General features: G+C 45.5%; 1 protein-coding gene across 3 annotated transcripts; it reads left to right on the top strand.

Annotated features, from left to right (window-relative positions):
• Positions 1 to 58372: 58372 nt before the first annotated feature.
• SLC39A10 (solute carrier family 39 member 10) lies at positions 58373 to 107865 on the top strand. 3 transcript variants are annotated; one of them, XM_033168927.1, is made up of 10 exons: positions 58373 to 58635; positions 82272 to 83273; positions 85404 to 85611; positions 92879 to 93048; positions 93655 to 93870; positions 98055 to 98175; positions 99980 to 100345; positions 102565 to 102645; positions 104265 to 104455; positions 107532 to 107690. In XM_033168927.1, the coding sequence occupies exons 2-10, from the start codon at positions 82281 to 82283 to the stop codon at positions 107688 to 107690; spliced, it is 2505 nt and encodes an 834-aa protein (XP_033024818.1). In that variant the 5' UTR covers positions 58373 to 58635; positions 82272 to 82280. The 3 variants fall into 3 exon arrangements, with proteins under 3 accessions (XP_033024818.1, XP_033024826.1, XP_033024836.1); XM_033168945.1 differs by lacking the exon at positions 58373 to 58635 and adding an exon at positions 88135 to 88167 and having other exon boundaries at positions 83126 to 83273; XM_033168935.1 differs by lacking the exon at positions 58373 to 58635 and having other exon boundaries at positions 82281 to 83273; positions 107532 to 107865.
• The last annotated feature ends 36314 nt before the right edge of the window (positions 107866 to 144179 follow it).

Genomic DNA, 144179 nt, shown 5'->3' with positions numbered 1-144179 from the left:
TGCAGAATTTTGCTCAAGTCATCATCCACCCCCAGTTCCCTCACTGCCACTACCAATGACAGTCAAGAGGCGCTGCTGGACTTTAAAGAAAAGCTTTGCCGAGCTTGCATTGTCACCCGGGTCGTTTTTCAGCCTGCAGTCCGAGGCGTTAACTCGAGACGAGGAGCTGTGTGTAGACCTCGGCGCTTTATTCAAAGCCTTTGAAAAAGTTTCCCCTTTGCAAACCTAGGGCCATTGCACTTCTGAAGCAAACTAACCTTGGCAAAGTCTCTCCGCAAATTGTATGCTTGTGCAGAGGTGGGAAAGTTAAACCCGCTCCTGTTGATGGAGAGATGGAATTTCGCATTAGCCGTGCCTTCAGCTGTTCCTTTACATTAGCTGGATTTGCCTGCCTTGTGCCTAGCAGAAGCTCACCACGCCAGGAAACATAATTTCACTTGAATGCGCCACCCACCCACCCACCCCTCAACTTTTGGTGTTACGTAATCAATACTGAGAAATGTTCCTTTTAAAATGTGCACTCGTTTTGAAGAGTAGGTTTAATCAGATTATGAACCCGTTTTGAACCTCGTGCACGCACTGCATTTCAGTACGTTGTCACAAGGAATTCGTCCATGCATAAGGAGGGCTTTGAACTTCGAAAGGGTACAGCACAAAGGAACACATTCCTTCGAAACACGGCACAAATTGTCCTGTATAGGATTTTGCTTCAATTACAGATATAAAAGTACCTATGCCAAACTTGTAGTGGCAGGGGGAGGAGGAGGAGGAAGAGGAGGAGAGGAGGAAAAAGAAGAAAAAGCAACTTTGTTGCTGTTTAGTCGTGTCCGACTCTTCGTGATCCCATGGACCAGAGCACACCCGGCACTCTTGTCTTCCATTGCTTCCCGCAGTTTGGTCAAACTCATGTTGGTAGCTTCGAGAACACTGTCCAACCATCTCGTCCTCTGTCGTCCCCTTCTCCTTGTGCCCTCAATCTTTCCCAACATCAGGGTCTTTTCCAGGGAGTCTTCTCTTCTCATGAGGTGGCCAAAGTATTGGAGCCTCAGCTTCAGGATCCAGCGAGCACTCTGGGCTGGTTTCCTTCAGAATGGACAGGTTTGATCTTCTTGCAGTCCATGGGACTCTCAAGAGTCTCCTCCAGCACCATAATTCAAAAGCATCAATAATTCAAAATAATTCAAAAGCAACTAAGACTCATATAATTGTAGAATTTGAAAGGATCCCAGGAGTCATCTAGTTCAACCCCTGAATAGCTCAGTCAGTAGAGCATAAGACTCTTAATCTCAAGGTCATGGGTTCAAGTCCCATGTTGGGTGAAAGATTTCTGCATTGCAGGGTATTGGACTAGATGAGCCTCATGGTCCGACTCTACAATTCTGTGAAATCTAGTCACTTTTTAAACAAAAGTAGCTCAAAGCAACTTAACACATACATTAAAAGCAGAAGAAAAGAAAACAGAAAAACAGGGGAGGGGGAATAAAACTCATTCATATTTTTAAAAGGCAGGACTAAAACATCCCACTTGTTGAGGGAGGCCACAGATAATTAAAAACGAAAGGTCTGGCGGAAGAGAAACGTTTTTGCTTGATGCCTAAAGACATGCAATGATGGCGCCAGGTGAGCCACTGCTGAAAAGCACCATTCTTGTGTTGCCACCTTCTGGGGTCCCTGTGGAATTGGCACATGCAGAAGGGCCTCAGGTGATGGTTGGAGGGTCCAGGTTGGTTCCTATAGGCAGAGGTGGCCCTTAATTTTATTTAGAGTGCAGGGGTACTGTGTTACGCACTGGCTGTGTAATAGGTCCAGTAACAGAGGTGGTGTGCCTCTGAATACCAATTGGTGGGAAACACAGGTTGCACCTGTCAATCTTCCCTGAGTCCTTATAGGTAGGTCTCAGGGCCCTACCATGCTCCTCCAAGGGAGAGGGGGGGAGCCCAATGAGAACTGAGCATGCTCAGTAGCCACAGGATGTTAAGTATCAGCTGAGGGTGGAGAACATGGAAAGCCATGCTTTGAGGGAACATCTGGCTGGAGAACGCTGACCAGGAGCTTTCCCATTAGGAGGGAGGACACACAAACACACACACACAGTGTGTGTGTGTGTGTGTGTGTGTGTGATTTTCTTGGTTTACAAAAATTCATGCCTTGTCTCTTTTTTCAGGTTGTACAATCTTCCTTACAAATCAGTTACAATTGTTGTGAGACCTTAGTGTTGAGTACAGTATAAGGTTGGGGAAGAAGAAGGAGGGGGGAGGCTTATATTATTTTGTATAGTGTACACGTGGGGTTTTGTGCCAGCATCCTCTTTCTATGCGTTTATTACATTTCCTTGATTGTGGGGGGCATCTGGGGGCAGGGTGCGGTTGGTTGTCTGTGGTTGGCCGCCGTGGGGTTTGTTTGCATTTGTGAGAGGGGGGGGAGGCCTAGTTGAGTCAGGTAAACCAGATTGATTCTCATGCTGTTGGTGGGTTCTTGTTGTCGTCTTGTTGGGCTGCGTATGCGATAAAGGGGAGCCGTACCGGGGTGAGCACACATTTTGTTGCAGCTCTCCGTTGTCCCTCTCCGCAAAGGAAAACGGAGACGAAAACAGGCTTGCCAAAACAGATACCTAGTGAACAGGGACAAGTTGGGCACACACAACATCTTTCTTCCTTGTATATTGCAAAGGTTTTATAAAGCACCTTTCACGCTCAAGGTGTTTCCAAATGCTTTACTGCGTAATGAGTTAGGGACTGGCGTTCCGGCGGCTGCTAGCTCATTCCGCATGAAATAGTGCGCACACAGCCTTGCACAGTAAACCTGCCTTTGCTGTGAAGAGATATTGCTTTGAAGAGCTTGTTCATTTCCCTTTCTTCCGAATAAGTGCTGAAGGATTTTATTGGTGGTAGACGGCTCGGCTCAGCCTGCCTGCGAGCACATCTGCCCAAACCTATATCTCTTAAATTACTGCTGTGCTGGAGCTGGAAATGGTGCAGAAATCGTGAGATATGCAAGCAGGGATCAAGCCTGGTTTGGTGGGGGTTTTTTTTAGTGCTGTGAAACTAAATCTGTGCCCGCGCTGGCAGGATACCTCCCCCCCCCCAGCTCTCTCATTTTTTTTTCTTTTCTGCTTGCAGCTGTTCTTCCAAGATATCCACCAAGGCTGGCTTTTTGGTGCATTCATAGTTCATGCATGAAAAGATCAGCACAGAAATGTTCTTCTGCAGGCAGTGCAGCACTCTGCCTGAAATGGAAGCTGGGAAGGGTGGGGTGGCAAAAAGGTAAAGCTAAAGGACCCCTGGTCGGTTAGGCCCAGTCAAAGGCGACAGTACTGGGTGACTGAGGAGTTAACAACTATAGGAGGGGAAACGCTGATGCATTGCCTGATAGATTAAATGGCTGGCTGTTGCTAGAATCTCCAGGGCTCAATGGTGACTACAGAAATACAGTGGTACCTCAGGATACATACACTTCAGGTTACATACGCTTCAGGTTACAGTATCCGCTAACCCAGAAATAACGCTTCAGGTTAAGAAGTTTACCTCACGATAAGAACAGAAATTGTGCTCTGGCGGCGCAGCAGCAGTGGGAGGCCCCATTAACTAAAGTAGTGCTTCAGGTTAAGAACCGTTTCAGGTTAAGAACGGACCTCCAGAACGAATTAAGTACTTAACCCGAGGTAAAACTGTACTTTATTGTCACTGTACCACATGTTTACAGTGAGATTAAATGAGCCCGCCTCCCCCACACAATCTCTCAGTCCTTGTCACACTCTATGTGCTGTCGTACGACCACCAACCCCGAACGTCAGCTGCAATGTTGCTGTCTTCCATTCAGCAGCCTCACGGCCCATGGGTAGAAACTGTTCTTTAACCTGTTGGTGTGGCTTATCATGCTTCTATATTGAAGTTTTTCTGGGTCATGTAGCCAGCATGACTAAGCCGCTTCTGGCGCAGCAGAACACCAAAACCAGAGCAGCGCACGGAAACGGCGTTTACCTTCCCGCCACCTATTTATCTACTTGCACTGGCGTGCTTTTGAACTGCTAGGTGGGCAGGAGCTGGGACCAAGCAACGGGAGCTCACCCTGTCGTGGAGATTCGAACTGCCACCTTCCAATTGGCAAGCCCAAGAGGCTCCGTGGTTTAGACCACAGCGCCACCCGCATCCCTTAGGGGTCCTTTACCTTTATTTTTTTTAGGTAGAGGATGCAGCTCTGGTTAGCAATCTGGGCAAATGGGGAGGACAACAGAAAGCAGAAAGACAGAGCTCAATCTCACATCAGGAGTGCCATCCAAGGGGTCCTTAAAGACCCCAGATAGAGGCTGCATTCCCACGTAGGTTTATTGTAAAATAACGTCTGTTTAATGCGCATAAAATGTTACGTGGAGGTTTACATTTGCAGAAGGTCTGCTTCGCAGAGAACTGCAATAATGAAAGGCAACACGTAGCCCAATAAATAGTAAAGGCGCTAATTCATTCAACATAACAAACATATCATAACATCAAGATCTCTGAAAATAAAGTGAGTCATGTAGACTTTTTTTAGCAATAACTGCAATAACGTTCATCTGGTGATACAATAACAAGTCTTTAGATGCACGTCGATGCACGTAGAATACGTGGAATGGTGCCAAGGTGATCGTAAGGTGGGCATCCTACGCCAAGATATTCCTAAATGTGATAGAAATTGGTTCATGTATGCCACAACAGCAGCTAGAATTTTGATAGCTAAAAACTGGAAAACAGAAAAATTACCATCGATAGAAGAATGGCAGATGAAAATGATGGACTATATGGAGCTCGCAGAGATGACCAGGAAACTTCGTGACCAGAGGGACGACGCAGTGGAAGAAGAATAGAAGAAATTTAAATTGTATTTGAAAAAGTATAGTAAGATTGACAATTAGATATAGCTAGGAGAAAAACTAAGCTGTAGATGTAAGGATAAATGGTTAAGATAGATGATTATAAATTAAGAAAAATAGGTAAGATTAGATATTTAGATAAGTTTTGTTACAAAATATGATTTGCTAAGATGTTTAGAAGTTACTAAAGATGATAAACAAGGAACGCAGGAAGAGGAGACAGGAGGAAGTCCATTACAATGTGAGGAAGAAATATTAGGGATAAGATAGATATGTATGTTATTATGTTTGTTTATGTTAGTTTTTATGTAATTGTAGGTATGTGGTTTTTTTTCTTTTTTGTATTGTTTGTGTTAATTTTTTTTAATAAATATTATTTGGGGGGGAAACACAAGGTGATCGTAAGCACAGTGATCCTGACAATTGCACTGTTTCGAATTAATCTTCCTCAGCAGTAGCTACAAAAAGAACAATAGCGTAACAGCGACGAAGACCCGCATATGCGTGAGTACTGGTAACCAAAGACATTTACAAAACATATGATGTAAAATTAACAAGGAAATAAAAACCAGATACATACCACAATAATGAAAAGAGTAGACTTCTATGGAGCAGTGGTCATAAACCGATGTACCACTGCTACTGAAAACACAAGGTATAAAAAACCAAACAATCCAACCCAGGTTGGTCTCATCATTATGATACAGGATAGAAGAAAACAGCATCTTATTTACCGTAACTTTGGCTAAATTAACAGCGGCAATACGAAATCAGTCCAACCAAAAGTTAAGAAATGAATGGAAATATTATGAAGATTATTTGGCAAAATACCGCTCAAAAAATAATTTGCTAATGTGCCTAGATTAAAATGTGAAGTATACAAAGTAGAAAAAGTAGTGTTTAAAGGAAGATAAATAGAATGGAGTTTATTTAAAGAATACCTAGAGAGTAATGGTATAAACGGAATCCTAAAGGCAGATATTGACTGAACCTGGATATAGATGAAAAGAAATAAGAGGTATATGGAGCTCGCAGAAATGACCGGGAAAATCCGTGACCAGAGGGATGACGCGGTGGAGAAGGACTGGAAGAAATTTAAGGACTATTTAAGAAATCATGCTAAAATAAAGATTTAAGAGGAGCAGACGGAAGTAAAAGGCAACAGCTAGAATAAAACAGAGTTAAAGGATTAGGTTTAAAAGTACATCTTATTGGTTAGAACTATGAGGTTAAAGGTTACTACAGATGCTATAAATCTATGTACGCAGAAGGAGAGGGTGTGAGGAGGTCAATAAGACAATGTAAAGGAAGATGTATGGGAATATGATAATGTATCAATGTTGTTGGTTTATTGTTTTGTGGTTGTTTTGTATTGTTTTTTATTTTATGTTATTATATTAGAAAATAAAAATTTCTTGGAAAAAAAAGAAATAAGAGGAAGAAAAAACTGTGAAATAATTGATATACATAACTGTACAATATACAAATGTAATAATACAAAATGCAAAGAGGATAATTGGAAGTTTAAGTATGTGTGAATATAATAGAAATTAGATGTATATATTCTAGAAGATGTAAAATGTATGTGAGGTTTATGTAAGTGTATTTATGATTTTAACCAATAAAGAATTATTAAAATAAAATAAAATAAAGGAAGATAAATAGAAATAGAAGGGAAGAAAAGGAGAAGAGGAAGTAAGGAACTCAGGTTAGTAACAATATAAAGGTGAAAGGAAATTGAGATGGGGTGGAGGGAAGTGGGAAGGGTGATGGGAAGATTTGTATAATCATAAACTGTGTCTGCCCTGCCACCATCTGTAGAACTGTCAACAACAACAACAACAACAACAACAACAACAACATCCTGCATTTTGGATTTGTTTTTAAGGATTACTAAGATAGCAGGTGTCGCCCAGGAATTCAGGGGGCTGTGTGCAACCATGCAAACATCACCCCCCCCCCCCATTTGATGTGGGGAGCAGTCATTGTAGGATATTGACTGTGGAAATGCATTCTGCCTCCATTTCAGTGGTCTTGGACAGTGACTTACCACTCCTACCATTCCTGTTCATGGAACATTTATTTGATTCTTATTAATTTGTGACTCCATGCACATATTATATGTTTTCTGTTTTTGAACTTTGAAACAGTATAGTATTATGAAAAAAAATATTGTCAGAATATTATTAGCTGCCGTGTTGCTGGTTGTTGTTCAGAGTGTTCTGTTTTGCATCACAGGGGATTTTCTTTGGTGTACAAAAATGAAAATCGCGCCCCCCCCTCCTCCACATGCAGCTGCTGGGTGACCTTGGGCTAGTCACACTTCTTTGAAGTCTCTCAGCCCCACTCACCTCACAGAGTGTTTGTTGTGGGGGAGGAAGGGAAAGGAGAATGTTAGCCACTTTGAGACTCCTCCGGGTAGTGAAAAGCGGGATATCAAATCCAAACTCTTCTTCTTTAATGTTTGACGGACTATTGTATTTTAATATTTTGTTGGAAGCTGCCCAGAGTGGCTGGGGAAACCAAGGTCACCCAGCAGTGACCTTGGTATAAATAAATAAATAAATAAATAAATAAATAAATAAATAAATATTATTCTACAAACATTGTCAACCATGCATTGTATCAGAGGGGGCCTACTCTGAAGGCCTGTAAGGCATGTATGTTCAAATATTTCTCGCTGTCCGATTTCTGTGACTATTCACCGAGCATTCCGGTCACACCTTGTAATAATAGCCTCTGCTCCTGCCCACCACTGGCATGTGAAAGTTGGCAGGCTGTCCAGGTGGAAATGTGGCCCCCAGACTGAAAAAGTTCCCCTACCCTGCCTTTGAGAGCAGGAGAACATCTTCGTAGCTTGTACCCTTGGTCTCTTCTGTACCGACTCATGCAAGGCATTATCAACTAGGCCTATAGGAGAGCATCCCAAACTAACAAATTCCAAAGCAATAAGCATCTGTGCCCACTTTGAATGATAGCTCCACAAACTGAAAGAGAAGCATTGAATTGACAACCTGCTGGCACTATTTTGCTGCTCCTTTAAATTGAGCAAGAAGCGCCTGAATGGCTATTTTAGGAACTTTCCATTTAATCTTAACGCTATGCAAAGACAGCATTCCTTTAAACTGTCACACTGCAAGATGCAGTTTTCTCCGGGTTACCTTGCAGTACAGAAACAGTGTTCTAGCGACATGTGTTTTAGCCCATAAATCTTCCAGTCTGTAGATGCACCCCTCTAAATGCTGTCTTTACTGCAGAGTTCATCTATGACAACATCCCGCGAGTGGCTGGGGGGGCAGCTGGATTGATGGAGCTGTTAGCGGCTTCCTGCTCTTTCCAATTTCTCTGTGGGGAGGAGAGCAGCTTCAAGTGGAATTAGTGACAAAATAGGATGCAGCAGGAGGAGAAGAGAAGGGGGAGAGTTTATGGCGAGCACCAAATGCCTTTCCCCTTATATTCAAATATTCATTTGCACTGCAGCTGAGACACAGATGTTCTTGGAACTGCGGTTATCGACAAACGTTTGTAGGCTGGGAAAACTCTTTGTCTTGGTAAATACAGAGACAGGGGGTGAGACAAAATTGCAACTGCAGAGGGGCTAGTACCCAAAGCTTTAGTTTATCTAGATCAGGGGTGGCCAACTTCTAAGAGACTGTGATCTACTCACAGAGTTAAAAACTGGCAGTGATCTACCCCCTTTGGGGGGATTCAGGTCAAAGTTGTTGAGCTTTTTTTTAGGAAGGAAAGCCCTGTTTTGGGGAGTTCACATAAAAGTTGTTGAGCTTCTCTAGGGAAGAGGAAAGCGATGCTGAGCTTTTTTAGGGAGAAAAGCCCTGTTTTTGGTGGTTCAGGTCATTTTAGGGGTGCAGGGCAAAGATGGTGAGATTTTTTTAGGGGAGCCAAAGTTTTTTAGCTTCTTTGGGGGGAGCCACTGATCTACTGGTGATCTACCACAGACGTCCAGTGATCTACCGGTAGATCACGATCTACCTGTTGGACATGCCTGATCTAGACAATTAAATAAGCAGTAGTATAGCGGCAATGCTGATATCCTGTTTGTGTTTAATACTTCGGGGAGGTGCCTGGCTGTTCAAGAGATGGTTTTGCTACTGGAAGAATAGATTTTTGCCACTTAAAAAATAAAAAAGTAGGAGGTATGCATTCTGGCACTGTAGATAAAAAAAATGTCATAGAATTATAGAAATTCCAAAAAGAGTGGGGAATGTACAGAGATTACCAAAAAAACAAACAAACCAATGTCCCCAAATCAAAACCTGTACTGAGAATGCTCCCGAAAAATAATCTATCAAAGGACCTGTTGATGGCATTTTACCATTGTACTGTTGAGAGTGTATTAACTTACGGTCTGTGTGTGTGGTTTGGGAGTTGCACGGTCAGGGAAAGAACAATGCTGTCCAGGGTTGTAAAGAATGCGGAGAGAATAACTGGGTGCACTCTTCCCACCTTGGATCAAATCTATGCCTCCAGGTGCCATAAGAAAGCTGCAGAGATAGTGCAGGATAGTGCACACCCCGGAAATGATCTCTTTCAGCTTCTGCCTTCCGGAAGAAGGTACAGGGTTATAAAGACCAGGACTAGCCACCTGAGAAACAGTTTCTATCCAAAAGCTATTTTGGTTTTAAACGCAGTGTAAAGCAGTCTCTAAGGGAGTATCTGTATTTAGTTCTGGGGCATCAGAGTTTTTAGGGGGCTAACCAGGTGTAGATTTTTCAATTCCGTTGTTCTGTATGGGACAATGGCAATAAAGATTATCATATCGACTTGCTTTGAGTAATTTTTGCGAAGCAAGTATACCTGTAGTATATGGAGAAGGGTAAAAGCAATGAAATGAGAAAGAAACAGTTTATCAAACAGGAAATCAGGCCTGTTTTGAGGAGGAAAGAGGTCTATTGGAATAGAATAAGAATCGGAAATAGAAAATAGGGTGACATCAGTCCGTGGGTAAGAACTTCCGGGTTTATGGTTATATGTTTGTCATTTGGTTTGTGTTTTCTTTTTAGCTCGTTTCTTAAGTGCCGTGTGTTTATGTGCTGTGTTAAAAAGTTAATAAAAAGCATTTTTTAAAATGTCATAGAATTATGGAACTGAAAGGGGGCTTTGTAGACATCTGCCAGTCCAAACATCTGCTTGACGCAGGCAATCCAGAGGTAGAGCATCTCCAGCTGATAATAGTCTACCCTCTGCTTGAAGACCTCCAGTGAAGAAGAGACCACCATCACCCTTTAGGTAATATTCGTCATTGTTGAACTGCTCTCTATGCTCAACCAAAAATCTGTTTCTCCTGACCTTGCCACAACTCCCTTGAATCAAGAAAAAAAAACAGCAGTAAGTACATTTGCAGAGCATGAAGTTTTATATACAGTGGTACCTTGGTTCTCAAACTTAATCCCTTCCGGAAGTGACACTTCAAAAGTGTTCCAAAACCAAGGCATGCTTTCCTATGGAAAGTAATGCAAATCCGTTCCAGACTTTGAAAAACAACCCCTAAAACAGCAATTTAACATGAATTTTACTATCCAACGAGACCACTGAACTGGGTTCCACACAGTCACAAAAACAAATAAACCGAAAAAGCCCCCAAAACAAAAACGCAAAATAAATAGCAAAAAACAAAAGTGACAAATATAGGTAAGCTCCAAATATCACCTCCGTGTTGTGCGGGTGCTCAGGACTCGCCAGCCGACAGACCTTAGCGTGGCACGTAGAAGAGAAGCGTAACACTCAAATCAGAAGTGCAGCACTCAAAACGGAACACATTTGGCTTCCAAAAAAAGTTCGCAAACCGAAACGCTCGGCTACCGAGATGCTCGAAAACCGAGGTACCACTGTATAGGGAAAGCTGCGTAACTCTATGTGCGGCTTTTGGCTTTAACTGGAAAAGCCTTAAAACCAGTTTAGCACTTGGAGTGGTGTCCAGCAACGCTTCCTTCTGCGTTCTCCTGCTTCTCCAGTGCTTTTGCAGAGTTTTTTTCAAACTTCTTACTTCTTACTTCTTCTTGCGTGTACCTTTCGTGCCAGCAATTAAACTCCCACAACGTCTGGGTTGTTTCAAAGCAAGTACGCTTTATTACAAGCATATAAATCATAGCCACTTTCCCGGAGATTGGGAGGACATCATCACTCTGGTCTCTGCGGTTCAGAACTGAAAGTAAGACTGACTCGGAAATAAATGGTGCGTCACATAAATCACAAAGACATCGCATACAGCAGATAACCCCGGATGTTGTGACACATCCTCCCTGTGGGAGGAGCGAACTGTTGAGCTTCTTTAACTCTGAAAGCTCCAAACATCACACTCTAAAAATGACTCAGCTGCTATATATTAAAAGAAAAATGCAGAAATATAGGCATGCAAGCTAGTGTGTCTCCATTGTATAGAACAGGGGTCAGCAACCTTTTTCATCAGGGGGCTGGTCCACCATCCCTCAGACCATGTGGGGGGCTGGACTATATTTTGGGGTGGGGGATGAACGAATTCCTATGCCCCACAAATAACCCAGAGATGCATTTTAAATAAAAGCACACATTCTACTCATGTAAAAACACGCTGATTCCCAGACCGTCCGCAGGCCGGATTGAGAAGGCGATTGGGCCAGATCCGTCCCCCGGGCCTTAGGTTGCCTACCCCTGGTATAGAAAGCCATTAGGAGACAAGAATATTGACATTCTATCCTGGCATTTCCTCATACATTTTCAATGAAATCAGATTGATCTGATATTATTCCCTGCTCTGTAGTCTGGATGCAGAGCTGACTTCAAAGTGAGTGTTTACTAATGAGCCCGAGACACTGATTCTTACAGACACCCACTCACGACAGATTTGCATGAAACTGGTGTGAATAAAACCTCAGTAATTGGAACCTTGCTTGAAATATGGTACATGCACCCGAGTCGCTACATATGCTATAACAGATTGCTGGAGCAGATTACAGGTTTTCAAATGAAAGCATAACATTTGTGCCATTTGCCAGTAAATCCCCCCTTCCAAAAAAAAAATTTGATTACTAGACTCAAAGAATGCTGGTTTGTATAATGAGCAGCTGGCAACGTGAAGATTGTGACGCCAATATTGCCACCTTCAAATATCAAGACTCAGACCCTCAAAATGTCATGGTTTTGATTTTTTAAAAATGTATGTTAGCCTTCAGAATAAGCCTCCAAGGGGCAGCAGAACGTTCGAAAAATAAGTACAATACAATCTCGACGCAAATCATTAAAAGCAGCAGATCCCAGAGGAGCTGCAAAAATGATACTACAGCCGTACCTTGGATCCCGAACACCCTGGAACTCAGACGTTTTGGCTCCCGAATGCTGCAACCCCGGAAGTGATTGTTCCGGTTTGTGAACGTTCTTTTAGAACCCGAAAGTATGATGGTGCTTCTGCAGCTCCTGATTGGCTGCAGGAGCTTCCTGCAGCCAATCGGAAGCTGCGCTTTGGTTTCCGAACGTTTTGGAAGTTGAATGAACTTCCGGAACGGATTCTGTTTGACTTCCAAGGTACGACTGTAAAACCAGTTATGAAGAATGCTGGACTGCCGGGGCAAATGAAGTCTTTCGCTGGCACTACACGGGCATCGGAGTTGGCACTAGGCAAGCTTCTTCAGGGAAGGTGTTCCAAATGTGAGGTGCCAAAACAAAACAAATAAATCCTTCTCCCTGGTCACAGCCCTCTAATACAGCAGCCTTTGGGGAATAAATGCACTACAATAATAATAATAATAATAATAATAATAATAATAATAATAATAATAATAAAAGAATGCACATTAATTTTCTGTTCCTGGAGGAGGCTGGTGGAACTGGGGGGAATTTAATGTTCTGATCATATTTTGTTGAAAATCAATAAGAATCGGGGGGAGGGGGGAGGAGGAGGAGGAGGTGGTGGAGGAGTAGTTTGGATTTGATATCCCGCTTTATCACTACCTAAAGGAGTCTCAAAGCGGCTAACACACAGGCGTTGCGAGGGGGCGGGGGGGCAGTTCGCCCCAGGTTCCAGGGGAGGGGGGTGACACTTGGGCCAGCCCCACCCTGCTGGTGGGCCCCGAGCAAGCCGCGGAGCAAAGCCGCCCTGCCCTGCAGCCCGTCCGGGGTCCGCCCGCCAGTGCCACTATGGGGCTGCCCTGCGTGATTGGCGGCTTGTGGGCCTGCCCCGTCCATGCTGCTTTAAAGCAGCACGGAGGGGGCAGCCCCAGGAGCTGGCACTCGCTCAGCGGGTTGCCGCTGGAGCAGCAGCGCCGGCGGGATGGACAGTCTGTCCTGACGCATGCGTCGTGACATCACGACACATGCGTCAGGACGCCCTGCCCCCAGGGGAGTGCCTCCACATGGCAACGCTGCCCCGGGCACACAAGAGGCTTCCTACGCGCCTGGGCTAACATTCTCCTTTCCCTTCCTCCCCCACAACAAACACTCTGGGAGGTGAGTGGGGCTGAGAGACTTCAAAGAAGTGTGACTAGCCCAAGGTCACCCAGCAGCTGCATGTGGAGGAGCGGAGACGCGAACCCGATTCCCCAGATTACAAGTCTACCGCTCTTAACCACTGCACCACACTGGAGGACTCACATGAATGGTGACCCTCAAGTCACCAATTGTTTTGTAGGTAGACAACTTGCACATTCAGCCCTGGGAATTGGACCAAGGCTGGGGCACATCCCTCGTCTTCTGCTCTATGGCTCACGCCCCTTCTCCAACCCTTCCTTCCATACTTCACTGAGCCATGGCTCAGTGGTGCAGCCTCTGCTTTGCACCCAGAAGGTCCCAATACTCAGCATCTCCAAGTAGGGCTGAGAATGTCCTGTCTGAACCCCTGCTGCCAGTCAGTGAAGACAACACTGAAGTAGATGGGCTAGGGGTCTGACTCAGTGTAAGGCAGGTGCTTATATTCCTATGTTCTAGGACTCAGGCCAACTTCTCATCTGTGATCCGTGCTAATTCCACCAATAATCTGCCCGAGAACTCAAAGCAAGGACTCTTAACAGCAAAGGCCAGGTACTTCATTGCATATGCAGCCGTAGGAGCCTGCCAAGGGTTTTTGATGTGACAGGTATCCACTATGAGCTACAACAAATCTCTTTTGCATGTCGGCTACCAAGAACGTGCCAAACAAGAATGGCCTTGCACTGCACAATAGAAATCATCCCCGTAATCATAGTTTCAGTCAAATGCAATTGAATGACTAATGTAGCGCTCAAGCATTCTGCAAACGTTTGAATGTTCAGAGAGCTGTGGAATCACCTCCACTAAAAGCCTTCCTAACTTAAGAGGGAACAATGCTAAGCACACTTTGCAACTCACTCTACGGGGGGCTGCCCTTGAGACCGACCCAGAAACTCCAGCGGGTGCAGAATGCCGCGGCGAGGGTCCTTATGGGGTCCTCGCTGTTGGATCACATCCACCCAGTGCTATACCAGCTGCACTGGCTTCGGGTGGAATACAGGATCAGGTTTAAGGTGCTGGTTTTAACCTTTAAAGTCATATATCATGGCCTAGGGACCCTCGTACCTACAGGACCGCCTCTCCTGGTATGTCCCACGGAGGACCTTACGGTCTTCAAATAAAAACGTCGTGGAGATCCCGGGCCACAGGGAGGTTAGGCTGGCCTCAACCAGAGCCAGGGCTTTTTCAGCCATGGCCCCGGTCTGGTGGAACACTCTGTCACAAGAGACTAGGGCCCTGCGGGACTTGACATCTTTCTGCAGGGCCTGCAAGACGTAGCTGTTCTACCAGGCCTTTGGCCAAAACACAGTCTGACCCCCCTCTCTCCTTCAGTAATCCTCATAGAACTCTAACTCATGGGTAGGCAAACTAAGGCCAAATCGCCTTCTAAATCCAGCCCACAGATGGTCCGTGAATCAGCGTGTTTTTACATGAATAGAATGTGTCCTTTTATTTAAAATGCATCTCTGGGTTATTTGTAGGGCCTGCCTGGTGTTTTTACATGAGTAGAATGTGTGCTTTTATTTAAGCCGCTTCTCTGGGTTATTTGTGGGGCATAGGAATTCGTTCATCCCCCCCCCAAAAAAAAATTAATCCGGCCTCCCACAAGGTCTGAGGGACAGTGGACCGGCACCCTGCTGAAAAAGTTTGCTGACCCCTGCTCTAACCCAATGGTTGCCATTAATTTGATTCTGAATTGATTTTAGAATGTGTTTTAATTAATTGACTGTGCGATTTTATGTACACTGTGCTATTTTTACTTGTTGTTAGCCGCTCTGAGCCTGGCTTTGGCTGGGGAGGGCGGGATACAAATAAAAATTTATTATTATTATTATTATTATTATTATTATTATTATTATTATTATTCACTGCCCCTGTGGAGAGTGCCCAATGAGAAGCATGCATGAATGTGCCTCTAAGGCTTCCCACTTCCTGCTAAGTACATCGTGGGGAGAGTTGTCTGCCCCCACCCCACCCCCAGCTCAGAATCCACATAATGCAATATTAGTCCACCACTTTCTGTTGTGCTGGGATATTTGGGGGGATCTCTGGTTCCTTATTTGGCCCATGGGAAAGGATTTTTTGCTGCAGGGTTTTGCCTTCTCTGCCTCGTTGAGAGAAACCAGGAATGGATTTAACAGATCGCTTTGCTCCTCGGCATAGTTTACAAATGGCATTTGCAGGGCAGGTAGGAGAGAAGTACAATACAATGGTTGCGTATCCTAAAGTATTGGACTTGCGAAGGAAGTGTTTTGCCACGTCTCCTGCCACCAGTTCCTGAAGAGGGCGCTGTTCCATATGATACAGCAGTCACTTCACTCAAGGTGTGGGAGCCCAAGATTGTGGCTCTTTACTCCTCCTTGGAATGTGAGGCCTCTCCTGCTTCACCCTCACCATGCAAGATCACACGTCTGTAGAATAGGAAACAGGCCCTTTGGACACTGCAAACAGCTCTCATGGGTTGTGGAGTGGGGTAGTGCCAGCCTGTTTAAGAACAGATTGCTCCAAGTCGGGGATGGGAAACCTCTGGCCTGCAGGCCACTCTTGACCCATAAGCCATTTCCCCCCCAAACCAACCAACCCATCCATCAGCAGATGATGATCCCCATCCATCAGTCTCATCCCCACCAGCAGGCAATGCCCTGGTGAAGCAGATCCCTGCTGGGAGCAGGATGGAGTCCTCTGTTCATCAGTTGGGGAGCAGCAGAGAGTTCAGTCCTGCTGGGTGCTGCTTCAGCAGTGCAGTTCGTGTGGGGAACGCACCAATGAAGCAAATGCCTTTCTCCACCACAACCACTTTGTGGGTCAACTCTGATAGGTCAGCAGGGCAGCCTACCTGCCAGTCGCCTGACATTGTATGGCTGACAAGTGGGTTGTCCCACCTTCTGTCAATACAGTGGTACCTCGGGTTACAGACACTTCAGGTTACAGACGCTTCAGGTTACAGACTCCACTAACCCAGAATTATTACCTCAGGTTAAGAACTTTGCTTCAGGATGAGAACAGAAATCGCGCAGCGGCAGTACAGCAGCAGCGGGAGGCCCCATTAGCTAAAGTGGTACCTCGGGTTAAGAACAGTTTCAGGTTAAGAACGGACCTCCAGAACGAATTAAGTTCTTAACCTGAGGCACCACTGTATTAGCTTTTGGGGCAAGAGATCTGTCCCAACCCTAGCTTTAAGCCGTTGCTGAGTCAACATCTTTCCAAGTGAGCAGAGCCCACTGGGAGCTGTCCAGGGTGCTGACTTGCATTGCCCTCACCTGGACTTGAAAGAAGCTCTGGTATTCATTGATTATAGTTGGGTACTGAACTATGGCTGACTGTTTACCAAAACCAGATTAAATGTATTTCCATCTAAAGTTCTCAAAGGCAAACTGATCAATATACCTTATCAGAATTGGCTTTGCTAAGTTCTCAGGCTGTTGATTGTATGAAGCATATCCTACTACACTGTGGGCCACAGATCAATTAATTGAACCCTTAGTGACAAATTTACCTGGACATTCTGAAACCTTCTATCTCAAGTATCTTCTCGAAGATCAGACAAATGATATTAACCTAGCTGTGGCAAAAAAAAAAAAATCTCTCGGAGGTAATAAGAATTAGGAATCAACATGCTCCTGGTAAAACATAATGACTGTCTTGGATTTTTCTCTTGTATTCCTGCTGTATTTTGCTTCAAAACTGCTTTTGTGGGTCTTTGGATCGTAATAAAGAACGTGTGTGTAGCATTCATCACTTTCAGAGTAGGCCTCAAACTCCAACAGAACTGCACAGGATTTCCCCTCGATTTCCAACCAACCTTTTATGGGTTATCAAACTGAGATAATTTGGGACAGGAAATACCCTTCAGCTTCGTGGCCTCACTAACTCTAAGGCTTGCTAGCTGGTGATGGGGACTGCTTGCGACGCTGTCAAAGTCTCCATTCACACATCCTATAGGGCAACCTCCTGCAACCCGATGCTTCCGCCATCAGCCTCCGCCAGATGGGCTGGAGGGCATCAGGTTGGGGAAAGGCTGTTTTACAGTGAGTGGACAGTGAAGAGCAAATAACTATATAACTAGGGCTCCATTGCCTTGAGCCAAGATACTGGAGGCGTTTAAGATGAGTTTGGATGGCCACCATCTGTCAGGTACTCTGTAGCTACAGATTCCCACATTCAGCTGAAATAGATGACTCCTGATGTCTCGTTCAGCTATGAAATAAAATTGTTTCTATAGCTCTCATTTCAGCAGCACCTGCATGTGAACTGATGAGCACTGAAAGGGCAAGGAGCATCGAGCCTTTTTAACTACCAGAATGCACTGGGCTTACTACTGGCATGAGCCTACTAGTGGAACGAGCAATTTAACTGCAGGAATGCATTGCGGTTTGGTTAAAAGATAAAGTTGTAATGCCGAATATCCACTCAGCCGATGTGTCTTGTGTTTTCATTCCTTGGTGTGGAATAAATATATCTGGTGCATCCTCAACAACAACCTTCACAAAAGAAAAAGAAAGCCAGGAGTTAAACTTACCCTTTCCCATTTTTGCTTTTTAGCGCATGGACTGTTGTGAAATCAAAAGTTGCTAAAAGATTTATCAAGTGAGCCGACGGCGTTAGTTAGGGAGCTCGCCAAATGCTTTCGCTCTGTAGGTGTTGTTATTCTTTATTTCATATCCAGTTGCCCCTTGCCATCTTTTATTTACATTTCGAATGCTCGAAAAGCATCTGCCAGCTTGCAATAAAGATAACCAACCAATATGCCAGAACAGTTATAACTCCGTTCGCCCGGAAGAGCCTAGGCTGTCAAGCGCTGCTTGCTTCCAAGTCTCCAGCCCTGGCTGTGTGAATGAGGCCCATTTCCAGGGACTTGGGGGGGGGGGAAGAGACTTAATCTGATGTGAAGAATGTTGTGATGTCCTCCTCCAAATGGAAAGCCACACAATACCTTAATCTGAGATATTTTCTTCCCTTTTTTAAAAAAAAATGCATTAAAACTTCCACAAAACATCTTTAGAGACAGTTACAGGTGGGTAGCCGTGTTGGTCTGCCATAGTCGAAACAAAATAGGAAATTCTTTCCAGTAGCACCTTAGAGACCAACTGAGTTTGTTCTTGGTATGAGCTTTCGTGTGCATGCACACTTCTTCAGATACGTATGAGCTTTCGTGTGCATGCACACTTCTTCAGCTATCTGAAGAAGTGTGCATGCACACGAAAGCTCATACCAAGAACAAACTCAGTTGCTCTCTAAGGTGCTACTGGAAAGAATTTCCTATTTTGTTTCATCTTTAGAGACTTCACAGTTTAAATTCACGATCTTGCCAGGAATTCTATCGGATGACTGCATAGGCTGAAATCCTTTGCACCCTTACCTGGAAATAAGAACCACAGGAGCTCAGACAATGCACCCCCCACCATCAACACACAGCTAGCACCAACACTTTATAAAAAGTCTTGATGCACCATTTGGATAGAATTACCATCTCCATCTTCAGCCACCCTCTTCCCATGATGCTGCTGCCAGCAGGTCACTTCACCCAGCTGCATTGAAATTGCCAGTCGTATTTAGTTCTGAGGAAAGGCGCAGAGGTAGCCTGCAGACTCAGGTCCAGTGTGGGGGCACTGCCAGGATCAAAGTGAGATTCCATAGGCAGAATTGGAGGGAGCACCTTCTTATTCTTCACCTCAGGCAGCAAAACTTCTCAGGCCAACCCTGGGTCTTGCTCTCTCCTAAGGTACCCCAGGGGCAGTGCCAGATTTACGTACAGTATAAGCTGAACAAGCTATAGCTTAGGGCCCCACAAAAATTAAGGGGGAAAAACTGGATATACAAAATGCAAAATGCAAAGGCATCGCTGCAGCCTTGTATTTGAGAAGAGAGAGTATGGAGATTGAATTCTTGTTTTAAAGAAAAACACTGTTGTTGTTTTCAGTAGACTAGCCCAGCACCAAAATTGACCCTGGTTTGGTTTCAAGGTACAGATTAACAGTATACTTGGGGGGGACCCTCATTATATCACAACCTTAGGAATAAGGTTTTCATATATTTGGGTTGTATCCAGTGCCGGATTTACGTATAAGCTAAACTAGCTATAGCTTAAAGCCCCACTCTGTTGGGGCCCCCAAAAAAATTTAATGGGGAAAAACAACTGGATGTACATTCCCAACATAAAAGATAAAAAACAAATAAAATAAAACCTTCATACAGCAACAGTGTTTTGTGTTGTGTAGGCTCCTATGATGTAAGTAATGGGCCCTGCCTGCTCCCTAAAGTATTACTGGTTTGCTCATTTCTATATACAGGGTGCCTACATTCTTCATGTGCAAATGGCTTTAGATACCTATTAGGACCATAAATTACCATATAGCATATATTCAACACAAAAAAGAGTGACAATTTGTTGTTGACAAAGGGCAGCTGGACATATAAAGGGCCCCATTACATTCAGTAGCTTCGGGCCTCATCAGACCTAAATCCAGCCCTGCCCAAGGGACAACCTTGCATCGTGTGTGAAAGGGCCCTGCGCTATCAGAAAGACAGAAGTAAAACTGACCATTTTCACAATTCAGAATGTTCGCCTCAGGAGTGATATAGACTGTGGTTCTTGTTAGACCAGACATAGGCAAACTCGGCCCTCCAGATGTTTTAGGACTACAACTCCTATCATCCCTAGCTAACAGGACCAGTGGTCTGGAGGGCCGAGTTTGCCTATGCCTGGTCTAACAAGAACCACAGTCTATATCACTCCTGAGGCGAACATTCTGAATTGTGAAAATGGTCAGTTTTATTTATTTTGCCTTTATTTATTAGATGAATAAAGGATACATTCAACAAGATCCTAGCTGATCTCCTAAAAAAATATGATTTTTTAAAATCATACATTATCTTTTGTTTATAAACTCATTGAATATTTTGCACAAGGAGGCTGCTGTCTCGATCCGTTTCTCACAGGCTAGAATCCATCATTCCAATCTATTTAAAAGGTTGTTTATCTGTTTATGTTGAAAAGAGATAACCTTGAAAAGGGAAGTTAAGCCTTGTGGAAACTAAAGCATTATTCAGCCGCCGTCAAACTCTGCACTGTTCTCCCAGAATCTTTTCATTATTGTATCTCAGGGCGGGCTCCAGGTTTGAAGCAAAATGTGTCTTCCCCATCAGCAGGCTCTAGTGGGCTTACCTGACAGCAGTGAGATCCACCTGCCCAGTGCCAGGGGAAACAATATGAAAGGGGAGCCCCAGCAATTGCCCAAGGATACCAGTTAGAATCATACTAGAATCACAGAACCGCAGAGTTGGAAGGGACTCTGAGGATCATCTAGTCCAAACTCCCTGCAAGACAGAAATATGCAGCTGTCCCATACAGGGATCTAACCTGCAACCTTGGCATTATCAGCACCATGCTCTAACCAACTGACCTATCCAAGCAAACCTCTTATACCTACCACATTGACTAGAATATTTACAATTGACCACTGAGAAAGGAAGGAGAGAAAATCCCCAGCACTTTCACTATCATTCCTAGCAGCCTCAGGTCCAGGATTTGGGGGGTCGGGGCTTAGGCAGAGCAACCCCATGGACCCTAGAAGCATAGAAAGCCACCTTCTTCTGAGTTGGCACTTTGGGTGCACCCCATTCAGTGTTGCCTACATTGACACCAAGGAGGTTATCCTTGGCAAACCCAAATGTGTGGTATGCTTGGTACATACATCCACATGTGGCGGGGTTGCCCTCAGATACAAGTGTTTTGGAAGCTGCTATGCCAGCAGAGCAGTGTGATTCCTGGTCAATGGATATATCCAATACTGGTGTTGTTAAATATGTTTCTAGGGGAGTTTACATCTTATTCATAAGATGTAAGTTGAGTCATTTACTTATGTCTGCATGAGCAGCTGTAGCTCAGAACTGGAAGACACTTCAGAACAGAAACAATGACCAGTGAGACCAGGAAGTTTGGCAATGTGCCCTTTTATAGAAATGAACACCAAAACTATGGGTAGTCAGGAGACAAAAGGCAAAGGAGTCATATGTGAAAATATGGAAAACGTTTATTCAACAGTAAAGAGCAGGTTTTTGTGGGGAAAACACCAGAGGGGTTTAAAGCGCAGAGTCTTTATCTTTAAATGGAACTTAGACCAGAGAGCCCTTCAAACAGAGGTTTTCAAACAGAAAACAGCCCTCCTTAAAATCGAGAACCATTGTAATGTAGGAAAGATAGCCACCTTGAAAGAGACTAGTGGCACTGTGGTCTAAACCACTGAGTCTAGGGCTTGCCAATCAGAAGGTGGCAGTTCGAATCCCTGCAACGGAGTGAGCTCCCATTGCTCGGTCCCTGCTCCTGCCAACCTAGCAGTTCAAAAGCACATCAAAGTGCAAGTAGATAAATAGGTACTGCTCCAGCGGGCAGGTAAACAGTGTTTCGGTGCGCTGCTCTGGTAAGCCAGAAGTGGCTTAGTCATGCTGGCTACATGACCCGGAAGCTGTACGCTGGCTCCCTCAGCCAGTAAAGTGAGATGAGTGCCGCAACCCCAGAGTCATCCATGACTGGACCTAATGGTCAGGGGTCCCTTTACCTTTAAGAGACTAGTATCTGATGTTGGAGTCAGGACAGGCACTCTGAAAATAAAACCGATATATGTTCCTATCAAGTAGAACTTCCTTCTGGTGCCTTATAAATAAATAAAAAATAATGAGAATCATACTAGCTGTAAGTAAGGAAGGTGGGGGAACAATAGACTTTGTCAATTCTGCATTGGTGCAGATTAGAAGCTAAGATGACAAGACAACTACGTGGAACTGCCGAAACAATATTAAAAGCATCTGTCTCCAGGGTCTCCACAGAGGAGGATGCAAAGCAGGTAGGGAGAACTTTTCAAGATGATCAACGGCATGGATTTTTGTTAGCCCCAATCTATATACATATTCATTTGACTGTTTCATTTTACCAGCAAGGTCATCCCGGGAAGTAAAACTCTGGCGCTCAGTTGCTGAGCAGCTTCTATTAGTATTAATGGGGACTGAGCTGCAGGATTCGTGTGCGCCGAGGTGTGAAAACCTAACCCTGAGACCCTCACACCAGTCACAGATGCCTTCAAAATATTATTCCAGGTTATATGAATAATCCACTTGAGGGTGAGTTAAAAAATAAAAGTTGAAGAACTCCAAAGCAGGAGGGAGAGTCTGAAATAATTGCTTGCTGTTCTTTTACCTCCCCGATGCAACAAATGTGTTGCTTTTCTAGAAACGCTGTGCTAGTGCTTTTGGAGCAGTGGCTGACAAAATACAAGGTCAAACTCCAAGGGGTTTCCATCTCCCGTAGAGTTTGCCGTTAAGAAAACCTCAAGCAAATTGCCAAACTCGGTGCATAAAATTCGCTTTTGCCGCCTTTGTTTTGGTTGTAGGGCTTGTCCTACTGATCTATGCAAGGTCCCTGCTGTGTGATCCCGTTGATTCATTCCCCATGCCTCATATAACAAAATGCAATAGTGGCTTGTGTGTGTGTGTTTTCTCCCTTTCAGTGTGTCCCTACCCTTGGGGCACACATCCAAAATGATTAACTGGGGTAGGTCAAGCTCAGCAACCATAATTCCTAACACCTGCCTTCATTCTAACAAAGTTTGCTCTCCGGGAGATAAGAGTCTTGGTAGAAGCTCTAGGGGGACAACGAAAGAGGAATATGAAATAGGTAAGTGCGTAACTTCTTTGTAATGCACATGGACAAACCATGTGGCAAAGGCTCTCATATGCGGCAAACAAGATGGAACAAATGCTGGCTGAACACAAAAGCTATGGACACGTTTTGCAGGAGAACGCAAGACTTCTAAAGCCACATGATGATACTGGCTTGAAAACAGAACGGTCCCTTTAGGGCAGGGATGGGGAGCAGTGGTGGCTTGTGCCCATTAGGACTGGTAGGGCAGAAGGCAGAGAGACTAGCAGTGAGTGGAGCCAGAACCAATGGCAACTAGAGGCGTCCCTTACTGGTTGTACATGAGAAGGCAGGAAGGTTGGGAGGTTGGACAGACTTCCGGAACGGATTCCGTTTGACTTCTGGGAAATTCTGAACATATGGCAACCCTAGATCAATATCCGTTTTATGCAGAGAAGGCAGGGCTGCATCTGATGTAGTAAGGTCCAGCCTTCTGAAATTCATGCCACAATCAATGTGGGGTTGCTTTTTAAAGTGATCCAGTAATATTTGTTATTTTTTACACAGCTAGCTCTTCTGGAATTTGAGACCTTCTTCTTTTTCAGTGTTGCTTCTTGCCCTGAGCCTTCGGGGTTTAAAAATGGACTGTATCTTAGTAAATATATACACACACACACAAAATAAGCTTCCAAGGCTAATTAAGAAATGTTGCCAGTCCTGCTGAGCAGCAGTTTCCTGTCTTGCCTTCAGAGCATCTTATGTAAATGAGGAATTACACCTCCAAACCCAGCCAATGGCATGTGCAGACCAGTTACTAAATTACACAGTAGCAGCTGTGATGAATGAAGGATTTCGCTTAGCACCTTGATTAGAAATTGTTAGTACCTAGATCCACGTGGTATGCAATTTGATTTGTAGTGAGGCAGTTCGGAAAAGGTGGTCACGAAGGAATGCTTAAATACATAGGTTCATAAATATATATATTTGTAATGCGGGGGGGGGGGAATATAGTGTTACTGATGGAGGAGGACATTGCTGCCATCTTCACCCATGCAAAAGGCTTTTGTTTGACTGGATCAAGCCACTAATGTGCTGCTAAGGAATCAGAGCACTGTGCAGTTTTATGTAATAATCTGAAGATCTGCACACTCAGAACAGCAGAGAGTAAGTTACACCTGCTGTGTCATCTTCCTGAAAAAGCACCAACATTTATCATGGAGCCTTTCATCCAGTTCTAGAGTCAATGCTTCCAGGAGTCGTTTGGGATTAGGTTTCAGTGACACATTTCCACTTCTTAGTTCCCAGTACTTAAAAACAGTAAAAAAAAAAAAAAGCTCTATGTGATTACCCTCCTTCATTGTCTATCCATCTCCCCTGCATTTCAAATTCAGAAATGGAGCTTTCAGTCTTTGTCTTAAAGCTAGTCCCTGCAATCAATCTCCTTTTCAGCACCAACAATCAAAAACTCCAAGATTACACACTCCCCCAGGCAGCCCACTAAAACTCAGAACAGAAAAGCAGCTAGCTTTTCTGTTTCTTTTGCTCAGCCTTTAATTTTCTTCATCTGAGCAGTGACATATAGTCGTGAGCCCGTTTCAAACCCTTGTGCTCTTGCCAAAATATATATTCTCGGTTTTTGATCAACTCTGAGATATTTGGAGTACAAGGAAGCTATACATCTTACTGCCACTCCCAGCCCCTAGAGTTTAAGAGAAGTACCTATACTTTGGAGATCTGATTCACAAGGCCGTATTCCGGAAATATATGTACTATTCAGTGGCTTTCATACCCCAATTTACAATCCACAAGACTTTCACAACCACTTAAAATAATGGCTTGTGGTAGTGTAGCAAAAAATCAGGATCAGAGTGTCCAGACTTTTGTGAACTGGAGTCCATGCCATCAGATAAATAGAGCATTAACCTCATTTGGCATACATAGCATATGCATAAACCACAGAGCCTAGGGCTTGCCGATCAGAAGGTCGGCGGTTCAAATCCCTGCGACGGGGTGAGCTCCCGTTGCTCGGTCCCAGCTCTTGCCAACCTAGCAGTTCGAAAGCACATCAGAGTGCAAGTAGATAAATAGGTACTGTAACGGATCTGCCCTTAGGCAAGGTATGGTCAGGAGCCCCAGCGTGTTAGGAGTTAACATACACTCTATGTGACTGGCAGCTCGCTCGCAGGAGGCGGGACTTTTCGCCCTTTAAAAGGAGGGAACGGCAGTTGGTCAGGGGGGAGAAAGAGGGAGTGAGTGGTGACTGAGGGAGAGAGGGTTAGAGACCAGGATAGTGGTGGGTAGGTTAGGCTAGGTTGAAGGTTTAGTATGTTATACTGAATAGAAAACCTTTTATGCCGTTATGAAACTACGTTTAAACATTTGATTCTCTGAAACCGTTATGCTCTAAAAAGAAAATAAAGACTAGTTTTGTTGCTATAAGTCGGTTGTCGTCAATTTTAGGGTCCAGCGGGTTATAAACTGCTCATGAAGAGGTGAACCCAGGGAAGAGTCTAAACTGTCCTGCGTGGTGTTAGTTTGTGTCCTAGGGGTTTCACTCAGGAGGGGCTGGCAGGCTGAAACATTGTGTATGCCACTGAGTTGCTAAAAGGGTTTAACAGACTGCTACAGTGAGGGATCTAGAGAGAGAGACCCTGAGGCTGTAGGCAAAAAGGTGTTTAACCCCTGAAGCCCAGAGCAAGGATTATAAACGGCCGTGGCAGCTGGACAAATACACTCCAGTTACTAAGATACTCCTATTTTATAACTACAAGGGAGTGAACTTCATTGACGGACCTCCGAGGGACAGGTGGGGTGGCTAATTAGTCTGACCCGGAACACCTGAGCAAATAAAAATAAAACATAAACTTAGTAACAGGGGAGCGGAGTGTTTAAGGGAGGTTCGTTGCAGGTACCGCTCCAGCGGGAAGTAAACGGCGTTTCCGTGTGCTGCGATGGTTTCACCAGAAACGGCTTTGTCATGCTGGCCACATGACTCGGAAAAACTATGCGGACAAACGTTGGCTTCCTCGGCCAATAAAGCGAGATGAGCACTGCAACCCCAGAGTCGTCCACAACTGGACCTGATGGTGAGGGGTTACTTTACCCTTTACCTATAAGTATGGGGTATTAGGGGAGGGGTAGTATCTCTAGCGGGTGACATGTCCTGCTGGGGTAGTTTGTCCACCTTTGGTCCCCACCTTGCAGTCAGCTCTCACCTGTGCCTACTAGAAGCTGTCAGCATACGACAGTGGCCACAACCTGGGGGAAATGGCTTTGACTGGCCAGGTAAACCAGGTGAGGGTACCCAATGGGTCTTAAACCCTCAGAGGGCTTGGGACTTCCACTGCATGCAAAGAAAGGCTCTGGTGGATTGAGCAGACAAGACCAGTAGTGGGTCCGATGGTCAAGAAGGCAGTTATTGCATACCTATCATGTGTGGTGGACGTGTAAGGTAACAAAAGCATTGTGGGAAATGATATATAATGAAATGAAAAAAAAATGTTTAAAATAACTTTTATAAAGAAAACAGAAGCCTTTTTATTAGGAATTGTAGGTACCGAGAAACCAAAGGAGCAGAAAAGACTTTTCATGTATGCAATGACCGCCACACGGATGATACTAGCCCAGAGATGGAAAGAAGATAAAGTCCCTACCAGGGAGGGATGGCAAATTAAGCTGTTGGAGTATGGCAAAATGGCAAAACTGACCAGAGGACCCAGGAACCAAGAAGACAAAAACTTCAAGAAAGAATGGGAGAGATTTATAATGTATTTAGGAGACCACTGTAAGCAGATGAAAACATTAGCAGGATTCTAATAACACTTGTAATGCAACTAATACTATGGACAACATGGAGAGATATAAAATACGGATGATGTAATAACATACAGTTGAAAATGTTGACAATAGGACCCATGGAGGGGATGGTGGGAAGTCTGGAGATTCAGAGAAATCTCTAAATATGGACATGTATTTGGTATTGCAATAATATTGATTGATTGATTGATTGATTGATTGATTGATTGATTGATTTATACATACCCCGCCATCTGGATGAGTTTCCCCAGCCACTCTGGGCAGCTCCCAATTGGGTGTTAAAAACAATACAGCATTAAATATTAAAAACTTCCCTAAACAGAGCTGCCTTCAGGTGTCTTTTAAAAATAGGATAGCTGCTTATTTCCTTGACATCTGCTGGGAGGGCGTTCCACAGGGCGGGTGCCACTACCGAGAAGGCCCTCTGTCTGGTTCCCTGTAACCTCACTTCTTGCAGTGAGGGAACCACCAGAAGGCCCTCAGTGCTGGATCTCAGTGTCCGGGCTGAACGATGGGGGTGGAGACAATCCTTCAGGTATACAGGACCGAGGCCATTTAGGGCTTTAAAGGTCAGCACCAACATTTTGAATTGTGCTCGGTAACATATTGGGAGCCAATGCAGATCTCTCAGGACCGGTGTTATATGGTCCCGGCGGCGAATCCCAGTCACCAGTCTAGCTGCCACATTCTGGATTAATTGCAGTTTCCGGATCACCTTCAAAGGTAGCCCCATGTAGAGTGCATTGCAGTAGTCCAAGCAGGAGATAACTAGAGCATGGACCACTCTGGCGATACAGTCCGAGGGCAGGTAGGGTCTCAGCCTGTGTACCAGATGGAGCTGGTAGACAGCCGCCCTGGACACAGAATTAACCTGCACCTCCATAGACAGCTGTGAGTCCAATATGATTCCCAGGCTACGCACCTGTTCCTTCAGGGGCACAGTTACACTTGTAAAATCAGATAGAAATTATTTCGAAAAAAGTAGGCACTTATTGCATGTGCTGCAGAGGGAAGTGAGGGGCAGATGGGGCTCATACACCTGGGAAGGTAGCCATAGCTGTCAAGTTTCGTATTTGAAAATAAGGGATCAGCAGCCTCACCTATTCCAGGGACAGTCACATGGCAGTGGTGGGCGGAGCCAGAAGCAAAAGTGGGCGGCACTGGTGTGAACGCACGCAGCAGGCTTACTGTATTTTGGAAATGCTGCCCGTGGGCTACGACGCCTGTAAGCACGGGAAATGGCTCCCGCTTGCTTTGAGGCTGCAAGGAGGTGAGGTCTTCCCAGTCCCTGGCCAGCAGGGGGAGGGAGAGGAGATGCTTCCTTTGAAAAAACGGGAAATTAAAGGGATATAAAAAATAAGGGATAGCAGTGGGAAACTGCTTGAAATAAGGGAGATTCCCGGGGAAAACGGGATACTTGACAGCACTGAATGTAGCCCATCTAGGAGAAGGAAAACTCTGATCCTAAACCTCTGCTGCCTTGCGACTATACTCATTTATGAGAAAGGTGACAGGAGAAAACCCTGAGGAAAAATCTGCACCTACTACCTTGCGGGACATATTTGGGAGAATAAAAGGCTAAGGAGTAAACCCTACACAAATCCGGTGGTGTCCCTAAAATGGTTGGTTGGCACCTTGTACCCAGTAAGCTTCATTATCTGTGAGGGGAATTTGAACCTGGTCTCACCTACCCATTTATTTTTTACTAAATTTCTATGCGGCTCTTTATGCGAGGATCACAGGGCAGTTTGCAATATAAAAACAGAAAAAACGCATATCATAATAACAAACAAAACCACAGCACCCCTCCCCCTAGTATTCTTTATTAATTTGGCCTCCAGTCCAGATTAAACAGGAAACAAGAATGGTCTAAGAGGTCCCACACAACTGTCATAAGAAAACGAAATTTCCACTGCTATTCTCCACTGTTGACACAGCAACCAAGAACCACCATGATGTCTTAACAAAAGACCTACTGTTAAGTAGCTCCCAATTCAAAAATATCTTGAATGGCAAACCTTCTGACTGCAGATGGGGCCTCACATGCTCAAATGCTCTTCCATACCCTTGAACAGGCTTCTCCTTTGTGGTTTCTATGTGCCAGAAACATGCAATCTTCATTTTGCAGATATGATTACTTCTGAAATATCCCTTACACACTGTGGAGATCCAAGTCTAAATTCCGTTTTCCTTTCCTTTGCAGATTTCACCTTCAAGGCCCTAAGGAAGGACAATGGCAAAGGCAGGAGTGCCAGCTTGGCCCCGCGACCGTGGGTGCCCGGGGCTGTGGGTGCCATGCAGCATACGTGGCTCTGGCGCCGAAATCTGTGGCTACCCAGCCCCTTCCTGGGGAATTTTGTGGGTTCTTCAACACCCAGCGCCCCAGGGAACTGGCACCTATGGGCAAGGACAAGAATTATGACCCAACAATAGGCTCCTTTAGAAGTAGTACAGTACTTAGCTCCTTGCTGCCTGTAAGAGTGGAGTCCCTGAGATGGCATCTTGTACGCCTCCTTCCAGCAACTCCTGCAACCAAGCTGGTACCAAATGCTTTTGCTCTGCTTTCCTTTGAACCACATCAGTGTGGCTGAGAGGGGAGTCTTGTCGTCTGGGCAGCCCAGGACCTCCATACACACTGCCCAGGTTTGTGCCCCGGAGAGGTCACTTGGGTGCTGCTAATGGAGCTTTATTTGCCCCCACGGGTTCCCATGGTTGCGCCCGGTGAGAAAACATGGAAGCAGAAAAGACACCTGAGGCTGCTGGCTTCAGAGAGAGAAAGATTTATTTTCTGCATGCAGAGGTACCTGCGGTGTTTTGTACAGCCAAGCAAGTACAAAACTAGTCAATTTTCAGACAGTTCTTATAGACAGTTCTCTGGCTCTCTTCCCACCCCAGGAATCTTCCTCTTGTCCATATAAGGAACATTTCCTGTTGTACATTTCCTGTTGTACATATAAGGCAAAAGGACATTTAGCCCTGAATTGGTTCATGCGCACTTCAGCAAGGCCATCCTATCTCTGACCTAGACAACAGTTCCTCTCTGTGCAAGGTCAGCCTTCTACTGTTATCTCCAAACTCTTAGTCATAGCTTGCCAGAAAGAAGTACAATGCAGATCAAAGTTCACAGCTTTACAGAGAGGTTTCATAAAGAAAAGCTTAACAGAGGCACTTGTATACTTCTGGACTAACAATACATTCAGGTAAATATATACAGGTTAGCTAATTAACCCTTTCACTAACACACAGCACAACCAATGACAGAGCCACCAGTTATGAGTTACCATTCTCTGCATCCACAGCAGGTGATGTGATTCCCCAGCACGTTGACTTCACACCCCATCGTCTCTTGAGACAGGTGGATGACAACAGTTACCTAGCTCAACCCTGCGTTTGGGCTGTACCATTTCGTACTGCCGGTGGAAGTCCGGAGAAGACCCTTATCATAGCATTAATGGTACAGCCCAGGTACAGATTGAGAACTAGGCTTCGGACAGACCTGATAAAATGAATTATCTTTCCAGTGGTACCCTTATCACATCGAGCAAAAGGAATATCCCACCCAGCATTTTTAAGCTGACAGTGCAAAGGTAGCTGGTTGCCTAACCTGGAGCCAAGAAGGATTTTTTTCTGTTGAACCCAAATTGACTTGGGGAGGGGGGGGTTGGGTTGTTGCTGTTGTTGTTGTTGTTGTTGTTGTTGCCTTCTCCGCACTGCTTTTCTTGTGAGTAGCTGCACCTTGCCTTGTAACTCAGAAGGAGTTCAAATGGGGGTGTTTCAGGGGTTAGCTACTAGAACGTCATCGCCATCTTGTTTTCATCAAGTTTCATAAAGTTGAAAAAGCTTAAATACACATAATACTGCCTTGCCTTTTCTCCCGGGGTTTTGAGGCCAGTCTCTCATAATCTTAGTTTGGGGTGAAGTAGAAATCAGTAGAACTTCAGCTACACACACACACACACACACACACACACACGAATCCTGGGAATTGTCTTTAGTTAAAGGTGCTGGGATCTGTAGCTCTGTGAGATGCACAACAATTAAACACACTAATTACTTCTAAACTGGCATCTATACATATAAACTTTGTACAAATCTGTGTGTCTTATTTTGCCCTCATTTTTGGCCATACATCAGTGACACCTCAACCCCCCCCCCTTCAAGCAGTAATGCAAATAGCCCTGCAGCATTAGAAGAATTCCAGCGATCCACAACCGGGTAGTTCAGGACCAACTGAAATGTCACAAGACAGGGAGCAAGCTTTTTGAGTTTAAAAAAAAATTAAAAAAAAATTCATCAGGCTGCATGTATTCAGCAGAACATGTGACATTATTTAAAATAAAATAAAAAAAACCGCACTGGCTGCTCTGCCAAGTTCAAAGTCTTTGTATCAATTTACAAAGCCCGGGACAACTTCTTAGATCAAGCATACCATACGGGGCTGCCTGGACCCTTATATCCCAGCTCAACCAGTAAGAACATCTGCAGGAACGTCACTGGTTGCCCCCTTGCCCTGCCCAGTTGGTGATATTCATTTGCCACAAACCCCAAAACCAGCCTTCAGAGTTGTTGGTCCACCCTCAGCTGGTGCCCTTCTGTGCTAACATTCAGACATTCACCGGAAAATTCTTTCCCACCAGTCTTACGCGGACAATTAAGAAATAAACATTTCCCATAATAGTCAACCGGGCAATCCGTTTGGCAGTTTTGGGTGGCTTTTCTATTGTAGTTTATGGGGTTGCTATTTTTATGAAACTGCAGTATACAAATAGGTTTATAAACAAATACATGTTACCATGTTACCAAATACATCCATCACCTTGCCGACAAAGGTCCGTATAGTTAAAGCTATGGTTTTCCCAGTAGTAATGTACGGAAGTGAGAGCTGGACCATCAAGAAGGCTGATCGCCGAAGAATTGATGCTTTTGAATTATGGTGCTGGAGGAGACTCTTGAGAGTCCCATGGACTGCAAGAAGATCAAACCTATCCATTCTCAAAGAAATCAGCCCTGAGTGCTCACTAGAAGGACAGATCCTGAAGTTGAGGCTCCAGTACTTTGGCCACCTCATGTGAAGAGAAGACTCCCTAGAAAAGACCCTGGTGTTGGGGACTTCCGGCGGCTGACGCCATTGCGGGTGGTCGTGGGCTGCTTCGGCTGCGAAGCACCCAGTCCATCCCGGGGGTTAGGAGCCCTGCAGCCGCATAGCGGGGCTCCGGTTGGGGTGCGGGAAGAGCGTCCCGCACCCTGGGCTCCCCGGCTGTGCCCGTTGTGGCTCCGAACCCTTCCCCCGCTCCCCCTGTAAAGGGGGAGTGGGGGTGAAGGGACGACGGAGCCGGGCTATAGGGGACATGCCCCAACCGGGATGTAAATGCGGCGACAAAGCCTGTGATGAGCGTCTAAGTTCTACCTGTCCTTAATGAGCTGTTAAGAACCCAGAGGCGGTGAGTAATTGATTGACTCTTTGTATTCCTGGAACGATCTGGGGGAAAGAAGAAAGGCAGCCCGCCTCCCTCCCTTCGGGAGATGAAAGGAATTAACTCTTTAAGTGACTGCTGCTACAACAATCGATAGAAAGTATCTGGAATTTGAAAACTGAGACTGTCGAGATTTCCCTTCGGGGGTTAACTGGGGAAAAAATATCTCCATTTGAAGTTTTGGTCTTTATACTCCGGCATCGGAGAAATGGCGACGACTTGGACTTTCGTGGGAAAAAACTGAAACAAAGGAAGGAAGAGACAGGAACTGAAACTTGATACTCACCCTCCCTCCTAAAATGTTGGACTTTGCGATCGCACTGGTATTGAACTCTGGTTTAAAGGATGAGGAAATGCTTACTGTCTTGAAACTGGAACTGCTTAATCGAAAACTACAAGTTTTGAGTGGAATTATAAATGGAAAGGACTTACTTTCCACAGAAGAGGCTTTTCAAAAGTTTTACACAATGGAAACAAACTTCGGCAAAGAGCTGGGAGGGGCGCTTGAAGGATGGTTTGAGATGGCTGGGCAACTCCGAAAGGAAGGGGGGCCGGTTTCTGGGGGTGGCAGCCCTGGAACGGGAAAATTTACAATATCCAGACTCCGAGGTGGCAGCTCGGGGGCAAGGGACATGGAATTAAGATTTCTACAAGAAGAAGAAGAAAAAGAAACGGAGAAACCCAGAATGGAGGGGATGAACACCCTGAGGCTCGATGCGGGGTTTGTTGTGGATGCTGCCTGGACCTGTGGACACTTAGAGGAAGACAATTGGAGATTTGGTTCTGGTGAAAGACAGAAAAAGACAATGGACAGAGGGGGAGTGGGTTGAAATATTAAATGTATAATCCAAATGGTCTGCCATGGTATCCGAAATCGGAGTGTGAAGTCTGTTAATTACAAGTTTATTTTAAATAAGTAAGGAGATATTGAATCTTAAGTCAAAAGCAGCATGATAAAGGATAGAAGAAATAAGTTTAGCTATAAGAATACTTGGTTAAGATCTAGGTTATAATGCAAAGATTAAGTCAATTGTGTTTTTTCTTGTTAAGTAAAGTTAAATTTTTTATAGAGAAAAGTTGTTAAGGAAATAGTATATTGATTTAAAACCGAAGGTGTATAGGCGGGGGAAGTCAAACGTCAAGATTCAGAACTAGAAATTTTTTTTTTTTGCAAGGTATATAGATAAGAAGAAGAATCCTGACATTATGTGTATTTGTATTTGTTTTTGTATTTGTAGGTGTGGGATTGGGTTTGTGTTATATTTTGAAAATGCTAATAAATTCTGTTTAAAAAAAAAAAAAAAAAGACCCTGGTGTTGGGAAAGATGGAGGGCGCAAGGAGAAGGGGATGACAGAGGATGAGATGGTTGGACAGTGTTCTCGAAGCTACTAACATGAGTTTGGCCAAACTGCGAGAGGCAGTGAAGGATAGGCATGCCTGGCGTGCTCTGGTCCATGGGGTCACGAAGAGTCGGACGCGACTGAACGAATGAACAACAACAACAACAACAACATGTTATAAACATGTGACAAGGACTAAAGGTGTTCGCATCTAAATCCCAAATACGCGTTTCCCAGCATAGCAGTTTCACAAGGACCTGAAGGCACAAGCTTCATACCCCTTGATACTGAGGTCCAGACAAAATAAAATAAAAAAAATTCCTTCCAGTAGCACCTTAGAGACCAACTAAGTTTGTTCTTGGTATGAGCTTTCGTGTGCATGCACACAGCTCCAAGAGCCTTCTGACGGTTCCCTCAGTTGCAAGAACTGTGGTTACAGGGAACCTGGCAGAGGGCCTTCTCAGTGCAACACCCTCTCATCAGATGTCAAGGAAATAAACAACTATCTGACTTTTAGAAGACATCTGAAGGCAGCCCTGTTTAGGGAAGTTTTTTAATGTTTGATGTTTTATTGTGTTTTTAATATTCTTTGGGGAGCCGCCCAGAGTGACTGGGGAAACCCAGCCAAATGGGCGGGGTATAAATATGTTGTTGTTGTTGTTGTTGTTGTTGTTGTTGTTGTTGTTGTTGTTGTTGTTGTAGCAGGGTTTGCCTTGCCATGAATTCTAAAACCTGTGGCTGGCTGGCAAAGTTTCCAGCATATCCTGTCCTCTCCCCCCCCCCCCAGGTAATCTCCCATTCCTTCCACCAAGATTAACTCTGACAAAATCCATAAGCTTTCTCCTTTGAGCATCAACTCTATTTTCCTCTGTCTACAAGTCTTTACACAACACAAAGGGACCTGCATATTTCTACTGTTAAGCTTAAAAGAAGGGAGCTTAGTGAGGCTATTCAAGGTGCCAGGGTCCTTTTTGTCTCCATTCAGGGGTTGTGATGCCTCCGCATTAAAGACACTTAATCAGTAGCCAGGATCTTTCAGCGTAAGAGTCTCTTTGAATGCCTAGTTTCCATTCTACCCTTCTGTCTCTCTTTTCTCCACTTACAATATTTTTGGGGTCGCTTAAAGCAGAACACCAATTGGTACCTGGAGATTGGGGGCTTCCCAGGCACGAGGATGGAGTTAATCCACCCGCTGGGAGAATACTACAAATGTTACAACTCTGAATCAGGACCTTTTTACATTTTAAAGGTAAAGGTAAAGGGACCCCTGACCAACTCTGGGGTTGCGGCGCTCATCTCACTTTATTAGCCAAGGGAGCATGTGGGTACAGCTTCCGGGTCATGTGGCCAGCATGACTAAGCCGCTTCTGGAGAACCGGAGCAGTGCACGGAAACGCCGTTTACCTTCCCGCCGGAGCGGTAGGCCACCTATTTATCTACTTGCACATTGATGTGCTTTCGAACTGCTAGGTTGGTAGGAGCAGGGACCGAGCAACGGGAGCTCACCCCGTTGCAGGGATTCAAACCACCGACCTTCTGATCAGCAAGCCCTAGGCTCTGTGGTTTAGACCACAGCGCCACCCGCTTTTACACTTTAGGTGGAGGCAAAGTTGCACACACTCAACAGCCAAATGTACCTGTATTATCCCCAGCTGAAGTTTCAGGGTCTCTCCAGAAGTTATCTGGAGATGCAGAATAGAAGCATGGTGCTTATTTTTCAGGAAGGATTGCAGCCGCTGCACCAATAAGAGGTAAAAAAGTGTCCCTGGATTCATTGAAAAAAATCTGGTAACCATAACATAACACCAGTCTTGAAAGGCCTACATTGGCTCCCAGTACATTTCCGAGCACAATTCCAAGTGTTGGTGCTGACCTTGAAAGCCCTAAACAGCCTCAGCCCAGTATACCAGAAGGAGCGTCTCCATCCCCACTGTTCAGCCCAGACACTGAGGTCCAGCTCCGAGGGCCTTCTGGCAGTTCCCTCACTGCGAGAAGTGTAGTTCCAGGGAACCAGGCAAAGGGCCTTCTCAGTAGTGGTGCCCACCCTGTGGAATGCCCACCCTCCCATCAGACTGTAATAAATTGCAACAAGATGACAAGGAAATAAACAAGTATTTGGCCTTCAGAAGACATCTGAAAGCCAACCCTGTACAGGGAAGTTGTTTTTTTAATGTTTGATGTTTTATTGTATTTTTAATACTCTGTTGGGAGCCACCCAAAGTGGCTGGGGCAACCCAGTAAGATGATGATGATGATAATAATAATAATAATAATAATAATAATAATAATAATAATAATAATAATAATAATAATATCATCATCACTACATTCAGATATTTGGTTCAGGGAGCTTCACTGCCTCACCTGGATCCAGTGAAACAGAGAAGAAAGGGATAGACAAGGTGAGCAACATGTTTTCCAATTGCCTCATTCAGACTTGCTAAAATCAGAATCGGCCACCCCCATTGTGCCCTTCAAAACCGTGTTCACTATGGAGGAGCTGGTGCAACTTGTGGGCAACAGGGAGGGGACCTTTCGACTGCCTGGCATGCCGTTATATGTCTTTTAAAAAACGACTGGCAATGAGGAATATGAGCTCCATTATGCCACCATCTTCACCTGCTGTGATGCATCACAAATAGACGCAAGAAAGGGGGGCTTTCCAGAACCTTTTGGAAGGGTCGGTATTTCCCTGGTAGGTCCGTCCACCTTATTAATTTTGTGTGAGAACCCCATGGCTTATCATTAGTGTTTGGCACAGTGTGCTTACGCATATTTCATTTAAGTTACTTTCCCCCAGATGTTGAAATCTGCCTCAGCTGCACTGGGAGCTGTGCAACCACATTCTCACAAGTCGCCTCACCATCTGGCCCTCGCTCTAAGCCGCATCTGTGTGCTGTGCTACTTTTGCCTGATAGGGCTGCCTATGTATAATGTATATATTATTTGCAGGAGCTATGAATGCCTTAATTCAGTACTTACTCAAGCAAAAGCTGGCTGGTCTGGTGTGGGCCCACAACTGTACTTAAGGTAGCAGTAGGCCTAATGTTTACAATAATAATAAACATTAGCTTTTATACATTGCTCCAGAGCTTTCGGAGTGCTTTGCATCCTTCGCTTTGGAAAGCCTTACCCCAGCCCTGTGCGATCAGTATTATTGTCCCCCCACGTTGCAGCTTGAGTGCTTGGGGCTGAGAAATCACGGTTCCCAATGGCCATATGAAACACAAGCCTATACCGGTTTTTTAAAAAAACGTGTTTATTGGATTTTGCAGAATGTATAAAATACACCGATAAAAAAACAATAACAACGCAGCATACGTGGGAAGGGCAAGACCACGAATGAATCAAAGAAATGCCAGTCACAAATGAAAATTGGCTATATAAATAAAAGGGATCGTTGTTCAGTCAGTTCCGTGCGTCAGCATAGTCAAATATAGTTCTCCATAATTTTCCATTGATACCTACAAGTATTTACAGGAGTAAAGCCTCACTGGGGTTCACTGGACTCACTTCCACATGCAGTGCAGCCAGTGGCGTGGCGAGGGTGGGGCGATGGGGGCACTGCGCCCTGGTTTCCAGCCTGGGGGGGTGGGTGACACCCGGCGCCACCCCACCCCACGAGTGCGACTCCCAAGCCACCGCCCGGCAGCCCTTCCGTGTGAGCAGCCGCCGTACAGAAGGGGTGCCGGGTGGCGGTTTGGGAGTCCAGATGGACTGCGCATGTCCGCATATGCGCAGTCCCTACAGGCTGCTGCACTTGCGCACGCAGTCTGTCCAGGCTGCCAGACTTGTTGCCGGGCGCGAGCAGCTGCCACACGGATGGGGGGCCGCTCGCGCCAGGCAGCCCGGTTGGACTGTGCTCTCTAGCGCATGTGTCGTGACGTCACGCTACAGAGCGACGCCCCACCCCGGGGGGTGCCGCTGCGCTTGCCACTCCTGGCAGCCAAGCGACTCAGTTCGCCACTGAGTGCAGCCCTAATCTGTGTCCACACCATACATTCAAAGCACGTGGCTTTGCCTCTAAGAACTCTGGGAACTCTAGTCAGGGACGGAGGAAGGGGGTGGTGGGGGCAGCCCACCCCAGGTGTCATCACTGAGGGGAGTGACAGAATGCCGGGCAGCACTCACCACGGAGCCTGCAGTGCACCTGAGCCACGCGTTTCTCCTGGGAGAGATGCAGTGGCCTGGGCACACGCAGGCTGCACGCTGCCCAAATGGTCTTCCCACTGCCCCCCCCCAACTGTAGGCCGGCTGAGTGGGAGCCGCAGGAGGCTGACCCCTGCCTTACAGGTGGCTGCCCCTGCCCCTGAGCGCATGGCATGTGCTCCACCCCAGGCACCTGATCAGCTTCCTCCGCCACTGACTCTAGTTCTCCCCCCAGAGTTGCAATTCACAGCACCTTTAACAAACTACAGTTCACAGAATTATTTGAGGGAGAGTCATGTTTGCTTTAAATGTACTTTAAACATAGGCATAGGAGCCCACTCCTAGGGGCTGGGGGTCTTTGCCCCCCAGTAAAATATTTGAGAGGGTTGGGGGCCCCAAAAGTTGATGGATGCATTGCCCTTCAAATGGTATGCATGCACCGTGCCACATGATCAATTAAGCAGGGTGGGGCTTATCTGGGCCCCACCACTATTTTGTTCAAGTTGGCACCCCTGAACATAGGGTCTGCATGCAGCCCAAACGAATGATTTGATGGCTGGGATTTGAAGGGTGGGCTTCCTGACTCATAGCCTGAGCTGCTGCAGAGGGTCTGTCAGGCAGCAAACGGGACTTTAGTTTACCCAAGTCTGGATCTAGACACATCAACAACAAAAAAGTGATTCAGTTAAACACATTGTAAACTTCATGCAGGGAAATGCCGTTGGCGAGAGAAGGGACTCCACAGCGCCATCTGGTGTCACAGGGTTTTAACGCATATAAAGCGCTTTATCTTTGCAAATGTAGCTGATTCCCCAGTGGGACCTGCAGTGGAATCTTACACTGGAGCGTTCCTGTTCCATCCAGCTGCCAACGATGTCTTCCAAATTTCCTGTTCCATTTCCCTTCCGACCTGGTTCTTCATTTCCTCTTCCACACAGTCACGAAGCACTCCATGGCCACTAAGCTCACTCAGTCCCCGCTGGGGTTGTTTCAAAAGTTCCCTCCCTGCCCTTTAGTGTTGTTGTTCCCCTGCTGCCGCCACCCACAAACATACCTCTCTCTTGAGTGTCAAGAGAGTGTGTTATTATGATTGTGTTAGCAATCGCATTCACACCTGAACGTTGGAAAGAGTGGGAATGATCCCGTCTTAGCCAGTAGGTGGTTATTGATGAGACACATTATGTCTCAGTCCTGTAAAACAGGAATACAGTTCTTTCAATCAGGCTATGTACACATGATCGGGTTAAAACAGAATGAGGTTGTCTTGTCCCTGTCCACCCCTCTGCCACACTGTGTTTCAAGTCTCTTTTAAACATTGTTGTATGCATCCAAAGAAAGGGCGTGGATGTCTTCATTTCATGTGCATTACCTGTTTGGTTTCCCTGCTCCTAGACCACCACTAACAACACCTATTCACAAGGCTGTTGTCTGCGCATGCACAACAGCTGTGCCATATGTTAGGGTTGCCATGTGTCTGGAGCTTTCCGGACACAGCTGGTATTCAGCCCTCTAATAATAATAATAATTCATTTATACCCCACCCATCTGGCTGGGTTCCCCCCAGCCACTCTGGCCAGCTCCCAAAAGAATTAACAGCACAATAAAACATCAAACACTAAAAAAAAACACCTAAACAGGGCTGCCTTCAGATGTCTTCTAAAAGTCGTATAGTTGTTTATTTCCTTGACATCTGATGGGAGGGCGTTCCACAGGGCGGGCACCACTACCGAGAAGACCCTCTGCCTGGTTCCCTGTAACCTCACTTCTCACAGTGAGGGAACCGCCAGAAGGCCCTCGGAGCTGGACCTCAGTGTCTGGGCTGAACGGTGGGGATGGAGACACTCCTTCAGGTATACTGGGCCGAGGCCGTTTAGGGCTTTCAAGGTCAGCACCAACACTTTGAATTGTGCTCGGAAACGTACTGGGAGCCAATGTAGGTCTTTCAGGACTGGTGTTATGTTATGGTTACCAGATTTTTTTTCAATGACTCCAGGGACACTTTTTTTTGGAAGCTGAGTAGCAACAGGGAGTCAATAGTAGGGATGGTGAGGCAAAAGACCCTGGGCCCAAGCACACATGCATATTGCATAAAGGTGCAAAGCCCTTCTTTCGCATCCTGTGAAATATAAATGTGCAGAGTTTTTTTAAAAAACTGGGCAATGGCGTGCCGCCCGCCCATGACTCCCGAGCCTTCCCCGATCTCCTTCCCCCTTCCCCCTTTGTTTTGACAGATCGGGAGAGACGGGTGGGCGGCCGTTGCCTAGGAGGGGCGCAAGGTGCACGGTTTCTCTGCCAGGCAAGGTGCAAAGCCCTTCTTTCGCACCCTGTGAAACATCAATGCCCAGAGTTTTTTTTAAACTGGGCAACGGCCACCTGCCTGTGACTCCCAAGCCTCCCCTGATCAGTCAAAACAATGCGGGAAGGGGGCAGGAGATCTGTACAGCCAAACGTCCCCGGTTCCTCTTCGGCAGTGGTAGCTGCAGTCAGCAGCCCGGAGCCAGCCTGGTAGTGAGGTTGGCTCTGGCTGGCTTCAGGAGATGCTCACTGTGGTGGCACCCACCATTTTTCTTCACGGGAAGTCCCCATATGATGTGTTGTGCACAAGACACATCATGTGGGGACTTCCAGAGAGGAAAAATGACGGGCGCCACGGCAGTGAAGAAGAAGAAGAAGAAGAGTTTGGATTTGATACCCCGCTTTTCACTACCCGAAGGAGTCTCAAAGCGGCTAACATTCTCCTTTCCCTTCCTCCCCCACAACAAACACTCTGTGAGGTGAGTGGGGCTGAGAGACTTCAGAGAAGTGTGACTGGCCCAAGGTCACCCAGCAGCTGCATGTGGAAGAGCGGGGACACGAACCCGGTTCCCCAGATTACGAGTCTACCACTCTTAACCACTACACCACACTGGCTCTCCTGAAGCCAGCCAGAGCCAACTGCGCTACCAGGCTGGCTCCAGGCTGCTGAGGCTACCACTGCCACATTTCCCGGGGACAGATATGCAAATCTGGAGACATTCCAGGCATGGAATTTGTCTGGGGACAGATCTGCAAATCCGGGGACTGTCCCATAGCTGTCAAGTATCACGTATTTGCTGGGATTCCCCCGTTTTTAAATGTGTTTCCCACTACAATCCCGGGTTAATCAAAAACCCGTATATTCCCTTCCTTCCCCGTCTCCCCCGTTCTTTGCCTGCTGTCATTAAGAGCCAGATTATCTGCAGACAGGCAGCAGCCAGAGGGGGGGGAGGGGGAGGAGGAGGGGAAAGGAGGAGGAGGACTTGTAAGCGCCGAGGGGAGGGACTCGCAGCCTCGCTCCGTCCTGCTTCTTTCTTTGCGCGCAGGCTCCACGCACTCCATGGGACTCGGCTGAGGCGGGAGCGGCGCTGCTGCTGCCTGTATTTTCTTCTTCCTCCTCCTCCTCCTGGGGGTGCTGGGGGAGCAGTTCTCCTCAGCTGCCTCTCGCTCGCTCGCTCTCCTCAGGAGCTTCGCCTCAGCCTCCTGCGCTGGGCGGGAGGGGTGGGCGGGGGGAGCGTAGGAGGAGAGAGAGAGGCAGGCGAGGGGACTGTCACCTCCGCCTCTTCCTTGGCGGCTCTCGGGCAGCCAGAACCGCACGCGGCTGTGGCGGCAGCTGCTGCTGCTGCGGCGGGAAGCGAGCCCGGAGTGGAGGGATGTGGGGCTTGGGACAAGGCAGGATCTTCGGCGTCTTCTCCGCTCCGGTCCTGGTGGCCGTGGTCTGCTGCGCTCAGAGTGGAGCCTCGGCATATTTTCCCATTGGCTCCGCCCACTTTTTCTTCTGGCTCCGCCCACCACTGCCATGTGACTATCACAGGTGAGGCTGCTGATCCCTTATTTTGAAATCCGAAAGTTGACAGCTATGGACTGTCCCCAGGAACCAGGGACACCTGGTAACCCTATGTTATGTGGTCCCAGCGGCCGCTCCCAGTCACCAGTCTAGCTGCCGCATTCTGTATTAGTTGCAGTTTCCGGGTCACCTTCTTAAACAGAATCTGGGTGGAAATTGCTGAAATGCCCAGGAAAACCGGGATGTATGGCTGCCCATGTCGTTAGTGTACTTTGGCACACACACACACACACACAAAACCCCTTTGCCCCAAAAAGCTCAATATGTACATACCTCCCAGCTCACTGGCAAAATGAATGTCACTTACCGGTTTTACATTTGGATGGAAGCTGGTTTGAGGGGAAACACATCAAACAGCAACGGTTTCCAAGAAACTCCAGGACAGACGTGGGCTGTGTGTATACACACAGCATCAAAAAAAAAAAGTGTTGGGAGGGAGCGCATTGGATGCAGAATAAGTGGTGGTGGGTACAAAGCCTCAATGTCAGCAATAAATAAATTAAAATGGGGGAGAGGGAGAGATTTACATCTATTCATTACTCCCCATTTAAAAGCCATCTCTGGAGAATTACAGAGCTGGTGTAGTTAAGGGTGGGAGGACAAGGGCTGGTTAAATACTGGCTGGCTGGCTGTTGTTTTTAATTCTATGTACAGAACAGGCTGCAAACATCCATTACCCATGTTTTGCCCTAAGGTGGTTTTTTGAAATGACCTGTAATGTTGTATTGGAGGGATGGAGGGAAGGCAAGCAATTACCAGTAAAATAACTGGTATTTAGCCCATAGATCCAAAGGGGCCATCAAAATGAAGGCATGAGGAACAGAGTGGCTCCAAGGGTGATATCTCCCTCCCATGCTACTGCCCTTCCTCCAATTGCTGGATACTCCTGACCATAGCTGTCAACCTTTCCCGGTTTTTGGTGGGAAATTCCCTTATTCCAGCCATAGCTGGAATAAGGAAGGTTGACAGCCTCCCCAGAAGGGAAGGCAAAAAAGGGAGTGTTGACAGCTGTGCTCCTGACATGAGATAGAGGTTCTGTGTATTATTCACTAGTTGTGGTAAATGGGAGTAGGTTAAGGGGAGGACTCTGTCAGCACCGGGAAATTACCGGTATAACTGAATCACAAATTTGAAATTAAAATAAGGCTGAAGTCCTAAGTGTGCTTCCTTGAGAGTTAACTCCATCAAGACGAACAGGACAGAAGCATGTTTAAGTTGGGAGTGTTGATGGGAACTATATTGCTCGTTTTTCTGTCAAATATCCAACACAAGTGGGTGGGGGGGAGCTCTCTAGGCAACCTCTTTGTGGTGGGCATGGCAGTGGTGGCTGTGGCCAGAGACAAGTGTGGGTGGAGCAATGAATGTAAATTTTAACTTTATTCAGTAGGGTACAGTGGTACCTCGGGTTACAGGGGCTTCAGGTTACAGACTCTGATAACCCAGAAATAGTACCTCGGGTTAAGAACTTTGCTTCAGGATGAGAACAGAAATCGCGCGGCGGCGGCAGCGGGAGGCCCCATTATCTAAAGTGGTACCTCAGGTTAAGAACGGTTTCAGGTTAAGAACGGAGCTCCAGAACAAATTAAGTTCTTAACCTGAGGTACCACTGTAGTTTCTACACCCTTACCCATCTCTACCCATTATCTAGACAAGTAAGACGTGTTATCAGAGTTCAAGGAGGTGTTCCACTCAGGTCAAAACACTCCTGATCTAACATGTTTGGCCCACCTCCAGAAATGCACTTTCCCCCTTCTGTCTCTTCCCCCAAAATATTTTTATTTATTTATTATTATTTTTAATTGAATTTTTTTGATATTAAAATATACAAACAGACACTTACAAAAATACATTCGTGCATTCTTTCATACATTGAATAAAAAATATTCAGATATAACTATAATCAATATTTGTGTGCTTTCTTACCCCACCACAACCCTTTGCCTCCACCACCCCTCACCTCGCCCAGTGCTGGGCTTCCAATCCTCTCAACTGCAATATCTTCTGTTTTCCATTGTTCTTTTTTGTATACTATCAATTCTAATGTTCATAATCTAGTATTTTGACTTCCTTCTTTTCTCCTTCTTACTCATATCTATCACGGAACTTGTTTCATTCTGACAGGAGTTCAGGCTTTTCGATGTAATTTTGTATATATACCATTAAGGCCTTCCATTCCTTTTCCATCCTGTCCTTTGAGACCCCTCCTATATTCCCCATTATCTTGGTCAAATTATGATATTCTATTAATTTGGTAAGCCATTCTGTTTTTGTCGGAATCACAACACTTTCCCAGTTTTTCTCAACGAGCAGCCTCGTGGCTACCATTGCGTATAAATAAAGCACTTTATCCACTTCTTTTAAATTTTCAGGCACAATACCCAACACAAAGCCCTCTGGTTGTTGTTTTTTTAACGAATATCTAAACATTTTTTTTTCATTTCATTGTAGATTGTCTCCCAAAATTGTTTAATATCTGAGCAATTCCATCATATGTGGAATAAGGTGCCTATTGCCGAGTTGCATCTCCAACATATATTGCTACGGTTTTTATTCATTTTGGCAATTTTATCAGGCGTCAAATACCATCTATGTTGGACCTTAAGAAAATTTCCTTTTAATTCATAACACATTGTGTATTTCATATCCTTTTGCCATAATTTTTCCCATTGGTCAAACATTATGTTTTTGCCAATATCTTGTGCCCAAATATTTTTACTGGTGCCACCACTGCATTGATTTCCCATGATCCTTTGCAATGCACTTTCTCAACCAGCAAAGATGACAGCTTCTTCTTCTTTTTCCCTCCGGTACGGCTCCTATCTACTCCCTGAGTGCAGGCAGGAATTTAGCCGCTGAAGAATTTCTGCCTCTCGCACATGCCTGTCAAAGGTACGGAAAGCCCAGCCTGGGAAAATAAAAGTGGCTAACCTACACATGAGTGAGGCAATTTCTGGCTCCAGGTCCTTTGTGAAAACCAGTTCTCGGCGCATCTATTACTCAGGAGAAGGTAAATGATCTCATTAGAATCAAAAGACTGTAATCAGGCTAATTATTAAAAAGGTTGCAAGAACCAACGTGTAAGATTCCCAAGGTTACACCCTGCCCATGTACGGTATCGATAATTTGAAGGCATGTTCTCAAAATGCAAAGGCGTCACTGCAGCCTTGTATTTGAGAAGAGGGAGTATGGAGATTAGATTCTTATTTTAAAGAAAAACATGGTTGTTTTTTCAGTAGACTAGTCCAGCACCGAAATTGACCCCGGTTTGTTTTCAAGGTACAGTTTAACAGTATACTGGGGGGGGGGGAACCCCTCATTTTTCACAACCTTAGGAATAAGGTTTTCATATATTTGGGTTGTATACAACTAAGCCATACTCTGAGTAGACCCATTTAAATAAAAGGGCATGACTAACTTGTCCACTGATTTCAACCTGTCTTATCTCAGTTGGATATATAACCTAATACAGTAATTCATTATGGGGTTGGTGTAATTTTGTATCTGTTACTGCTTAGAGCTGAAATTCTAGTCCTGAAACATTTCAAAAATGTCTTCCAGCAAGATACTGTATTATAGAAAGATGGAGCCAAATTCTTATTGTTTTGGTGTTCATGTGAGTTTTTGTTTTACTTGAGTAGTGAAATGAGTGTGCCAATTTACATGCAAAGTGTATGCATTTGCATTAGATGGTCCATGGGGTCATGATGAGTTGTTCACAACCAAGCAACAACAAATGCTAAAGGCTAGCTAAGAGCTCTCATCTTTTGTTTGGGTTGCAAAAATCATTCTATGCAATGTCAGTATCTGCAGGTAGGTCCCAGGATTGTGTCTTATTCCACAATATCACCATTGGGTGACCCTTGTTTGGGATGGATGGTCCTAATTTTGGCTGCCAAATATTCTTCCTAATTCCACACGAGTTCCTTAATACTGTAACCTGGAGAACTTTGACCTGGAACCAGCTGCCATAAAATAAGCATAATATTCTGCTGAAAATCCATTCATATTATTAGTTTCATTTCTTGCCTCGGTTTGGAAAAAGGTATTCAACAGTATTACTGACGAGAAAGTTGTCCAGGTGGAAAAGGGAGCAGGACTCCTGCACCTTTAATTTTTTTTGTCAAACGACCCTCAAGTACTGCTGCTGGACGATTAAAGGATATAGTGCTTGAAACTGATTCAGAAACTATTATGTATTTGTGAACAGCAAAAAATAGTACTGGTAATTGCAAGATTATGGAAGAAAACCAAAGCACTATTCAAAAAATAATAATAATGGAACATTGTTGTACTGTATTAGTGAAGCACACATATTATAAAAGGGAACAGAATCAGCAAGTTTACAGATTTATCGAGAGATGTTCTTTATCACAGCATGAAATGATAAATATCTAAAGAATAGATTTCCATATAATTTGTTTGCATTCTTATAAAAGGGCATATAATAAGATGTTACTTTTGTCATATAATCTTTTGTTTTCTCTCCTCCCCCCCCTTTCAAAATGCATTATGTTGCAAATGAGCAGCTGATTGAAATAATCGTCATTTTACAAAAACAGTGGCGCAGAAAACAATTTCAGCGGGATTAGCTTGGCGCAAGAATTTGCACCAGCTGAAATTCCCTCTCCCTCCTACAGTAAATCTTTATAGTTTTGACCATGAGTCACAACAGAGAACAAAGAAATAAAATAGTAATAATAAAACGAAATGTTCACAATAAGATCTAGCTGTGCAGGTATTCCATTGTCTTCCACCACCATCCACTTAGAGGTGTTTTATATCCCTTCTCCCAAGGATTGGCAGAAATGTGTAACTAAATATCTGCACAGCCTAAAACTTGTCCCTTCTGGAATACGATTAGTTGTAACCAAGGGAAACTGGACCATGTTCTGTTCCATATTTATTTTGTGCACTTGACCTGTAAAATCCCTTAAAGCCCGTAAGACTGTAGAAGAAATAAAAGTCTATTGGTTTGCCGACAAAAGGGTATTGTCATTTCAATTCAAGCTGTGTTGTTGTGCTTTTAAAAATACACCTTTCCCCGAGATTCCAGCTGTCTTGGGTTGTTAAAAATGCTTGTGTGTGTGTGTGTGTGTGTGTGTGTTTTAAAGAAACCTTTATGCTTTTGTGTAAAGTACAAACTTGGGAAAGTTTTCTAGGTCACCCATTTGACTTCAGCCTGGACTACAAAAGACTTTGAAAAGAAACATGTGACTCTCAGGGTGAACTTGAAACCAAAATGCTCCTGGGGACGTGGGGTGTGTGTGTGTGTGTGATGCTGAAAGGAAGCTCTCCTTATGATTTCAAGCAAGAGCTATTTTAAAATAGAAAGGGCCACGCAAGAGGTGACAGCGGTTGTAGCCAAGCTTGTAGAATCGTGCCTCTGCCTCGCTCGTAAATAAAGTGGAGCAAAGGGTTCGGATTTCAGCAGTGTTGTGTGGGTCAAAGTCTGTTGCTCAGCGGCAGAGGATTCCCACTGGGACTCTTGGGGTGGAAGGCAAGAAGCCCCAACAGAAAGAAGCCAGTGACAGGGAGAGCCAACTAATTCCAGTTTCGTCCCCATCCTTTCCCCCGCTTTGTCCCCATCCTTTGTCCCCATCCTTTCCCCGAGTTCTACAAGGGTAAAACAGAGACTAAGTAGGAAGGAAGCTGACAGGCAAGGCCCCGCATGGACTGGTGGTAGCAAGCTCCATTTTCTCTCCCGTGGAGTAAACAAAGCTGGGAGGAAGGTATCTAGGATGATGAACCATGAGTTCGGGACAGTTCGGCCGCCCTCAATAGCACGCCTCTTGTTAAAATCCAACCCCCCAGCTCTCTACTTCATGCATGAATGGAAGAGGCCAGTGGGTTAACCAACATGGCTTCCTCAGCCGTGTCTGGTTTGACCCAGAGGCAGCTCAGAATACCATGAAGCATTTGATCCCCCAGTGAGGGAATCCTTCTGACTTGCTGCAAGAAGCAACCCTGTGGCGCAATGAGGTAAATTAGGCGTAAGAGTCATGGCCGTGGTAAAGTCGACATTGAGGACAATGTGGAAAGGACAGCACTGCATACCTGGCTTTCCAACCCCACACATTATTGCCGGTTTAGGAGGGAGGGCGAGGCGGCAGGCAGCTCAGCACAGTGCAAGAACAGCAGCGGAGCCAATTTGATGCTTCTGCAGCACACGAGAACAGGGCCTTTTCTGCAGTGGCTCCCCGTTTGTGGAATGCTCTCCCCAGGGAGGTTCGCCTGGCGCCTTCATTATACAGCTTTAGGCGCCAGGCAAAAACGTTCCTCTTTAAGCAGGTCTTTGGCTGATTGACATTCTTTTAAAATGTGTTGGGGAGGGTTTTGTTTTGGTTTCTATTATGTATTTTGTGTTTTCATATTGTGATTTTATGTTGTAACTGCCCTGAGACCTGCAGGTATAGGCATACAAATTCAACAAATAGGAATAAGAATAATTTGGCCCAGTGTACCTAATGGAGCATCTCCACTCCCATCGTTCAGCTCAGGCACTGAGGTCCAGCTCTGAGGGCCTTCTGGCTGTTCCCTCACTGAGAGAAGTGAGGTTAACCATTATAGGGAACCAGGAGGAGAGCCTTCTTGGCAGTGGCACCTGCCCTGTAGAATGCCCTCCCATAAGATGTTAGGGAGATAAAGAACTGCACAACTTTTAGAAGACATCTGAAGGCAACCCTGTATTTGGAAGTTTTTGATGTTTGACCTTTTATTATATTTTTATATGTGCTGGAAGCTGCCCAGACTGGCTGGGGAAACCCAGCCAGATGGGTATAAATAACATTATTATTATTATTATTATTATTATTATTATTATTATTATTATTATTATGTTACTAAGAATAAGAATAATGCACCACAGTCTCTGCTGCCTTGCCCCTTTCCCTCTCAAGAACCAGTAGCGACGCACAGTGTTTGGAAGTCATCAGCCCTGCCCTGCCCTGCCTGCAAACCCACCTACCCCCCCCCCTGCTACTGATGAAGGACCAGCTATCAGAGACGTCTTAAGCATATCTAGCGCCGTGGTGCAAAGCTCCCTCTGCCCCGCCCCCCATTTCCCAAAGTTTTTTTTAGGCAGGATGGCGCTGCCGGCGGGGCTGGAGGAGGCGGCTGGAGGGCGGCTCCTTCGGCGGGGGAGGCTGGACTCGGCGCCTCCCAGCTTAGCTGGCCACTTTGTGCCGTTGGTGGCCATGGCAGACGGAGTCTCCGGGCGTGGCGCTGCTTCCGCACGGAATGGCGGAGGCAGGCGAGGGCGGCGTGCTGATGCCAGGAGGCGCCGCATCCAGCTTCCACCTCTTCCCTGGTGCCCTCCAGAACTTGGCGCACTGGCTCCCCGCGCCACTGACCTCTATGGGTAAGACGCCCCTGCCAGCTATGATCAAACTTTTGAGGACATCGCTAACTGGGGCACCGTTTTCGATGCCGCAAAGGAAGTGGGTGGAGGGAACCCGATGCTCCACATACCACTTTGCCCAGGTGCTGAAAATTATGTGTTGGATGTGAGCATGGTTTATTCCTATCTTGCGCCTTTTGTGTACATCTAGAACAGAGAGCCCAGCTCTGATCCTGTTTGACTCTGGATGGGTGTAACTTGCCTAACCCCTTAATCTGATCTTGAATACTAAATGGGCAAATGAATACTGCAGCTACAGCCCTCTGGAGGCTGAGACCTATTGAAGGAGAAGGGTAGTGAGTAACCAACATATACTGGACAGTTTGCAGAGTTGGTAGGTGTATATGGGGCAGGATACTCTCCCAGTGCGGAAAGCAAAAGCCATTTAAAGTCCCTATGATGTGAAGCTTACATAAAGAGTGCCTTACCTCCATACATGCCACTTTGGGCTGCTTCGACCTATAGAGCGCGCACTTACACAATGCCACATAACATCTGTTCCGCCTTTATGAGTCAATCCTTTATTCTTTAATTTATATGATTCCTTACTCACACTTCAGCAGAAGGTCCTGAGGCACGTTACAACAATATAATGTCCAGTTATAAAAACAGATTTAAAAACTTACAGTGGAACCTCGGTTGTCGAACACTTCAGAAGCCGAACACTTCGGAAACCGAACAATTCGGAACCCGAGCACCGACTACCTGGCAGCGAATGCTTCAGTTTTCAAACACACCTCAGTTGTCGAACGTTTCAAAAGTTGGACAGTCTTGCAGAATGGATTGCGTTCGGCAACCGAGGTTCTGCTGTGCAATGATTTAAACACACACACACACACACACACACACACACACACGTAAAAATATTCCAAATAGAACAGAACACTGAACCAGTGCTTTTTTTCTTTAAAAAAATGTTTAGGGGTACTCTCATTTTGACTCAAGAAAATCACCATTTAATAGTTCAAATCGGGGGAAATAAATACAGTAAATGGACAAAAGTACAAAGATTCACAAAATGTTTAGGGGTATGCGTACCGCTGCTTCCCCCCAGAAAAAGCACTGCTATAAATGCAGAAAAAGAGGTTGGGTCCCAGGAAACAAAATATTTTAACTGTCAAAGGCCACAGCAGGAAGGTTCATCGGCAATATATGGCAAAAGCTGTAGAAGAATGATAATAGACCCTGGGGGTGGGGAGCATCCAGTCACTGGGCCAGATTTGGAGTGGGACAGGTCCTAATTTGGGCCACGAAGACATTTCCCCTAAGCCACGACCAGCTGCCCCACAACTAACATCACATTCTAGGTGCTTGGGAACCTCTGGACTTTTGACAGGTAGGTGGGTCAAACATCTGCCAATCATCTGTCGCCATGATGAAGTTGGTCAACAGGGTGGGGTTCAGGTAAGGATCTGTCCCAAGAGGCCAAAAAGGTTCCACACCCCTGTCCTGTGCTAGATACACCTTTGTGGGTAAGGAGTTCCCCAATTTAGGACCTGCCACAAACAAAGTCCTCTTCCAAGTCGCCTTTCCCCACATTGCAGAGAGAGATGGGACTACTGAGTACTCTGCAGATATTAGCTTCCCAAGAAGTTTGATAGGGATGCAGATGGTCTTTCAGATATTTGGAGTCGCATCCTGACAATATCCTTTTAGACACCTGCTGAACACATTTGTTCAGGCACTTTCATTTATACCCAGACATACAAATTACTTACCTGTATGTCTGTTTCAAAAGGTTTTATTTTATCTTCATGGTTTCGATGTATTTTGGTGTTTTCACAATTGATTTGTGAGTTTTAGCTGCCCTTTTATTTAAAGTTTTGTTCACACACCACCCCCGCAGACCTCTTTGATCAAGCGCTTTTAAAGTCTTCTAAATAAATATATAACTGCAGGTGGCCAGAGCAGAGGGAGCCCAAGGGGTTCTTCAGAGCACCACGGATGGTTCTGAGAACCTGAGAAAAAGAAAGCTGGAGAAATAGAGAGTGTTGTTCAGCTGCCAATTTCCATGCCCGTTGGAAATTAGGCTGTTCCCCCACCCTCACATGAGAATGTCCAGAGTTTGGCACCTCCTCATTTTCAACATGATGAACAGGATTTTCTGCAGTGGGTCCCTGTCTGTGGAATCCTCTCCCCAGGGAGGTTTATACACCTTTAGGCACCAGGCAAAAACATTTCTGTTTAGCCAGGCCTTTGGCTGATTGACATCCAATGCCCTTTTAAAATGTGTTGGGGGGTGTTATTGGGTTGTTTTTGTTTTTATTATGTATTTTGTGTTTTTATATTGCGATTTTGTGTTGTAACCGCCCTGAGACCTGTGGTTATAGGATGGTGTACAAATTTAATAAATAATAATAACAACAACATTGCAACCAGTTTGTTCACCTGCCTCTCTCACTCTGGCCCGGAGGCGATGAACAATCAAACAACATTGGAACACACGGAGGAGGTGAAAAACAAGGGCTGCCAGCACCTGCCATTTGCGGCAACCTACTGTGGTCTAAACCACAGAGCCTAGGGCTTGCCGATCAGAAGGTCGGCGGTTCGAATCCCCGTGACGGGGTGAGCGCCCATTGCTTGGTCCCTGCTTCTGCCCACCTAGCAGTTCAAAAGCACGTCAAAGTGCAAGTAGATAAATAGGTACCGCTCTGGCGGGAAGGTAAACGGCGTTTCCATGCACCTCTCTGGTTCGCCAGAAGTGGCTTAGTCATGCTGGCCACATGACCCAGAAGCTGTACGCCGGCTCCCTTGGCCAGTAAAGTGAGATGAGCACCGCAACCCCAGAGTCATCCGTGACTGGACCTAATGATCAGGGGTCCCTTTACCCACTGGCGTAGGAAGGGTGGGGCATAGGGGGCGGGGTGCCCCGGGCAGCGGGATCCCGATACGGTTCCATCTCGGCATGCCTCGCCCCAGAACGTGCACCTCGCCCCCAGAACGTGTGCCATGCCCCTGCGGGTGACGCGCCCTGCCCCCAGAACATGCCACGCCCCTGCGGGAAGCACGCCTCGCCCCCAGAACACGCACCAGCCCCGCCCCCTCCTGCTTCCTGCCCCCGGTGCCGGAGCATGAAGCTCTGCCATTGCCTTTACCTTACTCATAATCTTAAGGTAAAATGGTAAAGAACCCCTGGACGATTAAGTCCAGTCAAAGGAGACTATGGGGTTGTAGTACTCATCTCGCTTTTGGGCCGAGGGAGCCGGCGTTTGTCCACAGACAGCTTTTCTGGGTCATGTAACCAGCATGACTAAACTGCTTCTGGCACAACGGGACACCGCGATGCAAACCAGAGTCCCCGGAAACGCTGTTTACCTTCCTGCCACAGCGGTACCTATTTGGAGCGGGTGGCGCTGTGGTCTAAACCACTTAGCCTCTTGGGCTTACAGTCTTCCTACACCACTAGAAGAGTGTACATAGACTCAGCAAGCCATCCATCTTGGCAGAATGGATCACTCCGAGAAGCCTTATCGGTGCAGCCCGGCTCTGCACACAACCGCCAGCTGCTGCTCAAATCAGTCCAGTGATCCTATATGATCCTTCTTCCAGATAGGAGCAACAACCCCATGCAGAAGAGCAAAGGATATTGTTGTTGTTTAGTCGTTTAGTTGTGTCCGACTCTTCATGACCCCATGGAGCAGAGCAAGCCAGGCACTCCTGTCTTCCACTGCCTCTCGCAGTTTGGCCAGACTCATGTCGGTAGCTTCAAGAACACTGTCCAACCACCTCATCCTCTGCCGTATTAGTAATATTAGTGTTCCACTTGAAAGATGCTAAGGTTTTGCCACCTGTTTTTTGTTTAGAGAGTGTTTTTCTCCTCTTTCTTATCTTTCATATGGCAGTTGCATGAGATTCACACCCGGCAAAGGCTTATTATTCAAAGAAAGGCCTATAGAGCACCTGCCCTATACAGTTATCCAAACAGATAGTGGGGGGGACCCATATCTTGCATGTTTTTAAACTATGTGTACTAAATCTAGCCATATAGGCAAGATAAAACTGCTTATGCTCCTATAGTCAGCGAGATCTAGCCGCATCCTCAAGGTCTCTTAGCATGGGTTTGCTAATACCAAGCACACTTTCATCATTCCTTATCTTCACATTCCTGAAGATTAAGAAGTATTGTTATTATTGCTGCTGTTATATTTCTCTTTGCAGCAGCAATGTTAAGAGCTGACTTGGAATGTGATCCCAGGGGATGGGTGGGGAAATACTACTTGAATTAAAGGGGGCTAGAGGGGGTCTAGCTTTCTTAGCCATTTGTGGCAGCCCCTCTAGCTACAGGTGAAACTTGAAAAATTAGAATATCGTGGAAAGGTTCATTTCTTTCAGTAATTCAACTTAAAAGGTGAAACTAATGTATGAGATAGACTCGTGACATGCAAAGCGAGATATGTCAAGCCTTTATTTGTTATAACTGTTATTATTACAGCTGGTGAGAACCCCAAATTAACAATTTCAACTTTGGGGTTTTCATCAGCTGCATGCCATAATCATCACAATTATAACAAAGAAAGGCTTGACATATCTCGCTTTGCATGTCATGAGTCTATCTCATATATTAAACTCCAGTAGCTAATGAAAACAATTGCTTACATAAATGGACTTTTCCACGATATTCTAATTTTTCGAGTTTCACCTGTACTATGTTTAGAAGCCTATAAAGTCAAGCTTGATTTGGGTTAAACTAGAACGCAGGGCTTGTGGGTTTAATTAAGAGCCTCCTTACTTCTTGCCCCATAACTCAAAACACTGGAGTGAGGGTGGAGAACAAGCTATGAAACAACAGTCGTACCTTGGATCCCAAACACGTTTGTTTTGGCTTCCGGTTTGGGAACATTCTCTGGAACCCGAACGTCCGACGCGACTTCCACAGCTTCTGATTGGCTGCAGGAACTTCCTGCAGCCAATCGGAAGCCACGCCTTGGTTTCCGAATGTTTTGGCAGTTGAACGGACTTCTGGAACGGATTCCATTCGACTTCCAAGGTACCACTGTATATGTCAGGCTTCCTCAACCTCGGCCCTCCAGATGTTTTGAGACTACAATTCCCATCATCCCTGACCACTGGTCCTGCTAGCTAGGGATCATGGGAGTTGTAGGCCAAAAACATCTGGAGGGCCGAGCTTGAGGAAGCTTGGTATATGTGAACAACACAGAAGAGATGTCTTTCTGAATAAACCCTATCAAAACACCTGTGATCATGGGAACTATCCAACGTGAGTAAAGGGATAAATGTGCAATGCAAATTATGAACAGTAAAGTTTTCCCCTTCAACTGGTTAATAGTGTTTCAAAAATGAAAATAATTAATAACATGTGGTCAAAATCAAGCTCAGAGTGTTTTAATAATATGCATAGCTGAGCCTGTTTTCCTTTTTTGACCTACTGGGAATGGAGCCCTTATGAAAGGAGACGGGTTTCTCACCTGTTCTTATCTCTTGTTTTTGTTCTTGGTGGTTCTGAGTCACGTTATGGCCATCTTGGTTGAGAGTCCTGGAGGACCTGCTCCCTGCCTTGCATACCTTTTCCACCTGACCTGGGAAAGCAGGGCCCTGACTGACTCCAGCTACAATAGCTGCGGCTGCTGAGGAAGCCAGAGGTCATCTTTGCTGTAAGTCCTGGGGGAACTGTTCCCTGTCTTGCAGGCTTTCCCCACCTGGCCCTGACTGACTCCAGCTACAAAAGCTGAGGCAGCTGAACAGACTCTTGGGTTGGGTTATTATTTAGAAGGTTCTGTTGTTGTTATTATTCCCCTAATGTGTTTTAAATTGTTTTTAACTGCTTTTAGACTTGTTTTTAAATTTGGGGGTTTCATTGTTTTTTTAAATTGAGGGATAAAAGATATGCCTGGGAAGAGAGCAGGGGAAAGCAGGGCTGACCACAATTGCAGTGGCTCTGGACAATAGGAGGTATTGGGGGGGGGGGTTGGCCGGGTAAGGGGCATACAGCACAGGCAATTTGTGATTGCCATGTGCCAGTCCCTCCTCTAACCTGGAAATTGCTGTTGTCCTATCAGCGACTGCTGTTGCTGAATGCTAGGTCGGCTCCGAGTAAGACCTCCCTCATGCATGATCTGATTATGCATGAGAAGGCCGATCTCTGGTATCACTGAGATCTGGGTGGTGTGCAGGGTGGAGTTGGTCTCACCCAGCTGTGACCACCTTTGCACTCGGTACAGCATCAGGGTAGACTTGAAGGTCAGGGAGAGAGGAAGTTGCTATAGAGATTCCCACCCTCTCTCTTATGGCTCTCTGTCCAGTTAATGGGGGATCAAGAGTGTGTGTTCCTGGCATTGGGCAAATTAGAGATTCTGCTTGTTTACTGCCCAGCAGCTTCCCTGCCTGAGCTGACAGAGGTTGTCTCAGAGGCGGTGTTGAGGACTCCCAGACTGCTGGCTCTGGGGGACTTCAGCATCCATGCCAAGGCAACTTGCTCTGGGTACCTCAGGACTTCATGGCTGCCATGGCAACCATGGGGCTGTCCCAACATGTCACTGGCCCAATGGCTCAAACAAGAGTGGAGGAAAACTCCAGTCAAATGCAATCAGATACTGGCGAGAGCTCATCATCAAGTCTACCTAGGGAAGTGAAGGCAATGAAGAAGTTATACTTTGCTGATTCCATCATATCCTCATTGGGCCATCCGGCAGAGCTTTTCTGGGTAGTACGGGGCCTCTTACAGTCTGGCCTGAAGGAGGTGGCAGAATGGACAGGAGCACACTGGGATTTTTTTTTTTGCAAAGCCTTTGGAGGATAAAATTGCTTACACACACACACACACAAACACACACACACAATCTAGCTCAGGCTTCCTCAAACTCAGCCCTCCAGATATTTTTTGGCCTACAACTCCCATGATCCCTAGCTAGCAGGACCAGTGGTCAGGGATGATGGGAACTGTAGTCTCAAAACATCTGGAGGGCCGAGTTTGAAGAAGCCTGAACTAGCTACTACATGTTGGGCAAAAAAAAATAAAAAAAAAAAATCCTGCATTGCAAAGCGTTGGACCAGATTGCCCTCATGGTACAATTCTAATGCATTTCTGATTTTAGTGTGCTATACACACATGCATATGGCCAGTGCTTTTTTTCTTTTAAAAAATGTGCTTTCTAAAAAAAAACTGTGACAGGAATTGAGGCCACCATCAGGGGTAGCAACAGAACTGATGATTCACCGTGCTGGAGAAGAAACTAAAAGAAATTAAATGATTCACAAAATGTTAAGCCCACCAACTATGGGGAAATTACTGGTACTTCTTTTCCCCAGGATGCACCCCCACCCCAAGAAACTATTCAGGATAAGGAGAGTAGGAAACTCTTTTCAAAGCAGGAGGGGGGATAAGAAGGAAATATGCCTGAAGGATTATAGGATGAAAGAACATGGGCAGCTTCAGGAGTCGTTGTGGCCTACATAAAATGATTTCGGGGGTCACATAGGGCCACCAGGCTGCAGGTTGCCCACCTGTGCTGTCAATTGTCAGAATAAGAATAATACCATCCTATATATATCTTATACGTACTGTGCTTCTGTGTTTTTATAGTTCAGAGCATGAATAGTTTTTTTCCCCAGTCAGACTGATTCATACATTTGTGAATGCTCAGTCCATGAATCAGTCTGACAGAGTATCTGTATTTCCAGCCTTGTAAATTTGGTCTTTTAAAAATTAAAGCCAAAAGCAACCCATAAGAAACATTTTAGGCCCACCAAAGACTCAGTGGAACATCTCGCTTTCTAGCCCGCTTTGAGCAGCAGAAAACCGGGTAGGGTGGGAACAGACCCCCATACATGACTGGGCATAGGGCAGAAGTTGCTCAAGTCTTTCAGATAAAGTCAGGATTCTCACCCATTTTGCTAATTATCTTTATTTACATAATCGCACACAGAGAACTGCTGGTGGTAATATTACTCCACACATTAAACAGGAATATAAAAGGCGGTGCTCTTCTGAATGTGGCATAATAGTGTCAAAGGGATGGCCCTGAATAAACTTAAGGGCCCATCTCAACTTGTCCACAAAATCCGTATGTTATGTAACCAATTTGTCCCCTGGCAGTCCACACCTCAGCAGGCTATATTCAGAAGTGATTGTAATCCGGAGTTACCATTCTCCTCATTTTGCAACATTTGCTTTTTTTGAACTTAACATCAACAACGAACCCACCACCGCAGATAAAGCAGCTGGTGGGAGCACTTTTAAAGCACAGTGGATGCCCTTTTCAGATTATACAAGGCTAGGGGGAACTCCGGATTTAGCAGGGAGAAACTGTAGGGCGGAGGCTGTTTCTGGGGACGAGGGTGGGGGACCAAGTTGCGGATGGGCCCCAAGAACTCTTTTAAATCTCTTCGTTGAGTGAGAGCTTGCACAGTATCTTGAATTTCTCTATGTGCTTAAGCGTTGATGGCAGACCCTCCAAGTGTCTCTATTTTCCATCGACAGCGCCAGATTTACAGAAGCCGTGCCGATTTCTGATTTGATCCCAGAACGTCCTGCTTTTCCTTAGGATGTCCATATTTTCATCTGAGAAATGTTGGAGAAGATGGGCTTATGTGGCCCCCGAGCCAACCTTTAGAAGACATCTAAAGGGAGAGCTGTATGAGAAAGGTTTTTTTATTAAAAAAAATTAATTAATGTTTTATTGGTTTGTTTGTTGGGAGCTGCTCAGAGTGGCTGGGGCAACCCAGTCAGATGGGTGGGGTATAAATAATAAAACGATGTTTTATTCCCTCTTTTCCTAGAGAAATGTTGGAGGGCATGAAAGAAGCACAATGTTGTGCATGTTATTCCACATTAAACAGAGGTGTGAACCTTTTCAAATCTCTTCGCCCGATTGACAGAGCTTGCATAGATAGTATAATGAATTTCTCTATGTGCTTAAGCGTCGATCGCTCTTTTTGGGGAGTGAAAGAAATTCGGGGACGGGGAGAAGGAAGAAATGGAAGGAAGAAATGGGAGGGAAGCTTGCGAAGGGCAGGAACTCTGGATCTTCGCCGCAGGGTCTTCGCTGGCCCCGGCCTTAATCTCTTCCTTCTCCCGCCCTGGATAAGCACCACGTTCCCCACTCATTTTTCTGCTCCACCCTGCAATGGCTTAAACTTCCAAAAACCCGACGCCTTCTCCCCAGGGAGCCACAGGAGGGCCGGGCACGCTTCCTTTGCACACCAAAAGCCTTGCAAAAAAAAACAGCGAGGAAAGAGAGAAGATACAACAAATATAAAAATATATTATTTTCCCCCACGCACGCCCACTTCCCCTCTGCCCAGGAAGCCGCCGGGCCCCATCACGCATGCGCAACGGCAACCTTGCCTCCGCTACGCCGCTCGCGTAGGGCAAGCTGCGACGCCGCATCGGGCGGCGAAAATTGCGTACCGCGCGCGCGCGCAGGAGGAGGAGGAAGCCTGTCTCGGCGTGGCGCGGGGAGGTCGGCGCCCGGCGTAAGAGGCTTTGGTGAATGGCCGTAAGATTGCGCGAGGCCGCGGCGGCGGCGGCAGCAGTAGTAAAGTAGTAAAAGCTTGAAAGCCCAAGCCAAGCTCACCCGCAGGAGGAGCAGCAGCAGCACCACTGCGGAGTGGGAGGAGGAGGCGGCACCCCGCGCGCGCGCCGGCGGTTTTTGGTACCGAGCGGAGAGAGGGAGATGCACACGGCACACTCGAGCTGAGGTAGCTATAAAAACCCCGTTGGTTCGCGTTCCCTCCCCCATAAAGGCCGGCCGGCTCTGAGGCGGCGGCGGCGGCGACATGGCGAGAGGAGCGGGGGGCGGGGGTAGGTGGGATCCGCAGCGCGGCGGGGCAGGCCCCTCGCCAGCCTGTGGAGAAAAATGAGGCGGGGTTGGTTTGCCGTTTCCCGCCGCCGCAGCAGCCTCGCTGCCTCCTCCCCCCCCCCCAGCACTGTTGCTAAGGGGGCTTGGCAGGCGTCGGAAGGAAACGAGGATAACGTGTGAGGGGATTGTGTTGGCGGGGGGGGGGGTCTCTTCCACACAGCCCGCCACCTCCTCCTCATCCTTTCCCTCAGGTGAAGCGTGTGGGGGGGGGGTCGCAATGGCGGGAGGGGGGTGGGGAGAGACGAAGCTCCCGTTGGGCTTCTTTGTTGCTGCTGCTGCTGCTTCTTCTAAGCTGCCTCCTCAGGTGTGGCTGAGGAGAAGGCGAAGCAGACAAAAGGCTCTTGCTCCCAAGGCGGCGGTTGTTCTCCTTTGGAAACCGGCGTTAGCGGTTCGCCCTTCTCCTTCCCCCGGCTTTCCTTTCGGGGAGCAGGGAGGAGAGGGCGCCGCCAGCATCGGTGGGCCTCGTGGCCCCGTCGCCCGCCCCTCCTTTCTCCCTCACATGCTCCAGCTGCAGGGCTTAAGCGACCGGGCCTGGCCCACGTGTTGGTGGTGGGTGCACGGTGCAAGGCCCACTGGTGCTGCTGCTACCCTCTTTTGTTCTCGGGGCTCATGGTAGGTATCTCTTGGGCCCACCACACTGAAAGGTTGGCAAAGCACTGGGAAAAAGAAAAAAACAGCAACCCACTGTGGCTGCCCATGGTTTCTTTGCTGTGTTTGGGTTCTCTGCAGCACACGCCTCGCACCTTAGTGTGACAGTATCTTTGGTGTTGGGATGCCCGCCGTGCGGAATGTGAAACGTGTGGGAATTTTTTTAAAAAACAAAAACAAAACCCTTGTCCGCCCTTTGTTCCTCTCCTCCGACATGTGTAGGTTGAACCCTTCTCAATAAACGATCAAGCTGCTGTTTTGCTTCTGGCTGGGGTCTCTTGCTTGACCTGACCAATCAGGAATCTGTGGACCTAAGGAAGTTGGGGAACGCAGTGTACCCCCAAGAATTTGTCTTTACCAGATTTCAAGGGCAATGGCTTGCTTTCCCATCCCTGAAGTTGCGGTATCTTGCACCCCCAGTTTTTCTTTTTAAAAAGGTCTTAACAAAACCATGCTGAAATAAATCGTCATAAGGATATTTCTAAACTGCAGCAGCACTGATCGGGAAGAATGAACTTGGTGTTAGAAAATGAGCCTCAGTAGTTATTATTATTATTATTATTTGAATTTATATACTGCCCTACACCTGGAGGTCTCGGCGGTTCTCAGAACAAAATCAAAATATAAAACCACAAAATATGGTGCCCTAACCTGGATGTGGTGAAAAGACTAGTGTTAAAAAGGACAACTGGTTCCAGTCCCACTCTAGTAGTGTATTTAATGTGTGGTTAGTCGCACAAGAATCCTGATTCAAATAGTGCAGTGCAAGTAGACTAACTTCATTTGAGTGCATGTTTGTTCCCAATCCCAGCAAGGGTAGCTGCTTCTCCTTGGATGAATTGTGGCATCTGTGATCAAGTTGCTGCAGATGGAAAGTAGGCTGTGGCTTGTTTTGGTAGAGCAAAATATTGCAATGACATAACAGGACTGTGGTGTTCAGGGATGCAGCTGACATCTTTTTAATAAACAAAAGTGGCATACCAACAGTGGCACTTTAAAAAAAGTGTCAATACAATACAATTGATTGCGTATACCAACATGTGCTGTTAAAAACAAAACTCCCCTTGTCAGTACAGCAGCTGCTCGTATATGTGTGATTTTGAACTATTAACATAGGGAAGAAATTTAAGTAGATCTTTAAAAATGTATAAAGTGGGGTGTCTTTGTCAAGTCCTGCAGTGCTGGCTGCATTTGATGCTGTTATATTGCACTTGGCAGCAAAAAAAGAGAAAATTTTCTCTATGATTTGTTAAATGTACCAGTCAGGGTCAGGAAGAGTTTTTAATAGGTTACTTTCTGCCTTCTGTAGCTAGGCCTTTTTAGAAATTAGTCCAGACTTGGTTTTCAAAATTGAGCTACAAATTACATATTCTAGATTGTAGATGGATTGTAGCATAAATCTTACTAGACAAGTAATATTTGATGTACTAATGAATATTGATTTGGAGGTTGGGGGGAATGTGAAGTGGAAGTTAAGGTGCTAGTACAAACTGTTCTAATCCCAAAGTATACACTGCCTGATCCTGTAAGTTCTTGGAGGTAAATCTTAATGTAAGTGTTCATTAGATTGTCAGCTAATTAATTGGACCTTTTCCCAGATAAGTGTAGGATTGCATCCTAAATCGCCCTGTCATTGAACACAGTGAGTTACTTCTAGGTAACCCTGAGTAGGAGCAGGCTGCACAACATTGTACTAAAGAGATTTCTGTAATAGCTTCAGCAAGCTGTTTGCTTAATAAAAGCACATTAACAAACAAATGTGATTTGTGGGCAGTGTTCTACCATCTGGGCATCTTCTGTTCCTTTTTTTCATAACTTTTTCCTGAATAAAAAGTTTAATTGTGCCTCTTTGTACTGAGTTTAATCTTGACATTTTATGATGTAGGTCTTTGGGCAGACTGTGTTACTATGCTGGACATGAAAGAATAGGTTGAACTGGCTCGGGAAATTTGCATACACCTCTGTACTGCATATTGATTTTTCATGGTTCAGGAGAGCACATACATTTCCCAAAGCAGCCTTGCACATTTTGTAGACTTTATTTTTAGGGAGTTTGGCAGTAGTTGCCATTTCGTGCCCTTCTTGCCTAACCTTGCCCTTCATTCCTACCATTGCCTTTTTCACTGCTGAGCACTTGGCTTGTTCCCTCTGCCTCAGAGCACGTTGTCCTGACTATTATGGCTAAAAGATGAGGACCCAGAACATATTTATGCAGCACTGATAATGAATGTACTTAGGCCAAGCTTCTAATCCTCAAAGGGTTCCTGGCTCTTTGCTGCTAGAAAAATAATCTAGAGAAATGCACCCATAGTTCAGGTTCCTCTTGCATAAGCTATATAGTACGGGTGTGGAACTGAACCAGTGAACCAGTTCCTAGATCCCACTACCTGCCAGCCACAGCGGGCCATTTTGAATGGTGTGTGGTGTGTGTCATCCTACTGATCACTATGTCATCAGGTGGCCAATTTTTCTTGGGCTTGAAGTTACCACCAGTCTGCTAAAAAGTGTGGCTTTGAAGCTCTGCTTTCTGCTGGGATAGGCTGTGCAGCAGTGTTTCTCCTGGAAAACTCTTAACTGCCAATCACTTGACTGCCTCCTTACCAGGGCTCAGTTGGTGAATATATTTTAAGGCTCCCAATTATGCACTGATGGCCACATCCCTACCTGCCCTTTATACCTAACAGTCACATAGGACATCAGGTGTGGACAGGTGGTCATAGTTTTGGGAAATAACCTCATGGAACAAATGGCCCCACTCCTGAGATATAGGGAAAGCTTAGGTTCAGATTGCTTGCTACTTGGGTACTGGACCCCAAACCATTATTACTCTTCCTAGGTGAGAAGGTAAGTATTGAATCACAGGCCAAGTTATAGCTACCTGGGGCACTTACAAGCTTACTATTTTCAGCTGGGATTCAGTCCCATACCAGCAGGATCTGGTGGTACAATAAAAGTTGATTTTGGAGCTCTTGAGCAACAAACCTAGTACTTAAAAAGCGGACTTGTTAGGATGAGGAAGTGTGATGGAAGTGGGGAATAACATTTGACACAATGTCATGTAACCTCCCTGCAAAAAAAAAAAAAAAGTCAGAATAAGTGCTCAGTAAATAAAGGTAAAGGGACCCCTGACCATTAGGTCTAGTCACGGACGACGGGTTGCAGTGCTCGTCTCACTTTATTGGCCGAGGGAGCCGGCGTACAGCTTCCAGGTCATGTAGCCAGCATGACTAAGCTGCTTCTGGCAAACCAGAGCAATGCACGAAAACGCCGTTTACCTTCCTGTCGGAGTAGTACCTATTTATCTACTTGCACTGTGTGCTTTCAAACAGCTAGGTTGGCAGGAGCAGGGACCAAGCAACGGCAGCTCACCCCGTCGCGGGGATTCGAACCGCTGACCTTCCAATCGTCAAGCCCTAGGCTCTGTGGTTTAACCCACAGTGCCACCCGCGTCCCATGCTCAGTAAATAATTGGTGTCTAATTTCTCTGCAAACTGTACAAAAGCAGTCAGGATGAGTGCTCAATAAACTGTTCTGGAAGCTACCCAGTGTCTGCATATATCGGAAAAGTATATTAAAGATGTGAAAATAGTTACAGGTAGGTAGCCATGTTGGTCTGCCATAGTCAAAAAAAATATAAAATCAAAAAATCCTTCCAGTAGCACCTGTGTATCTGAAGAAGTGTGCATGCACACGAAAGCTCATACCAAGAACAAACTTAGTTGGTCTCTAAGGTGCTACTGGAAGGAAGGGAAAATACTTCATGTAAAATGCTAACCACAGTTCTAAGGATCCATAATGTTCTGTGTTTCAGATTTGTTAATCTTAAAACCAAGGTGGGCGAAATTAACTATTATTTGTACTGTTCCTAATAGCAAGTTTAATGGCTGCTGATTTAGATAATCAGCAAGCCTTCATTTATAATGCAGAAACTTTTACCTAGATGGCACAGGACCGCTTTGTTTATGGAGCTGTAAAGCACCATGTACATTGATGATGTACATAAAAAATAATGATGCTCTTACTATGGCAACAAAGCAGTAATACTGTTTAAAAAGGGGTGGGCCTGAGATCCAAATACTATGGATCTAGGTTATATCTGTATTCTGGAGGACTTAGGCCCCTTCTTCCACTGCACTTGCAATCCTCTTAAAATCAAAGGACACCTGCAATTATAATGAGAAATTCAGAGAATGTGGTACATGCATGAAAGCTGTTTGGCATATGCATAGAACTCTGGATTCCAGCCACTGTACATAAGTAAATGGCTGTGTCATTGGAGCCTACATTACAGCTATGTATTAAGTCAGTTATTTGGAACTGCTTGTTGATTTCTGTGGTTTTCATCCTGCCCTTCTTCCGAAAGGAGCCCAGGAATGACTTGATCCCATTTTATGTATCTTGTTTCCAAAATGATTTATAATTTAAAAAGCTAGCAAAAAGAAAAAGCAAGACGTGGACATACACTCTCTGCGCCCCCACTCATTTCACTCCTCCCACTAGTGCTGGGGGGTGGGGACAACATTTCTTGGCTTAGCATCAGGAATTGTGGTTTATTTCACTAAAGGTAAAGTGACCCCTGACCATTAGGTCCAGTTGCGGACAACTCTGGGGTTGCGGCGTTCATCTCGCTTTATTGGCCAAAGGAGCCGGCGTACAGCTTCCGGGTCATGTGGCCAGCATGACTAAGCCGCTTCTGGCGAACCAGAGCAGCACACGGAAACGCTGTTTACCTTTCCGCCAGAACGGTACCTATTTATCTACTTGCACTTTGAGGATGTGCTGTCAGATTGATAGGTTGGCAGGAGCAGGGACCAAGCAATAGGAGCTCACGCCGTTGCGGGGATTCGGACCGCTGACCTTCTGATCGGCAAGCCCTAGGCTCTGTGGTTTAGACTACAGTGCCACCTGCATCCCTTTATTTCACTACCACCAAATTTAAAAAAGCCTCAATGAGTTAAGCCAAAAGAACTTAACTACAGATCATGGCTTGTTTTGAGTGAAACAAATTATAATTCGCTCTGGTTCAAACATAACACTTACCTGTAAGTCGGGGAACATGGTTTGTTTTTCTCCAGTGCTAACAGGAAGGAAGCAGGAATGATCAGCTCAGGCTTTGAAAACCTATTAATTATGATTTACCACAGGATACCCTAATGCAGCTAGTGTGAGAGGACAGAAACATCATGTCAATTTGGAAGTGATCAGACATCTAGATGAAATTTGTGTATGTATGATGGACAATAGGACTTGTGATGTGGAGCAATGACTCGTTTGTATGAAACAGCCATTGTGCTTTAACATCTGCTTGCCTTAAGCACAGTGCTATTCAGTGGCAGGAGTACACATGTTCAGCTTGAAATTGGAGTGATGTGCATGCGTATTTCAATCAGTCGTAGTGCATCTTAAGCTAAGCAAGAATTTACGACAAGTAAATGATAAAATTAGTTAATAAGTTGTTTTGCCCCACCAATCTGGCTTACTGCCGTTCTTTAACATCTACCTGTAAGGGAGACCCACTGAGTTCAGTGGGACTCAACTCCCAGTTGACTGCATAGGATTTCAGCCTTAGGTTGCTGATGTCAGTCTAATTTTAACACAGTTGTGTCTCTTTGTTATGCCTGCTGACATTCCTGCTACATTATGTCTGTACCCATACTAAATGTGCAAGCAAGATGATATGCTACCTTCTGTCTTTATTTTTTTTTAATGGAATTGAGACGGGGCTCAGCTTTAGTTGCTGTAAATTTGCAATTGAATTGGAAGAAACTGAAATGACGAGCCTTTAGAATACATATTTAATGGTATTTGAGCATCATCCCATTTCCTGAAAACTCGCATTGGTTTTTCTTCTTAGAAGCCGAGTCGTTTCTAATGCAAATACTTTCATCTTTTAAAAACCTTGAGACTGTTGATGCCCTTCAGCACTGAATACGGTGGTTGTGATCACATCTATTTATGGAGTGCTTGGGAATCTCCGCTGTCCCAAGATTCCTAGTAGCAAATGCCTGTGGCACGCACAAATCAATGACATGCTTTTATAAGGTTTTGTGTATGTGTGTTTTCCAAGTAGTTTGTTAGTTCGCACAAGCAAGCCCTGCTTGGAACAGGGCTGGCAAAGGCTATGGCAAAAATACCTGGGGCTCGCAGCCTATACAGATACCTTGTCTGTTATTGAATATGCTCCCATAGAAACAAGTATATGTTGCTGTTATCTGAGAGAGCCAGTGTGGTGTAGTGGTTAAGAGTGGTGGACTCGTAATCTGGGGAACCGGGTTCGTGTCTCCGCTCCTCCACATGCAGCTGCTGGGTGACCTTGGGCTAGTCACACTTCTTTGAAGTCTCTCAGCCCCACTCACCTCGCAGAGTGTTTGTTGTGGGGGAAGAAGGGAAGGGAGAATGTTAGCCTCTTTGAGACTCCTTCGGGTAGTGAAAAGCGGGATATCAAATCCAAACACTTCTTCACTTCTACTGTTATCTGGTACTACACTACATGTAGGTGCATGTGGCCATTGTTTTGAGATCCGGCGCTGTCCTAGATGTTGTTGGACCACAACTCCCATCAGCCCTGCCAGCGTGACCAATGGTCAGGGAGGATGGGATTTGTAGTCCATCATAATCTGGTAGATAGCAGGTTGCGGTAGGCTGTTTTATAAGACATATCTTTATAAACAGTAGTCATCTAGAACACCTACCAAGTTTATTTTTAACATACATGTATTCAGATTTTAGAGGGACCCAGGTGGCGCTGTGGGTTAAACCACAGAGTCTAGGGCTTGCTGATCAGAAGGTCGGCGGTTCGAATCCCTGCCACGGGGTGAGCTCCCGTTGCTCGGTCCCTGCTCCTGCCCACCTAGCAGTTCGAAAGCACATCAAAGTGCAAATAGATAAATAGGGACCGCTCCAGCGGGAAGGTAAACGGCGTTTCCGTGCGCTGCTCTGGTTCGCCAGAAGCAGCTTTGTCATGCTGGCCACATGACCCGGAAGATTTCTGTGGACAAATGCCGGCTCCCTTGGCCTATAGAGCGAGATGAGCGCCGCAACCCCAGAGTCGGACAGGACTGGACCTGATGGTCAGGGGTCCCTTTACCTTTATTCAGATTTTTAGTCAAGCTGCATTAAACATACAAATTTGTTTATGGCAATTGAATGTTTAAAAATTTCTTTGAAAGTTTATTGACTTGAAGAGGAAGGAAGGTGAGGATAAAGTAATGTTAGTAGGATCGTGAAAAATTGGAGATTAGAAAGGAAGAACAGGTGCCCAGTATATATTTCTGTAATTGCAATATTTCCCATAATTGCTAAATATTAACAGGTTTGGGCTCCTTAGAAAATTCAGATTCTGCATATTAAATTTAACATACTGAAAATCCTAGAGGATATCCAGAACTTGCAATGAAATCCTGTGTGGCATCAGCTTTGGAGATGGGGAAAATGAGTACTCAGCCATGAAGCTCATCTCACTACTTCTAAGCATACAGCTTTTGGCGGCGAAATATATCCACTTGCACTATCTTCAGGCAAAGACAAGCTATAAAACATAAAGGCTTGCCTCCCTGGATGCAATTATGGGGGTGTAAGTGAACATTTATAATTTTAATCTCGTCTTCTGCTATGTCAAACGTCTCATTCAACTTTGTATTTTGGATCTTAGCGCGAAGAGGTGGAACGCAGCAAGTTAAGGCATTCAGGCAGAGCTGTCAACCTTCCTTTTTTTTTGCATTGGGAAACGGCCATAGCTGTCAACTTTCCCTTTTTTTGCAAGGGGAAACGGCGCTGGAATAAAGGAATTTCCCGCAAAAAAAGGGAAAGTTGACAGCTATGCATTCAGGACCATAATTGTCCTGTGTTAAGCAGTATTTTAGGTATTTACACATTCCGACGTCTTTTAAGGATTTGTGGGATGCTATGCCAGTTTCTCATTGAAATGTGTAATTTAAACGTATTTTATAAGGTGGTTGGCTTTGAATCAAAGAAGGAAAAACTTGGCCCCAAAGTTATCCTGTCCTTTTTTCATTTAAGATAAAATCAGAATATATTGGACTCCCATATATAGCATTATTAACTAGGAAATATACTTGATCCTAACTTTGGATTTTTAAAATCTTGATTCTGCAATGGATATGATGCTGTGACTTCGTTAATCTTGGAACAGGAATGGGGCACAGGACACAACCTTATATGTCTATCTGTGCCACTTTGGTTACATTTCAGTCCGTGTTAGAAACTGAGATATAAAAGTTATTTGCCATATGACCCCTTAAAACTAGATTTCAGGCTCACTAACAGAATGTTTAGGCACTTAAGAAACAAATTACAAAGCTGAAAATGAATTGTGTATATTGTCAGCTCTAAGTAAAATCTGACTTGCGCCATAGCAAGGCAGCAAAAATATAAATAAATGCTGTTGTGCGCCAGCCAACCAGATGGTGGAGATGTTAAGGTCCCATCCTGGCGCCCAGGCATCTTCACTTGGTCACAAGTGGCCAATAGCTAGGTGCAAAATGCGCCTGGTGCCTAGCTAATTTTGAACACTGATTTCAGTGTGTAACTGAGACATGGGACCTAGGGCTGGGCTGTGTAGATAGGAGAGGGCTTGATTTTTTCTTTTTGTATTGTTGTTGTTCAGTCGTTTCTGTTTTACAATTTAAGGTACTCATTTTGCATCCTTAAGATATCAATGACTTCCCTTCTTCTCTTTCCATGGTTCATTTTGCGGTATATCGCCAGATCAAAAAATTATGAGACCAGTATCACAATATGGATTTCAAAGTGGTTTTGGATGATATATCAGTATATCACCCAGCCCTAGTCTAGACATACCACTGTGGTAACCTAGGTTTAAGGTGCCATTTTCTGATTCGAGAGTTTCTAACCCTGATTGTGGAGCATTAATGCCCATAACTTACTGGGTGGAATACAGCATTATGCTGAGGTGATAGTTGACCTCAACAGTTTAGTTGAATCCGGCCAATCATGTAAAATACATGTTCAATGAATTATACTCTTTAATCATAGAAGTGTGAAGTTACATGAGTTCATTGGTTTGTGTGTGGTGACTTCAGGCAAAAAAACCCTTCTCCAAGCACATGATATGCTTGAATAATACTGCGAAGAATTTGTGAAGGGGTTCGCATTGTTAAGAATTAAAGCGGACAAATGCTCTTAGTGGGATGAGTTGAGGGAAAAGGATAGATAAGTGCATTGATTTATTCAAACGGCTGCATATTCTGTGCAGAATTCGAGTTCGAACTATTTGCGAAAAACCGTGAGTAAAACATTTCAAAATGTAACAAAACTAAACTATTTAGTTTACTTATGGACAGACGTAAACATGTTGCTTTTTCAAAAGGATAATGTTGTGGTACATGTAGTGCTAATACACAGAAATGTGGCACTTCTTACTTAAAAGTTGTAATAGTCTAATTAGGTAATGGATGTGGTCAGAATGCAGTAAATACAGAATGTGTTAATAGAAATACCCATTTAAATTATATTAAAATAACTCAATTGGGAAGTGAAAGCAGGTTTTGCTTTGTTTATTTCTGTTTTTGTTTATTTCTGTTTTACTACTTTGCTCACTACTACCAGTTTTAAAAGGAGTTTTAAAATGTAGGCATAGAGATGGAGTAACACATAACGAAGTATAATTTTATCTTTGATCTAATAAAGTTTTCAAATCCATATCCATATATATCTACTAAGGTCCCACTGAGTTCACTGGGGCTTACTCCCAGGTAAGTGGGTACAGGATTGCAGCCTTAAATCAGCAGGTGGGGATAGTGGGAATAACATTTATAACAAGTTTCCCGTGGTGTAGTCCATGCATTTCTTGAGCAAAAATGCATACTGGTCTGTTACTGTGACAATTAAAGCAAGTTGGTTTGCAATCAAATGCAGGAATTATACTATCTAAGCAACACAATCGATATCTCCTGTTGTACATCCCAAATGCCTTTTTCACTACACCACTACATCCGCTTAGAGACTTTTTGTATCTGCCTTTAATTTTGTGCACTTGAAGGTCAGATACTGTTTTTTCTTTGCATGGAGAATTAAGACTTTAATTGAGTGGGTTTGTGAGCTTATTTACATGACTGCCTTGCAGTTTTCAACCAGTGTGCCGTGGCACCCTGGGGTGCCTTGAATGATGGTCCGGGTGCTGCAGGCAACATTGGCCTCTGTCCCTCTTTCTTTCCTTCCTTCCTCCCTCCTCTGATGCCCTCTTGTGTCTCTGCCTGCCAAAGGCTTGCACAGCTGTTTGTTGCAGCAGCCCTGGCTACAAGCTCCCCAGGCGAATGGTGCCTCTGGGGCTGGCCAGGAGGTGCTTCCCAGGCCCCTGTGGAGCAGTGTGTCTTTGGCACCCCTCTTGGGGGCAGAGGGGCAGCTCAGAGACCAGGGATGGCAGCCACAGGCAAACGATGACATAACTGAGCTGAGTCCCACAAGGGTGCTGCAGAAAAAGGTAGTTGGTCAAGGGAGCCGTGGACCCCAAAATGTTTGAAAACATCTGCCTTTCTTTTTTCTTTTTTTGCACTGTCAGAAAATGCCATTTCTGCATGCAGAGCGGCCTTCCTCTCCTGAACAGACAAATCTGTGTCCATACCTAACCAAAGTAACCAAAGGGACTCAGGTGGCGCTGTGGGTTAAACCACAGAGCATAGGGCTTGCTGATCGGAAGGTCAGCAGTTCGAATCCCTGCCATGGGGTGAGCTCCCGTTGCTCGGTCCCAGCTCCTGCCCATCTAGCAGTTTGAAAGCATGTCAAAGTGCAAGTAGATAAATAGGCACCGCTCCAGTGGGAAGGTAAACGGCGAGAAGTGGCTTTGTCATGCTGGCCACATGACCCGGAAGCTGGCTGTGGACAAACGCCGGCTCCCTCGGCCTATAGAGCGAGATGAGCACCGCAACCCCAGAGTCGGACACGACTGGACCTGATGGTCAGGGGTACCTTTACCTTTACCTTTAACCAAAGTAAGGAGTGTGTTTTGTATTAGATTAATTATTTACTTTTACTCTTTGAATGAAATAATTTCTATACCACCTTTCAAGGATAAAATTCCACCCAAGGCGGTTCATGTAAAAAATACGATAGAGAACACTTAAAAACATCTCAGTGAATCAATCCCATATTATTAAAATTAGCAATCCAACATCATTCCTGGGATAGCTCAGTCAGTAGAGCATAAGACTCTTAAACCCAGTGCTCTGGGTTCAAGTCCCACTCTGGGCAAAAGATTCCTGCATTGCAGGGGTTGGATTGGTTGACCCTCGTGGTCCCTTCCAACTCTACTATTCTATGATACTATGCAAAATACAGCCTAATACAGTCACCAAGACCAGGGTCGTATGGTCAGATCAGATCCCCAGGCACAGTTAGTTCTTGCGAGACAAGAGTAAAGAAAGGTTATTTTATCCCAGGTGGTTATGACATAGCATTCCCTGTATGAATGAATAAAACATTTTGAATGTGCAAACAGAAACTTTAGTAATTGGATCTGACTCATTAATGGGACTTCCTCATCTTGAGAAGATAAATGACAAAAGTCTTTGGAAATTCTCCAGCCACTTTGCCATGCGACATCTCTCCCACCCCCACCCCATACACCTAGTCCTCTTAAGTTTATGGAATTAGCTCCAACAGTTCTTTGGGCCCTGACCTATATTCCTCTTGTGGAACAGCAACTGTAAGTCTTTCAGAGTTGATGACCCTCCTGTAAAGAGAGACGGAGCGAGGGAGGGAGAGAAGCTCCCAAAGAGCTCCTGATCTTGTGTTGTTTTTAGTGCAGCTTCGGCTTTCCATGTACTTCTTTAACCTGTAAACACAACAGAGGTTGGCACGAGTTCAGGCTTTGCTGTTTTAGCGAAAGCGTATTGGAACAGAACCTTTTGTGTTATTAGGAATGCTGTTTCGTTTACGCTGGCATCTCATGCAAATGTTTACTTGCAAGCAAATACCGCTGAGGTCAGTGAGACTTACTTCCCAAGTTTACATGCACATCCCTTTTCTCCTATCTCTGCTTTTACAGTAGGGAACCGACCAAGAAACTTTGAAGCGCTGCTTCTGTTCAGCAAGGATATAATCTGATTTGGGATCAAGAAGGGCAGTTCTGGAATGTCGTTTGCCAACATCATCATTAAATTGGCCCCTTGTACCCGAGCTGGTTTTGTGATGGCGTTTTCATGGGTCTGACTCTGCTTCTTGTAAGAGTAGCTCAAGTGTGCTTAAATGTGTGTTGAGAGACTTTTAGGAAGTGCAGTTGCTTCAGTAACCAGGTCTAGATATTGATAAGAGTCAGAAAAAAGAGGCATTGTTTTTAAAAGAAGAACAAATACATCCCCATCTTTCATTAGTTGGGAAGACACCATTAGCCAGTCTCTTCTCTGCCCTAATATGATTGATGATAACAGCTCATTTAGTAATACAGTGGCACCTTGGTTGTCAAACTTAATCTGTTCCGGGAGTCCATTCGACTCCTGTAACCATTCGGAAACCAAGGCGCGGCTTCCGATTTGCTGCAGAACCTTCCTGCACTCAACTGGAAGCCACGTCGGACGTTTGACTTCCAAAAAAAGTTCACAAACTGGAACACTTATTTCCAGGTTTGCTGCATTCGGGAGCCGATTTGTTCGGGAGCCAAACGGTTCAACACCCAAGGTCCTACTGTATATTGGTTTGTTCTTCTTCTTCTTTTTTTAAAGCTACCCTTCAGTTTGGAAACCACTTTAAACAATCGTGTACTGGGCTGTTTAACTCAATAGTTTCTTGGTCTGTTTCTTACAGGGAAATTAGAATGGAGGACCCCTTAAATTCAGCAAAATCAGATGTAGATGAACTGGGCCAAGGAATACAGTACTGTGGACTTTGAGATGGGGAGTATGTAAAAATAACAGTGCAGGGCACATTAGAAGTGTTGGTCATTGTGATTTTCACCCACAGTTGGAAGACAGTATACAATATGTTCTTCTGTAGCAGGGGCTTCCTACTTATAAAGAGAAACGGGTCTGGTGGCTTGGATTCCTTAAATGTGCACATAATGTCAGCAGTAGGGACTGGACCCCTTCAAATGAGAGTGGTGCTGAAAGAGCCATTTAATTTGGTTGAAACAGGTTGGCAGAGTCACATAAGACAGCTGTAATCGCACTTCATATTCTATCCAGACGGAGGATATAATGCAGTTGTCGCTCAATGCTCCATACTCCTATAATATCACACATTCTGCCTAAGACTTATCTAGCCTCTCACCCTGTTGGCAGCCCTTGGGCAGTGTTAGAAACTGGGATAGGAGTGCTAGGAGCCATATGGCTCCTGGGACCTAGGTTGTGGGTGCCAAAACAAAATATCCAGGCACCTTGGGATGCTTATAAGCCTTGCCTAGTGGGGATGATTCTTTTGATGTCTCCAGCATCTGAAGTACAGACCCTGTGAACATGGAGTTCCACTTCTAGCTGTTAATGCATGCATGCTTAATTCATAGCTCAATCTTCCATAACAGAACTATTGCACTCATGTCCTGCTTATGAACCTGCCGTAGGGATCTGGTTAGCCACCGTGAGAATGGAATACTGGACTAAATGATTCAGCAGGGCTGTTCTTAATCTTCTTAACTTCTGTCCTTATTTAAAAGCTATTTAAACTACTGACCACCACATCTATTTTCTGCCAGTGAGTTCTGCAAGTTACTCATTGAGTGCGGAATTACTTCCTTCTGTCTGTCCCAACCCTACTACCAATAAATTTCACTGCTTGACCTTGAGTTAATGGATTTGGCCTCGTTTGGATGTAACTTATCTCAGCTTATTAATCAGGACTTTCTTGTTGCACTGTAATGAAATACTTTTTTTGATTAATTAACCATTGTTTCCTATTACAACAGGTTCGAAACAAATCGGGATTTCAAACCAAGTTCATAGTACAGTTTCACATCCTGGTTTGTTCCTATCCTAGTAACCACCGTTTCCCAGTTCGGAGGCAAAATCGCCCATATGTTTGTTAAAAAGAAAACTGAACTTGAATGTTACTTCAACCAAACCCACATATGCATGCACATCATATGTGCATTACATTGTATATATTCTTAGCATGATAACATCTCCCCAAAAAACATTGTTCTGTGCAAGGGTGCAACTACCAGAGACCCTTCTCCCTTCAGGATAGATCAGTGGAAAGAACTGCAGATTCATGTTGTGTCTGGCTTGCATTCATGAGAGTCAGTTTAAGAATAATTATTCCATAAAAGCCATATGTTGTGTTAGAACTGGTTGTTCAGAATGTTTACAATATTACTCACTCCTGGCAAGTTTCCGTTAACTCTCCATGAAAACCTGCAGAGTCTCCATAATTCATCTTTTATCACCTGACAAAACCTTACTTAGCAGTTACAGTTTATATAACTTGCAACCTGAAGTCAGCAAAGCAGCCCTTGTCTGATGCACTGCAAAAGGCCTGTTTCTAAAATATACAGGGCAATAACTGAGAGGAAGCAGCTGTCAAATGATAGCCAATGTGCGAACAGTTCATTGCACTTCCACCCTGATAGGCTGCTGCTTTTATGCTGCGCCAAACCATCCTTTAGTTTGCCAGAAACGTTGATTTGGTTGCATAACAATTTCACTGAGGGCAAATGAGGTTTATGGACTGTGGTCTAACTCTGAATAGTTTTGGTAGACTTCTGATGTTAGCACGGAACCAAATTTGATTGGCTGCATGATGTCTTCCACTTTTCTAGGGATGAAACTATACATGCCGCATTGTGCTCCGTGGTTCTTTTTAGGGGTGGCGCTGTGGGTGGCGCTGTGGGTTAAACCACTGAGCCTAGGGCTTGCCGATCAGTAGGTCGGCGGTTCGAATCCCCGCGACGGGGTGAGCTCCTGTTGCTCGGTCCCTGCTCCTGCCAACCTAGCAGTTCAAAAGCACATCAGTGCAAGTAGATAAATAGGTACCGCTCTGGCGGGAAGGTAAACGGCGTTTCCGCGCGCTGCTCTGGTTTGCCAGAAGTGGCTTTGTCATGCTGGCCACATGACCCCGAAGCTGTACGCCGGCTCCCTTGGCCAATAAAGCAAGACGAGTGCCGCAACCCCAGAGTCGGACACGACTAGACCTAATGGTCACGGGTCCCTTTACCTTTGCTTTTATAGAACTGAGTTCCTAGAGGCTGCAAATTGAAGAGAGGGGAGGGGAGCATCCTACTTTATCCCCCTTGAGCCATTTCCCCACTAAGAATAGTCACCTCCCAGGTCCTTTTATCTGCAGGGGGAAAGATAAGGATGCCTGGAAGTTTTCTGCTGTGAGATAGAAGTAGCTGTGGGGTGGGGGAGGTTGCCAGATGTTTGCCAAATGCACTCCCTTGCAGGTTGGTGTGCCCTATTTTAAATGTTTTTTACATGGTGTTTGTTTTATTTCTCCTGCTGTGGATAAGTTTATGGTTGCAGGTGTGAAACCAACTTAAGGCCTTGGTGTTAGATGCGACCAAGCCATCATCCTTCTTCCTGTTCGCATTGATTCTGGATGCTAGAAAACGCAGAAGGCAGCCGTAACATTCTTAGGCCAAGTCGCGACCACCACTAACCAGTGTTAGAAACTGAGATATAAAAGCTATTCGCCATATGGCCCCTTAAACCTAGGTTATGGGCACAGCAACAGAATGCTTATGCGTCGTCCCCTCCTTTTTTTACAAGATTAAAAAAGCTGAAAATGATTTGTGTATATTATCAGCACAAAAAATTAAAGCACAATGTGGTGGTTTCCCACTTTTTTGCTGCTATTTTGATTCCCTTGGGTTATTTCAGGTGTCTTTCGTGGCCTTTTGAAAAATGGAAGCAGCGAACCATTCCAAAACGAAGGTATCAAAAATAAAAGGAGCACCCCAAATCAATGTATTTCGGGCACATTATTCCAGAGTAACTACCATTTCCTGATTCTGTACTGGCAACTAAAAATAGCTGCACAAGAGAGCAATACCATTTTATATAACCTTTTAAGTATGTCACTTTCTTGGATAAGTTTGGTGTACTGTAGATTCCTTCTGTCTCCTACCCCCACTGGCACTGCCATCACACCCTGAGTACAAAATAACTCCAGCCAAAATCTTGCGTTCATTTTTCATATGGTCTGGTCCTCCTCTGAAGATTGTAAAAAAACAAAGCCACGCTCCCCCTGTCTGCCCCCCTAATATTCTTATGTGGGTCCCTTCTCCAGTCTTCCGAGAGGGGCTGCACTTTGGCCTTGCTGTTTCCAAGTGCCTTAAAAATTCCAGATGGCATGGCTTAAAAAAAAAACAACCTATGGTGTACAGCAAACAAAAATGTAGTGTGTGAGTATTCCCTCATTGCAAGAGAAAGAAAGAAAACGGAGGAGAATATAAGAAGCAGGTTTGCGCTATATAGGAATAGGAGAGGAGTGTATGTTTGAGCAGGGAAATCCAGATGTTACTTCTGCAAGACAGGTGTGAGGAACCTTTGGCCCTCCAGATGTTGCCGAACTACAGCTTGAACTGAACTACAACCTTTGCTGGGGCTGACGGAAGTTTTAAGTCCGTAACATCTGGAGAGACCAACGCTCTCCAAACCTACCATAAGATATACACTTCTGAATTGGTGCAGCTGGTTTTTTGCCCACTCACTTAACTAGGAACAAATCGAGAACATGAAGAATTGGAAAGTGTGCTTGCATTTTGCTCCTGCATATTTAGAAGGCAGCATCACTCTCCCCCCCCCCCAAAGCAACAGAGAACTGAATAACAGTGTATTGCTTTTTAGACAACGGGATTGTTAAAATGTCTGGTACCGGTTCTCAGAAATGGTGCTGAACGAGAGGTGAATTTGGTGCATCAAGTGGTAACCGGGACTTGCGTAACAAGCACGATGTCCCCTGCAGAAAAGGTACAATGTGAAATTAGGGATGCTTGACTACATTTCCAAGCGTGGTCTTAAGTTCAGCTGTATGTGATAGTCACATGAAAGCGATCATGAGCTAGCAGAAAGGCTTAGGATCAAAATTGAGTCAAGGGTAAGATCTCAACAAGGGGAATTCTTGCTAATGCTTAAAGCAATTCAGATGAGGCAGGCGCTTCATGTTTTCCGGCTTTGCTGAGGACTTATTGATGTGCGTGACGTGGGTAGCAGCTCTGGGTGAAGCAGACAAGTCTCTGGCACTATAACTAAATGGCTTTACTGAATCTTCTCTTCAGAGTGCTTGTACAGTTAGTGGAAAACTACCTGCCAGGCTCCTTAAGTTCCACTTGCTTAGATTTACTGCTTTGTATTTCAACAGAAGTCTTGCATATCTTGGCCATGCTATAGTAGGACCAGGATCCTTAGTTCCTTCCCATCTCACATGGGCCATTTAGACAGGTAGGCTGTGCTGCCTACCTGTCAAAACACTGAGTGCAGTATTTCTCAAACCTGGGTCCCCAGTAGGACTGGATGATACCTGTTTTTCAACATCATGCTATATATCACCAGCTAAACATCTTGGTGTCTGAAATAAGGATGGAGCTTTGTAGAGGCGTGGACTGGCTTCATTATTTTTCCCAGATTGTGATTTTTGCATACATCATGATTCACGATATATTGCCAGGTCAAAAATCATGAAAGCAATATCATGGATATGGGATTCAAACCAGTTTTGGACGATATATCGCCCAGTCCTAGTCCCCAGCTGTGGTTGGACTACGACTCTCACCATCCCTACCTAGCAGGACTAGTGATGATGGGAGTTGTAGTCTGGCAATAGAGCTGAACCATAAAGAAGGCTGATCGCCGAAGAATTGATGCTTTTGAATTATGGTGCTGGAGGAGACTCTTGAGAGTCCCGTGGACTGCAAGAAAATCAAACCTATCCATTCTTAAAGAAATCAGCCCTGAGTGCTCACTGGAAGGAAAGGTCCTGAAGTTGAGGCTCCAGTACTTTGGCCAGCTCATGAGAAGAGAAGACTCCCTAGAAAAGACCCTGATGTTGGGAAAGATGGAAGGCACGAGGAAAAAGGGGACGGCAGAGGATGAGATGGTTGGACAGTGTTCTCGAAGTTACTAACATGAGTTTGGCCAAACTGTGAGAGGCAGTGAAGGATAGGCGTGCCTGGCGTGCTCTGGTCCTTGGGGTCACGAAGAGTCGGACACAACTGAACGACTGAACAACAACAAAAAATAGAGCTGGAGGTCCAAGATTGAGAAACACTGTCCTAATGTCACCATGATGTCCATTGACCTAATTTTACATCAGATTGGATTTGATTTAAATCAAATCAATTTAAATCACTAGTCAGTAAGACTTGATTCTTATTTTTTACAAAAAGGCTCATTCTTGCTGGTATAATCGTAATATTTGCAACCAGATGAAGGTTTCATTTTTGGAATAATAAATTTTCAGAGTAGTTTTTACAGTTATATCAAAAATTACTGGTTTGGTTATACCAGGGGTCAGCAGACTTTTTCAACTGTCCCTCAGACCTTGTGGGGGGCTGGACTATATTTTGAAAAAAATAATAACGAATTCCTATGCCCCACAAATAAGCCAGAGATGAATTTTAAATAAAAGCACACATTCTACTCTTATAAAAACACCAGGCAGGCCCCATAAATAAGCCAGAGATGCATTTTAAATAAAAGGACAAATTCTACTCGTGTAAAAACAAGCTGATTCCTGGAGTGTCCACAGGCTGGATTTAGAAGGCAATTGGGCCAGATCCGGCCCCTGGGCCTTAGTTTGCCTACCCATGGGTTATACTATTAGAAATGCATAGACAGATAATTATGAAATTATTGTGAGGTTTAATAAGTTAACTTTATATTTGGACAACTTTTCTGCTGTACTTTATTGGAAAGAGAAGAATAATCATTTCCTTAATAACAATTTAAACCATTTATTTAACTAAAACAATAACATTATACCATATGTATCCATGTTTGTTAACTGATGTGGTTAAACAATTAAAAAAAACCAGACTGAGTTTTAGCACACATGAAAAACTTAAAAAACAAATCCTTATTTCCTGATGAATAGTCTTTGGACTGCAATGTAACTTAAATAGAAAACTATCTTTAGAAAGATTTTTCCTCCAAAGGCATTTTATTTTAAAAATCCAATTTAAAATTTAAAAGAAATCGGATTGATTTATTTTTATTATTTTTAAAAAATCATTTATTTTTATCCACCCTGCTTTAAAGGAAACAAATCAGACGCCACTCTTGATTGGCACCGCGCCGGTTCTTTTGGACCTGGAAGGAGGAGGAATGGGGACAGAGCATGCTTATGCATGTTCCACTGATGTGCATGGGGACTGGGAACGGAACCCCTGCACAAAATTGCCTGCGTTTACTTTCTGCTGCTAGTGGTTCCGGGTGCGAAACCCTGCTTTCAGCAGGAGTTGGCTGCTCTCGGGAGCTCCTGAACCAGGACTTGGCATTTGGTGGCGAATTTTAAAAGGTGTGCTGAACGCAAGCCCCATTTACCAGAGAACAGTCAGGTGCACACTTTAAGGCTCTTGATTGGCCTTTGGCCTCCCCACACCTGCCATCATACAGTACATGATTTCAGGTGCTGGGCGCATGAGTGAGGCTTGGGGGGGGGAGGCCTCGTAGGTCAAATTGGGACTCCCCCTGAGCTCAGGGGTTGGGGGACCCACACGCCATGGTGAATTCACCTTTTGTGTTCTCTGCTTTCACCCATTGACTCAATATCCTCTCCTGGGTCCCTTTTCGTTGCATGCCTTGCAGTGGATGGGAGACCCAGCTGAGAAGTACAGGCAGGGAAGGCAGCAGTGGCGAGAAAAGGAATACATGTTCCTCCTTCCCCTGCAGTGATCTTCATCTACTCCTTTCTCTTTGAGTGAAATGTGCTTCAGAAGGAGGATTTCCACCCAGCCCTGTTACTTGATCCTGTACACTTAAGGCAGGCCCAAGTCATACTGCTAGTATCATATTCATCTTATGCGATACTGCTAGTATGATATTCGTCTTATGCCATATTCACAAATAGCCCATTCACATCATTCATGGGAGCTGTGTGGGGCGGGGAGGTTAAACAGTTACCCAGTCCCATCCTTACAAGGCAAGAGCCTTTATACATTAAAATGTCCCAGCAGATCCTTTCCTAGATAATTTGAACCAGAGCCTAGCAAGCAAGTCTGAGGGCTTACAGCAGCCTTTCTCAACCTTGGGTCCCCAGATGTTGTTGGACTACAACTCCCATCATCCCTGACCACTAGTCATGCTAGCTAGGGTTGATGGGAGTTGTAGGCTTCTGGGGACCCAAGGTTGAGAACCATTGGCTTACAGCAGAGGTGGCCAACTTCCAAGAGACTGTGATCTACTCACAGAGTTAAAAATTGGCAGTGATCTACCCCCTTTTGGGGGGGGGGGGTTTCAGGTCAAAGTTGCTGAGCTTTTTTTTTAGGAAGGAAACCCCTGTTTTTTTGGAGGGGGGGTTCACGTAAAAATTGTTGAGCTTCTTTAGGGAGGAGGAAAGCGACATTGAGCTTTTTTTAGGAAGGAAAGCCCTGTTTTTGGTGGTTCAGGTCATTTTAGGGGTGCAGGGCAAAGACATTGAGGGTTTTTTTTAGGGGAGCCAAAGTTTTTTAGCTTCTTTGGGGGGAGCCAGTGATCTACCACAGACGTCCAGTAATCTACCGGTAGATCACGATCTACCTGTTGGACATGCCTGGCTTACAGGGACCTTCTGTGGCGGGAAAACCTGGTGCACAAAGAGTTTTTGAGGCTCTCCTCCGCCTTGCATGCGTTTAATTTGTGCAGTTGCTGCTGGCTGGCTGCAAGGCGCATACAGTTGCGATGGCGCAAGTTAAACACGTGCAAGTTGTGAGTCGCAATAAATGCATCAATTGCTTTCTTTTCTATAAAAGCAAACAGAACCCACCAGTACAATTTATAGTGTCTCGTATGAGCATGTTGTAGACTGGAGCTTAGAGCAGCCAGTTTGTCTGCGGAAGCTGGAGGTTGAAATCTCCACTTGAAAAACCTTGCTGCTTTTCAGCTAATTCTACCTCGCAAGATTGTTGTGAAGATACCCACATTGTTTGGAGCTTCTTAGACAAACAGTTGTATTTATAAATCAGTAACGGGTGGCATTATGGCTGGCACCCTCCTCTGTTCCTCATGAGCTCCTTGGGATTTCCTTGTGGCTAAATTCCTAGGGTCGTCCAAAAGTTAATATATTTTTTTGCATCCATTCTTCCATATGGAAAATTTATTTTTATTTTTTTGGTCTTATGTTTAAGATAACAAAAGAGACCGAACCAGGGGGGGGAGGGGGAAACCACACAATTCGCTGTTTGTTCCTGGGGTCTGCCAGAATGGCATTATTTAACACTTTGTACAAAACTTGAACCTTTGAACCTTTTCGTAAATGATGCTGTCTTCACTTGAACAAATTCCAGCCTTTACATATTGGCAGCATGGAAACCTCACTGAGGTTAGTGGAACGTCATTCTGAGCTTATAAAAATGGGAGCAGGTAAGTTGCCGGGGTGTCTTTTGCTATCTTGAGTTTTGAAGAAGAGGTCCTCTGAAAACGTTCTATTCAAAATGCTGAATGGGAGAGCCTGTTTTCTGTAGTAAGTATGTACACCTATGCAGTTTATGAGTGTTTCAGTGTGAGTGTGAGACAGACTGAGGGAGAGAGAGAAAGTATAATTTGCAAGGATCTTAGTTTTGGAGTACTGAAATAATAATGCTACTTCAGGGCTCGGAATTGTGCAGTGTTCTCATGAACGGGCATTTAGCAGAAAAGCTATGACTCACTCTCACTTTTGCTTTCTACTGTAGTCGAAACTGCTTTGATCCTTAGACCTTTTAATTAAATAAAAGGAGAGCTGTGATTTTCTCCTCCTCTAATGAGGGTTTTTGTTTGAACCTCCGGTGTGTGTGACATCAAAGAAATGGATGGATGGCTAGCCAATGTACTATATAGAGACTTCAAATTATGATTGCTTTACTATAGTTAAAGAGCTTGGATGGCCTAGAGTTTGAACATACATTTCCAGTTCACTTTCTTGCTTTCTTTTGTGATCTTCTACTTCAAATGTGGCCAATAAATTCCATAGGAATAGCTGTAATAATCTGGTTACAGGTGGGTAGTTGTGTGGGTCTGCCATAGCCAAAACAAAATAAAATAAAAAATTCCTTCCAGTAGCACCTTAGAGACCAACTAAGTTTGTTCTTGGTATGAGATTTCGTGTACTATATAGAGACTTCAAATGTTGATTGCTTTTCTATAGGTAAAGAGCCTGAATGGCCTAGAGTTTGAACATACATTTCAGTTCACTTTTTTGCTTTCTTTTGTGATCTTCTACTTCAAATGTGGCCAATAAATTCCATAGGAATAGCTGTAATAATCTGGTTACAGGTAGGTAGTCGTGTTGGTCTGCCATAGTCAAAACAAAATAAAATAAAAAAATTCCTTATTTTTTATTTTATTTTGTTTTGTAATAATCTGTCTTGCCAAAGAAACAATTAAGAGTTCAGTGGCACCTTAAATACTGAAAAATACACACTTTTGTGATACCAGTTTTTATGGGTTAGATTCCAGATACCTTTGACAACGTAGATGCTAGCCTAGAAAAGCTTATACCTTAACCTTGCACCTTGTAAAAATCCTTTAAGAAACTCCAACCGTAAAGATAATTGCAAGGCTTTCTTGAGAGGTTTTGCCTACTGCAAATGAATAGGTGGTGGTTTAAAAGGTAATTGCTGTTTGATTTGGTTTTGAAGGTTTGTATTGGATCTTGCAGAAACCATGCAGCTCTGGAGTCATTTATTGTCAGAAATAGTTCAGGGTCTAAATGAATAGCCAAGTGTTTTCTTTCCTTTTCTTTCAGAAAACAGAAATGAAGGTACACATGCACACACAATTTTGCCTCATTTGCTTGCTAACGTTTGTCTTTCATCAATGCCACCATTGCCACGAAGATGGACATGACGAAAGTGCCGAGGTCACAACCGCAGCGTCACAACCGCATAGCCACAACCACAACGACTATCAGATCTCGGAGAAAGCTGAAGAGAAACAGAAATACTACATTGAAAAACTCTTTGACCGCTACGGCGAAAATGGAACGCTCTCGTTTTTCGGCCTGGAGAAATTGCTGACAAGCCTGGGCCTGGGAGAAGTGAAAGTAGTGGAAATAAATCATGAGGACATTGGCCACAATCATGTATCTCACTTAGATGCAATAGAAGTACAAGAAGGAAGGCATTCCCATTCCCATCCCCACCACCACCCTCCTCATTCCCATACTCACTCAGAGAACCAGACCACGAACGAAAGGCCTGCCAAAAGAAAACGGAAATGTGACCCCGAGAAAGAAGCAGCAGAGCCATCTTTAAAATCTGACAGCAAACACACTCACGACCACAATGACCACAGGCACCGGCTCCATCACCTCGGCCGCAACGGTACTCGCCACTCCCATAACGATTCCACCAGCGCCAAGGACCACAGGGGGCCCAGCCACGAACCTTCGACGGAGACCAACATGACTCAAGAGCAGCCCGAAAAGTCGCACAAAGACAACAGGAGGACGCGGAAGGAAAGGAAGAAGAGAAGCGGGGCTTCGGTGGAGGCGGAACAAGGCTTTACTCCCAGCCACGAGTCCACCAAGCAGCACGGACACAACCGGGTTCACAAAAACAGCCACGCGCAGGACACGGCCCTCTCGCACGCTCATGCTGCCCACGGGCATCCGGATCCGAATCCCGCCAGTGGAGACGGGCATCGCCGTGGCAGGAAGCACGAGGGGCAGATTGGCATGAGGAAGCGTGCCGTCCTCTCGGCACATCCTCACAAGGACCATAATGGAGATGAGCACCACCACGAAGAGGTCAGTGTTAAGCCTGATAAGGCCTGGGATGCAAAGGAGCACACAGGCAAAAGAACTAGTACAGTAGCACCTCGGCTTAAGTAACCCTCTGGTTACGTAAACGTCACATTACAGTATCGGACCGGGTTTCGGCACATGTGCAGAAGCGGTCTCTCCCCCCCCCCCGCGCGCGCACACACATGTGCAGAACAGTGATCCTCGGTTGCGAAAACCTCGGGATCCGGCCGGACCTCTGGAACAGATCCCGTTCGCAACCGAAGGTACCACTGTATGTCTATGGCTGAGTGTTAGAAGCTCAGATATACGTAAACCAGGCGCCAAAAGGCTCCTTAAACCAAGGCTACAGTCGCTGAAATGGAGTGTCTGGTTGCCATTTTGGGGTGAGATGTCTCTAAAGCCATGGTTCCCAACGTGGGGCATATGCCCCACAAGGGGGGCAATTTGATTTTTAAGGGGGGGCAATTTGGAAGTTTGTTTAGACCAAGTTAATGGCCTTTTAGGTTTCCTCCACATGAATAGGAGTTCACGTTCTGAATAATAATAATTATTTGTCCTGGGGGGAGTGGGGCGAGAGAGGCATTAGGATTTTAGAGATGCTTAGGTGAGGCATGGCCAAAAAAAGGTTGGGAACAACTGCTCTAAAGCCTTGTTTTTCGAATGATGGACTAACCGATTGATTGTCAGTGAAAACATCTGGCTAGTTCAGATGACAACCCTGAGCTAGGTTAAGAGCTTTGAGAAGAAAAGTCACTTGATCCAGGGACAGTCCACACATATATTGGCCTATTCCTACCTCTTTTTTTTTCTCTTAATGGTGACACGGACCATTCACAACGTAGGGATATTCTTCACAACCGTGAGCAGGGCAGTGGGGTGGGGTAAGTGAAGACAAGCTGCAGCAATGAACTATGACGTTGCTCACTGCTCCTGCTTGGGCTGCACAGAGAAAGCATTTTGGTTCCCGAAATTCATTCCGATGGTGCAGATATGATATAACTGATAGAATTCTACAGGACGTGGTGTTAGTGTGTGAACACCAGTCCAGCTGCAATGATCCGCAGGTTTGAAAACCAGGTTTGTAAAGATATGATTATTGCCATTATCATTTGTTTATATTCTCTGTCTTTTCCCCCAAACTGGGATCCAAAGTGGCTTGCGCTAATTAAAACAACCCAGATAAAATACAGAAAGCTAAAAACCCATGGCTTCAAATTCCCAGGTTGCGGAAACTTTTCTTCCACCATCGGATCAGGTTTTCCCTGTGTCTTTTTCCAGCTGTAATAATTAGTATTTCATCTTTGGCAGACCCAAACTATATTTCTGCTCCTCTGGAAGGATTTCACGAAACACCGTGTTCGCATAATTTCCGGTTTAATCTTTAAAATTCTCAGAAACACCAGGCACAAATAAATAAAATAATGGGTACTCATTTAATTAATTGACACATCTACCCCACTCTCCAGCTCCCATATCTGTAATAGTAAGACAGTTTATGCCCTCAGTCTCAACAGTTTAAGGTGGTGTGCACCCCATGCATTTAAAGTTTGTGGCTTCTCCCAAACAGTTCTGGGAACTGTAGTTTTACCCCCTATACAGAGCTGCAGTTCCCAGAACCCTTAGCAAACTACAGTTACCCTGATTCTTCAGGGGAGCTAATGTTGCTTAAATGTGCTTTGAGTGTATGGTGTGTGGCCAGCCTTTAAACACATAACACAAAAGGAAAAGGGATTGGGAGGGAAGAGAAGAAAGCAAACTCGGGCTTTAGCTCTTAGGTACAGATCCAGCTAGAATGGAAAGAGTTTAAAAAGAGGAGGAACAAAAAGTTGCTTATTTGTCAGCTGAGCTCAGCTCTCTCTTCTCTCTCTCTCTCTCTCTCTCTCTCTCTCTCTGCTTTGCTCCTCTACTGTCAATGTTCTTCAATAAACTGCATGCCTTCTTAATACGGCTTTTTTCCTTCTCGCTCCTACTATTGTGCCAAATTCTCAATTTTCTTTTGCACCTTTTTGGAGCGTGTTCTCCTTCAACTTATTAAGACTTTTGTGTTTCGTACAACCCCCTTGCTTCCAAATGGGAACTATCCTGACCAGTGTTAATAATTGCCTTCTTCCTGACTTTTTCCTTTTTTTGCAGTGTTTAAACTTCACTCAGCTGCTAGCACATTACGGCCTTCATCCCACCTCTCCCATTTCCCCCAGCTTGTTTACATATCTGTGCCCAGCATTGCTGTATCAGATTGACAGGAGACTTTGTATTAAACATTATGAAGATCTGGTGATTGAAGACTTGAATAAAGGAAGAAATGCATCGATTGGGAACATGGAGAAAACCGGCGCATCGGGTGAGGAGATTTGTGATAAGAGTTCTGTCAAAGAAACGGGGAGAACTTGCATCTTTGATTTATTATTTCAGCCTTGTTAATGATGTTTTGTATTGTTAAGATCTGATGCGGACACTTTAGTTCAGGGGTAGGCAACCTAAGGCCTGTGGGCTGGATGCGGCCCAATCGCCTTCTCAATCCGGCCTGTGGACGGTCCAGGAATCAGCATGTTTTTACATGAGTAGAAAGTGTCCTTTTATTTAAAATGCATCTCTGGCTTATTTGTGGGGCATAGGAATTCATTCATCCCCCCCCCCAAAAAAAATAATAGTCTGGCCCACCACATGGTCTGAGGGACGGTGGACCGGCCCAGGGCTGGAAAAGGTTGCTGACCCCTGCTTTACTTGGTAACACACATTATGACAGCTTTGTTTCGTCATCGTTCTAAGGTCAAGTCAGGCCACTTAAAATATTAGAAACCACCTCTGAACAGGCATATGAGTTCCGTAGAATTACTGTTTCTCCCACTTCAGAGCTTCTGCTGAAGGCTCCCTTTCTTGCATCCATTGCAACTTCACTGCTTTGAGTAGAGGAAAGACACACCTCTCCTGAGAGAAGGGTAGCATCCTAGCCTATTGGGCCTCACAGTCTTCAGGTTTGCAGTACTTCGTGATAATAGATGCAGGACAGAATCCTGTGTGCCCCAGGACTTCAGAGTTTTTGTTGACATTTGTTCACACAGAGCATTCCCTGCTGTAGGCAACCAGCCCAAGCGCCTTCAGCCACCTATTAGCCAGTGTTGCTTTTTAAATCCTTTGTCCGAGGGCCATTGCACATGAAACTCTTCTGTTTTTAAAGGCTCCCCTGATGCATCTGCTTCCAGACAGCCGGCTGGTTGTTCCGCAGTGGCTTTGCCGCGCAGATTGGAAGATTTCTTCCACGCCAAAGCAAGCCAGTTTTGTTTTGTGCAGACAAAATCCTCTGATCTACTAGCCCACCACGCTTGAATCGCTTCTCACAGAGAGGCAGTCACCACCGTTAAAATACAGATCCACAATGCATGTTTAAAGCACATTCGGCTCACATTTGAAACACATGATTTCCCCCAGGGAATCCTGCGAACTGTAGTTTGTTAAGGTGCTGGGAGCTGCAGCTCTCTGGGGGGAAGGGCAACTACAGTTCCCAGGATATTTTGGTGAATGTAATGGGCTTTAAACATGCGTTGGATGTGCTTCAAATGTATGGTGTGGGTCTGCCTGTGCAGCACATTACAGAGTAACAATTTTGTGGGTACCAGCTCTGGTGTACACACACACAGAAGTTACAATACATTTACAATACAATACATTTTCAGTAAATAAATCCCCTCCTCAGACATCTCTGTGATGATGGTGGCATTAAAATGTCCTGTTCCTCTTCAATAAGAGAAAAAGAGAGACCCTATCAGAACACCTCACATACCATCAGCGACTAATCAAAGGCATCTCCCCAAAAAAGATACCTTTGACATGATCCGATCTGGTGGGTACCAGCTTTCAGTTGTGGCAGTGACCTGCCCGTGTTCTTGATCAGGCTAAAAGGTTTATTTGAGTTGGCAGCTTTTGCTTTCCTCGACAGAACAAAGTGAGCCAACGGCCTTTAGAAAATAGCAATTCTTTAACCGAGGGAGGTCTTTAGACATAGTCACAGCTTGTTTGCATTGACCTCTTCAGGGTGACAAATTTTCTCCTCCAGACTCATCTACCTGTAGCCGGGTGATGTTTCCACAAGCCGGACTTCCAGACGAGGAACCCATGCACAATAGCTGTGTTCAGGTGTTCAGCTAAATCTGTGATGCTTAAATGGGATGGGGGCAGCGGCTGTGCATGCAGCTTAGGCCCCCTTTGTCTTCATGGGCATCGGCTCTGACCTCTTGTCAAGCAGGGAAGGCTGCAGGGTGGTTTGTTTGTTTGTTTGTTTGTGTTACCTTCAATGCAAATAGAACCCTCCACATGATGAGGGGACCCTGCTTTTTCAGGGTCACTTACTGCGCGAAGGTTTCTGCTGGCGTTGAAGTGAACACAAGTAAAAGCACCCTCCAGATCTAACCTGCTCAACGTGGGAAAGTCAGGTGGGCCCTAACACACCCAGGTGGTGTTACATTGCATGGATACTCCTGCCCCTATGCCAAAATTTAAACAGATGCCTGAACATTACTAACATTTTAAGAATAGAGCACCTAAAGTTGCCCAGAATTGGCAGGTTTTGTTTTCCTACTTGCATTTCATATAGGTTCATAAGCTCAGGGTAATACCCTATAATTGAGATCTTCTTAGTGCTTTCAAAAAAAATTTTTTTTTTGCCAAACCTAGAAAGAAGTCCATTGGACTAGAATTCAAACATTTGCTGGCTACTTTCAAGCAGTAACTTGGTGTTCTGAAATCAGCAAGTCTGCTAAATTAGAATAGGGTGGTGCCAGTTTGTGGAGAGAGAGGCCCGAATAGCTTGAAGGCTAAGACAGCACACCAGCTTGCATACTTAACATCTCCTCTCCGTTCACCCTAGCTTCTGAGCAAGAGGAAGTCCCAAGAGCTGCAGGTTAGTATCAGCTAATGTCCGAGTGGAGTAACTTGCACCTGTTTCCCTCTGCCCCCCACCCCCTTACTCTTCTTGTGAAAAGTGAGTAGCACATGTCTGGGGAAGCTTCAGCCCTCTTAAAAAAAAATTGGACTCCTACGTCCCAGCAGACCCAACAGCCAGCATGGCCAACGGTCAGGAACAATGGTAGTTGTAGTCCCGCAAAATCTGGAAGGCATCAAGTTTCCCGGCTCTGTCTGGTGTAGCATGGAAACACAGTCTGGCCTGCAGGAGAAAGACCCTTGAGTTGTCAAAGAGTCAGATCCCAAGTCCCAAATCGGGACGATTAATTAAGAGTAGCAATGGAGATATGAGAGAGGAAACAAATAGAGAACATAAACATGAAATGTGGCGTTTACTCTCCAAGGATGTTATGCTATCCCCACTTAGCGTAATTAAACTGCATTGAATTCAGGTAGAGATGGCTAGGATTGTGCTGTAGATAATCTCTCTCTAAATAGAATCTTAGAGTTGGAAGGGACCACAAGGATCCTCTAGTCCAGAGTTTCCCAAACTTGGGTCTCCAGCTGTTGTTGGACTACAACTCCCATCATCCCTAGCTAGCAGGACCCAGTGGTCAGGAATGATGGGAACTGTAGTCCAAAAACAGCTGGGCACCCAAGTTTGGGAAACCCTGATCTAGCCAACCCCTTGCAATGCACCCAACGTGGGGCTCGAACCCATGACCCTGAGATGAAGGGTCTCATGCTCTACCAACTGAGCTATCCCACAGTAATCGTAAAACTTGCAAAAGCAAGGATAATGATGGGGAATAGCTGTCATTTTCACAATGGAATCGTCCCCTGCTTTTTAACACTATGGAATCAGGGGCGGTTGACATGGATGGTGGATCCCTCCAGTCAAGTATGGCCATGTCGACCAGGTACACCTCTAGGCAGAATTTTTGGGCTTTGCATGCCCACCCGTGTACACAGGGACAAGACTGGCATTTTCCAGTGACTCAGAAAAGTGGAAGTAAAAAGTGTGAACAGGGAAAGATTTCCTGAGAGAACCCACTGGGAGGAAAATCCCATCTCCATGCATGAAGAATGCTTGAAGGCTGGCAGGTAAACCACTGTGGCACATACTTTGAAATTTTTTAAGAGACAAGCATTTTATTTTCAATCCTCTGTGCGCCATTATGCATAGCAGAACTGCCAACTACATTCTGTTTCCAGAGCCTAGTGCAATTGCTGTAATCTTAGAATCACTTGAAAGGAATTGCCCTTATTTTGAAAAGAATGCTACTGCTAATGGTGACTATTGATTATGCATTTTGCCCTTATTCGCTTAGAAATAAAGCACAAATTAAGTATGTTCTGATGTATGTTAATAATTGTCAGAAACGATGCGCTGCCGGTAATTAATTTTAATGGCTGTGGCATCATTAAGAAAGGTTAACTTGTTGTGTATAACTCTCCTTTAGTGGCACAGCTACTATCTCATTAACTTTGTTCAAAGATTCAGCAAATACTGTATACGCTGAATATGGTAGCAAATCAGTTGTTTCTCCGGGTAGACATGTTTTAGCCAGAGTTGACCCTCGTTTAATTGCCAGGAGAGTTTATGAAAAGACTGCTAGGCATTTTCTGCCAATTAAAATGTTGAAATTGTGTGTAAACCAATCTCCCCCACCACCACCCCAGACACACCAAAAGAAACCCCTGTCATCGTGCATATGCCTTAGAACCCAGTTAATTAGAAAGTTTCCACAGATGAGTGCTTCATTTTAAAAGAAGGATTTTCTGCCTAGATAATGAGGGAGGGAACCGATGAATAAGTAATCTTGAAGACCATCCATGCTTTAAGTGACCTAATTTTGCAAAATTAGTGGCGGACATTTTGGTGCATTTCAGAATAGCTGGTGTTTTGTTTTGTTTAGAGCCCAAATAAAAATTAACTCCAGCACGTTGCAGTCCCGAGAAGATGTCTGGAAGCGATCTATTTTGCCACTTGTGAGTTTCAAGCACAATCCTGCATTTGCAAAATGATCTGTCGTACAGAATCATAGAATTGTAGAGTTGGGTGGCACCCCAAGGGGCATCTGGTCCAACCCCCTGCAATGCAGGAATCTCAACTAAAGCCTCCATGACAGATGGCCATCTAACCTCTAATGAAGGAGAGCCCACAGCCTCCTCCCAAGGGAGAAGGTTCCACTGTCAAAACAGCTCTTCCTGTCAGAAAGTTCTTCCTGATGTTTAGTCAGAATCTCCTTTCTTGTAACTCGAAGCCATGGGTTTGAGTCCTAACCTCCAGAGCAGGGTGAAAACAAGCTTGCTCCATCCATCCTTCCGTGTGACAGCCCTTGAGATAATTGAAAGATGGCTATCATGCCTCCTCTCAGTCTCCGGCTAAAAACGCTTAACGGTTCTTGAGTTGCTTTCTATTTATTTCTTTTAATTGCTATCAAATGAAATAATTGCTGGCACTCTGCTAGTGGTTCATCTTTATTTAGGAATACTTACCCTAGCAAGGTAACTCTGAATGTGGAAATGAAGCCAAGCCATTAAGATGGGTAAAGGCCTCCCAACACCCCAGTCTTATTCTGGCCTAGCTTTGCTTCACACAGTGTTTTCTTTGATGCCAACTTCTTCCTTTACCCCTCTTCCTCCCTGGTCTGCTCTTCCCTTGGTTCTCTTTGTTTCTTCTCTCTGCCACCCCCCCCCCCCAGTGTTCCTCAGACTCCTGCCTCCTTCAGCCTCTTCACACTTCTCCTACCCTTTTCTGATGCCCACAGTGGATCGTGACCCAGTTTCTCCCTTCTGTTGGCAGCTTCTGTCTCCTTCCTAGCCTGTGTGTTTTGCCTAATATGCCTCCTGTAAGCTTTCTGGCAATAAGATGCTTCTATTCAAAGATGCTGTATGAAATATATATTTAAATTCCCCTCTTAATGGCACCCTCATTGAACCAAACACCCCTCTTAACAACTGCAGAACAGACCTCAGTGGGATTCATTTAAGCTGAGGGTGCCAGCTATTCATTTGCCAGTGTTTGGGGGTCGAAGCCTGGATGCTCCCAAGCCAGCCTTCAGCATGGCTTTTCCCTCCACATTGTTTCCTATAGGAGACTGAGTGTTCCTTCCTAAAGGCTATAAGCACCCTTGTGCCTCTTTTCTCCCCCGCTTTTATGATGTTGCTTCTCCTCCTTGCATCCGGGAAACAGCTTAGGAGGCAGTGGGGCCCATGAAGGAACTCGTTCACAAACCTGGGTCTCCAACTGTTTTGGGACTACAATTCCCATCATCCCTGACCTCAGGTCCTGCTAGTTAAGGATGATGGGGGCTGTAGTCCAAAAACAGCTGGAGACCCAAGTTTGGGAAACCCTGGCCCGGATGCATGGGTCCTGTTGATTCCATTACTTTTCTGTTACAAGCTGGTGTTAGAAAGTGTCGCGTAATTAAACGTTGAGCTAGATGGTGCCGGGAGAAGCAGCACTGCCATGTCAGGTCTCTTCCCCCCCCCCTTCCCCCTGCAACATCATATAAAACTGAATATTCCATCACGGTGTGCAATTCTCTGACATGCGGATAACTGGTCACGAGGGATTTTGGGTTTGGCAGCAGCTGTAGGAGTGATTGACCTGCTCCCACTTTCAGCTTCCTAATCCATTCTGCAGTGTGTTGGTTGTGCCCAAAGCTATAGCTCAAGCCATTCTCCTCACCCCCTCCCGTCCCCCGCACTGCCAAAAAAGACTCTTCAGAGGGTTTGAGAGATCAGTTGACTACCGGGGGCAATACAGGGCCACAGTAGAAGATGCGATCGCTTGAAATCAAGGGGACAGGGAACCTTGAACTGCTGCAAGCACAAGATCCCACATATTTTCTCTCATCCACTGTAGCCATGTAAGACATCAAGTGCACAATGATCTGTAACACCCCCTGGTTTCTGGAGAGGTTGGTGTGAGAGGGTGCGAGGAGGGGAAGGGAAAGACCTTATTGCTTACACAAAGTTGGGTACCTCTGAAGGTCTTGTTTTAAGCGTCGTTTTCCAGTCAGCTTCATAATATGCACCTCGCCGCTTTCAGGGTAAGGGGGACTTCTGGGAAGCTGGCATGCAAGAGGAGCTTTCAGATTGGTTCGTGCTTTGTGATAATCTACAGCTATATAGATTTTAAATTCTAGAAGGGTTGCTTGTCCTCAAGGAAAGGCTCGTGTGCTGTTGTTGGGACTGAGAGGGTTTGTTGTGGTAAAATGCCGGGAGGAATTGTGACAGGTGGAGGCAATGGACGTCAGTTCTGTGCCCAGAATTTTCAGTGGTGAGACCCCAGAAATCTTCCCTGGGTTTGAAGTAGGCAGCGAAACCTGGGGTTCTGTATCCCGCTTATTCTAGGATTTACCCTAATGAAGCTTTTCGGGTAGAGTTAAATTTGCACTAAGTATTATAACAAGATTAAAGTTTGACCCCAGAGATTACTTCTACGGTGTGTGTAACCAAAAGCATACGGATTAAAAAATAATAACGGCAACAACAAAATCCTGTCGTGCAGATGGTGAAAAATGCATCGTGGTGGTTTGCATTTCAGATCTCAGTTTATAGTAGGCACGTTTTGCTTAAGAGAGAGTTTCCTTCCTTTGAACAGTAACCAATTACTTTTAATGTTCTTTTGATGTCTTTAAAAGCTTCCTGACGTTTTTTTTTTTTTCCTTTTTTCCTCCCCCTCTCCACTTCCACAGCCTGGATTTGTGGCATCATTTCTATCACAGTCATTAGCCTGCTGTCCTTGCTAGGTGTGATCTTGATTCCTATCATTAACCAAGGGTGCTTCAAATTTCTCCTCACCTTCCTGGTTGCTATTGCTGTAGGAACAATGAGCGGAGACGCACTGCTTCATCTGTTGCCACATGTGAGTTCTAACCCATCCCTTGCACTTCTGTGTGTCTTCCCTTTCCATCGAAAGCTCCTTAAGCACTTGCAGAAACATCCACACATTTAACTCGTGTTGCCTCCGCTAACTTGTCTGCTGATGGCGGCTTTCCGAAAAGAAATGAATAAAAACAAGAGTAGGCCAGCCTTTCCCACTGCCTGCTTGATGTTACACGGCTGTAGTTTCTCATCGGCCCCAACCAGCATTGATAATGGTCAGGGATTCTGGGAAATGTAGTCCCAACAGCTTCTGGTTGGGGGAGGCTGGAATAGGGACATGGAAACCTGCCTTACGCAGAGTCAAACCATTGGTCCATCTAGCTCAGTGTTGACTACAGCAAGGGAATCTTCCCTTACCCGACCTGGAGATTCCTGGGAATGGACCTGAATGCTCTACCGCTGACTGGTGGCCCTTCCAAGATGGACCCTCAGGCTGATCTAGAATGTGCGATCTCCATGTGCGAGAGGGAAAAAGAAACCTGATGTTTCTTTTCTGGTTGCAAAGGGCAACACAACGCATCTTGTAGATCTGGCTTTTTACTTTGGAGGGTGCTCACCGCATGTCTTTCTCTCCCCCGCCCTTAAGTCGCAAGGGGCGCACAACCACAGCCACGAGGTCCACGAGCACCACCACGAGCACCAGCATCTCCATGGCCATCCCCACGGCAACGGAGGAGCGGTCCAGGGTTTCCTAGAAGAGTATGATGCTGTGCTGAAAGGGCTGGTGGCCCTGGGCGGAATTTACCTCCTGTTCATCATCGAGCACTGCATACGAATGTTCAAGCACTACAACAAACAAAAGGTATGTTTTGACATCTCTTCCATGCTGGTGTGCTATGAAGATGTGGGGAGGAGTAGATCTGAACTCTTTTAAAACAAACCCATTAATGGAGAGTGTGCAAAATTGCCTGCTGACCTAGTCTAGCCAATAAAATTGAATTCTGGCAGGTATCCAGGTTTGAACAGCCAGCAGAACCCAATGGACCCAACAAAGATTTTGTTGCCATTGACCCTAAACAAGGTTCTGTTAGCAACCAAACAGACCAGTTGCTGTATGTGTGACACTGAATCACACCACTGAACCATCTAGTCCAGTTATCTTTTGCCCTGACTGGCAGCTGCTTTCTGAGTTATGAAATACAGAACATCTGACCTGGGTTTCTTTAAAGTGGAGGCGCCGGAGGTTGAACGTGTGACTTTAGGCGTAGAAATCCTGTGCTCTTCAACTGAAAGGTTGTGGATCCAGCGTTTTTAACATCCAAACTTGGCAATAATATGCAAAAAGCTCTTCCTGTGAAAGTTTGAAAACATTTGAAAACAACTTAAGTGATGAGTACCGTATTTTTCGCGCCATAGGACGCTCCGGACCATAGGGCGCACCTCATTTTTAGAGGAGGAAACAAGAAAAAAATTATTTTTCTGGTTTTCCTCCTCTAAAAGCCCTGTTTTGTTTTGTTTTTTGTTTTGTTTTTGAGGATCAGCTAAAAGTTTTGCAGCTTTTTTTGCAAAGGGAAAAGCCCTGGGGTTTTGGGGTGTTTTTTTTTTTTTTTTTGGAGGATCAGCTAAAGGTTTTGCTGCTGTTTTTGCAAAGGCAAAGGGCCTTTTTTGAGAATCAGCTAAAAGTTTTGCAGCTTTTTTTGCAAAGGGAAAAGCCCTAGGGTTTTTTTTTTTTTTGAGGATCAGCTAAAGGTTTTGCAGCTTTTTTTGCAAAGGGGGAAAAGCAAAGAGGAAAAGCCCCATTTTTATGGGGTTTAACTCACATTTCTGAAAAATCCTAAGGAAAGGGAGCCATTTCTACTGTTTCCAGACAGATAATCTAATCAGCCAGTCACATGTCCTGGGGAAACAAACAACCTCCCTCTGCAGCACATTCAACAAAGGAGGGCGGGGCTGAAAGGGAGCCGGGGACTCTTATCTCTCTCCCGATCTCTTGCTGATCAGCTGCTGAGCGTCCTTTCAACACTCCCTTTTCTCTTTGTAAAATAAAAAGCACAATTTGCTTTTGGCCCCATGGCAATTCAGCTCCAGGGACCACCATTCGCTCCATAAGACGCACAGGTATTTCCCCTTACTTTTTAGGAGGAAAAAAGTGCGTCTTATGGAGCAAAAAATACGGTATCTGTTTTAGAGCTTTTTTTGTTAGTTTGTTTTTTAAGGTTAATGTGTCTTTCTGGAACAATGCCCAGTGAGACAAGCAAACAACAGTCTGTGCTGCAAGTGTTATCTTTCCATCCTTTTAAAAAATAGAGCAAGATACCCAACCTCACTCAAGTACAGTCGTGCCTTGGAAGCCGAACGGAATCCGTTCCAGAAGTCCATTTGACTTCCAAAATGTTCAGAAACCAAAGCGCGGTTACCGATTGGCTGCAGAAAGCTCCTGCAGCCATTCGGAAGCCCCGCCGGATGTTCGGGTTCCAAAGAAAGTTCGCAAACCAGAACGTTCGCTTCTGGGTTTTTGGCGTTCGGGGGCCAAAACATCTGAGTACCAAAGTGTTCGGGATCCAATCATATTTGCTCTTGTCCTAAGGTTCCCACCCCACCCCACTCCACCCCACTCCCTGATTACTGATTGAATTACTGGCTTTGGTATGGGGGCAAGTCTAGGTTGTTGATTTCACTTGTTTTTCCAACTTTGACTGCCTTACACTCCTCAAGATAGGCAGTCAACGCCGTGCCCTCCTGACATGGTTGGGAGTCCCCAAACCCATCACACACACACACACACCCCAACCTGCATGGCCGGTAGCCGGAGAGTATGCTACAGCCCAGCAACATCTTGAGGGCGCCACGTTGGCTACCCCTTGCTCCGTGAAACACCCCTGAGGAGTAAAGTTTCTGCTGCAAGGGGAGATGAACGCTCTGCTCCTTTCCTGTGTAAATCTCTTGTTTTGTATTGCTTTCAAGAGTCTCATTAATCTCCTCCACTAGCACTTGGTTACCAAAGAACCACCCTACTGCGTAGCTATTTGTGGTTGCACCATGTTCTCCCAGTCTAGTTTTTCGTTCTTGTCAGGGGCTAGTTGTCTGGTCCCCTAGAAACTTAGAAGGCAGCTATGGGCATTGAAGCCAAAGAGGGTCTGTCCTAGGAATTCTCCTGCTTTAGAAGCAGCTGCAGCAGCAAACAGTTGTGTGCAAGGGTGCTGTGAAGGCGTCAGCCCCGAGAAGCTGAACAGACTTGATTTGTTCTCCCAGAGGGTAAAGGGATTGGGATTTAGATTGTCAGAAGCTCAGGCGGTCATAAGATGGCTTGCGAAAGAGGAGCAGCTTCCCCAGGCAGACTTGTTACTATAAACCCAAACTGCTGGGATCAGAGAGTGTGTTCAACATAGGAGGGAGCTGCCGAAGCTGATTTGTCTTTACACGCGTTTGGTCTTTTACAAGTTGAAGGAGCTATTAAATGAGAGAGAGAGAGAGAGAGAGAGAGCCTCTGTGTTACAATTCCCTGAAGGTGTGTGTGTTTATGTCAAATTAGCCTGATTTCTAAGTTACGGATCTGTGTTACATTTTTGTCTTCCTTTGAACATTTGCCTTTTAATTAATTTTTATTTGACTAGAACTGGGGCAAATCCCAACCGCTTGGGCACCTGGGCCTTTTGATCAGGGCGCGAAGAACTTGAAAAACTTCTCATTCGTCCTTTCAATGGTCTTCCTTTGACAGTACAAGTACACTCGTACCTCAGAAGTTGACGAATCGGTTCCGGAAGTCCACCCGACTTTCCGAAACGTTCGGAAACCCAAAGCACGGCTTCCGATTGGCTGCAGGAAGCGCCTGCAGCCAATCGGAAGCCTGGCCGGACATTCGGCTTCCAAAAGACCGTTTGCAAACCGGAACACTCACTTCCAGTTTTCCATTGTTCGGGAGCTGAAACGTTCAACTCCCAAGGTGTTTGGGTGCTGAGATACAACTGTACAAGCTAAAAAAAACCTTAATGCTGCTTTTTGGGTGGGCGGGGACAGGAATCTGGTAGTTTTCAGTATCCCCATTTGAAAATTGAAGAAATGGCAGTGAGAGTTCTCCTATAATAGCCTTCCCTGAACCTGGTGCACTTCTGACATCATTGGGACTCCCGACACCCACCATCCCCAACCAGTCTGCCTAAGGGTCAGGGACGAGGTCGTTCAACACCAGGTTGCGGGAGACTGTCCTGTACAGTGAGAAACACAACAGGAGAATAAACCCTTCGCAAGATAAATAGAGGGCACAGCTCATCGTCTTGTCTCATGTACACAGTTCAAGATCCCTGTAAGAAGGGATGGGGGAATCCATGGTCTTCCCAGATACGTTGCTGGGCTCCCATCATACCTGACCATTGGCCAAGCTGGCTGGGGCAGGATGGGAGCTGGAGTCACAACAGCACCCGGAGGAGCACACAGGCTCACCATTCCTGTTACAGACCATCTCCGGAGTCCCTCTTCTCCCCTCCCCTGCAGCTAGAGGTGCTTCTGGGGCACTTGAAACACTGCGCTTGGAGCACAATAAGCCCGTGTGCTGGGAACCCAGGGAATAAAAATCCATTGGCTATCATGGGTACCTGAATATTCAAGCCTCGTGTTATTATGAAAGGAGGCACCTGTTGTGGTTTGCCCAGTGCAGGAGCAGCAAATCCAGCGAGGAGGAGGAAGGAGAGGCTTCCCTAGAATATCAGAGGAATTTCCCCCCCACATGCACAAAGCTGCATAGGAGGGGGAAGGACTGGGCTGATTAAAAAAAAAATGAAGCACCTTTATTCCTCGGGAGAAAATGTAGGCAAAGAATCTTTGCAAGGGATGTAACTGCAAGATTTGCGTGAATGTGATAAATGAGGTGCATTGGGCGAATCCACTGTTTTTTAGGGTCCTCGGTGATGCAGGGGGCCACAGCATTGATTGGTCATTGTGCCTTGCAGCTCTTCACATGTGCTTTTTGCCCTTCTTCATCCCTGTTGTTGCAGGTAAATCATTAACCGCCAGGTGTCTTCTTCCTCCCCTTCCTTTCGCCTCTTTCAGACTAAACAGAAGTGGTGTAAGAAGAAACAGAAGGTCGATGATTCGCCAATTGGAAGGAAACTTTCAGATCATAAGCTAAACAGGCCGGATGCTGACTGGCTTCAGCTCAAGCCTCTAGCAGGTAACCATTCATTATCAGCCTGTCTGTGCTCACGCAGCCTTTGCAAAGAGACAACTGTGTTGTACGACCATTAATCCGGCCTAGTGGCTTAGTCTCTCCCTCCTTCTCCATCTCAACCTTAGCCAGTAAATCTCCTTTAATTGATGACTAGAGCTGTCACCTGATAAAGGAATACTAGTTGAGTAATCTTACAAGTTCCAGCCCATTAATTTAATTAAATCAATTAAATATGCATAGATTTGCATCTTTCTTCATTTTAGGCGATGTACGTACATGTCACAGTAGGGGCACCATTTTGGAAGAAGTATTCTTTAACCTTCCCCCCCCCCTCTGATTTTTTTTTAAACTTTTTGCTGCCCAGTCAACTGATTCACTGGTTCTCAACCAGTCTGCCGTAGCTAGGGATGATGGGAGTTGTAGTCCAACAACAACTGGATAGCCAATTTTGGAAAACGCTGCTGTAGCCCATCTAGGCTCTCACCTTGAGTGGTATGAATTGCTACCCACAGGTATTCACAGCAGGAACCTCCCCAGCCCCCAGTTCATCAAAACAGCGGAGGAATGGGGTGGGAAAGAAAGAAAGAAAAAAAGGGTAGCAATGAGGCACTGCTGGTGTCTCTCCCAGTTCTGACAAAAACCCGCAGTCCTCAAGGTTGCTAGAGAAGGACATGCAGATGGATTTGCTGGTCTTCCTCTCTATCTCTCTTCTTCTCCCCAGCCAGAAGCAGCAGCATTCAGGGTCCTCCATTCAGGGATTTGCCTCAGCTTCTTAATGAAAACAAATGCAGAGGCAGGTGGCGCTTTGTACATGGTCACTTGAGCACTGTTAATAATAATAATAATAATAATAATAATAATAATAATAATTTTTTTAGTTATACCCCGCCCTTCCCAGCCAAAAACCGGGCTCAGGGCGGCTAACACTAATTAAAATCACAGCAAAAACATAAACACAATCAATTTAAAATAACAGATTAAAATACAAATTTAAAAATTCAATATTAAAACTGCAGTCTCATTTTCAAATAACCCACCAATAAAAGAATGAAGCATAAATATCAAACAGAAACCAACCCAAAGGCCAGGTGGAACAGCTCCGTCTTGCAGGCCCTGCGGAAAGATGCCAAATCCCGCAGGGCCCTGGTCTCTTGTGATAGACTGTTCCACCAAGTCGGGGCCAATACTGAGAAGGCCCTGGCCCTAGTTGAGGCCAACCTAGCTTCTTTGTTGCTCGGGACCTCCAAAAGATTATTATTTGAGGACCTTAAGGTTCTACACGGGACATACCAGGAGAGGTGGTCCCTTAGGTACGAGGGTCCTAAGCCGCATAGGGCTTTAAAGGTCAAAACCAGCACCTTAAACCTGACCCTGTACTCCACCGGGAGCCAGTGCAGCTGGTAAAGGTATTACCTTCAGTATATAAAGGTATATACTGGTATTACCTTCAGTATATAAAAGAGTTTTATCATCTCATCCATACAGCTTTTCTCTTTTCATACATGTCTGTGCGTGTGTGCACAAACACACAAGAAACATTGCCTGCCACAGTTTCTCGGCTAAAATAAGCCTGCCTTTTAAGTTGCCATTTGTGGTTACCCTTGTTACGCTGTTATATGTTACTGTCAGGGCTGATCTTCAAAAAGTACACTGCCGAAAGGCTAAAAGATAGGATCCGGACCTCTTTAGCACCTGATGTGCATGCCAAGTGCTGCGGGTGAGTATTGGTGGCATCTCTGTCTTAAATCGATGCCCCGTTGTCACCCCTAATTAAGACACTTGTGTTTCTCTGGCTCTTTCGACACAGGAGCGGATGACTCTGTTTTATCCGACGATCGACTTAATGAAACGGAACTAACTGACCTGGATGGCCAGCTTGACTCCCTGCCAAAGACCTTCGTAGAGGAGGAAAACAGTATGCTCCACTCCCATAACAACGTATCCCATGGCGTCCAGGAGAACGACCTCCCGGATGTGGAGTACGAAAGCAACCACCGAGAGGACAAAATCGTAGCTCGAAAGCACAACCACATTTGGTCCCACAAACACTCCCACCATTCTCATGGACACTGCCAGTCCGGCAAAGACCTGAAAGACACTGGAATAGCAAACATAGCCTGGATGGTAATAATGGGAGACGGGATCCACAATTTTAGCGACGGGCTTGCCATTGGTAAGTGCTCTGGGGCGTGTTCTTTGCCGCTAGCTATACTGCATAAAATACAGCAGCATGATAGTATTGACGACTAGCGCCTAAAGCAGCTAGGCTCGCTACAGAAAATTTGGGAATGAAACAGGCTTTGTCTTCGTTGAAGAGGAAGGGGGAAGAAGGGATCTGCTGGGAAGAGGGAAAGTTCTGCTTGGAAAAAGCAGATGTAGTTCAGGGATTCCCAAACTTGGGCCTCCAGCTGTTTTTGGACTACAACTCCCATCATGTGCTAGCAGGACCAGCAGTCATGGATTATGGGGACTGCAGTCCAAAAGCAGCTGGAGACCCACTGCTGTAGATAGATCCGCTCCATGATACCTGCTCCTTTGTGTAGCAGGACCACAGTGGAATAAAACCTTGCTCACTTCCGATGGAAATGGCAGACCACCTCTCACCCTGTAGCTACCAGTTACCTACAGCCCTGGAATATAACAGGAGCAGCCTTGGCAGGAAGGAGAGCTTTTCCTGCCTGTTGGGCTAAGACTTCCCCTTGTTTATTGAGAGGGGCATGGGCTTGTTGGAAGAAACCACCACCACTGAGGTGGGTAGAGTGGATTTTTATCGGGGAGCAAGATGGAATCTTCCTGATAATTGGTAACATGGAGGCACCTCCCTTTGTGGAAGGTTAGGGGGAATTTTTTGATTCTTCCAGCCCCAGCAACTTACCACATAGCTGGGGCCTCCGTAAATTTCGTCTGATCTCGCATGGAGCAGGCGCTTGCATTTCAGCCGGCCCAGCGCAGGCCATTCCAAGGAAGTTAGCTGTGTGGTGTTGCTGGCCGTATCAGTCCCTTGTGAGTCAAAGGGACAGGAGCCTTAAGACTACTTGAAAACAAGCTTACAGAAGTAGCAGCGTGCTAGCAGCCCACCTACACGCACCTGTGCTAATCATTTGATCTCAAAGCAAACCCAGCCCAATTCTCTTTTCAATTTGCAAACCCAGCCCTGTGATTCTTACCTGTGATAGGCAACCAAACCCACTGGCTATCTAGGTGGTCAGCCTTAGCCACCCCAATCTGATATCTTAGACAAGTCAAAAAACATGTTATATCTTCTTAATCTTCCTTGCTATATATCCCATGTGGAGATGATTAAATTGTCGAGAGAGGCATTCTGCTTTCAGCTGCCATTCTTAGCATTTCGAGCGCACTATTCGTTTTATTTTATAAAAAATATGTGCTGTTTGATTTTTTTTTTAAGTGATTTTTAAAAGGGGGGGAGAAATCAAAATGATTGGCAAAAACAGATAAACACAACTATTCAAAACATTTTTAAAAAAACAACCCTTAAAATTAGCAACAAAGGATAAAGGTCTTAAACCACACACCAACATTCTACATATCTGGGTAGGCTTTTCTAAACAGATGTTAGCAAGGTGCCCAAAAGAGGACAACGGGGGCAACCTGCCTGGTATCAGCAGACAGGGAGCCGCAAAGTTTGGGTGCTGCCGTACTCGAAAGATTGATTTCTTACAAATGCAGAACGAGTATTATGTGGCATCTGTAGCAGTGCCGGTTCCGCAGATGGAAGCAGTCGAATCAGCATATACGGGGGAAAGCAATCTCACAGGTAAACTGGTGCCAGGTTGCTATGGGTTTTATATACTAATAGGAGCACCTTGAACTTGGCCCCAGATCGGTAGCCAGTGCAGGTTTTGCAAGCTGACCAAGGTCTCACTCCTGTCGTGTGTCTTTGTTATTTATCGTGTTTGATGCTCTCTTGGTCTGACACACCGAAAGAGACCGTTGCTTTTGGTTTGTGCCACAGAGAAATCACTAAGGCTGCAATCCTAGGCCCCACTTACCTGGGAAGAAGACATTCACAACTGAGTGGGACCGAGTTTTGAGCAGACAGCGCATGGGATTGCTTTGTAAGATAGAAGCCTGAATTTCAGATTCGGGAGGAAAGGGTCAAAGAGCCGACCGTGCCCTCCTGGGCGTTCTCATCTGTTCTTATTTTCCCAGATTCCAAAGACAGGGTGGTTCCTTTCTTTAAACATAGGACGGAACATTTAAGAACAGATATTCAAAACACAGCTCCTGCGGTTAACGTTACAAAATCTCGGGACAAAGAAAGCTCTCATTTATTGTCTCTGATGATGGATTTGCTTGAAAATAACCAATCTGAAAATAACTGTTCCTTTGTTGCGTTTTGTTTTGTGTTTCCCTCTTGCCCCCCCCCAGGAGCAGCTTTCAGTGCTGGCTTGACCGGAGGAATTAGCACATCCATAGCAGTATTTTGTCATGAGCTTCCCCATGAATTGGGTAATCAGTTAATCTGATGTCAGCTGTGCATGCTTCTGTGATTGAAGAATTTTTTTCATATTAAAAGATTTGATTGTTTGCGTAGCCAAAAATGTGCAGGGTATATCTGGCGATGCAGCTAAAGCTGACACAGCTGCGTTTGTTTATGTAGTTCTCCCTGGGAGGGGGAGGGGGGGTGCTGTGTGTTTCCCACCACCATTTGGGGCCCCAGAGGATCATCTAGTTTAACCCCCTGCAACATGGGAATACGCAGCTCTCTCACACGGGAATCAGACCTGCAAGTCTTGGTGTTAATCAGCACCGTGGTCAAACCGATGAGCTATCCAGGCGCATATTAGTTAAGGTTCCACAACTTGTATGTATTCTAGAGAATTATCATAGAAAGGTCTGGAACAGAAAAGTAAAAGTCACACATAGGCCCTATGAACCAGCCATTGCACGCTCAGAGGTCTCCAGGTGACAGTAGCAGCTGTCAGAAATCTGCAGGCAAGATCCACTTACTTTTGCAGTCTTCTCAGAACTCCCATTCTCTTGCTCACTTTCCCTGGCTTTTTCTATTTGGTCCTGGGAGGACCAAAGCACTGCTAGAGTCTGAGTGAGTGAGTGAGCAAGTCGTGCTAAGAGAGCTCATTAGAAAGAGGTCTTTTAGCAAGTACCTATGGGGGCGGGTCTTGCAGCTAGATGCTGCTACAGGAACCTGGAGGCTTCTGAATTGTGGCGGTTCATAGGATGCCACCTGAACCAGGATGGTTGCTTATGATGTGGAAACATATCGTTGATGTGGATGCAAGCACACTTAGAGGTCTGTGGCTGGCAGTCTGCTGAATTTGGGAGATGGGAGATGCTTGTTAACGAAACTTGAGCATTGGTTTCATTACAGCTTTAAAGTGCTATACAGTCATACCTTGGTTTTCGAACAGCCTACTTCTCAAACGTTTTGGCTCCCGAACGATCGAAACCCTGAAGTGACTGCTCCGGTTTTCAAACGTTCTTTCGGAAGCCGACCGTCAGACGGGGCTTCCGCCGCTTCCGGTTGGCTGCAGGAGCTTCCTTGCAGCCAATCAGAAGCCACGATTTGGAAGTCGAATGGACTTCCGGAACGGATTCCGTTCAACTTCCAAGGTACGACTGTATCCTCTTATCAATTCATGTTGTTCGCTGAGCCCATGCCTTGTAGAGACACCTGTTTCCCTCTGCTTCTGGCTTAGAATGACCCGGAGCTGCCCAGCCATGTGCCTCATTATCTCGTTTCAAAATTTCTATGCTCTCTTTGGCTGCTTTTCTTCCCCACTGCCAGTGAGCACTTGCACCCTGACCGCTTTATTGAGGCTCTGCTCTCTATTCCATTCTCACTCCAACGGGCTTACAGGATTGCAAGAAGGGGGATGAATTGATCATGTCGCAGACTTAAAAGGATGTCGGCCAGCTTCGCCCCTTTGAAATAAAATGGGGGATTTATTAAGGAGAAGAATGCCAGTAGCTCGGACCCGCTTGTTTTTCATCCAGCTGTTTTGCCCGTACAGCAGGCATCGAAATTACACTTTTGCATTTCTTTAAGCAAAGATTCCCTGAGCTTTTTTTTGTGATCACCTTGTCATTCTGTCTCTCTTTCTGTTTAGGGGACTTTGCCGTGCTTCTGAAAGCAGGCATGACTGTGAAACAGGCCATTGTTTACAACCTCCTCTCAGCCATGATGGCTTACGTAGGAATGCTAATAGGGACAGCTGTGGGACAGTATGCAAACAACATCACCCTGTGGATCTTCGCAGTCACCGCCGGCATGTTCCTCTATGTGGCCCTGGTGGATATGGTAAGATCCCAGGCTACTTTGCATTGTGTGCAGACATCAGCACTGCAATAGCTTGATGAAACTAAACAATATAGGAGTAGTTGGTGCGTGGTGTGCTAGAGGCAGGCTGCAGGTGCTCCCTTTAGCAGAGGCGAGGGGCCTGTGTCCTCCAGATACTTTTCTCTGTGACTGTTGGCCATGCTGGCTGGGGCGGAGGGGAGCTGGGGTCCAGCAACCTCTGGGTGACACAGGTTCCCCCACTCTGCCCTGTAGTCCCCCCCCTTTGAATTAACTCCAACCACTGCCTAGGTCTCCTCTTTCCATTAGGTCAGCAGTAGGGGAGCCACTTCAGCAGAGCTCTCTCCCGCGGAAGGTCCGAAACCCTAGGCTGCGTGGAGGAAACCACGCTGCTTCGGTGACTCCCAAGACAGTGGAGATTGGGTGCCGTGAGGGGTAGAGCTGGGCAATATATTGGCAAATGGCCTGACATATGGCGAAAATACAGTCGTACCTTGGAAGTCGAATGGAATCCGTTACGGAAGCCCATTTGACTTCCAGATCGCGGCTTGTGATTGGCTCCAGGAAGCTCCTGCAGCCAACTGGAAGCCCCGCCGGACGTTTGGCTTCCAAAAATAGTTATGCAAACCAGAACAGTCACTTCCGGGTTTGCAACGTTCGGGAGCCAAAATGTTTGAGAACTAAGCTGCTTGAAAACCAAGGTGCCACTGTGCACCCTGCCGACTAAAAGTGCCTGCAGACGGCAAAGGTGCAGGCAGGCAAACAGAGCCTGAGAAAGTTCCAGGGCAAGTGCCGGCTCGGGCTCCATCTGCTTGCCTGTGCCTTTGAAGAAGCTCAACCCTCCAGCACATTTGAACTGGAGCAGCATGGGGGCTTCCTCAGCAGAGGGGTGGGAGGCTTCACGCCCCCCCAGCTGAGCAGTTTAACAAAACCCCGATGCTCCTCCGGCTCATGCTAACTGGAGAGGTATCGGGGCTTGCTCAGCTCCGTGGCAGGAGGCTTCAGGCCCCCCCCCCCAGCTGAGCAGTTTAATGAAGCCCCCGCCAGCTGGGGAAGAAGAGTCGAGATACATTCCACACATCGTGATATATCAGCGTATCACGGTATTTAGCTGCTGATACATTCTTCTTCCTCTTTGGCGATCACTCGTAGCTGAGTAAGATTATCCTCCATAAACACAGCGAGTCCGCAAGTGACTGTGGAGGCCAATTCTGGATTCACTTATCCTTCCACAGTGGGGACATAGGTTTCCGGGCAAGAGTTGATCATGGTGAGGGTTTGCCAAAAGTGCCTTCCTCTTAGTTCGTTTCTCCCTTTTGTCCTGAGTTCGAGTGTATTCAGAGCCCACGACACCTTTGGTGAAGGCTGTTCTCCAATTGGAGCGCTCGCAGGCCAGGGTCTCCCAGTTGTTGGTGTTTATACTACATTTTACGATGTTGAAAACCAGATTATCGCCCAGCCATAGAGAGGGGATGCTCTTGCAGGGCCCTGGGTGTTCACATGTTATCCCAGGTGCATGAAAACGAGGTGCTCTGCAACAACCCCTGTACTGCCAGCACAATATGAGTAGGACCTTGTGGAGTTTTGCATGTAAGTTTCCCCCTGATAGAACAACCTGAAGAGGTGCAGTAGAATTGATTGGCGCCTGTGTAAAACAGGCCATAGGATTGTACATGTCCTTTCCCCCTCCTCCCAAAAGCAAATTCCCTCTTATTCCCCCTTTACCTGTGGAGGAGGGGCAAGTCATTACAGGGAGCTCACATGGCTCACATGCTCTGAGGTTTTTATTGCTGCTTTTGAAGTGCTGCGCTACGTAACAGCAAACAGTGGAACAGGCCGTTCTTGGTATAGGCCAAAACAGGGGTCAGCAACCTTTTTCCAGCTGTGGGCCGGTCCACCGCCCCTCAGACCATGTGGTGGGCCGGACTATATATTTTTTTGGGGGGGGGGGGATGAATGAATTCCTATGCCCCACAAATAAGCCAGAGGTGCATTTTAAATAAAAGCACACATTCTGCTCATGTAAAAACACCAGGCAGGCCCCACAAATAACCCAGAGATGCATTTTAAATAAAAGGACACATTCTACTCATGTAAAAACATGCTGATTCCCGGACCGTCTGCGGGCCGGATTGAGAAGGCTATTGGGCCACATCTGGCCCCCGGGCCTTAGGTTGCCTACCCCTGGGCCAGAAAATAAGTTGACAGGGAAAGCTTTTGAGCTGTGTACGTGTGCCACTCATTTTGGTTTCAGCTGCGCAGTTTGTCATCTCCCATGGACAATATTAAGCTGTGCACATGTGAAACCTGCAGCGCACAATGGTACCTTGGTTTTTGAACGTAATACATTCTGGAAGACCATTCGACTTCCGGAACGCTTGAAAACCGAGGCGCAAAGGGCGGTCTGCAAATTTAATTGAGAAACACTCAGCGGAAGCCGTTTGACTTCCGAGGCACGTTCGAAAATGGAAGCATTTACTTCCGGGTTTTCGGCGTTCGAAAACCGAAATGTCTGACTTTCGAGGCGTTCGGAAACCGAGGTACCACTGTATTCAAAAGCTGATTTGTTAGTGACATAATTGCTCTGCTTGGCAGGAATAAAACAAACCTCTTAACAGGTGCAAACCATAAAAGGGGACGGAAACAACTGGAATTTTAAGGTGTCCTGTAACAAGGAGGTTTTAACAATATGAAGGGTTGGTGCAGACATAACTGGGGGGGGGCAATTCTCTTAACCATGATTCAGCAGTCCTACTTCCTGCCTTAGAGAGGAATATACTAAACCAGGCATAGGCAAACTCAGCCCTCCAGCTGTTTTGAGACTACAATTCCCATCATCCCTGACCACCGGTCCTGTTAGCTAGGGGTGATGGGAGTTGTAGTCTGGAGGGCCGAGTTTGCCTATGCCTGTACTAAATCATGGTTCCAGCTAATTGGGCCCTCCACTCTAAGCAGTTTAAACAACCCTTAGCTCAGGGAGGAAACAGGAGCACATAATCCTCTAGCCACCTCTGTGTCTCTATTCTCAGAAAGTGGTGTGACTTTAACTTTAAAGAGCTATACCTTTTCTTCCTTTCAGCTTCCAGAAATGCTTCACGGGGACGGAGACGACGAAGAGCACGGCTACTGTCCTGTGGGGCAGTTCATCCTCCAGAATTTAGGTCTTCTCATGGGATTTGCCATTATGTTGGTGATTGCCCTTTACGAAGACAAAATAGTGTTGGACATCCAGTTTTGACCGTTTCCAGTACTCCGCTGTGGTTAGCGACGACGTTACTGTATGGCTTCAAGTCTGCACTGTTGTACTGTATGCACATTTGTCCCCAGGCAAAGCAGTGGCACGAGCTGCTTCACAAGTAACAGTATTCTGGTGTCTGCATAAACAAACTCCTGTTTTTTAGCTCAAACAAACAGGCCAAAAAACAAAAACAAAAAAACCCTACGATTGAATGCAGCTCAGCTTCCCAAAGGTGAGATGTAGATTTTTAATCGGGCAGTGTTGGAAGCAGGAAACATAAACATCATGCCCAGGATGCTATTAGCAAGTGTGTTGTTTTTCCAGTTTGCCACTGCAATGTGCAGCAGAAGTCGGACCCCTTGCTGACAAAAAGCCTTTCAGGTTATACTTGAGCAAATGTTGAATAGCCAGTCCAAGAGTTACATGTCATTGTCATCCTCTACAGCTGGCCCCTGGGCCTTGTTGCAACGTTTCAGTTGGTTCCTCCCACCCCCTCTCCTCTCTCTCTCTCTCTTTCTCACACACGCACACACACAGTCTGGCAATGCATGACTGGAGAGCATTGTAGGTGGGGTGTGTTCATTAAAAACATCATTTTAAAAAAAATGGTTTCAAACATGCTGTTCAGGGGTTGCCTTAGGGCGGGCAGTATGAGCAATGCACTGTTCCATGACCCTTGCATTTGCTCCAGGCCTTGTTTCCCAGTAACGTCCGCTGTTTTGCACTGTGCTGAATGGTTGGTGACCAAAGTGAAACCATGTATTCGTCTGGGTCAGGCACTTCTGTTTACTGGTCCTTGCCAATCCCCTAGTCGGTACGATGTCTCAAGAAGACGTTCTTGCTTGCAATCGCTGCCATGCGCTCCGCTAGCCCAGCAATGTTGTTTTCCCGGCTCCCTTGGGAAAGAAGACGGCAAATCCACAAGTCTGTCCCCTTGTTATGTCGGTCATACAACGCGGTACTTTTGTCCTTTCGAAGCCCAAGGAGGCAAATCTCTGCATTGGGAGCCTTGGGGGCCCCTGTTTCCGCAACAGGGCTGAGTTGACAGGTGTTGGGTATTTGATGTTGGCTCGTAGGTATTTGTTAGCAACAATGCTGAATGGTTAATGCTGCTTGTGGACTCTTTCTCGACCTTTTGCTGCAGTAGAATGTGTAGCAGTGCTACTTGAAACCTGAACTACTGAGCGGTTTTCTGCTTTGAACGTCTCCCTTCCCTCCTCTTAATGACACACCTGCATTGGATTTTTTCGGTCATGGCAGCCAAATTCTATCTCACATTATAACCTTCAAAAAAATAATAATAATACGTGGAGCTGAGAAGTGCTGGTTCGAGGATCACAGCAGTGGCCCTTTGAGGCAGTCTTGGTAACTGTTTACATAATTCCCCAGAACTCTTTTGAATGTATTCCTTTAATGCCTTGCCACCTGAGCTCAGGAGCACCTGCCGTTGTTGAAAGTTGGGCGTCTTGCTCGGTGCGGGCCAACGTTCGGCATATGCTGTGCTGGCATTGCTTTGATTTTTGTTTGTTTTTGGCACCTTAGGTTGGGGGGTGGGGGGCTGCTCCTACGTTGCTGCTGCAACGTGGCTCTTTTCGCAAGGTGGGAACTCGAAGGGCCAGCCCCAATTGACTTCCCATCGCAGACACGCCACCGCCTTAAGAGCTGGAGGAAGGTGGTTGAATTTTGACCACTTCCACCACGGCTGCGGGAACTGCCACTCTGCAGAAGTAACGTAAGGAGGCGCCCTTGTAGCAAAGCAGCTGTATTGTTGACTTGGTGCTGCTGCGTGCGGACCGATTGAACAGGCTCAGCCAAAAAAAAAAAAAAAAAGCCTTAACCTGCAGAAATCAGCTTTAATATTTGATTGTTTAGTGCCAAGCAGCATGTCTTGCCAGGTACAGATTGGTCCATCCCCTCCGAGCTCTGATACTGGGCGCTTGGGAGAAGTGCAAGTCCTTTTTCCACTCTGGTGTGACAATAATAATAGTCTTAACGGCCGTAACAAAACACGGCAGTTGTTGGGACTTTCTTACAGCACGCTGCTCGGTCTTTGTTCATCTCGGTCTCTCTCTAGAAGCAAAGCTGGATACAGCCTGACTATTGGGGAAGTGGAGAGTTCTTGTCCTTCTGCCCAAGTGGAGGAACTTGGGTCGGCAAACTTTTAATGGCCTTCATTCCAAGTGAAAGTGCTCCTTTTCTTTCTGACCCTTCCACTTAATTTATCCAGTCATTCCTTTTCGTGTGACCACCGTTAACTACTTGGCTTCATGTTGGGTGACTTTTGTCGAGCGGCTTTTCGTTTTTGTGTTAGCTGGGGCGGGGGGGGATAGCAAGGGTTTTGACTAGTTGGTGGTTCCAAGCCAAAGGCTTGGATCCCCGCAAGTCGGTTAGTGCAGAAAATTCGTTTGGATCATTGGGCCTCCAGAACTTGCAAGGGGCACAGCGTTGGGGGGTGTTGCCCCCCCCCGGAGATTTCTAGTTGAGAATGTCTGGCTGGGAGCCCAAGAGTGAAGCTGATCCTTCCATTGTAATCAATGGGATTTTACACTCTTTTTTTTCTCTCTGGCTCGGAACTTGGATGTCATTTTAATTAAAATCTGCCAAGTTGAAATAAAGGGTCGTGGCATTGCTGAAGTGAGATTTTAGTCAGGAAAAAAATGGGATGAGGGAGGGTTTTTAAGGTTTATTTTTGTAATTATGAATAAAGCTTTCTCTACTTCAGGTACAGCCCTTTCTTCATTTTCGCTGGCATGTGCTGTAGCGTAATGTTGCCTACCTAGGGAAGCAAAAATGAATTAGTGCTCTGTAATAGTATTTTTGGGTTGGGTTTGCTTTTTTTTTTTTTTTTTTTTGAAAGAGAAAACACGCAGGTCACGTGGAGAAGTGATAGGATTTGTATTTTCCTTCAGAATGGGATGAGCCTCTGTATTTGCTTACATGTGCATGTTACCACTTTGTGAAGAGCAGCCCGGCAGCCATGGCTTCTCCTCTTTTCCCGAGTATTGAATTCCCAGGACATTTTTGGAACGCGGATGCTTTTTGAAAGTCACAGTTGGGACAATCGGGATTCCGCTACATTTCTACCTGGCTTCTCCATTCCGTTCTGCTGGAGTCCAGTCTCATTTAAACGTGTACTTGTTGGAGGACATAAATGTTACGTGTCTCTTAACGATGCTGTCACCGTGTGACATCCCCATGTTGATCGCACTGCACTCAAACCAGCTGTGATTATTGCTTAGAAAAAAAATGCTGTAGGTGTCCTAGGATGCAGTGTGACTTTTTTTTTTATTTCCTTATAGTTGAAACAATGTGATTATGGTCCTGAAAAAAAATATTGAGATATCAGCTACACTCTTCTTCTTTTTTTTGGGGGGGGGGTTGTTTTTTTGTTATAACAAAATCCATTTTTAAAAAAATAATAAATGCAAAGCTGGAAATGATGACATGCTGTTTTTGTTTATTGTCAACAGTGTTGTTGTGTTCATCTTATGTATGTTCCTTATTCATAAGGAGCGTAAGAAAATAAAATTATTGAACAAGCAAACATGGTGGGGTTGGTTTTTCCAAGCTCTTAAAAAACAACAACATTTATTTCTACAAACTGAAAAAAAAGTACAAATCGGATTTAAAAGTTTCTGAAGATATGGCTACTTTTTTTTTTAGAAGGTAGCCATTAGAATTATACAAAGAATGGAAAGTGGTAGTTAGATCCGAGACCTGGGTTACGCGTTAAGCTGGCATAGAAGTGCCACCCCCCGTCCAATCCAGTGGGCCTCTGGCTCGTCCGATGGAAGAATCATTGCAATCACAAAATTGGTGGAGTGGCCTGTGGTGGAAAGCGTTCCTCTTCTCTCACTTGTCTTGTACACGGGAGCTATGTAACTGGGTCTTTCCGGTATATCTGATCTTTTACAAGGCTTTAGCCACATCTGTAGCAAAGAAAAAGTGAGTTCTAAGAATGTCTCTTGATCAAGGTAGGGGAGAAAGCACTAGTTCTCGTGGCTTCTTCCCCCATACACAAACAGCTCCGGAAATTCACCTAGTGACTCAGGCCTGCTCAGAATGAGTGCTAAGCTCTTTCTGTGGGACACAGGCATTCTTCTGGACTGTCCAAATATGAACCAGGAGGAGGAGATAGTTGTGCTGCTATAGCACAATTTCTAGAATTACTGGTGGGGAGGTCACTATGTGCAAGTTCAACATTAAATTAGGGGTGGGTGGGTTAATTGTTGTGGGTTTAATGCCACACATGCATTTTTTGACCTCAGACCATTTGTTTCAATGGCGTCAGGTTGCAAAAGACACTAGCATATTATTGGGTGCGTTAATAAGCCCCTCACAGCCTGATTCTATACAGAAGTAATATACAATGAGTTACTGCCCTATAAACACAGCATTAATACAAGGCTCTTAATTGATGCATTATATAAATTGATGATTATATAAATGCTCACCACTGGCATAGTATCATATAGGATTTTGGGGTGAGATTCCCCTAGCCTCTTTTTCTTCCTGTTCCAGCGGGCTCCATCCAGGAACAATCCGTGAATGTAGACTCCTATTCATTTAGAAAGGAACACAACAAAGCACATTATCGACACCATTCGCATGAAATGGCAAAGCAAAGGAAGGCACATATTTTAAACAGGCTGTAGACTTGATAATAAGGTGTGAGCAGCAAATACTCTTCCAAGAACCCATGAATAGGTTCCTCGCCTTGTGTCGCTCCAACTATCAAAAAAGTAAGAATTTTTTTTGAGTATTCTCTACACATGAACGGAAGCAGAAACAAGCTGCAGCTTCCCAATGTGTGTACAGGTCTAATTACATGCAGAAATTTACATATGCAAAGGCTCATTGTGAATTAGGATCTACAAATAGTGGCTTGAAAATTCTGTGGATAAAACAAACGGCACGTGAAATGGCCAGTAGAATTCTTGGGCTGCAGACTAACGCTATACATAGCTGTCAACTTTTCCCTTTTCTTGCGAGGAATCCTATTCGGAATAAGGGAATTTCCCTTTAAAAAGGGAGAAAGTTGACAGCTGTGACTCTATACAGTCGTACCTTGGATCCCGAACGCCTTGCAAGTCAAATGTTTTGGCTCCAGAACACCTCAAACCTTGGTTTTCGAACGTTTTGGAAGTCGAACAGATTCCAGAACTGATTCCGTTCGATTTCCGAGGTACCACTGTAGTTGTCTTGCCATCAAAGAGTTTATAACTTCTTGCTGCGGATGCGGTTTCTGAATATTATTTTCTTCAAGTGCAAAGGGCAAGGGGACCCGTGTTCAAATTCCCTGCTCAGTCATCAAGCTCCCTAGGCGATGTAGGGACGAGTAACAACATCTGTCTACTATTTCATAAAATGTATTTCCCAAATACAACCCAGCCACCACGATGAAGGGCAGGATGCAAAGGTGATAAACCGCCCCCCAAATTCTATACGTGGTTAATGAATATACAGTTGCATTCACCGTCTTCAGGCGCGTGCTTGTACTCCTTGTCTTCCAAGACTTCGTAGTCAAAACCTAGCAGGTCTATTGGGATTGTGTATTTCCTGGCAAAATTCTGCTGGGCGCCGGTTAAGAAGGCTTGCGTGAAGAAAAACCCAGAAAGCCAAAACATCGGAGGGGTTCCATTCTCGTACCACGTCTAGCAACAGCAAGAGGAGAGAGGGTGGGAATGGAGCTTTTTATTACAGCATTAAGAACGCACAGGGCAGGAACCTAGGATGTTTTGAGTCCAATGCTACTACTGTGCAGAGGCTTTCATTACAAGTTGTACAACCCTCTGGCTCAATAGGGAATGCGGTATGTGCAGCAGGGAAATCTGCAGAAATCAGCAGTGCAGGAGACCTGCTAGCTCCAGGCACATGTGTGATGCCAACCAACAAAATCCTGATAGTTGAAGGAGACCCTCTCCCCTTTTATACGGGCAAATTGGTCTCTAGCAAGTTACAGGCCACTTCAGAACTTGCTGCAAACACGATCAGCATGACACAGAGGTTGCAATTAATTGCCTTGCTCTTTTTAAAAAGGCTACATACATTTTAGATTTATTTCCTGTCAAACCCCATGCCAGGGAACTAGTTTGTTTAGAATGCTGGGAATTGTAGCTCTGAGAGGAATAAAAACTGCAGTTCCCATGGTACTTGGAGGGTGTGTGTGTTTTTAATGTAAGGTGTATATGCAGCTCCCGGACTCTTATTTAATGCCCTCTGTGGTCTTTGTCAGGTTCAAGTTCACATTTCCTTCCCAAAAGGAAAAATGCCAACCTATTTTCAAGCATATGCAGCTTGGTCTTCTGCACTTGTGGATTTTATACTGCAGCCATACATGTAACAGCAAGTCTGCAGCTCATGCCCTGATGCATTTGCCCGAACACTTTCCTTCACTTGGTATCTGAAGAAGTGTGCATGCACACGAAAGCTCATACCAATAACAAACTTGGTTGGTCTCTAAGGTGCTACTGGAAGGATTTTTTAATATATATTTTTTTACTTTCCTTCACTGCCATCTCCTCTCTCCCCCAGCACATCTCTCCCCAGAACCAGCTAGCTAACTTCCTTGCAAAACATTTAATATACAGGTGAAACTCGAAAAATTAGAATATTGTGGAAAAGTCCATTTATGTAAGCAATTGTTTTCATTAGCTACTGGAGTTTAATATATGAGATAGACTCATGACATGCAAAGCGAGATATGTCAAGCCTTTATTTGTTATAACTGTGATAATTCTGGTTTTTTGAGTTTCACCTGTACAGCAATCACCTTAATGTGCGCACCCAACAAAACTTAACTGCATTTCTTAGCAGTCGCACTGGTGACCATACTGCAGTAAAACAACATGACTTCATGAATTTGAGGAGCAGAGGCTCACATAACATGTGTAACTGTCATTTAGAATCAAGACAGGAAATCGAAATCCCAACATGTTGAGCTGTTTCTGATGGGCTCACCTGCAAGAACTTCAGTCTGGTAAGAAAATCATTCACGTAGCTGCCGAGTGGTTTGAGGCTTGGGTAGGACTTACTCATCCACATGCCTGGTATTTTGCCCTTCAACATGCTATTTACCACCTCTTCCAGTTCTGCAGACATTACAACCAAACCCTGGTTGAGATAAGGAGACAGGGAAAAGACATATTAGTGGACCCCTTTTTTGTCTTCAGTTAATTTTATCATGCAGTTTTTCAACTGTTAGCAACAAGCTTCCTCCGATCTCGGTAGGTTTAGGCCCTGTTTCAGCTGCAACTACTCACAGTGTTGTCAATTTGGAAACCTCGTGATCTGAGTTATAAGCTTCTGCTCCTGTATTGTTTTGAGTCGGCAGGAATTCCAAACATGCATGAGTGAGTGGGTTTCCAAAGGAGAGGTAGCTCATCCTCGTACCAGCCTGTTTCGTTCCTGCGCTAGCCATGGAAGAAGGAAAATCCTTCCCCCGTGACCAGCATGGAAACGCTGTGAGCTTACAAAGGATGGGCAGTGAAGCATCTATCATCTGTCAGTCCATGTTGGCAAAGGCATTTTTTTACTAGCCTCCTAAGGGGCTACAGGCTTTCCCTGCTCTCTGGGCCAGCATGGAAACAGAGCAGTAGATCACAGCTATACCACACATTTCAAGCTTATGACTTCCCCCGAAGAATTCTGAGAACTGCAGTTTAATGGTGCTGGGAGTTTTAGCTTTGTGAGGGACAAAATTCCGTACCTAAGATTCTTTGGAGAAAGCCACGCCCATTAAATGTATATTATGGGTGTGACCCTTGAATATTAGCAGGCTAGTAGTTCTGTCTCCTTATTTACAAGGCCAGTTTGGATTTATGCGATCTGATCACAATATTGCACCAATATGCGGGAACCCCTGGGCCTGTCAATGGGGTTGGGATGTTGGTGCTTAGCATTGCCCTTCTCTTAGCCTCTGTCTGCCCTCTCCCACTCCCTCAACAAGCAATGGAACAATTCAGTCTATTTTCAGCCCGTCAGTTTTGCAAGTGTTTGTAAGTCTGTTCTGTCTCCCTGCATATTCCACAATTATTTATTTTTTTAAAAAAAGCCTGCATGAAAGCATTCATTTTTGAATGCTTTGTACCCTAAAATACACACACTGCACAGAAGCTAATATAAGGGACAAGGGCGATGAGCTCCAGTATCTTCACTTCCAGCCATCTTCACTTCGTTGACCCCAATTTTGGTATATTCTTTCAGCCAAGAAAAGTATTGCAAAAATCAGAGAAGGGCAAAAACTGAAGAATTAACTTTGTTCTTATCTGTGTATTAGTGAAGAAGCCGAAATAAGACCGGTCTGCGGAACATTGCACCCAAAAAATACTTCTGCATGCATGCTCTCTGCAATGCACTGGTGCCGAGAGCCCGTCCAACTGCTGCTGGCTAGTTTGAGGAGGTTGTTTTCATTTTGTAGGTGGACCCCGGGTTTGGTATGCTGTCCTAAAAATACCAAGGACTGCGACTCTTCAAAAGGCAGGCTCAGCTTTGCATTCTCTTTCTCATTTATAGATCGGCAGCAATACATTATGCAGCACGCCACATGAGGAGCAAAGTGTGGGATATTTACAATGCAGTCAAACCAACAACACATGTTCGCTAGATAGGCACATGATAGGAGCTGAAGCCCACAGAGTGTTTTCCTGCATGTTTCCTAGAAAGAACTCAGAGACACTCCCACCGTACCCTGGGGGGGGGGTAGGCACTTCCTCTTCGCACTTCCACCTCATTCTAGCAAGGTGGGGACATGCGCTAAGTCAGGACCACAGCTCAGACTATATTTTAAACTGGACTAAAATACGTCTTTGTAACTGGATTACCATTTTAAGCCTGCTGGAACAAAGCTGTTGTATCTTCAGCAAGTACAGTCGTACCTTGGTTCTCGAACGCCTTGGCACTCGTACGTTTTGGCTCCCAAATGCCGAAAATTCGGAAGTAAGTGTTCCGGTTTTCAAACGTTTTTCGGAAGCCGAACGTCCGATGCGGCTTCCACTTGAGTGCAGGAAGCTCCTGCAGCCCATCGGAAGCCACGCCTTGGTTTTCGAACAGTTTCAGGAGTCGAACGGGCTCCCGGAACAGATTGCGTTCAAGAACCAAGGTACCGCTGTATTCTGAGCAAGTAAATGTCATCTTCGCCTTTTGCAAGACTCTGATTATTGTTAAAAGGGGGAAATACCAGGAGCATCCAAGTCTGCCTTAAAGCATCCTGGATCGCTAAAACTAGCCTAAGATTCCCCTTCTAAGCTGCAAAGGGATGCACTCTGCTGAACTCACAAACGTAAGGAAGGAAGGATAATATCTAACAAATATATCCCCTAATATATATAACACCGGTCTTGAAAGACCTACATTGGCTCCCAGTACGTTACCAAGCACAATTCAAAGTGTTGGTGCTGACCTTTAATGCCCTAAACGGCCTCGGCCCAGTATACCTGAAGGAGCGTCTCCACCCCCATCATTCAGCCCAGACACTGAGGTCTAGCTCCGAGGGCCTTCTAGTGGTTCCCTCACTGCGAGAAGTGAAGTTACAGGGAACCAGGCAGAGGGCCTTCTCGGTAGTGGTGCCCACCCTGTGGAATGCCCTCCCATTAGATGTCAAAGAAATAAACAACTATCTGACATTTAAAGATATCTGAAGGCAGCCCTGTTTAGGGAAGTTTTTAATGGCTGATGTTTTAATGTATTTTTAATCCTTTGTTGGAAGCCGTCCAGAGTGGCTGGGGAAACCCAGCCAGATGGGCGGGGTATGTATGTATGTATGTATGTAGGAATGAATGAATGAATGAATGAATAAATAAATAAATAAATAAATATCACCATCATCATCATCCTCTCCAAGCATCTTTGAACATCCCTACACAAAAAAAGGCAAAGCTTGGAGATGGGGATAACGCCACGGCCGAAAAGAGCAATTTGGCAAATTCCCAGCAGCGACGCTAACGGGAGCTAACAGCCACTCTTGCCAGGGTGCTCCAAGTGAACAGGCATCCTTCTCAAAAGGTCCCCTCACCTTGATTGCTTTCTGGATGTTGATGCAGGATTCTCGAATCGTTTGCAGCAGTTTGTTAAATCTCCCCATCTCTTGGACCAGCACGGTGTTCATGCTCTGCGTGTAGGTGGTCGGATATCTCCTCATCGCGGCTTCAATGTGGAAGTCGGCGGGGAGTTTACTTTGGATGTCGCTCGCCACATCACGAACAACTTGATCAGATGATTTGGCGCCGGCACCTGATGCACGAGACTGTTTTTATTTTTGGGGGGGGGAAGGGTGGGAGTTGATTAAACATTGCAAAAACCCAAGCGACAGCACAGTTCGGCCCATGAAGCTTCCATTTGGGGTGTATACTGGTTAGAACGTGGCCTTATTTTATTTCACTTTTAATATATTTTTATTAAAGATTTCTTAGTTTACCAAAATACGTGCATTGTCTCTTTTTTCAAGTTACATTTTCTACAGATCAGTTTCATTTGTTGTGAGGCATTAGTGTTACAGTGTGAGGTAAGGAAGGAAAGAGGGGGAGGGGGAATGGTGAGGGGTGGGGTCAGGGTGACTATGCTTCTATTCTTCTACTTAGTGTATGTGTGAGGTTTTGTATCAGCGTCAATGTGTGGGTTCTCTTACTATTTGCTTGTTGTATTTTCTTGGTGGTGAGAGAGGTTGGGACTGGCCTCGGGTGTGGTTGGTTGTCTTTGGTTGGCTGTAGTGAGATTTGATTTTGTGTTACAGGTGGGTAGCCGTGTTGGTCTGCCATAGTCAAAACAAAATCGAAAATTCTTTCTAGTAGCACCTTAGAGACCAACTGAGTTTGTTCCTGGTATGAGCTTTCGTGTGCATGCACACTTCTTCAGATACACTGAAACAGAAGTCACCAGATCCTTAAATATAGTGGGAGAGTGGGGAGGGGACATAAATCTGATATCAGGAATCACAAGACAGAGAAACCAGTAGGAGAACACTTCAATCTCCCAGGACATTCTATAAAAGATCTCAAAGTAGCTGTCTTAATACAAAGAAATTTCAGAAATAGACTGGAAAGAGAAGTGGCTGAATTGCAACTAATCACCAAACTTAAAACCATGGAGAAACTTGGTTTGAACAAAGACATTGGATTCTTATCTCATTATACATAACAAAGCTATCTTTAGCCATCTCACCCCTTGCCTTTCCCTGCAAGACTAATTGCAGCCGTTTAGAGTCGTCAACAGGTTTTCCACACTTATCAGCCGATCACCCATTCCCACCACCCCTCTGAGTAATACCCCTCCCCACTCTCCCACTATATTTAAGGATCTGGTGACTTCTGTTTCAGTGTATCTGAAGAAGTGTGCATGCACACGAAAGCTCATACCAGGAACAAACTCAGTTGGTCTCTAAGGTGCTACTAGAAAGAATTTTCGATTTTGTTTTGATTTTGTGTGTGAGTGGTGTGTGTGTGTGTGTATGTTTCTGGATAGCCCAGTTTCCAATGGGTTCATGTAGACATCAAAATAACGCGGCCTCATTTTGATGTCTACAGAAATGTATTAGTTGGAGAATCCATTAGAAACTGGGCCTGCAGCCATCTTTGGTGACTCTTCCTGGAGAAGTCTATTCCTGGGATGAGGGAACGGGATCCAGCTGGCATGGAAAATGTTCTGGGACATGGTAGGGAATGTGAAACCTGTGTGTGTGTGTGTGTGTGTGTGTGTGCACGCATGCACACACACACACACACACACACACACAAAATATCTTCATCTAACTTTTCCTCTCTTGCACAGAAAATTAACTGAGGACTGGATCTCGATTAATTGGACTGGATACCATTATGTTTCCTCTCCAACTCCTCAGGGCAAAGATCAGACTGAATAAGAAATTTAGGTCTGAGAAACAATGGTGTTGATCTCCCCTTCCCCAGCATCATGGCCCCAATCCACTACCCTATTAGATTCTGATTGTAGATTTTCTGTATCTCATTTAAGGTAAAGGTAAAGGGACCCCTGACCATTAGGTCCAGTCATGTCCGACTTTGGGATTGCGGCGCTCATCTCACGTTACTGGCTGAGGGAGCCAGCAAACAGCTTCCGGGCCATGTGAGCAGCATGACTAAGCCGCTTCTGGCGAACCAGAGCAGCGCACGGAAACGCCGTTTACCTTCCCGCCAGAGCGGTACCTATTTATCTACTTGCACTTTGACGTGCTTTCGAACTGCTAGGTTGGCAGGAGCAGGGAGCAAACAACGGGAGCTCACCCCATTGCGGGGATTCGAACCGCCAACCTTCTGATCAGCAAGCCCTGTGGTTTAACCCACAGCGCCACCCGCGTATCTCATTTAGTTATGCCCTAATACTTAGAAGGGGAAAATACATACATAGAAAAGCACACCTTTGCTAAATTATTATTTAGGTCAAGCTAGTTTTCTACAGCACGAGGGAACTTTATGCACTCTCAACAGTTGCAACACTCACAACATGGATTAGATGTTATGTTCTGGAATCAATAGGGGGTGTTAGAAAACTTTAAAATATTCAGCCAGTAATATACTTGAATTCTTCTCGATCCACACCATTTAGTGACAGTGAATACATTAATATTACAATGAGCAGTAATGTGAAGAAAAGAAGATCAGATTCTCCGTATTTAAAACGTTGTGCGAAAAATCTGATAAATAATAAGCAGGCAGTAACTTCAATGCTCCCAATATGAAAACAAACACACCTGCGTGAGAAGAATGTTATCAAACAACAACTGCGTTTCGGATTGATCCTTTGTGATATCGGCATTGGCGTTCATCCCAAAGATCTCCGGGGCAGGGTTCAAAGGAAGGGTCTTTGTGTATTCAATGTAGCTTACATACTGAAAAAAAAATATCGGATCAGAAATGATCAGTGGCTTGATCCTGGCCATTCTTTGTTGACAGCTTTCCTATTTTCTATTCACAATTTGCAGAGAATAATAATAATAATAAACACATTATTGCATGCAGTTTAGACCAATACGCATATTTATATTTTCCCTAATATAATACTTTTTCTTCTTTTTTGGTGGATCAGGCCAGGGCCCATGGAAAGCCCACAAGCAGGATCTGAGTGCATTGCAGAGAATAAAAATAATAAAAATAAACATAAACACATTATTGCATGCAGTTTAGACCAATACACATATTTATATTTTCCCTAATATAATGCTTTTTCTTCTTTTTTGCTGGATCAGGCCAGGGCCCATGGAAAGCCCACAAGCAGGATCTGAGTGCATTGCAGAGAATAAAAATAATAAAAATAAACACAAACACATTATTGCATGCAGTTTAGACCAATACATATCTTTATATTTTCCCTAATACAAAGCATTTTTTTGCTGGATCCGGCCAGAGCCCATGGAAAACCCACAAGCAGGATCTGAGTGCAATAATAGGTGGGATATTCATTTTTGCACACCCTGGTTGGTTGGAGAACTGCACTGCAAAATTCGGAAGGGCACCTGTGTTTTGGTCTAGATGTGTGAATTGTCTCTCCTTAAAACAGAAGCAAATGTAATTCATCTCCCATTCCTGTTCTGCACTGTAGAGCTCACCCAGATTTCTTGCCACTGTCTCAGAAGAAGATGAGCATTTTGATTCCTCCTCTAAGCTATTGCTCTTCTTTGAGCGGGGCTCATGCGGGGGGGGGGGACTCCCTGCTGAATCGCGCCCCGCTAAGGTGCTTACCTCTCCTTCAGGAGGAGCATAATAAAGGCCGCTGGAATCAAACTTGTAATCAGGATTCATAACAATGACCGGGTTGTAGAACTTGTTCAAAATACTGCGCAGCGTCCGCCGGTCCCAGTCGTCGGTGACCCGGCCTCCATAATTGCATTCACCCGTCATGTAGCGGATCGCGTCAAAGGGCAACTCCTGAAACGTACAAAACAAAAGCTCATCTGTGACTCCTCCCTACTCTCCCAACGTAGGAACTGCTAGCATGTTTGGTTAACAGAAGTTCACAGCTTGACTCATTGCGTGTCTGTCTAAGGAAAAATGCTCCACAGGTATGTCCTATGCAATATGGAGGCTTATTTATAAAGCTGGCAAACCCTTCTGATCTTTGCAGTACCTCGTATTGATTGAGGAACATGTTCAGCTGCTGCACGCTGATCCGCAGGTCGGTCTCGTTGAACTCATAAGGAATATTCCAACCCAGGGGTCCGAATTTTCGCCTCTCTTGGACCAACGCGTGAAAGAAACAGAGGCCATACAAAAGCTTCTTGAACTCACTCTAAAATAGTAAAAAATAATGATAAAATAACGGAGTGGGGGTGGGGTGGGGGACAACATCTGATTCATTGAGAACTTTCCTCTTCCTCACGATTCTCAGCTGTATGACCAAAAGATCTTCTGCGATTATTTACTTTTATTACTCATATCCTTATACCAGTCACTTTCTCCAAGGAGATTGAAGTAGAAGCTCAGATCAGGTCCCTATTGGGTAGTCCCTCCCCACAACGCGCTACACAACATTTAGGAAGTTGAGATGGCCATACCCACGTCAGATCTTCACCATGAATTTCAGCCCTTTTTCTGGGTCGTGTTCAACAATGTCTTTGCTTGAACAGAATGACTTCTGCTTTGCCCAATGGGACTTCCCATCTCTCTCCTCCCCCCTGTGTGCCCATTGCAGCCACCCCAAAAATAATCTGCTCTGGGGGTTTCCCCAACCCTCCAGGGGAAATCTGGGGAGGGAGGGAAGTTCTGTGGCACACGTGAGGTCATTCTATTTGCGCAACAACTTTGTTGGAGTTTTTAAAAAACATTATTACATTTATATCCCAGCTTTTTAATGTTTATAGATATGTTGTAAGCCGCCCAGAGTGGCTAGGGAAACCCAGCCAGATGGGCAGGGTATAAATAATAACTTACTTACTTACTTACTTACTTATTTATTTATTTATTTATTTATTTCTACCCTTTCCTCCAAGGAGCTAAAGATGGTGTACATCGTTCCTCCTCCTGTAATCCTCAAACAACCCTTCGAGGTAGGTTAGGCTGAGAGACTGTGAGTGGCCCAAGGTCACCCAGTGAGCTTCTTAAGCAAGTGGGGATTTGAAGCACGGCCCCCCCCCGGTGCTCTAACCACTATACTACACTGGCTCTCAACTCACTGAGCAGTGGTGTCTAGCTGAGGAAAAGTAATACCCGGAGGTAAGCCACGGGCAGGTGGAGGGAGGCTTAGCACACCTCTCTGGCATGCCTTTTCTAGCTGTAAAAACCAGTCCTACATAATTGAGGCTGGCCCAGGTTGAAACAGACCCGTCTGCTGCCTTGTGTAGTTTGAGCATCTTTATGACGTCGGCGTCGTACAGAAATATAGCAAATGCAAAATATATTAACCAGCAGCCTCGGTCATTTCACATAGCAAATGGGCGGACCCAACATCCTAGTCCGTGCAACAACAGTCAAACTGATCTACGTCTTAAGCACCATTTCTCAAAGACGGTTTCCAACAGCGACCTGCAGCCAGTAGGCTAGGGCGACTACGCTAGTCCCTTAAATGTTCCCCTGACGCCAAAGCCCGGGAAGTTTCTGCCCTGTTTAGGGAGGGAGGCACAGTGTTCTGAGGGGTCCAAGAGCCCTCCCGCCACCTTCTCAATGTCCATCCGGCTTTGGGAATGAGGCAGGAGGGCTCCAGCCTCCTGTCAGAGACCTGGTGCCTCCTTCCCAAAGGCCAACAAGCGTCTCTTCGGGTTAGGGAAGGAGGCACGATGCTCACACACACACATGACATCACGGCGTCCCATGCACAACGTTGCTGCTGTCCGCCTGCCCCCAATCGCCCTTGCCTCTGGACCTAACTGTTCCCCTACAAAAAAAAAAAATATCATTGCATGCCACTGGCTACCAAGAAAGGATCCCTACAGTGTGCAGCTGCCCCTAAAATCTGTCCAGAAGAAAGCAGAACCACAGGACCATTTAAACCAACCATTCAATCCAGATCTCCCAGGATACTTTGATAAATTGCAACAGGTCATTGGATGATATCAGAGGTGCTCGGAGAAAGACTGGGCCCAAATAAAAACTCTGGGGCTTTGGAAAACGCCACACAATGCCTTCCTTTTGGGCCAACTATGGCACAACAACATTACCATGCTAAAACGCCATCTTGCTCCTCCTTTCCTGCATCTTTTCTCTTCCTGCTGAAAAGCAACCATCTGGGTGAGGTTTCTTCCCCCCCCCCCCACAACACACACACCAAATCTAAAAAGTTTTAGGGATTTGTTTTTTTAATTGCCAGGAAAGCAGAAAAGGATCATAGCCTCGGTTTAAGCGCAACCGTCTCCGGTTCTTAATTACGACACCTATCATGGAAATTATCTTGGGTCAAGCACATCCGCTCTCCGAAACCTAATTATGAAAACAGCAGGTGGCTCCCTAGTTTGAGCCGTTATTCTAAAGGAACTGTTTATGAGTGCCATCCATCAACCCATACGGCCATTTTAGCTCCCCCGGTTCTATGGAGCCAGCATTTTAATGCCTGCGATTAAAGATTTGATTCTCAGCAGTGCACGGCTCAGCTATTCTTTTGCGACAGGAATTTCTCCCCTGCCTTGCAGATTTGTGTCACGGAAACTACTTCCTCCCGACTTTTTAAATGGGAAGCTATATTATTAATGGCACCACCGCCAAAGCTTGGCGGAGACGGAATGAAGCTTGGCGGTAAAATAAAAATAAAATTTTAATAAAGTCCTCTATTACTGCATCCCGGGAGCTGGTAATCAACTGCAGACTTCAGTGCAGAGAAAGGAGGGCTATTTCGCTCGGCGGGTTTTAAACCAGTAAATACAAAATACAACCGCCAGGGTCTGTTTCAGCTGCTTTACGAGGAGGAGGGAACCAGGCTAATAAGGAAGGTACTAACAGGCCTTTTGCAGCTGTTGAAAAACTCTGGGTCGGAGATGGGGTCCATCAGATAGGAACGGATCACATTCGCCCGCAAGCCTTTTGGGGCCTCGTTGGTCATCTTCACTCCATTCTGGAGCACAGAAACAGGGAAGTTGGGTGATGGGTAACTCGTGAGCCAAAGGCGGAAATCGGGGTGCGTTGTGTCCGGATTTAGTTCCTAGAAGGGGAAAATATTCTGTGTAAGGACTCGGTGAGGATGAAAGCTGAGGTTTCAGACGCGTCAAACCCTTTGTCACAAAGGCCTCTGCATCTTTCAAACACACCCCTGGCCCCTGCGTGTGTTTTACAAAGGGGAATTGCGAAACGTCTCGGTCCATGATCATGCTAAGCTCGTTTTGATTCCAACACGTTTGGAATCTCTTCTTGGGTCGAACGGTTCTCTAAGCTGGGTCTCCCGTTCCAGACACAGGTGCTCTATCGTGGATGTGGAGCTCCCCAGCAATAACATGGCTGCCCTATTTGTCCCAAGAGGGGGGATGAACCGGCACGTATGTTCATTTGCAAGGCAAGAGTTTGCTACCTCTCTTGAAGTGAACCAGCACATCCTTGCATACCCCAAAAGTGTGTGTGCATGCGTGCCTGTGTGTCTTCACATGCACACCTCTATAAGTGAATGCTTGGAATAGCAAATAACGCCCCTCCCCCGTGAACCACACCCCCCAGATTCCCAGCTTTCACCTGAAATCAAAAAGTAAGTTTCCAGTACTTGTAGAACGTAAGATATGTGGCAAAACAGGCAAGCACCATTCTCCCTCCCTTTCCCACCCCCAGGAGAAGTTCCTGCAGGCACCCAGGAGCCCTAGCATCCCATTGGCAGTGAAAGGCAGGGGCGCAGCAAGGGGGCGGAGGGGCTGCCGGCTGCTCGTGCCCGCCATCTTGGGTGGCGGGCGCGAGCGGTCGGCACCCTTTACATGCAGCGGCACAGCAAATTTGAAGGCTGCAGCGCGCGCTGCTGTTCACAAGCTGCAGCCTTAAAACTTGCCGTGCTGCCGCACGGTCGGGAGGGGTGCCGGCCGCTCGCGCGCGCCATCTTAAGTGGACTGCGCATGTCCGCACATGCGCAGCCCACCCGGGATGCTGTGCGCGCGTCGTGATGTTAGGGCATGTGCGCGCTAGGGAGGGGCACCCCGCCCCCAGGGGGGTGCCCCCGCATTTGCTGCCCCAGGTGGCAAAGCGGCTCCCTACGCCCCTGCTTAAAGGTTAACATCAGGTGTCACGGTGACTACTGACAGCATTTGCTACCTCGCAGACTTTTTCCAGGGTCGGCATCCACGATGTTGCCAGGTGGCAGTTCTGCAGGACGGCCCATGATCCTTCCTTCACCGCCTTCTCGATCATGCGCATGGCGATGGGGCCTTGGCCTTGGCCCAGTGACAAAGAGGTCAACTTCGAAGCCCCAAAGCCCTGCACATACAAAACATTCAGGGAGTGAGGAGCAGGAAATAATACTGTCGCTGTAACACAAGTCCTTGTATAAAGAGGGTGACTTCGTTGGATAAGCTCCAATGGAGCTTACTTTGGAATATACAGGAGGGCACTGTAATCTGCGCAAGCGCGGGTGTGTTTTTAGGGCTTTGCAGGGCATTCCAGGTTGGCCTGGAGGACACCGTGCCAAGGGACCCATCAAAGCTGGTCCTGAGAGCAGTGGCCAGTGAGCAGTGAAGCAGGCTGGTGAGAGTGATGGTTCTCCTTCTTTGAACTTTCAACCCATCCTTTTGCTGTGAATGTACCATGTTCCATACGTGCTCCATGTACCATAATGTGGAGAGGGGAGCACATCAGCAACAGCAACAGTTCACATAAGTCACAGTTCTTGTATGATCACAGGAGCACAAGGCCACCTTGTAGCTGGGCCAAGTCCACACGGAGGGACCATTTCTGTGAAATGCTCACGGCTAGAGCGTTGTGGGGGGGGGGCAGAAGAGTGGCAGCCCCCATCCCATGAGCTGCTTGCACCCCACTCCTTGCCATTCAAATAACAACACCATAAAACCTAATTTCTCCGTGTCAGTTAAGAAATGCATTTATAGCATAACAGAAAATTTCACTGGGAAAACAGTTATGTCCCTGTGGAGATTGCAGTACTCATTCAGTGGCTCATGTGCTTCTTGCTTGCACTCTTTATAAAAGATTTGAGGAATGAGGTTATTATTACTACCCCTCTATTATTCTCCATGCCAGGTCGTTCAACCATTGCTACTGTGTCCTTTCTTTTAGCAGATCAAGATGATCAGGTGACAGCAAAAACTGCAAGTTTTTTTTTTTAGCGGGGGCAAATAGAATATGATCTATTATTTGATTATTGGTATGATCCCCCAAAATGTATTTTCTACAGTTAAGTTTTTACCTCTATCTCCAGTACATTTTATTTTATTGCTATGGCTAGTGGCTGGTGCAAACAAAGACTCTTCTGATTCCGATCCATTTATAAAATAACAAAGGTGGAACGGGGACAATTGTACATTTGATATGGAAAGCCGGTATGCGTGACGGGCTCCTGGTTTCTTCCCCAGGAAACAAAAATGGAAGCGAGATAAGGGAAGGCACTGAGGTGCCATGATGTTAGGCCATCAAAAGCACCGCCCTGCAGAGAGTGAGATGCGCAAACCTGAAAAACAGTTCTGCCACTGTGAATATCGACACCCCCACAGCAGAGCCACGTAAGTACAAGGAGATGCCTATCTACGGTAACGCCCATTAGGACAATGCACACCCAACAAGTGCGTCTGTTTGGGTGTCTATCTGGGTGAGCCCAAGTCTAGGGAGATTAACGATTACAGACAAAACTGCCCTGACCTTTGGAGATAAGCAAGGGGCCGTGCCCTTGGCCTGAATACATATGAAAGAGAAGGTTGATAACTCTGCAGAGGTTTAAGCCCATAATGAGTCATTACGCCTACGTGTGAGTAGCGAAGCCTTTCCCTTCCAGCAGTTGGTTTCATATTCAGGTGCTCCAACGCACACATGGAGCTTCCCTAATTCGCTGCAATAGGGAAGGAGGCCCATGGTTTTGTACGCATGCTCCTTCCACTGAGGTGAATGGAGGAGCCTGGGGGTGCAGGACCAGTGGTTGCCATCGAGGCAGGAATTCGGAGCAGATGTTTAGGGCTCCGCTCAGCAGAATCGCAGGATGGCAGAGTCGGAAGGGACCCTGACGACCATCTCTTCCAACCCCCTGCAATGCAGGAATATGCAGCCGTCCCATATGGGGATCGAACCTGAAACCATGGTGCTGTCAGCACCACACTCCAGCCAACTGAGCTACCCAGGTGTCGAATGAGGAGTCAAAGAGGCTTGCTGCTGTCAAGGAGGGGGGTCGCTTTCCCGAGTCCTCCCTCCAAGCTACTAACCAATCACACGCAGGCACCAAATGGGTTATCAGGCTTTATTGACTGCTTCTCTGGCACCATCAAACAGCAAGTCTAAAACACGGCATGTTCTGTCCCTCCCCTGGCAGATTAACTTGAAGATTGATAGGGGCGGGGGGTGCTGGCAGGCAGCCAGCTCCATCACATGCTCCCACTTTGGGGACAAATTCTCTTACCACCTGCCCGAGGGGCCCCACCCAGCAATACTTGCTCACTACTTCATGACATCCCTTCTTTTCTTCGGAAGATGGAATTCTAAATGTTATAATTTTTCATCTTCAAGTAGACTTTGACCACAAACAATATACAGTGGATGCTCGGGTTGCGAACGTGATCTGTGCAGGAGGCACATTTGCGACCCACAGCATTCGCAACCTGCAGCGCCACTTCTGCGCATGCGCGGGTCGTGACTCGGTGATTCTGCGCATGTGCGAAGCGCGATTTAGAACATCTGCATGTGCGCGAGCGCCGAAACCTGGAAGTAACCTGTAAGGTCCTTGGATGGTTGCTCATGAGTAACCAGGCAAAACTCCAGCCGTCCCTTTAGTAGTTTTATTGTGCATACTATGTACAGCGCAGAGCTAAAAAGTTGATGTCTGTATCAACCGACGGCAGAATCCGGGAGTGGCCCCTTCTGGTTCTGACCCCAACATAAGAATTTCGGTATACGAAATCTCCGCCTCCCCTTTTTTTGTTTCACCCTTCTGTGTACTTGGGGCGACGGAAATAGCGTGTCTCCCTCCTCGCCCACTGAGTGGGAGGAGCGCAGGGTCTCTCCAACATCCCCAGAGCCTCGGCTCTCCAGCTCCTCAGCTGCCTGCCCCTCCCCACTGGAGACCTCGCTGCTCCCTCCGCTGGACAAGGAGGTGCTCTGTAGCATCCTGAGAGCCCTTCCACCACCCTGCACTGAGCCGGGGACAGTTCCCTGACATAACCCATTCCGGTACTTCCGGGTTCAGCACGAGGGCAACCCGAAAAGACGTAACCCACAGCGTTCGCAACCTGAGTTATGACTGTATTCTGCAACCAATGATAACTGAGCAATTAAGTTACAAAACAGGATATATACATTTAAAAAGTATCCATAATACGTACTGCAAGATTAAAATACACCATTTAAAAATTAACTTTCTTCCTCTTTAAAATAAATTTATTTATTTGGTTTTTCAACTCAAAATTTTACAGAGATATACCAAACATGAAAAATAAAAATAAGATTCCAAGGAATCTCCTGGACTTCCATCCTCCCCTGTTATTAATCCTTTCCTCCAGCATCTTTTATGATACTCCAAATCCTTTACCTCTTCCATTATATCCAGAATCCAGACTTAAGGTGCGAGTGATATTCCAATCCTACTAACAATTTTAACTGTTTACAATGGTCTTTAAGATAAGTTATAAATTTCCCCCATTCCTTATTAAAATTTTGATGATTAAATTAACTTTAATCCTCATAATCCACATAGATTGATTCTAGATAAACAGCCAGCAACTTTATTAGCGCTTCTTTTTATATGAACTATGTCAAAATCAAAATCCTGAAGAGTGAGACTCCACCTTAAAAAGCTTTTGGTTATAATTTGTTACTCTGTCTAACCAAGATAACACTGAACGATCTATTTCAAGTGTAAACTGCTGACCCAAAAGGTAAGATTGTAGTTTATTAAGGGCCCATACTACAGCTAAGGGACCTGGGTGGCACCTGTGGTCTAAACCACAGAGCCTATGGCTTGCCGATCAGAAGGTCGGCGGTTCGAATCCCTGCGACGGGGTGAGCTCCCGTTGTTCAGTCCCAGCTCCTGCCAACCTAGCAGTTTGAAAGCATGTCAAAGTGCAAGTAGATAAATAGGTACCACTCCAGCAGGAAGGTAAATGGCGTTTCCTTGCACTGCTCTGGTTTGCCAGAAGCGGCTTAGTCATGCTGGCCACATGACCCAGCAGCTGTACGCCGGCTCCCTTGGCCAATAAAGCGAGATGAGCGCCGCAATCCCAGAGTTGTCAGCGACTGGACCTAATGGTCAGGGGTCCCCTTTACCTTTACCTATACCCTCAACTTAATGGTCTTATGGGGGGGCTTTTTCAGCTGGTACTCAGAAATAGCTGGTACTCTTTTTTCAGCTGGTACTCTCAGGTGGGTGCCATTGCCATTAAAAGAGGAGAATGGAGGTGTTCATGGTCAGATCCGGCACCTCTTCTCCTAGAAAAATAGCATTGGTCTTATGTTCCACCCCCCCACCTCTTTAGGTGGTAATGTGTCTTGTCTTTCCTGACTTCAAAATGTAGTTCTCAAGGAGGGGGTCGCTTTCTTGAGTCCTCCTTCCAAACTACTAATCAATCACACACAGGAACCGAACGCATTATCAGGCTTTATTGGCATATTCTCTGGCACAAGCTACAGAACATCAAACAGCAAGTCTTAATCCATGGCATGTTCTCTCTCCCCCCGCCCCAAGCAGGTTAACATGAAGAAAGGAGTGTTTAGCTGTAGTAAAGGTAAAGGTAAAGGTACCCCTGACTATTTATTTTCTTTCACTTTGACGTGCTTTCGAACTGCTATGTTGGCAGGAGCAGGGACCGAGCAACAGGAGCTCACCCCGTCACGGGGATTCGAACCGTCGACCTTCTGATCAGCAAGCCCTAGGCTCTGTGGTTTAGACCACAGTGCCACTCTTGTCAAGATGACCCAAATGCACCATTGTGCATGACCCCCCATAATGCATATTCAAAATGAAATATTTAGAAGTAGTATAGTACTATTAGTTGGCTTCGTGTGTGTAAACCAGTACCAAAAGACCAAGACAAATTATTTCATCTTACTCAGCCACTAAGATGCTCGGCAATCTTGAAGTTATATGCTCCTCAGTCACCCCATTGAACAATGATTGAGAAAGGGTATGGTGAACAGGCTTAATCGGTAAACTTGACTAAGGACTTGGGATATAATATACAAATGGCCGATTTTGAAAGGCTTTGGAAAATAGATTTAAAATGTACAGCGTGTTGTACGCTGAAAGAAAATAACATGAAAATGATGTGTCGATGATACCTATTAACTCCTACTAAATTATCAAAAATGTATAGCACAAGTTCAAATATTTGTTGGAAAAGGAAGGTACCTTTTTCACATGTGGTGGACATGTAAGATAACAAAAGCATTTTGGGAAATGGTATACAATGAACTTAAAAAATGTTTAAAATAACTTTTGCTAAAAAAAAAAAAAACCACAGAAGCATTTTTAATTAGGAATTACAGGTACCGAGATTCCAAAAGACCAGAAAAGACTTTTCATGTACACAACAACAGCTGCGCGGATGCTACTAGCCCCAAAATTGAAAGAAGCAATTAACACCGAGGGAAGAACGGCAATCTAAACTGCTGGACTATGCCGAAACGGCAAAACTAACTGGGAGACTCAGGAATCAAGAAGACAAGGACTTTAAAAAGGAATGGGGGGGGGGGAATATATAATTTATTTAGGAGACCATTGTAAGCAAATGAAAACTTTAGCTGGACTATAAGAATCACTTGTAAAGTCACAAAGATTATGGACAATTTGAAAAAATGAAAATAGTGGAGAACGTATTGATATGTAGTTTTAATTATTGTACAGTCGTGCCTCGCTAGACGAAAATAATTCATTCTGCGAGTATTTCCGTCTAGCGAAGCACCAATGCAAATCGCGGTTTTCGCTAGACGAAAAAAGAAAATTTCGTCTTGCAAGGCAGCCCCATTGACAAATTCGTCTTGCGGGGCAGCCTTCTGCTAGACGAATGCTTTCGTCTAGTGAGTTTTTCGTCTAGCGAGGCATTCGTCTAGCGGGGCACCACTGTAGTAAGGACCCATGTAGGGGATTGGAGGGGGGGGATAGAGAGAGAGTCATGAGATTCAGAGAATCTCACAAAATGATTGTGCAAATTTTTTGACTGTAAATTTCTATTGATAAAAATAAATATTTTTAAAAAAAGAGAGAGAGAAGAGAAAGGGTAGACCCAGCTTTAAAACCTTGCACGTACAAAGAGTGCCATTGTAATGGTTCTCAACGCACCTGATCATCTGCAAACTTGAGAAGAGCAGCCATAGGGTCTGCACCAGGAGACAACACAAAAATCAACGGGGCACAGCAATGGCTGTCACCAAATGCTTTGGACAAGTCGAAAGGAGGTGGTTCGATAAACATACGCCCCAGGTTGCCAGTGATAAACTCCTGCACCATTGGAATAATCTGAAAAATCAAGAAAGAGAGAAAGGAAACAAGGTCACCTTTAAATTTAAAGATATGGTTTTGAGCAACGATACATGTTAAGATGAGAGGCAAAATAAGCTCATGCATTTGCAACGAACTCCCCAGCGATGATTATTCACAGCCAGCCATTTGCGCGGCAAAGTGGAGTCTCCCGAACCCCGGGCAGCCCCTGAGGGAAATAACGACACGTGACAACGTTCTATGGGATTAAATTGGCCACAACTTTATTAATATTCAGATGTAGGAAGACCTTGGCTCAGGCATTGGCCGTTTATCCTTCCCAGCCCCCCAGCCGGGGTTCTGGGTAATTTCAGGGTTATCCAGCATGAGTGGGGTGTGGGCTAGCTCTGGAGAACATATGTTCAAGCAGATAGCCTGCCCCCCTATTCGCCGCCGCTGGAAGGGGGAGGGCAGTGACGACCCTGGGCGTATGGTCAATGCCTCCCCCTGAGACCCCTTTAACGGGAACCTGTTATCGACGACGCCCCCCCCCCCAATTTTGTAGATGACAAAAGGATTCCGCCCAAGGCCTGAAACCGCCAAAGTTGTGACGAATTGCTACGGGAAAGGCGAAAACTGCCAATGCAGGGAAAGTCCTTTCCGGCCCTTCAACAGCGACCTTGACATAGCAGCGCCTGTGTGGCTGTGGGGAAAAGGTGGTTAACCTGCAAAGTAAACGTCAGTTGAGGGAGTGGAGGGTGGGGAAGCTCTGAATCCAACGGCCGCTTCCCAGGTATGACTCAACTTCTATTGTGTGCACTGCATAATCCCTCCTTCTACCTGGCCAATCCCCCCGGCAACACCTCCCCAGCTGGGATTGGGCGGCTGCTGGAGTAGGCGGAGTCCACAGGTATCCCAACCTGGGAAGGCGTTGCCAGGTCCAACTGCCAGGAACTGCACCGTGATCCAATGGGGCTACTTGCGACCACGCAAAAGGCGCACCCCATTTGATGTGGGGGAAAGTTCATTAATACAAACATATGTCGGTCCTGTGTAGAAATTACGAGGTACTCAAAAGGGTACCTTTTATCTTTCCACGCTTTTGTGAACGTTAAAAATAAAGAAAAGAAGTTGATGTTGCACGCTGGAAAAGGAATAAAATAGCATGGCGGAAGAAAGAGACGCACCATTCTGTAAACTTCCAAGGAGGCTTCTAGACTGCCGGTATTTTGCAGGAGGTATTCAAGCCCACGCTGAAAATTAGGTTTGCTCAGTTAAAGTGGATTAAAGCACTCTGCCATTCTAGCACAGGGTGGTGGGAGCCTCCAGTCCAAGTTCAACCACAAGGCTTTCTTTGAAACCATGATTCATCAACCCTGCAAAAGCTGTGCAGGCCTAGTTTTCCCCCCCCCTACTTGTCAACTGATGGGTGGGGGTTAAATCCTGCTCAGTTTGGCTTCTTGGTTTCTGTGAGGCAGCTGTTCGAGATGCCAGATACTGTGTCCCATAAATAAATAAAAATATATCAGCGCCTAGCATTTATACAGCATGTGTTCAAAGAGCTTCACATAAGTTCCCTCAGAACTCTCTACAACACCCCTTCGAAGCAGGCCTGTACTGTTATCTCCATACTGTATTGTAGGCTCAATGTACCAATGTATAAGGGATTAGCATGTCCCTTATAAAACACATTGACGCTGCAATCCTACACACATTTATCCAGGAAGTAAGTGCCATTGAACTCATTGGGGTTTACCTCTGAGTAGACATGTGCCGGTTCAATGGTAAGGTTTGAATGCCATGCACCAGGGCTTCCCAAACTAGGTCACCAGCTGTTTTTGGACTACAACTCCCACCATCCCTAGCTAGCAGCACCAGCGGTCAGGGATGATGGGAATTGTAGTCCGAAAACCAAGTTTAGGAAACTTCACTATATAGCATTCCCGGGCTGAGAATAAGTGCCAATGAGCTCAAGAGTCAGCGGAACTTACTTCTGATTTACAAAGTGCATAAAATCGGGGTGCAAAGAGACGCAGTCGCAGAACTGAATTTGCACGTAATTATTTTGTCATTCAATATTGCTAGGACGGTAGCCAATAAAGGTGACGAACAGCACAATCCTATACGTGCCGACTCTAAAGTAAGTCGTGCTGATTTCCAAGACAAGTGGGTTGAGGATTGCAGACTAAATTAGTCCCCAGTTTAGAAGATATCTGCATGCCCTGTTAACAGAAAGTGTCTGTTTGTGTGTGTGCAATATCAAGCCTGCTTATCTGAAAGTGGACCCTGCTGGAAGTCAATGAGACTGGGTTCCAGTTTACAGTTAATCTCACCAACGCTGTAAACAGTAAGCCTCACTGAACAGAGAACTGCAAGTGTACTCCTGAAAATGTAAATCTACTGAATTAAACAAACAAGAAACCCATCTTGTAGGTCAAATATGCATATTCATAGCAAGTGCTACTGAGTTTAGTGGGACTTACTCCACATAAGTATGCATAAAACTATAACCTAAATAATGTTTTAAGCTTTTTTTTTTAAAGTGAGCAAAAGTACTTAAATCCCCAAAGAGAAAATTCTCTTCTCATCTCAGTAGTGTTTTTGCTTGTCTCTTTTGACAGTATCCTCTCAGATTAAGGATGGAAAGGATTTAAGCTACTCTCTGTTGCTCGCCCGCCTGCCCCAAATCCTGCATCATACTGTGGTTTTTATCTTGTAGCTATTATAAATCCCAGAGGTTTTATTTTCTAGCTGTTACAAACCCTATAGGTCAGGAATGGGCTGAAGATAAATGGGGATCTGCTGCTGGATCTCTGGGTGACTCGAAGTAGATTAGCAAGGACTTCTACCTCCCGGATGTCGAACCATAAAGACTGAAAAAGCTTCCCTCTTTCCCTAAAAGAGGGATCCCAGGGGGCAGGATGTGGGGTAGAGAGAAGAGACAAAGAGGGGATATTTATGGAAAGGACTTGCGCTTGGCTTCCCTGCCAATGTCTTCAACATGCTGCTCTGCTCTTGTGTGGTGTGTAAGGTGCCCCTTTCGTAGCAACTGCTCTGGGGAATGTGTCAGAAGTCCCCATTTTCAGATGCAACCACCCCACACAGAGGAACAGTGAGCATGAGGCACTGGTAGTTCCAGTTAGCATCTGGGGGAGAATTTCGGGAAATCGTCAAAAAGTCCGGATTTTTGAAATTTCCCCCAAGAAAGCTCAACAACTTCTTGTTTTTTTTTTTTTTACTTCCTCAAATATGGAAACCCTATTTGAAGGCAGATTAAACTAGCACGACCGTGTCACACATGCAACAGGACCTTCCAAACTTCTGACTCTGCCTGCACCAGTGTCCTGGCACATGAGGTGACTGCACTTACTTTGTCAGGTCTTAAGCAGCGAATGATGAGCATCCTTTGGAACTCCCCCATTTTATCTTGCCACTCTTCAGGAAATGCCTCGTGATGAGGTTCCTGCAAGCAAAACACAAACACTATGATTGGCTTCCCTTGCCCTTGATCTCCGGAAGCTGCAGTTAGTGCAGAATTCTGCTGTCAGGCTTCCTCCCCCCATGGCAGTGCATAAGCAGAACAAAGGGAAAGGAGTCTTCTTACCAGTTAGAAACTTTAATCATCACAGCAAGAGAACAAAGAGACCATCTGCTAGAAATGGCGGTGCTCCCAATTAAGGCTCACACCCCCTTCCATCACTATTAATCTACCACATTCCTACATCTTGTAATCTGAGCTTGTACCCTCTGTGCTTTCTGTTCTGCCACTTTCACAGCTCTTCTTGACCTTGGGCTGAGAGGAGGAATGCTGTCCAGAGACAGGGAATCTGCTAACCCTCTCTCGCCCAGTGCTTCTTCTCCTAGCTGTTCCCCATCCAGTACTTCCCAGCTTCTGCCTTCTGAACTATGCCCTTCTGCAAACCACTGTTCCAAATCTATACTGTCCTCCTGCTCCTGGGAGGATTCAGGATCCGAATCAGGAGCAGGGGGAGGCTTCCACCATTCCTCCTCAGTACAGCCCTCCTCAGCACGGTCCCTGACAGCTGCAGCTCGGCTGCTGAAAGGAAAGAGACCCTGATAGCATATGGAACCTCTTCCCACAGATCTGCACTGGCTGATGATTTGCTACCTGACCAAGCTGAAGGTGTAACAGCATGAGTCCAGTTTACTGCCTTACTCGAAGCATGCCCCCTTCAACCACTTCCATTTGCGGAACTGGGACTGTTACCAATCCCCCGTAATCCTTGTTCTGCACTTGTAAGAAATCAATCTTTTAGCACTGTAGCATCCACACACCAGGCAGAAAACCCCATCGCACGGCTGAAAGCATTTTTGTAGAGGCAACTTGGCCCAGCACATATAGAAACTTCACGTGTTGCAAACTTCACCGTAACTTCTGAATGTTTTTCAACTGTCTTTTATAGGGAATTTCAACGTTTTATTCTTTCTGTAAACTGCTCAAGAGGTTTTATTGCGCGCCATTGAGTGGTATTTACATTTTGATCAAGGCCAGATTCAACTCTTCACCCCAAGCAATTCTTGGTCAGGAAACTGATTCACCCTGCATTTTTACATGGCTGAGCTCCCTTGTACCTGGGTGAAGACTTCAAGAATTTAGTAATCTCCTGCATTCTAACTCTAGGAATTAGGGGGTAGGGGGAAATCAGGTACCCAATATTTTTAGGAGAACCTGCCTCCTGCCCCCACAAATTCATATCAATACAACTGAATGCAGAAAAATAAAAATAAAAATTTACTGGAATGTACATTTCTGAAGGAACTTTTTTTTTTTAAGGAAACAATATTACTTGTAGTAATGTTCCTCCAAGATGTATGATCTAAACCCATCAGCTTACGAAACTTGCAAACTGCTCATCCCCGCATTCCCGGTTATCACAGAAGATACATCTTCCTTTGACAGATTATACAACAACAACAACAACAACAACAACAACAACACTGAGGGCACAGTGAATATTTGTTCTGAGCAGCTAGCAAGAAGGGATGAGTGAAGGTTGGAAACAAACCAAACTGTCATAGACGTTTTTCCACCCGTCCTTCAAGCGCATAAATTCCTTCCGAATGCTTCTGAACGCTGGCAAGTCGTCAAGGCGGCAGACTTCATCCCATGATTTCGTGGGGAGCCAAGGGCAAGGGTTGGAGTAGGGATTGTCCAGGCCGATGCCTCCCGTGAGCAAAAACTTCCACTCGGTCTCATCAATCTGCCGTGAATTAAGGCAAAATGAACATGCACTGTTAAGGACTTGGGAACTTGAGCGAACAGGTCAGCATAAGGGACACCTATGCCATGAGAGCAACATCACCAGTAAGCATCACCATTGCTGACCCTCAGAACCCCCTGAACCTTCACTTTCCTGTTTGGATTGCTGCCTCCTCTCTTGCCCTCTGCAACCCTGGAAACGATGAGGTGGAGTAGCAGCCTTTGCTCCTTGACTTCCTCCTGGGCAATGTAGCCAATTGAGTTCGGGAACGGGAACCGCGAGGGCAAAGGAACAGACAATGGGGGTGGCGGCAATGAAATGCAAAGGTAAAGGTAAAGGGCCCCTGGATGGTTAAGTCCAGTCAAAGGCGACTATGGGGTTGCGGTGCTCATCTCGCTTTCAGGCCAAGGGAACCGCCGTTTGCCCACAGACAGCTTTCCGGGTCATGTGGCCAGCAGGACTAAACCGCTTCTGGCGCAACGAGACACCGTGACAGAAACCAGAGCGCACAGAAACACCGTTTACCTTCCCGCCGCAGCGGTACCTATTTATCTACTTGCACTGGTATGCTTTCAAACTGCTAGGTTGGCAGGAGCTGGGACAGAGCAGCAGGAGCTCGCTCCATCACAGTGATTGGAACCGTTGACCTTCCGATTGGCAAGGCCAAGAGGCTCGGTGGTATAGACCACAGGCGCCACCCGCGTCCCCAAGGCAATGAAATGCATGTTGCCTACAGATCACCCAAAGTCTGGAGCTGACATTTACCAAGTCACCCAGTGATGTTTTTTTCTGCAAAAAGGGGGGGGGACACACACCATGAAGTTTGTTTGCTTGGCTTATCTGTCTGTCTGTCTGTCTTGTCTGTCTGTTTGTTTGTTTGTTGTGGGCCCAGTCGCAGTGCCCCCGCCCCAGGCAGTGGCTAAAGGTAAGATGTGAGTAATAAACTCAAGCAAATGATTTGGATTAGAAACGGCCACAACTTTATTGATTGCAGATATAGGTGGATTTTTGGCTCAGGCGTCGGGTGTATATCCATTCCAGCCCCGCCAGACAAAAAACAAACAAACAATTATTTAATTGTTTAAAAGGTAAAGGAACTCAGTTCCTCCCAAGTTCCTGCTAAACAAAAAACATCCTGCACATGGACATCTCTGCCATGCTAACTTTGTGGATCTGCTCTGCAAAGGCTTGAAAACCTGCAATGGCAGGATGGCAGTCACTCTCCCTCAATACATCCCCTGCCATAAGCTATTAGGCAGCGCCAGTTATCGCCTGGCTCTTCCTCCAACTGGGGCCAACTGGGAAAAGCTACCAAACTCTATACAGTGGTACCTCGGGTAAAGAACTTAATTCGTTCTGGAGGTCCGTTCTTAACCTGAATCTGTTCTTAACCTGAGGTACCACTTTAGCTAATGCGGCCTCCCACTGCCGCCACGCCACCACCACACGATTTCTGTTCTCATCCTGAAGCAAAGTTCTTAACTTGAGGTATTATTTCTGGGTTAGCGGAGTCTGTAACCTGAAGCGTCTGCAACCCGAGGTACCACTGTACATGTAAACAGCAGGGGGGGAAATGGATGCTATACCAGGAATCAACAAGTACACGACAACAGGGCTATGTATCATATCACAGCCAGAGAACAATTTTAACAGGTAAAAAGGTAGAAGGATTACACCCCAGGCGTCCCTGTCCACTTCCTATTGTCCAGAGGACAAGCTGATCCCAATCCCACCAGCTTCAGGAAAGGGCATGCCCCTGAAACATGGGGGCTGGCTCTGGTCTGAGCAATTGCATTGAGCTGCCCAACCTCAGTTGTCTGCTTGGCGGCCCGCTTGCCTCCAGGCCGCCAGATCTGACTGCATGGTGGTGTTAGTAGGATGTTCCCACGAAGGAGAGGAGATGGAACAGAATGGGAGAGGCAATTGCGGACTTGCCAACAGATTAGCAGATTTATATGTGGGGCACCATACAGAGTCATTTGCCTAGTGGCACTAACCAATTTATCATGCTTCAAGAGGTTCACGTTTAGGCAGAAGGAGAAGAGCAGCTTGTCCTTTTCAAAGAGAGAACGGCAGATGTTGACATAGAGGGAGTAAGTGAAATGGTCTTTGAGGATCCTCAGCCTGCAAGAGAGAGAGAAAAAAGAGAAGGTTGGGGAAACCCAAATGAATCTCACTTTGCAACCAGCCACTGAATAAACTCAATTACAAACCGCTTAGATTTCAGTTACAGATGTGCTGCTGGTGGATCTTGTAGGCAGCCTGTTTTAGCCTCGCCTCCTGACTAACGCAAAACACAAAAACACTTGTCAGCCATTTGCAAAGACTTTGCAGAGTGCATTAGCCGTGAAATACAAGCAGCGTTTCGGCCTCTTGCTGAAAATACAGCATAGTAAAAGCTGTATTATTTACACATCAGAAGTTCACATGCATGCCCTTTTGTATCACATCCCCTTTTCCCTACTTCACAACTGTAGGCTTCCTCTCTTTTTAACCTCTAGCCTGCATAGCGCTGCACGCACTCAGCAAATTCTTGCTCCTGCGAGACCCACTGCTTGCGTTATGTTGCTAAGAGCCACAGCGATTCTTTCACAAATAACCCCTAAATCATTGGGATGTGGATGCAGACGTGAGCACCGTCAACTAGTGTAATCGTGCCCATGTCTGAAGGTTCAGGAAGACTTGTGAGGTCAGGATTGAAACACAGAGAGGGCATCAAAGGAGGATTCTGGAACCAAATCTCAATCTTTGAGCTATTCACAGTATTGTGGATTTTGGAAGGGACTTTGAGAGTCCTCCAGCCCAGTCCTCTGCAATGCAGGAATCTCAACTAAAGCATCCATGACAATTGGCCATCTAACCTCTGCTTAAAAACCTCCAAGGAAGGAGAGTCCACCACCTCTTGAGGGAATCAGTAGCCAACCCAAGACATGGCCATCAGGAAGGGGCAAAGGCAGAAGGAGTGTGTTATGGCACACCTAGAAGAACAAGGGTTGATCCTTTATTCTTGCTTGAACCCACCTAGCTGCCCAGTTCGGTTGACTAGGGACAAAATTACCCCAAAGCATACGTCTCTCTCTCCCCCCCCCAATCTCCTTCTCTCTCCATAGATGGGTATTTACTGCAATGAGCAGGAGAAGGATGCTACCTCGTTATTCTGGAAATGACATGTAGAGCATTGCCCAGAGGGTTGTGCAACCTTCGCCTGAAGACAGGTGTGTGCATTCTTCTCCTGTTATTGCATCCTCGGAAAATCCCTCTGTGCCTTTGCAAAACAACCCAAGCAGTGTCCCCGGTTATTGCAACAGCACCCTTATCTCGTTGCCGTCACCAGCAGCACAGCTAGCCCGCCTCAAGTGTCAACAGAGCAAAATGTTAAATGACGGAGCTCCAAATGGCTGGCAGAACGGCAGGGCACATAACAAGCAAAGCACCCAGGAAGCACAACGTGGGGGAAGCTGCAAGCTGAACTTCTGAGCCCTCGTCTATTATTTATCATTCTCAAGCTATAAATGAATATCACATAAAATCTGACACCGAACTCCATTTGCACAGCGCGTTATTTTTTAAATGAGTTTCCCGTGAAGTCAACTTAAATGCAATGTCAAATTAACTAGTCAAGCTAGTCTTGCCCAGTTTTCTCAAGCTTTGTTGTTTACGGGCTGATTTGACATTTATTCCATATATTGAATTTAATAAAGGAAGAAAACTGCGTGGGGCATTATCCTGTTTTAAAGATTACGAGTTTTCCAATCACTTCCATATACTTGTTACCTAGGAAGTACCAGGTAACGTTCTTGCATGGTTCTTAAAGGGGGAGCCTCTTAGTTCTTTCAAAAGACCGAATATTTTGTCCCCAATACTTTGAATTCCCATGAATGTTAGGTTTGTCTACAACAGCTGTTTCCCCCTACAATACAGCAATAAACAAACTTCTAAATTCCACTGCTTTCAGTGGAAACGTTAAGCACTTGCTTCATTCCCCTGAAATCAATGGGCATGCTTAATTTTGGATTGTATCCTGATTTTTTTCAAGGTAAGATCAGACTTAATTGCCTGCAGCTAATAAGCAATAAGGTTTGCCAGAGCCTGAATAAATGTGAAAGGTAAAATTAAAGCATACAAGGATTTCTCATACCTGTCTTGTAAAATTTCTGACTTCACAGAATTATCTATGGACATGATGAAAAGGTTGATGAACCAGGTTAGGGAATACTGGTACATGGGTTCAATATTGGCAAGATCAGCAATTGAAAAAAACAGAATTGACGAATGAACTGCAATGGGGCGGTAGCCCATTCGAGTGGCATCTATCTTCTTTTCGGTTTCCTCTGCTATAGCTTGCTTCTCTGAAATTTCATTAGCCAAAGCCTTAGAAGAAGACAGTATCTTGATAGCAGTTTCGTCCTCTAAAATGTTTCCTTCGGAAGATGAAAGAACTTCTAAAATTTTGTCCTCTATTTCTTTCAGCTGCCTGTAATAAAATCGCAAATTATTCTGTTATGGAAGTAACACATGACCAAGTCCACGAGTTTTTTTTTAAAGGATTGGATGCAATAACGGAAGCAAATAGAATCATATCTTGGAAGTTGAACAGAATCCGTTCCGGAAGTTCATTTGACCTCCAAAACGTTCGGAAACCCAAGCGCGGCTTCTGATTGGCTGCAGGAAGCTCCTGCAGCCAATCGGAAGCAGCGGAAGTCGTGTTGGATGTTTGCAAACCGGACATCCACTTCCGGGTTTGCGGAGCTTGGCAGCCAAAACATTTGACTCACAAGGCGTTTAGGATCCAAGGTACGACTGTAACTATATTGATTAAAAAAAACACAGTGGGATAAATTTATAAAATTTATGAGGAGTTTTTATATGGTGAGGGTTTCTAATGAGTTTTCAATAGTCACTTAAAATGATCTCAAATGATTTTCATCTCAGTCTAAGACAATATTTCCCAAACATGGGTCTCCAGCTGCTTTTGAGCTGCACTTCCTATCATCCCTGATCTCTGGTACCGCTAGCTCCCCTCTAAAATATTTGAGGGGTCTGGGCTCCCCCCAAAATTGATGGATGCCATTCAAATGGTGTGCGTGCACCATGTCATGTGATTGACTGATTTATACCCCGCCCATCTGGCTGGGTTTCCCCAGCCGCTCTGGGCAGCTTCCAACAAAATATTAAAATACAATAGTCTGTTAAACATTAAAAGCTTTCCTAAACAGGGCTGCCTTCAGATGTCTTCTAAAAGTCTGGTAGTTGTTTTTCTCTTTGAGATCTGGTGGGAGGGCGTTCCACAGGGTGGGTGCCACTACCGAGAAGGCCCTCTGCCTGGTTCCCTGTAACTTCGCTTCTCGCAGTGAGGGAACCGCCAGAAGGCCCTCAGAGCTGGACCTCAGCGTCATGGCAGAACGATGGGGGTGGAGACACTCCTTCAAGTATACTGGCTTACCCCCCCCCCCAATATTTTATTGAAGTTGGCCCCCCTGGCTTGCAGACTTAGGCTCTCCCCCCTCACCCTCCACACCTCCTCTAAACTTGTTTTGGGAATTCCCTCAACCCTTCTGAGCTTGCAGTAGAGCGGGAGAAGTCTTGCTACATCAGCGGACCTCCGTTCTACAAGTGCAACAACTTAGCTGAATCCCATCCAATGTCTACTTTGGCCCAATAATTGCTACAGCGAGCTGCATTTCATAATGAAACCAATTACCGTAAATCAATTTTTTGGAGTGGAAGGCAACTTGAATTGTCCCAAAACTACCGAAAGATGGATTAAAAATTAGCTGTCACTGGGAGGAAGTGCAAACTTTGTAGTGGGGGGCGGGGGGCATCTCTCATGGGAGCTAGAGCAACAAAGCAACAAAGAGAAGCTTTATATGAAAGCACCTCCAATTTCAATTTCAAATGCCTAACACGAGTCATCGTTAGTCTGCTGATAGGGGCAGACAAGCACTTAATCGTAGGTTTATTCTTTTATTATAGAGATTACTTTGGATGCTATGTGGATTGCATTTTCTTCTTTCGGGAGGAATGTCTTCTGGACTTTAATTCCACAACCCCCCCCTCCCCCCAAATAAATTGCCGTTTAAAACTACTGTATTAGGAACAGGCTAAAAAGAGTCCCGATAGACAAACCGGAATTCCATTTGCTCCTGGCAACATTTTTTTTCTTATTTTCTCCCAAAAATAAAAGGGAAAAGGATCCTGTTCCCTCCCTTCGGTTTTTCCAGGGGGGGGGGGCATAAATAGAACCCCTTTTTATTTTGTTCTGAGGGGAGGCAAAGGAAAATGGGGAACACTTTCCAAAACTCTCTGCTCACAGACAATTCTGTGTCTATCTATCTATCTATCTATCTATCTATCTATCTATCATTATTTAAACCATTGCTTTTTTTCCTTTAAAAAAACGTTTAGGGGTACTCTCATTTTGACTCAAGAAAATCACCATTTTATAGTTCAAATCGGGGAAAATAAATACAGTAAATGGACAAAGTGCAAAGATTCACAAAATGTTTAGTGGTACCCCCCGCCCCCAGAAAAAGCACTGGTTTAATCTCTCTCTCTCTCTCTCTTGCTTAATAATTAGATTTTTAAAATCCACCAGGTGGTTTCCATAAAATGTAAAATATTCATGAGATCAACAGATGTTAAGAAAACAAGGAGACATAATAAATCAAAATATAGATAAAATCAACATTGCAAAGCAAAAAAAAAAGTTCTAATAAATTTACATGTCTGGGTAGACTTGCCTAAACACAACAATTTTTTTTAAGTATCATCAATTTCATCACAAGATAGTGATGGCACA

The sequence above is a fragment of the Lacerta agilis genome, chromosome 1 (genome assembly GCF_009819535.1).
Source record: "Lacerta agilis isolate rLacAgi1 chromosome 1, rLacAgi1.pri, whole genome shotgun sequence".
Classification (NCBI taxonomy): domain Eukaryota; kingdom Metazoa; phylum Chordata; class Lepidosauria; order Squamata; family Lacertidae; genus Lacerta; species Lacerta agilis.
This window is presented reverse-complemented; position numbering and strand designations above follow the sequence as displayed.

What these genes read in the sequence shown, in the direction of transcription:
- SLC39A10 (XM_033168935.1), top strand. Translation starts at nt 82,281, where the DNA reads ATGAAGGTACACATGCACACACAATTTTGCCTCATTTGCTTGCTAACG. An exon ending in TAGCGACGGGCTTGCCATTG is followed by an intron (nt 100,346 to 102,564) that starts GTAAGTGCTCTG and finishes GCCCCCCCCCAG; the next exon opens with GAGCAGCTTTCAGTGCTGGC. An exon ending in TGAGCTTCCCCATGAATTGG is followed by an intron (nt 102,646 to 104,264) that starts GTAATCAGTTAA and finishes CTTTCTGTTTAG; the next exon opens with GGGACTTTGCCGTGCTTCTG.